Here is a 140,438-nt window from a genome sequence, read left to right on the forward strand (position 1 = left end):
GTGGATAGAGAGTCGGCCTGAGGACTGAAAGTTCCCAGGTTTGATTCCGGTCAGGGGCATGTACCTTGGTTGTGGGCACATCCCCAGTAGGAGGTGTGCAGGAGGCAGCTGATTGATGTTTCTCTCTCATTGATGTTTCTGACTCTCTATCCCTTTCCCTTCCTCTCTGTAAAAAATCAATAAAAATATATTTTTAAAAATCAGCTCAGATGTTTAATTATACCTCTAAACTCTCCCATCCACATTTTCTGGTGGATAGTTAATAATTATTGTTTTGTATTTTATGATGTAAAAAGACCTAATACTAAGTGCCTCTAGCTGTTGGTTTCTTGGAGTAGAAGGAGCACTTAGTCCAATCTCTTGTATAGCACCTTGTTGGGACCCCACTCTCATGCCTAACCCTACTTCAAGTACCTGTGACCTTGGGGGGCGCTTTTATGGCCACAAGAGCATGTTTAGCTCTTGAGGGAGGCAGAATGAAAGTGCAGAGTTAATGCCCATGGGAGCAGCCTTCTACCAATGATAGATGAGGCGTTGTTCAAAACCCCAGTTCCCTCATCCCTGAGATGAACTAACTCAGAGGTGTGTGTTCTATACTGTCTCCCGAGTCAAGTTAAGCGGTGGTTGCCCACAGTGTAACCTGCTCATTAACCCACCCTGTAATGGCTTCCTTCCTCTCCCTGTTTCACTTCCACACCTCCTTTTCAGTGCTTCCTGGGTTCACCTCCCAAATGAATTACACTCAAATCCTGTCTCAGTTTCTGTTTCTGGGAGACTCCAACTAAGACACTTTGATTTTGAGATGAGGAACTAGCAGCAGGAGGCAGTGTAGGAGTGTGGCATCTGCAGTCAGAGGTCTGGGTCTAAAGTTTGGTTCTGCTCCTGGGTGGCCTTGAGCGTGTGTGTGTGTGTGTGTGTGTGTGTGTGTGTGTGTGTGTGTGTATTTCAGAGAGGAAGGGAGAGAGAGAGATAGAGACATCAATGATAAGAAAGAATCATTGATCAGCTGCCTCCTGCATGCCCCCTACTGGGGATCGAGCTGACAACCCGGGCATATGCCCTTGACCAGAATCAAACCCGGGCCCCTTCAGTCCATAGACCAATGCTCTATCCACTGAGCCAAACCAGCTAGGGCAGCACATGTGTTCTTTAATCTTTAGTTCCTCCTCTGTAGCATGGGCCTAATAACTCACATTGTCATTATATAGAGATAACATTAATCATGCAATTTTCTAATATCCAGTAAAAGGTGCTATCAAGCATTCATATTAGACTGAGTCCTAGAGAGCACAAGTAGCTCATATAAGGTCATATGAGAACCTGGGACTCGTATGTCCCATTTCAGAAGACTCTACTCTTCTGTCTTTCCAGGGGCCAAGGATATTACAGTCATAGGCTCCCATTTGTCCTGCACTCTGAATACTCTGGGACTTATAAGTGGAAGTGGATGGTTCTCAGTGCTGTCCAATAGAACTTTCTGTCACGATGACCATCCAAAATGGTAGCCACTAACTTCATGTGCTCATTAAACACTTGAAATGTGGTTAGTGCAATAGGAGATAGTAGATATTTTTTTATTTTATTTACTCATAACAAATGTAAATAGTCATGTAGAGCTAGCAGCTGCCACATTAGACAACTCAGGTCTAGAGAATGGAGGTTGAACAAGGGTGGGAAGAATCTCTTAGTCCTTTTCTTCTCCCCCTATTCTCTCTTTCCTCCTGTCACCTCTTTCAGCCCCAGGTATTCAGCCCCCACTTCATAGCACTCTTTCTTCCGTCCTTGGCTCTATGGAAGAAAGCATGGGGATTGTGACAATCTTTGTATTTTTACACACCCCGCAAGGTAAAACAAACTCCTTTGTGATTCCTGTGTTGAAACATAAGATGAATATCTGCTATAAATGAAGCTGAATAAAGATTATTTTCTTGATGGCTCCCATTGTTCCCTGTTCCTTTATGGTATTCATGCTGAGATAATTTCCAGCCGCTCAGATTCTCAGTAGTTATAAAACATAACATTACCTCATTTTCATTTCATTAGATTTACAGGTCACAAGACTACTTTGATCCTTACCAAGTTCATCTTTAATGGTTTCCAATAATGGTTCTTTCTGTTTCAGCATGAGCCCCATACAGAACTTCCTACTTCTGTATTCTTTTATCTCCTGCTTCCTACTTTTAACTCTCTGCTAGACAATAGTGGCGAATGGAGTTTTCCAAATGCCGGTGTGTATTTCACATTCACGAAGATGCTCCCTGTATCACTCTGTAACCCCACAGCAAAAGCAGTAAAGGTAGTCATTTCTTTCCAAACCATCTAATCCTGATGGGTGGCATGGAAAGGTCTGCCTGAGTCACATATTTGATCCATCATCAGCTCTTCCAGGCTGTATTCCAAAGGCACCTTTAATTAACTTCACAGGGCACAATAGGACACAGGGGCTTTGGAGCCTGACAGACCTGGGTTTGAATCCTGACTATGTTGCTTAACAGTGAAAAATAAATAACATCCTCTTTGAGTCGCAGTTTCCTCGTCTGTGAAATGGAGAAATGGGATATCGATATTTACTTTGTGCAATAGTGGAGGGACCAAGAGGATTTATATGGGAAGCAGGATATTGAAGTCATTAAAAAGCATGGATTCCACCACTAGTACACTAGTACTGCTCTGTGACCTTGGGTAACCTGCCCACCACTCCGAGTCTCACTTTTCTCATCTATAAAATGAGTATATAATAATACCTACCTCTCAGGGTGTTGGGAGATTACATAAAGTCCTCTCACCTTTCAGCATGCCCTGAGGAGCACCTCTCATCCCGGTTGTTGACTACTTTCTTTAGAGCAGAATTGTTGTTTTTTAATATTATGAACTCCTCTGAGCATCTGGAGAAGCCTATGGACCCTGCTCAGAAAAAAATACTTGTAAATGCATAAAATATGATAAGTAGACTTACAAAGAAAACCAATTATAATGAAATATAGTCATCAAAATATTAAAAAGACAAATGTGTGATATAGCACTCTATGTGCTTCTTTACTAATGGATTAAATAATAAGATCTAGAGGCAAGTCTAAAATTTCCATAATTCCTAAGTAATGATGAGTGCAAACAATAATTCAAGACATCCGATGACTGTAATGTGATATGAAATATCTGTGCTTTCAATGGGAGACAATGTACCAGGCTCCACTAATGCTATTGTTTGCTGCCTATGTTCATAATTAAAAGAAAGAGCCGAAACCGGTTTGGCTCAGTGGGTAGAGCGTCAGCCTGCCGACTGAAGGGTCCCAGGTTTGATTCCGGTCAAGGGCACATACCTTGGTTGTGGGCACATCCCCAGTAGGAGGTGTGCAGGAGGCAGCTGATTGATGTTTCTCTCTCATCGATGTTTCTAACTCTCTATCTCTCTTCCTTCTCTGTAAAAAATCAATAAAATATATTTTAAAAAAAAAAAGAAAGGCTTCATTTCAGTTAGAGGTAAATTAAAATAAGGAAGTAGATTTTTCCCATCCAAGTTCATGAACCCCAGGTTTATAACATATTTAGCACTCCTTTATCCTCAGCTGTCACAGATTAAGAGGTAACCCAGAAATTCTCCTCACATCCCATTACATGGCCTTCCATTGGAAAAGTAATTTCAAAACATAGCCTTACAAGAGTGTGCAATAGGTTGACAAACGACTGCTTATTGAGCAGTACATGGAAGGCAGTGGTTTACGTATGTTAACTCAGCACTATTCACAGTGATCCTTTGACGTAGGTCCCATTGCTATTTCTGTTTTCCAGAGGAGGAAAATGGGGCACAGAATGCTTAGGTAACCTGCCCGAGGTCACACAGTTTAGTAAATGGTAGAGCCAAGATTTGGACCTAAGTAGTCTGAATCCATAGTCTGTGCTCCTAGCGGTTGTGCTATACCATCTCTCTACCCAGAATGTGGAGGGAAAGTGAGATCTTAACTAAAACCTTTGGGAAGAATAGGAGTTAAACAAACAGGTGACAGAGAAGGAAGGAGAGTGGGTGATGATGTAGAAAGGAGTCTGGGAGAGTATTTTAAGCAAATGTAATGTTTTAAGGGTGTTACTTGGTGTTGAGATAGCTTGGAGAGAGAGGGAATCTATTATACCTACCTGTGATCCCATACTTCAAAATCAACTTTAATTGGATTAAACATTTAGTTATTAAAGGGTGAAAAGTCAATCATGACAAAATTAGGAAAGAAAGATATATATTATTAAGTTTTCATGAAGGGAGGAAAATAAAAAATGGATCAGCAAGACTGTGTTCATTCTGGAGGCTCTAGGGGAAAATCTGTTTTCTTGCTTTTTTCAACTTCTGTAGGCCTCCTGCCTTCCTTGGTTTATGGCCCCATTCTCCAGCGGTGTAGTAACATCTTATAATTTCTGTCTCTCCACATAAATGGGTATATACCCCCCCAACTTGCTTCCATCATCACCTCTCCTCTGACTCAGACCCTCCTAACCTCCCTCTTATGAGGACCCTTGTGATTACATTGGATTTACCTAGAAAATCCAGGATTACCACTGTCTCAAGGTCCTTAACATAATGACATCTGCAAAGTTCCTGTCACCATGTAAGGTGATAAATTCACAGGTTTCAGAAGATATGACATGGACATCTTTGGTTGGGGCGGGGGCGGGCAGGGAGATCATTATTCTGACTGCCAGAGTTGTACAAAGCTATACTGACATAAGTGGATTTACTTATATCATAGAGGCTGGGCTCCCTGATGGCTGGGAAGGACTTTAGAGTGACCATTCTGCAGTTCCCTGGGCTACTTCTTTAAACATACAACAGAAATTGCCAAGTAGGGGCAGTCTTATTCTGATCCACTTTGTTGGCAGAATCTTAATTTGAGGCGCTATTAGCTGTTGGGGCTCACAACAAACTCAATGTCATCACAACAAAGTCCCTTCCAACCCCACCCCCAAAGTCCTGGGACACAAGGACTCACTATTAATCTTCCAATGACATTTATTCCATATACCTGTGAACAGAGTAGTCTGTGAAAAGCCACGGGCCTCTGTGTTCTAGGGATGGTCTTGTTAGCACAAGCATATTTACAGAAAGACAAACCATGGTGTCAAAAAATGAACCAAGAGAACATGAGATATATGAGTTAATGAGCCCACACGATGAGACAGACTTGATTCTAAGAGCTTTAAGCATGATGTGCACTACCTCATTTAATTTAACTTACTTTATATTGACCTTGGAAAGTAAATACTATTGTTATACCCATTTTACAGGTGAAGAAAATGAGGCACTGGAAGGTTAAAAAACAAGCTCAAGTTTTCCCAGCTAGAAGTGAAGAGTAGAGTTGTGAATTAGGCCAGTCTGATCTACTGCCTGTGTTCTGATCCACCAAGACTTCATAAGTGGTAAATTCCCCTAGTAGACTTGAGCCAAGAAAGTTGAAGCATCAGAGGTCTGTTTACATGGTGCACTGGGTAAATTTCCAGAACAGCATAAGTAGGTCATGGGAGTGGGGTATAGGGATTGGAATTTTGTGAACCCTATGAGGTTAAGCTACAAGCCCATTTGTCCACACTTTCAATGCCTCTCTCCTCACCTCTCTCAGATGGTCCTATTGGCCAAGGACTCCACAAAATCCTGAAAATTCTCACTTAGAGTGAGTGAACAAAACAACCTGGGGAAAAGGAAAGGAAAAATTCCTGAGAGAAGTCCCTAATCTGCTTCCAGGAGCTCTCAGCAGAGGTAGAAAAAACACACCCAGCTTCCTTCCCAGGTGCCAGGATGTATTATGGTAAGGATCTGAAGACCAAGCATATCTGCTCATAGGCATTGGACACATCCTGCACTATTCATAAGAAGGAAAGCTAGACAAGAGTGTGCTCCCCTCTGTCTTTCCTTCAGTATTTACTTGTTTGCAATTACAACTCAAGTGTGATTATTTACCTAATTCTATCTCTCTACTAGACAGTAATCTCTAAGATACCAGGGATGGGTCTGTACTTGCTCATAATAGTGCCTAGCAAGTAGGTATATGATAAACATTCCATTTGGTGAGTAAATTAGTGAAAGAGTGAACATATGAGTTAGTGTCAAAGAGATCTGACTTCCCCTAGTGTTCAAATTCCACAGCCACCATTGTTACCTGGCAAAGGAGAAAAACTAGACCCTATGGGGTCGAGGCATTTCCTAAGTAATAGAATAGCCTCCCTGATTCATATAGTGATAGGTGCGCTAAATTGAGTGTATTTACAACGAATTCCATTTCCAGTGACAAATATATTCTATAGATTAAGTAAAAAATACAACATTATACATGCTTCACAGTCAACATTTACATTCTGGGAAATTTATTTTTGGCATTGAATATTCCAAGAAAAATAAATAATTCAAAAAGAGCCTGTGACTATATCACCAAAGTCTTTTGCCTCTTGTCAGTGAAACGAATAGGGTACATACACAGCATACTTAAATGTAAATCCAAATAAAACATTTTTTCTACTTTCTACCTCTCTGCTCTGTTCTTTGTGATCCGGAGGTTACAGGTTACAAGAATTAGTATCTACATATACTAGTGTAAAAGGCTAATATGCTAAGTGTCTGACCATCTGACCAGTCACTATGACATGCACTGACCACCAGGGGGCAGACACTCAATGCAGGAGCTGCTGTGAGGCGCACTGGCCATTTACAGAGAAATGGCACTGCAGACCTGGCGCCCACAAAACAACACTCAGCTTCCCATAAGTGGGACACAGGCCCTGCCACCACCCTGGAGCAACACCCCACCAAATCACAGCCAACGCTGCCAAGACCCTATGGTGCAAAATGCAGCCCACAGCCCAGCCCAGCCCGGAAACAGTGGCTATGGGCACCAGGTAATGATATCACGTAGCAACGCCCAGCTTCCTCTCCCTAGTGACTAGCCTCCTTGCAGTTTCTTCAGCCCAGGAACACAACTTGCTTGATAGCCAGGTGGAAACATTTTACACTGTAACCAAATGTCTGTGAAGCATTTTCCCATGCCTCATCTCATTTGATCCTCACAGAAATCCTGGAGTAGGTAGATAGGAGACTCGGTGGAATCCTTTTTCATTAGCTGGAAAAACAGAGATTTAGAAAGCTTAGAAACTTGACCAGACTGAAAAGAAGAAATGGTGGATCTTGAAAATGGCTTCAGGTTTTCTTAATGCACAGAATATAGTCAACCACTGCTACAGTTAAATATTTTACCCTTTGTTCTCCCTGCGTGATCTACAATAATAATCTTTGTGTTGATATTTACTGCTGACAATTACCTGAAAGAGAAGCTGGGGTGCTTCACTGGGCTGGAAAAAAGTTTAGCTAAATCAGAAAGCAGGTCTAATTAAGCAAGTTTATTCTATACTAGTAGCCCATTTGCAGGAAGAATCCTGCAAGTGGCCGCTGCCGCAGCCGTTGCAGCAGCCGCGCCTGCACCCGCGCACCGCTGCAGCCCGCCCCGCTCCGCCCTGCTCTCTCCCGCTCCGCCCTGCCCGGGCTTTCCCTCTGGCAGCCACCTTGCTTTCCACTTCTCCTCCCTCTTCCTTCTAAGTTGTCTTCAGTCTTCACTCCTCCCTCCCTCAGCCTATGCAAAGTAACCACCATCTTTGTTGGGTAATTTGCATACTCGCCCTGATTGCTGGTGGGCATGGCTTGGGCGTAGCGAAGGTGCAGTCAATTTGCATATTACTGTTTTATTAGGTAGGATATATAAAAGGCTAAGTTGACTTGAGCGTACACAATACATATACAGCTCTCGCTGGCGATCTGTCATTGTTGATCATGAATTTGGTTGGCACTTCTATTATAGAGAAAGGGGAATAGCGATTAGAATACTTCTAATTAATTTCCTTTCAATGTGCACAAAATAGTGCACCGAGCCACTAGTGTATACACACACACACACACACACACACACACACACACACACTGACTTCTAAGGTGTTTTGGTTTTCTTTTAGTTTCATGCAAAACTAAATCAAAGTATTTTAGGGTTTATACGATCTATTTTCACAAAGAAGGAAGGCTCCCAGAAAATTAGAAGAATGGCGGAGCCCTTTGGGGTGGGGAGACTGGCTGGGGACGCTGTTACTAAGCAACCCCTAGCCTCTCAACTGCCCTCAGAGCTGAGGAAATCCTTGTCCCAACTCAGCCCTACCGTAAACCTGCGCGCTTTTGCGACATTGCCGGGCCTGTCGCTGCGTGCGCGCCCTCTGCCCCCACTCTCCGCCCCAACCGCCATTGCCTCGTGCCCGCGCCGGTCGGTTGGTGGCGCCTTTGTCCTACGGCGGGCAGGTGGGCTGAGGCCGAGGCGGCGGCGGCGGCGGGCCTGAGGCGAAGGAGCATCGGGGAGCCCGCCGTGCTGGTAGCGGTGAGTGCCGGGAAGCGGTGGCCGTCCGCCGAGGCATGGGACTGACGGGCAGGCAGTTGAGGTGGACCCGGGCCGGATGGGTAGGCTGAGCCTGGAGGGCCTGCTTGACGCGCCACGGCGGCCGCGGCTCCCTCTGGGTGCGCGCGGGGCTGCGCATGCCCGGTGCGGGGCGCGGCCTCCTCTGGGCGCTCGTGCGGCCCAGGCCCGGCCATTCCGGGAGGCCGGTGGTGGGCTCAGGTCCCGCGGCGCCGCACTGCAGCCGCCTGTCTGCGCGCGAATCGCCGACAATAGCCCCAAGGCTTCTCTGTAGGATAGGGATGCACATCTCGCCCTGCTTCTCTAAATGGTGAAATCGCTCGCCTGCGGGTCATCGGCGAGACGGTGGCGCAGTCGGGATTCGAACCCGGGCCGAGCCTGGCCGCCTCACCCGGCGTTCTCCGTGGCGCACAGCGCCGTGCGGCGCACCCAGCGGTGTCCGGGATCGCCGCAGCCTCGCGGCCCCTTGACAGCATCCTCGAGGCGTCTCCTTGTCATGTGACAGCCTATCTGTTTTATAACGCGGACCCGGGGCCCAGAGAACCGGGAAAGAAACTATGCCGAGGTTACCCCGGAATTAGCGACAGAGCCAGCACCCCAACCGGCTGGCTCTCCTGTCTCGTGACCGATAGCACTTTCGACACCGGGACAACCCGCCAGGGCCTTTTTTTTTTTAGGACGGCGTTCCCCAAATTCCAGTCTCTCGCGTTGCACCTTTATGTCCGGGGACCATCTGTACTGCTATTTATTTTGCCAAATGTTAATTTTTTCCCTTTAAACTGACTCTTCCCCCCCCCCCCCTTTCTTACATATATTTGTTCAGGTTGGAAACGTATGTCACAACCGTATAATGGAAGTCAGTTATCTTTCTAATGCTCAAAAAATAAATAAATAAATAAATACCTATCCATTAAAATAAACAGTGCGTCCTTGTTCCTGCCGAAATTATTCTGCACTCCACGCTTTGGGAAACGCTGCCCTTAGGAGTATGGGGTTAATTCTGGCCTTTACTCTGTGCACAGAATTTTTCCCTGAGGCATAACAGATTCTGTGAAATGCCCCCCAGGATTTTGGGGGATGGTAATTAATATTATAAACGTTCTGGTTGTAAAGTGTTTTTATTATTGGCTTAAAAATGACAGGAGGGATGCAGGAACTCTCCGCTCAAGTGCATCCGGTGTGCCTTCTCAGTTTTCTTGTGTTGTGGTGTGGTGGTCACCTGGCGGTTCATAAAAAGATGTTTCTGCAGGCGTTAATGGAGCAGTTTGGGGTTTTGACAACTCAAGATTTAATGTTGTTTTTTTTTAATTAATCAGTCTGGGTGTGAAAACTAACTTTCAATCGTGACTTTTTTAAACCAGTAAAGCCCAAACATTGCATTGTGGGTATTGGAGATGACTTGACTGTGTGCTAAGATCAGATTCTTCCTTCACCCTGGTTTCTTTGCCTTTCTTTTAGCTCCAGATATTCTTTGAAACCTCTGACAAAAATCTTTTAACCTGAAACATAGAAACAGTGATTCCTGATAGAATGTGCTGGAGAAACCACACTGCAAGGCCCAGTGGAAGGAATTTTTCTGGGTGCAGGTTACCCGATGTCCCATGCCTGTCAACACCACACATTTAAAGGAGGCGTTGACAAATTAACAAGCTAACAGTCTGTTCTATTTGTAGTCTGTTCATAACCTCTGTTTTTGTGTGTGAGCAAGCACATTCACTTTAATTTATTAAAAGGTTACTCTGAAAAGTCAGCTAAGGCTACTCAAAGATTTTTTCCTCTGGCTGTGTAAAAAAAAAAATCCATATTTCTTGGGATAACTTTGGTATGAGCACAATGTAGAAATTACATAAGGCTAAGGTCATTTTCTTCACATTTCTAAGCAGCAGTTCTGTGTAGAGAAGAAATGATATTTTTTTTTTACATGAGTCAGTTTCAGAACTTCAGCAAATGGAGCCTCATCTACCTGTGTTCAAAAGCCTAAACATCTTTTGGAAAGGCTTTAGAAGTCTGATGAGAAAGTGCCTATGGTTTCATTTTAAATAACCATTGCAAGCATTCCATGTCTGTGGCCTGCAGATGGCAGTACCTTTGTATGGCTTGTTACTACTGTGAGAATTACTAAAATTTAGTTGTGCTTTTAAGAATGGAAAACCTTTGGAGGAAGTATATTTAATATTTTAATCCCTTCAGCAATTTTTGTTTTTGACTTCCAGGAAGAATGAAATGTCTATTTCTAAACTCATATTACTCTTAATGATAATGATAACATAGCTAGCAGTGCATATGGTTTATGAAGCAGGTTTACAAATACCAATTCATTTGCTCCTGTCAATCATCTTGTGAGATAGGTAGGCTGGTATTGTATCTTTTTTGCATATGAGGAAATAATGTCTCAGAGAGGTTAGATTTCTTGCTCAAATCACATATTGAAGATAAAAGATTTCATGATCAAGCAAAATTGGGACATGTTGAGGTAAAGTGGTGTCCTTACTCCAGAACTTCTCAGGGGCTTTTAACATGTTAAACATATGCAACGTAGATGTCCAAGAGAGAAAAATACCATGATGCCTTTCTCTCACTATACCCCCAGGAACATCTTGAAGTACCAATATTTCCCAAAACTTACTCTTTCTGCTACACTTTACTTCCTCTATATACCTATGGTTTACTAATGATTACTGTGTGTCTTTGAGACAAGTGTTTTTAAAATTCAGTTAGCAAAAAAAAAAAAAAAAGTTCAGTTAACTTTTTTGTGCCAAAAGATTTGCCTTGTGAACAGAATACATGTTTTGTCTAAACTATTCAGCTTATGCAGAGTTAAAGAAAGTCAAGAAATTAGGAGAGTAGTACCAATAGAAAGTTACCCTCTGTGTTCGTTTCATTAATGAGAGACAAAAAGGATGAGAGTAAGGCCACTGTCTGAAGCAGCAGCACATTAGGGAAATATGAAGTACACTGACAGCTAAATATATAATTCCAGCATGCCTGCTGCTTTTTAAATGGTGGTTTTATTACCACCAGATATGAATACTCATAAGGATGGTCATTTTCATTCTTCATCCTATCACAAAAAAAATAAACATAATAGTCAACTGGACTGATTACTTTTATGATAAGAAAGTAATTCCCCTCAAAGAATTAGAACTTTTTCAATCCTTAAGACTCTTTTTTTCTTTTATTTCATGTTCAAAACAACATTATTGTTGACCTTTATAAAGAACAACAGCTTTAGGCAAGGATCAGGGCAACTGAAGTTGCATTGGAGAGCAGAGTGTGACACTAACTTTATGAAATATCTTGTGTGATCCCCTGGTTGTCATCTGGAATGACTGAGTTACTGAAGATTTGGTTGATCCTGCAGCAAATGGATGAGCTTTGGAAAACTTTAAATTATAATTAATTTGGTTTTGCCCTGGCCAGTGTGGCCCAGTTGGATGAGGGTTATTCCATGCACCAAACGGTCCCCGGTTCGATTCCTGGTCAGGGTACATGCCTGGGCTGTGGGCTTGATCCCAGTAGTGGGTGTGCAGGAGGCAGCCCATTGATGTTTCTCCCTCTCTCTGAGATCAATTAAACATAATAAGTAATTTGGTTTTAAGTGAGTATACTTAATTTTGTAATTGGATCAGAAATGATACAAGAAGTTTATTTTAAGGATTATAGACGTGTAACTGAACCTTTTGCAGTCTTTGGGAAACTTACATTAGGACATCATCAGTCACTTGAACAGCTCAATGGAAATACAGATCCTTAGATACAGCTCCCAACCCCTTACTGATCTCTGGAGGTGAGGCTAAGGAATCTGTCTTTCAAAACCCAGCGCTGTGATTTTTTTTTTTTTTTTATGTACATTAAAGTTTGAGAACCCCTGATTTAGGACTTTAGAAAATTAGTTTTCACTGGTTTGTGGTTGGATTCACATTAATAGATTTGTTTTAAACAAGACCTTAATTTAACTATAAAAATGTTTTGGCTTCATAATTTGAGCTAGAGGTAATAAGAATAGTTAGGATTTCTGTTGGTCTTTAATATTTTTAATACTTTCCATTTAGTAGGATGCTTTCACCTTCTTGAGAACAAAGAAAGCTGACCTACCAAGAGTCCATGGATGTAAAATTGTATATGTGGCCATTTTTCTCTTTTTGCAGAGAGTTGCATTTAGATATAACAAAATGCCTCAGAAGTAGATGTTGTAGCCCCTGCCAGCAAAACAATACTGACAACTCTAGTTTGCCCATTATTAGCCAAAGAAGTGTATAACCTGCTATCAAAAAGTGACAAGGTCAGTGTCTAATATTTTTTTCTGCCATTTTATAGCTAGGTAATTGGGAAAAGAAGCTTAAATTTTTGGGCTACCTTTTAAATTGTCAAATATAATTGAAGAGAAGTTGCGGGGGCATGGGGGGGGGGTGGAGGAGACAACTGACCTTAGAATTGGACATTATTGTTACCTTCAGCACTGTGGAAGCTTGGGCTCATGATTCCATTTCCTTTGGAAGTAGCTGTGTGATTATGCCTTCTGTGCTGTTTGCAGGGATTAAACTTTTACAGATGTTAGCCATTGTCATATTTTTTGTAACAGATTATGAGTTACTCCTCCTTGAACATAGGAGAGATTTGTGAATGGAGGACCTAAGTATATTATGTTATTGGTATAGTAATATGCACTAAAGGGATAAATAGATAATAGAGTAGTAGTTTCCAAATACCTGCCAAGAATCATCTGAGAAACTTGTTAGAATACAGATTTTTAGGCTTCATTGTCAGATTCTAAAAGTTTGAGATGGGGTCTGAGAATCTGTTTTTTAATCCCTTACCAGGTAGTGCTGATACATCTTCATTAAAGAAATGTAGAGAATGAAGAGAATCTCTCTATAAATAAAAGGCTAATATGCAAAGTGTTCCCTCGGGAGTTTGATGGGGAGACCAGTTCGATCGAGCGCTATAATGTGTGCTGACCACCAGAGGCGGCACAGAATGAAGGAAGGCCCCAGCTGGCAGCTGGAAGGCCCCAATCGGCCCTGATTGCCAGCCAGGACTAGGGACCCTACCCGTGCACAAATTTCGTGCACCTGGCCTCTGGGGGAGTTGTCTAATGAGTATAGAGTGTTTTAGTTTTGCAAGATGAAAAGTTCTGGAGATCTGTTGCACAACAGTGTGAATATACTTAACCCTACTGAACTGTATGTTTAAAAATGGTTGGGCCAGTGTGGCTCAGTGGTTGTGCATCAGCCCATGAACCAAGAGGTCACGGTTCGATTCCAGTTCAGGTTTATTCCGGTTCGATTTTATTCCGGTTCGATTCCCGGTAAGGGCATATGCCTGGGTTGTGGGCTTGATCCCCAGTAGGGGATGTGCAGAGGCAGCCAATCGATGATTCTCTCTTATCATTGATTTTCTATCTCTCTGTCTCTGTCTCCCTCTCCCTCTCTCTGAAATCAATAAAAACATATTAATAAAGCAGAGCATATATCCCTGATAGTTACAATATAGCTCATTATAATATCCCTGATGTTACAATATAACATCAAAGTCATTTTCATAAATATAGTTTGAGAAGTCAGTATGGTTTTTCAAGTGGCATTTTTCATTTAGTAGTATCTGGTTTTCAACTAAGCCTTTTAGGGAGTTTTATTTAATTTGTAGTTACTTATTGAAATTGCATACGTTTCTGGATTCATTCAACAGCCAATAGTGGTACTGTCACTAAGTGCTGTGATTGTGATTCATACTGCACGTGTTCAGAATAGTTTACATTGCATTGGTGTGGAGTATAACAGTTGGTTTTAAGGTTTTAAAAAAAGTTATTTTATGATGGCGCAATTAAAAAATAGAGCAAAGCAATTCTTGGTGCTGTGAATGAAATGTGTATTTATTTATAACATCCAAGGACCATTGTGTGAACCTTGTCTGGCATATTAGTCTAAAATAAAATTGTAGATTAGGCATTGTGTCTTCCTTTGGGAGTTCTTTATCCCAGTCTTTTGTGCCTTAAAACAACTCTGCCATTTCCTGTATAACACCATGTTTTCTAAATTATTCTCTGGGATTTTTTTTCTTTTATGTAAATCCCTTTAGTTGGTACTGTTTTTCTTATCTAAAAGTCCTTATTTGAAAAGTGTTTTTAACTGTTTTCAGAAGACCACTTGGAAATTATAGATATTCTGGCCAAGGTTAAGCACCTTATGGTAGTGGTGATTTTGAATGGCATCCACATTGCTGATATAACTAACAAAGTATAGAAGTAGCAACCACGCTGAGGTGGAAGAGACACTAAGTCTGACTCTTGGTCTTAAGAGTATGTGGCTGGGATAAAATATGGCAGGAGGAGAGAAAAAAAGCACTATTCTCTTTTTTTGTGAGAAGAAGGATCATTCTACCTATCCTTAGAGCATCCCACATTGCCACTAACTTCTTGATCAAATTCTCTCCAATTATGGCTCCCCATCTAATGTTCAGAAAGAAAGGTCTCTTCTCCTTTACATTATTTCTTGTGTGTGTGTGTGTGTGTGTGTAGCATATATATATACTAGAAGCCTGGTGCACGAAATTCATGCATTCGGGGGGGGGGGGGAGGGGTCCCTTAGCCTGGCCTGCACCCTATCGCAGTCCAGGAGCTCTCAGCAGTCAGACATCCTTAGTGTTGCCGTGGCGCTCAACAGCCATGAGCCCAGCTCAGGGCTTCTGGCTGAGCAGCACTCCCCCCTGTGGGAGTGCACTGACCGCCAGGGGGCAGCTCCTGCGTTGAGCGTCTGCCCCCGGTGGTCAGTTCGCAGCATAGCAACCGGTTGTTCTGCTGTTCGGTCTATTTGCATATTAGCCTTTTATTATATAGGATATCTTAGTATATATCTATAAGAATTTAGGGGAAAAATAATCTTATTCAAGAATTAACACAAAAGTTCTCTTTACCAGTTCCAATATTTGCATTTCCAAAGAGAAAACTTGTTGAAATGAACTTCCAACTTCCAATGGATGGGTTTTCAAATTGTGTGACAAAAATTAGGATGGAGCACCTGACCGACATGGCTCAGTGGTTGAGTGTAGACCTAATGAATTAGGAGGTCTCGGTTTGATTCCTGGTCTGGCACATGCCTGGGTTGCAGGCTCAATCCCCAGTAGGATCAATGATTCTCTCTCATTGTTGATGTTTTTCTCTCTCTCTCTCCCCCTCTCCCTTCCTGTCTGAAATCAATAAAAAAATATTTTTTAAAAATTAGGATGGGCAAGGTATTTTTTCTTGACTCTAAATCTTTACTATACTGTGATCAGCTCCCTGAAGTTATTTATACCTTTGATTGTTTCTCTTATTATTCCTGTATTATTGAACTAACAGGTTTCCCAAAAGTTCTGTGTGCGCATATGTTAGGATTTTTTATGTGTGGGGATTGGTGGTTGTTGACAGTTTTTGCTTTCCTAATTCTCACTGAAAATTTCCACAACCCTATCCTAACCTGAGTAATCCTCTTGTATGGCAATGAGATTATAAAAAATTTCCAGGTCTCATTTTATCCGTATCTCACCCAAGATGGAACTTTAAGGAACTCTTAAATAGGGGTGAATAAACAAACACTTGGCACACCATACTAAGATTTTACTAACTCCTAAACTTTAAAAAATGGTCTAAGAGAGCTCTTCTGGCAGAAGAAACATAAGCCACACCATCCAAGTAGAACTGCTCTGGACTACTCACTGAAAATAGTTATAGGAGGCACATTACAATTAAATGGTTTAAAGATAGAATCTTGAATTTTAAAATAATATTGCAAATAATTTTCCCAACTTCAAAGTAAAATACTTACCTCCTTCATTCTAACTGGAACCAGTTTTGCCCCAAAGGTATATAATGCATGACTACTCTTATCTCCCCAGTCTTATGTGTAGGCACTCACAGAACTAGATATAATTATACAGTGTAATAATCCTTTTCATATGATGAGGGCAAATTATAACACAGCATTAATAGAAACTTACCAACTAAAGTAATACCACATGTTCTATATTCTCTCCTAAATGTTAGTTAGGTCAAGTCAGAGTTTAGATGAGTATTCTTTATTCACAAGACTATTTAATAATGTTTGGAACTCTGCTAGAAAATATGGTACTTATTTAAAAGAGATTTTTACACCAGCACTACTACCCCAGTGTATTCTCAAACCCCAGTGTATTCCAGAGATACTTTGAAAACTACTTAAATAATCAAAGACATCACATTTCTCTGAATCACAGTCACCCTATATTAGAAAGCAGTACAAAGTAAATGAGCGCACTAGGTCAGTAGGCCCTTCTAAACCTGAATTGATATTCTTCACAATTATATATAAAAGAATTAGGTATTTTCTATAAGAACTGTCATTTGTAATTCAGATGTTAGTGAACCTGTAAATTGTGAAAGTGCCACGTGCAGTACCAAGCCATGGTTAGATATTACTGGCATGTCCTACATAGAAAATATTTTCTGATTTTTTAAAAATAGAGGGATTATAGCTTGTGTCTGCATAATTGAAAACATAAGAGGCAATTTAGAATATGCTTCTCTGGCTATTTAGATTTATGTTACCTTCAGTTTTGTTCAAAGCCATTTTCTTCTAGGCATAGTGGAAAGAGAATTCTGATTTAAAATGGAATTGAAGATTGTTCTCACTAGAATAGGAACTCAGAAGTCAATATAGCAGGATAAAGTCTGCACCAGCCCTCTTAAGTTTGTTTGTTGTGTTTTATTATTGTGGTCTTTCATGTGATAGGACTCTGGTTGGAATTTTGAAAATACATAATTACTATTTTTAAGCACTCTATGTGAGTGCTTAATAGCATCTAATGTCATTAAATATAATATCAGTTGCTTAATATGAAACAAGGGCAACAAAACTCTACACTGCAGCAGGAAGCAGTTTTATTTCTCAACTAAAGTATGAAGTTTTTAATGCATTTATATATATATTTAAGTTATATAAAATTGTCAGGTTATCTTTTGGGTATACGGTACGTTGGTACGTTTCTTTAGAAATTTCATGAGTTCTTATTTGTACATGGTGTTTTACTTTTTACTTCAATTTTCACAAAGCTAGTTTGTTTTGTTTTTAGCAACCAGGCTTTAACTGCACAAACTGGCTTTTCTATAAGTTTATCTAATTCTCTCCCCATCCTATATGTATATGTCAGGTTTCTCTAATGAAAACTTCTTATGAGGAGTGTTTTATTACCTAACGCTTCTATACCAAATGCCAGTTCTTACTCTCAGGTACTTATCTATGAGGGTCATAGATATGAACATGTCAGATACTTTGTTTAGAAAAAAATTAATCCATTTCTTTCCCACATCTCATTCTGGAAGAGTCTATCCAATGGACTACAGCACAAGGCATGCTAAAAGAAGGCCCCACTTCATGGAATATTGGAAGTTTCAAGACAATGGAGTTCAGCTCGTACTTCTTTGTAACATAAAATGGGATTATTTGCCTTTACTCTTTTTGTTTTGTTTTGTTAACACTCTCCTTATTTTTCTCCCACCCTTTTCCCCTCAAAAAACAATCTTCCCCTTTGGAGGTGGGGGATGGGGGAGTGTTAGGTTTAGGACTTGCAAAGTGTTAAAACGTTGACGTAATCAGCTTTACACAAATTGTGTGTTAGTAGAAAACTGAGGACATTCCTTACCAAACCATGACAATGTACTGCCATAACTTAATAAAAACTGCCCAAGTGACAGTGTGTCTTCTGAATGGATTTTCTTACACCATCTGGTTGTCATTGTTGTTCTTTTGTTATTGCTTTCATTTGAAATATGCTGATGATCTTGTTTTTATTCCGTAGCATTGAACAGATGGGTTGATTATTCTTTTCAGATATTAATAAGGCAGCGGAAAGAAGAAATATGAATACGGCTCCATCAAGACCCAGCCCCACACGAAGGTAAAGTACCCTGAAGCAGTGAGTTACCTTGGGAGAGTTGGGCTCTGGGGAGTTAAGCCCAACTTCGTACATCAAGGGTCTTTTCTTCCCCCCAACAAATCAGAAACACTCAAGCCAATAATAAGAACATGAACCATGTGTGAAGGGCCTTGCTGCTTTTTTAAACATGCATCAGGAGATACCGAGGAAGCTTTGTGTTTTCGGTGGCAAACCCAGCAAGTTCAGCTTGCAACATGAGTTGCAGGCGATTGGAAGAGGATAAACCTCTGTTTGTCCCCAGCTCACGTGTCAGTGGGAGCCTCCACAGCAGGAGTGCCCCAGGGTCGTTGGTGTGTGCCATGCTGCTGCAGCGGGCAGCAGAGATTCGACACTTCATTCCAAATGGCTGCCAGTCCAGATGTTAACCCAGGTTTATGGAAAGTGCTGCTTGAGAGATTGCTGCTGTACCTGTGCTGCAGATCACCCGTTTGCTCACATGCTTGGGTTACCCACTGAGGAGAAATAAAAAGGCATAAACACGCCTCCTCTCAAAAGTCTCCCTTTTTCTTAGCCTTCCTGGAAATAAAAGGCATTTTTCCCAAACTAGTCTTTCTTCCAGCATATACAAAAGAGATAGTCCTGATGTGTACCCTGGAGATAGGCATTAAATTGGCCTCTTCTGGCAAAGAAGAGCCTTATTAATGTTACCATTTACACCAAGATGAGTATATTGTGTCCAAAAGTGTCACCCTGCAAGCGGATGATATCTGGTGTCTCTTCATGGCTCAAGTGGATACTTAGTGTGGATTTTGCCTTTGTCCCTAAGTAAAAATGCCAACTTTCTACTGTAAACTACATATCAAAACTACATGCCACAGTAAACTCTATTTCCTACAATGAATTGAACACTGCTGAGTACGAATGAATGCTAGTCTGTACTGGTAGCTCCACAGGTCACCTGGGAATATACCCAACTGAGCATTTACATATAACATACAGCTATCCTGTTTTGGGACAAAACATTTTTTACCTACTTACAGGAAAGAATGGCTGCTGTATGTTTGGTGTATATGCCCCCACTTGGATATGAAGGGTGGGTATTTTCTAAGCTACCAGGAATAGATTGCACATGTCTGCTACAGAGTTTAACAGACCCACGGTTAATGCTGCCAATTTCATTTGGATTCTTCGAGCACTTTGCCAGGCAGAGGAGTTGAATCTGATACCACAACTACCGCTGTCAGGTGGATGCCCTGGTCTCACTGCAGAAGTGAGAATATACATTGGTATTCTATCTGTACTAACACTATAAGGAGTACCTGCAGCTTATAGGTAAATACTTTGTTGATTGATTTTGTGAGTATCCAAAAAAACATAAATGAATCCTGCAGAACTTCCACAGTTCCATATAATTGCTTCCATTATGCTGCATCTAACCGTGCTTCAGATTTGGGGCAGTTCCATCTGTGTTGCATCTCATTGCCCCAATAAACATGGAATACTGATGGCTAAGAACTTGCATCTATCTAATGGTTAGAATTATGGGACTCCCATTGGAAGCCGTGGTTGCCAAATGGCTTGAAAGAAGACCTAGTGTGTATCTATTTTCAAGGAGCTCTAATGTGTGTGTTGCTGAAATAGGTAGCTTACAGGAAGGTGTGTGGAATTGGCAAATATAAGGACAGTGACTCCTCTAGTAAAGTCTTCCCCCACTCTGTTGTCCCCATGATGCTTATGATTTCTGGATAATATCTGTGTTTCTGCAGACAAAAAAGGTGGGGGGAGGCAAACAGAGTGTAGCTTCTGTTTGTGCTATGAATTAAAAATATTTTATGTCATATTAATGATACTTAGTCAAATGCTTTAAACATTATCAGTTGATTGTAGCTTTCAACAAACATTGTCAATGTTGGGGAAATAACCAACTCCACTGTTTGGAATCCAATATAGCCATTGCCAGTACATTAAATTTAAAAAATTAATTTTATACCAAGCTAAAATGTAATTCCATAATTTCATCTTTATTAGAAGAAATAGCTTTATGCCTTTTTAAAAAACTATTCCCCCCTAAAAAAAAAAAAAAAGCCAAAAAAACAACAGCATACAGGCAACATTGCAAGGGGCCTTTTAAAATGTTGTTCTTACCGGATATATAAATATATGTCCCTTTTATATACCTTTTAAAATATCACCTTCCTCAGAAATAAATTTTAAAATTAGGTTGTTTAGATATGGTTGGGGCCGTGGCTTCCTCCTTTATTTATAATCAATAGAAGGGACAGCTAGGCTAATTTAAATTTCAGTAAGACAGTCTTCCCCTTGGTGATATGCCCCTAACTGGGTTCCACGGCATGTTATTTAACATGCTAAAGTTTCATACAATCATGTTTAATAAGGTTCAGGGAAGAGGGATGTTCACATTTAGTAAAACCTATTCTGAGCCCCATCTAAAACCTGAGCAAAGAGTCCCAGTTTTTTACCTTTAAAAATAAGAATTTTAAAACCCTAAAACCAAACGAATTGTAGACATTGTATTTAAAATAAAACATTAACACTTTAATCATTGCTTTGATCATGTCATGCATTATCTCTTAAGATATATCAATAGGGCAGAAATAAAATGCAATAAGTAGGCAAGATGGGTGAGTGGTTAGCCTAAAAGGGGCTGATCATTTCTCTGAGGGTGAACACTTGATATCACATCACCCTTTAGGTACATGCCTGTAGTCAAAGCCTTGAATTACAAATGTACCCCTGTGTTTACAATAACCATACTGCCTTCATTTGACAACCCTGATTTTTTTATGTGCCCCCAGCCATGAGGAATGCATTGTTCATGGGGGGTGCGGGGGAGAATCACTGTACCTATGACAAATATTTTCCTTAAGTTGTTCATGTGTTCAGTGCTGCTACTTTTAAATTGTTTAAGCATGCTGGCAAGACCTTTGTAACACTTTGTTTTGCTGGACTTTAACCTTGAGTGTCAAAACGCCTAGGTATCTTTGGGAATTTTCACAGGATTATCACCTCTACAAATGTCTCTGCAAGGCACAGTTCTGCTGGCATTGCTCTCGGTTCAGTAATGTGCCTCCCTAATGATTCCAACTGTCAGTATGTAATTCTGACAATATTTGCCCAGCCAAGCACAGTACTTTGCATCGGAAATCCCTGCTCTGGATCAAGTTTCAGCCTGAATTCTCATCATTTAACCCTTGGACCACTTCATTTGACTTCTTTATGAGTATATTACATAGTTACCATGCAAGTTGCCTGGCATTAGGCCTTCTTCAAAAACTGGACCATGATTCTAGTTGTGCCTCAGATGTTCTCTCAATTTCCATCTGAAGCTCAACACCTTGATAATCCAGGTCTTGAAACATACCCCTACGCAGATGTGGCTTCCAAGTGAGACTCTCTAGTTCCTTATACTTCCCATATGACCTGAAGAAAAGCAAATAGAATTAATTCATCTACATCAAAAGTTCTGCAGAGAGTTTTCCTCATATTTTTAAGGATTTTTAGGCCTGATGCCTCTTCAGTGAAAGTCATCAAGGACTCGGTTCATCCAAAATAACCTAGCTGTAGACAAGTTTCTTATATGGCCTAAGATGGTTTCTACCTATCCACAATGTTAATTCCTTTGATAACTGCTTGCTCCTTGGATGTGAGACAGCCCTAGCTTAAGGTGGGCCTCACGATTAAAGATTCCAGGCTGCGATTAACCCTGTACTAACACTTAAGAAGAACCTTCAGTTCTCAGCAAGTGCCATCTCTACCATCAGAAAAGTCCTATTTGTGCTGGAGAAAATCATCAGAGTACTTCCTAGGGAGACAAATGGGCACTTACAAAATTTGAATCTGGATGGTATATCTCCTTGTGCGCCATATTTTACGTGCACCTAATGGCAACATTCTGCTCAAGTCCTTTGTCTTCATTTCTGACAGCATGGAACCATTGTCGTGGGGGATCAACATCACATAACAGCCAGGCATTTAGATAACTATATTTGTGGACAGTATCTGTGACAGAACAGAAGTATGAAGAATTGGTGAAGGATTTTTTTTCACGAGGGGAAAAAGGCTGGACCTCCCAAGGAAAATATTACAGTAACAAAAAGATGTTGGCAAAGAAAAGGACAAAGGCCTTCCTCCCTGACCTGTACACCAAGGCCAAAGCAAAACATCCTGAGCTTGAGGTTTCAGCCTCTGGCTGAAGACAAGTTCAAAGTCCCTCACAGTCTTCAAGATGATCAGCTATCAGTTCTTACTCTGTAGACTCAAATGAACAGTAGGCGACACCACCCCTTCAGTGCCCAGGAAGAAAAGCAATTCTTCCAGAAGCACATCACTTGCCATCTGAGCCATGCATGGTTTTTCCCTTCACCCACTCCTCCCTTACCTCTCAACTGTTTCCAAATGATGGCTATATTTCTCTTGAGACAAAGAGCATTTGGCTACCAGTATTTTCCCCCTGCTGAATAGATGAGGAATATTTAACAGAATTTTAGTAGTGTTTATCACCTGCCTTCAGTTGTGGACTCAAATTTATTTAACCACTTTCTAGTTTCATTTTAGCCTCTACTGACCTGGTACCTGAGGGTACACTGCATTTGATCTCCATTTAAACACCTCTCTTATGGTGGGAAGATATTTTGAATCTTATTATTCTCCAGAAACTTGCTTCTAACCCACTGGCTATCTGAGGTCAAGCATCTCATTCTGCAGGCTTTCTGCTTGCGGCACTCTGAATCCTGCACACTCTACCACCCTTTTGATAGCTGGTCTTGTTTTGAGAAAGATGTTGGGGCCAGCAGCTGGAGTCCTGGAAGCCCTCTTGTCCTGGGGAAGTTCTTTGGGTCCTGAAGTGACCCTAAAGGGGTTTTTGTTTTTGTCTTCAGAGGAACAGCAGTCTGTCATACTGCTCATCTTTTGAGAAAGGAAAAAAGCCTGGCCTTTTTATTTTAGAGAATTACTATCTTCTCTATCCCTACTTCCACCACTTTGGTTCTTTTCCCCCTTGTGAATGAATATCATCCTTCTACATTTTTATACAGAAAGCAATTGAGGGGGAATTAGTAGTTGTGTTGCACATGAAGTTCAAATTCATTGAGGGGAGGGGAAGTGCTTGCCTTCTCAAACTGGAAGGGTGAACCCAGGCTTTGGGAATTTAGGATTATGGTCAACCTCCAGGGATGGACTCTGACAGGTAAGTAAGTATTTCAGTGGGTTCAAAAGAATGAGAACCAAATATGGCATTTATTATTATCCTAAGGCCGCGAATAACATGCTGTTCCACCAGCCCAAACGCTTGTGTGTGGTCTGTGGTCTGTCAAGCTCATGATCTCTCTCAGTCCTGATTGCCAAGAACACTTGAAATCTGATTCCACCTCTAATGACTACTTCTAACTGCTCCCCAAGGCAGCTTTATCTAGCGATCATTAATCCAAAAATACTTTACAGTTGTCCTTTCCCATTGGATTCTGGGTGTTTGCCCACATTATACACTATATCAGATGTTACACATATTAGGAGGATTATATGACATAAGGAAAATTGAAGTAAGAATATTGGTTAGTCTCTATTCTAAGAGGGGGGAAAATGTTTAGCTGTCATTTAAATTCCCTGGTCTCCCATATGTTCCCACAAATTAGGGGTTCTTGTGAGCCTTAAAACATATGACAAGGATTTTTCATGGAAGCAAAGTTGTCATTTAAATTGTTTTTGCTATGTCCTGTCGATGAAGTGAAATTGGGGTTTTCTACCAAGCTGATGGCATCATGATGAATGCTTAATATGTGTAATCATGATAGATGACAAAGGTATCAACAAAACATGGCTCCTGCTCTTGAGAGGCTTATAGTTCAGTTGAACAATTCATTAAACATTTCCTAAACTTGGTGCCGTGTCCTAGAGATACAAAGCCTTCTACTGTTTAGTAGGGAGGCCCTGTAAACAAATAATGACAGAATCTTGTGATAAATGCAATAATAGAAATATGTCCTAGAGCAAGACTCATTCAACGTGTTTGTGGATCATCTGCATTGCAGATATAGTGACATTTATAGTGGAGAGTTTCTGATAGCCCTTGCCCTCATGGACTTGCAGTCTAGGAGAGTGGACAGACAAGTAAAAAAGTGCTGTGAGAAGATGTGGCCAGGATTTAGGGGAAGAAGATAAACTTTTAAACTAACAAAATGAGGGAATAATATATTTATGCTGAGCCCTAACCGGTTTGGCTCAGTGGATAGAGCGTCGGCCTGCAGACTTAAGGGTCCCAGGTTCGATTCCGGCCAAGGGCACATGCCCAGGTTGCGGGCTCAATTCCCCACCAGTAGGGGGCATGCAGGAGGCAGCCAATCAATGATTCTCTCATCATTGATGTTTCTATCTCTCTCTCTCTCCCTTTCTAAAATCAATAAAAAATACATTTAAAAATATATATATATTTATGCTGAGACCTAGAAAATGAGTATGCATTTGTGTCTGCTGCTCTAGTAAAGGCATCAGGAAAAACATTGGCAAGTCATAGCTGAAAGGCCAGCATGGCAAGAAAGTGGTAAACTAGGGAGAGGATGAGATGAAGTTGGGGAAGACGGGAGCCAAGACCACTCAGGATCTTATTAGCACTAGAGATTTTGGATTAAATTCTAAATACTGTGGGAAACCAGTAAAGGATTTTACATATTTAAAAGATCACTAGAGTAATGTGGAAAAGGACTAGAATAGAGAGTTAAGAGTAGACATGGGGAAACTACTTTAGAAGGCCTTTACTGTGGTTTTAGGGAGATGATTATGGGTTGACCTTCAGTGATGCCATTGGGAGTAAAGAAATGTGGACAGAATTTCAGAGAAAGGATGAATGAAATTTGGAAATGTGATTCGAAGAGTGGATGACAACCAGTTTCCTGGCTTGAGTAACTGAGTAGGTGGGTGTAGCATTTATTGAGATAGGACTAGAGAAGCATATTTGTTGGGGAAGATCGAGTTCAGGGCAGGTTTTATGGAGGAGGTAGTACTTAATGTGGGCCAAACAAAAAGACATTGTTGTAAAAAGGTAAATACCAGCCCTAGCTGGTTTTGCTCAGTGGATAGAGCATCGGCCTTCGGACTGAAGAGCTCCAGGTCAAGGGCACATGCCCAGGTTGCAGGCTCGATCCCCAGTAGGGAGTGTGCAGGAGGCAGCCAATCAGTGATTCTCTCTCATCATTGATGTTTCTATCTCTCCCTCTCCCTCTCCCTCTCCCTTCCTTCCTCTCTCAAATCAATAAAATACATATATATATGAAAAAAAAGGTAAATACCAGATCAAGATGGGTAATAGAAATAGTAAGTGCTCTAAGAGTTGAGCAGGAGATGATCAGCAATTTCTAGGGAGATTAATCTGAGAAGATTTCTTCAAAGACATGAGACATGAATTTGCCTGAGGATTGGGTGATACTTGGATTAGTGCAGGAAAAATATCCCAGATTGAAATGCCAAAGAACGGAAATACTGTGGCAGATGTCGTGTAAGTTAAATCTTAAGAACAGCTTAAGTAAAACTGAGGAAGTTGGGTTGGGAAATAGAGGAAAGGTAGCAGTTGGAAGGGGCCAGATTTGTTAGGGAGGGGACCCAGAAGGGCAGTAGTGAAGCTGCGATTGGAACAGGTTGTAATTTGGGTAGTTAATCCGGTTTTTATGTGTTGAGTGAATTGAAGTCTGGAAGGTTGGTTTTCATTTTGTTTTGTTTTTAGAAACTTACTGGTGCCAGCATACGGGTTTGGATTGAATTCATAAATCCAGTGAAGAGGGAAAACAAACAGGATTGAAGTGACTTAATGGAGATAGGAAAGGAAGAATCAAAGTTAACTTTCAAGAACTTAGACCTTGATAACTGGGAAGATTATTTTTTTAAATATATTTTATTGATTATTTTTACAGAGAGGAAGGTAGAAGGATAGAGGGTTAGAAACATCGATGAGAGAGAAACATCGATCAGCTGTCTTCTGCACACCTCCTACTGGGGATGTGCTCGCAACCAAGGTACATGCCCTTGACCGGAATCGAACCTGGGACCCTTGTGTCCGCAGGCCGACGCTCTATCCACTGAGCCAAACCGGTTAGGGCTGGGAAGATTATTTTTGTCAAAAGTGAAAATGTCAGGAATGAGTGGGTTGAATAAGAAGTTTATTAGATATGTTGAAGTTAAGTTTCCAGTAGAGTAGACTGTCTCATGAAGAATATTGAATCAGAGCAGACCAAACAAATCTGTGACTTCAAACACTAAAAAACAAACATTGGCAACAAAGGAACTAGATTCTTCATAAACCTCAAATTGAGAAAGACCACTACTCATTAACTATGTTGAGAAGACAGTGTGTTCTTACACTGTACTATGTGTATCATATTGTAATTTTTCTTTTTTTCTCATAACTTGATTATCCTGCTAGATATTTTAAGGGAAGTTTTCTGCACTTCCAGGACAACTCCTTTGATCACCATTACTTTGTATGAAATTGTGCATTTGTTCTTTTTTTCTTCGTGAGTCTTGCTCCTTACTATGTCTCCCCAACTTTGTTCCCCTTTTAAAGTCTCTTTCAGACAGGTCTGGTAGGAGAAAATAGGTTCTTGGAGAAAGACACTTTTACCTTGAAAACCTATTGAGATTGAGATGCTAGATTGGCATGCATAAGGAATGCCGAATTACTACTTACTCCCTGAAGCCTGATAAGTACTATGACCTCAGTCAAAACCTTTGGCTTTGGGTCATACATTCTTTGTCCTGATCTTTTGAGATTGTAGAACCTAGTCTTTATTTGCTGAACAGATGGTGACTGTTGTTCAAATTTTAGTCATGTTCTCACTGTTTTTGCTACTATGTTTGGGGTGGACGGGTTGGAGGGGGGGCTTCCTCTAATAAAGAGCTGAAGGGTTAGCGGCCTTCGATTTCTTTGTCTTAGCATCTTCTTGCTACCTCCCACAGAGATCCATATGGCTTTGGAGACAGTCGAGATTCAAGACGTGATCGATCCCCAATTCGAGGAAGTCCAAGAAGAGAGCCCAGGGATGGAAGAAATGGTCGTGATACCCGCGATAGCAGAGACATGCGAGACCCCCGAGACTTGCGGGACCACAGAGATAGAGACGTTCGGGATCACAGAGACAGCAGAAGTATGCGTGATGCTCGGGACATGAGGGATCTTAGAGACTTCCGTGATCTAAGAGACTCTAGGGATTTTCGAGATCATCGAGACCCCATGTATGACAGATACAGAGATATGAGAGACTCCCGAGATCCCATGTACAGGTAGGTACATGTACAACTATTCTGCTTGGGGTTTTTTTGGTAACAGTATTTTTATGTGTGTTCTGCTAAACTAATTGAAAGCTCTGAAGGGCATGATTTTATATTTCCATTGTCTATCAAATGGCAGATATGCTGCTCAGTAAATATTTTAGCGAATAAATTTTGGTCTCTCCCCATGGCCTATGAAAGGCAACATTGTGCAAATGGAAAAAAGATGAAATGCAAATTGTTTTGGCAGTGCAAAAGCACAGGGAAGATACACTTCGTCAGGAAAATGCCCTTCATACCTACTAGGGTGGCTATAATTTATTTTTTAAGAACACACACAGAGCTCTAGCTGATTTGGCTCAGTGGATAGAGTGTCATCCTGCAGACTAAAGGGTCTCCTGGGTTCAATTCCAGTCAAGGGCACATGCCCAGGTTGCTTGCAGACTCAATCTCAGTAGGGGGCATGCAGGAGACAGCCAATCAATGATTCTTTCTCATCATTGATGTTTCTATCTCTCTCTCCCTTTCCCTTCCTCTCTGAAATAAAAATGTGTTAAAACACACACACACACACACACACACACACACACACACAAACAAAATAGCAATTGCTGGTGAGGTGTGGAAAAATTGGAACAATATTTTACATTGTTGGTAGGAATGTAAAATAATGTGGCAACCATGGAAAACAGTTTGGAAGTTTCTCAAAAAGTTATAAATGTAGTAGAATTACTATGATCAATTCCACTCCTGACTATACCCAAAAGAATTGGAAAGAGGCAAACAGACACTTGTACATGAATGTGCACAGCAGCATTATTCACAGTAACTGAAAGATAGATACAACCCAAAGTCCATCAGTAGATGGATAAAAAATGTGATGTATTCATGCAATAGAATAGTATTCAGCCATAAAAAGGAAGATAATGCTGATACCTGCTGCCACATGGATGGAACTTGAAAACATGCTAAATGGCCCTGGCTGGTTTTCTCCATGGTTAGAGCATCAACCCAAGCACCTACGGGTCTCTGATTCAATTCCCAATCAAGGGCAGGTACCTCAGTTGTGGGTTTGATACCTAGCCCTGGTCTGGGCACTTATAGGAGGCAGCCAATTGATGTTTCTCTCTCCCCCGCCGCCTCTTTCCCTCCCTCTCTCTGAAAATCAGTGGAAAAAATATCGTTGGGTGAAGATTTTAAAAAATACATTATGCTAAGTGAAATAAGCCAAACAGACACAAAAGACAAATGTCATATAATTCCATTTAAATGAAGTGTCTAAAAAGGGCAAATTCATAAGCAGAAGTATCTTTTTATGCCCCATTCCCTTCTTTAATGGGTAGAGTTTCAGTTCAGAGTGTTCTATTTTAAGTGATGAAAAATTATTGTGTGTGTGTATGTATGTGTATGCATATATAATATATACATACACACACACACACACTGTATATATGCACACACATATATATACACATGGAACAGTTCCTCAAAACTAATATCAGTAATTATCACCAGGCCCTGGCCAGTGTGGTATAGCTCAGTGGTTAGTGTTGGCCTGCGCACACAAGGGTTGCTGGTTGATTCCGGTCAAGATGGCACTACCTGGGTTGCAGGTTCAATCCCCAGTTCTAATCAGGCCAGTGCAAGAGACCATCGATGTCTCCCTCTCTCCCTCTCTCCCTCTCTCCCTCTCTCTCCTCTCTCTCTCTCTCTCTCTCTCCCTCTCCCTCTCTCTCTCTCTCTCTCTCTCTCTCCCCCCTCTCTCTCTCTCTTCCTCTCCTTCTCTTCCCCACCCTCCCTCCCTCCCTTCTTTTTTCAACCCTCCCTCCCTGCCTTCCACTTTCTAAAAACCAATGGGGAAATATCCTAAGGTGAAGATTAACAAAAAATACTAACAATAATTACTACCAGTTACTTTGTGTTTGCTTTATGCCAGGGACTATGCTGAGAACTTTCTGTGAATCCAGTCATTTTGCAAGGCAGGTTGACTCATTTGCAGCCACAGAGGTAATAAGCAGTGAGTCCCAGATACCGGCATACCTCATTTATTATGCTTTACAAATTGAAGGCAAGACCCTCCACCAGCAAAAAGATTACAACTCGCTTTATTGCGATACTTGCTTTATTGCAGTGGTCTTGAACCAAACCTACAATATTTTCCAGGTATGCTTGTACAAACCTCATTGGTCCAATCCCAAAGTCCTATGCCTTACAATCCTTATTTCCTCACAGGGGACTGGGTCTTGAAGAATTCTTTGTATCTGATTTTTTCAGGATAGGACGACAGTTTTCATTTTGTGATAATTTCTTTAACTTTACAGGAGAGAAAGCTCTTATGACCGATACTTGCGAATGGATGACTATGGCAGGAGAAAGGATGACTCTTACTTTGACCGTTACAGGGATAGCTTTGATGGAAGAGGCCCTCCAGGCCCAGAAAGTCAGTCTCGTGCAAAAGGTAAAGTAGCAGAAACAGTTAATTCCTATTACTGACAGAATACTGGACCAAAAACAGAGGAAACTAATAACCAACTGAAAGGGGGCAAATGAGGTGGCTAACAGTTTACAAAAGGAAAAAATACAAATAGCCTATTGATATGTAGAGAGCATTTTCAATGCAAATTAGTGTTATCTGGTTTAGTCATCTAAGAAAAAGAAATGAAGATGAAATTTCATCAATAAGAAATTAAAGATTGGAGCTAAAGAGGTTGCTTGCGTTTTGCCCATTATACAAATAACTAGTCTGCATTATCTGTGAAGCATGGGGTTTGTGGCCTTGTTTCTTTATTTGTTTGTTTTATAATTTTTACCCAGCAGAATCTCTTTAAAAAGACAAAGATGCTTTTTTAAAGTATGGTTTTCTCAATACATCTTTAAAGGTTTTTAAATTGATAATTGAGTAATAGCAGTAGGTGATTCACCCCTCTGGGTAAATCCTATCTAATAAAGAGGGAATATGCTAATTGGTCCTCACAGCATCACAAAGATGGTAGCGCCCACAGCCAATAAGAAGGGAATATACTAATTGACTGCCCCGCCCTCAAAGATGGCAGTGCCCAGTCTCCTCAGCCCCACCAGGGCCGCAGGTGTGTGGCAAGGCCGGGCCCGCCCCCAGGCAGACCCGGCCGCTCCCCGTTTCTGCCTCTAGAGTCCCCCAGTCCCCTCAGCCCCCCAGCTGCTCAGGGACAGCCCAAGGCGCAGGCAGGCCTCGGATGGCGGCTACCCAGCCGCCAAGGGCCGCCCGAGGCTTGCGCTGCCGGCAATGGCAGCAGCAGAGGGGTAATGGGGTGTCGCTTCCCCTGATCGCCAGGTCACCTCCCGCCCTGCCCCTGAGGGCTCCCAGATTGTGAGAGGGGGCAGGCCGGACTGAGGGACTCCCCCCTCCAGTGCATGAATTTTCATGCACTGGGCCTCTAGTAAATTAATAAGAGCCTTTCTTAATAAATTACTAAGAGCCTTTCTAGAGGACAGTGTGGCAGTGTGTATCAGATGAGGCATTAGAATGACCATGCCCTTTAATCCAACTATTTCAATGGGTTTTTATAGTAAAAAAGAATACTAATGGTTATTTTTTAACACACACACACCACACGTCTACACACTCTTCTTTCACTCCCTCACTCACACTCTCTCCCTCACTCCTAATGGCTATTTTTAGAAGATAGTCTAGAGGATTAATAGAGAGAGAGAGAGAGGGAGAATGTGTGTGTGTGTGTGTGTGTGTGTTATGATCTTTGCCTGCAGGTAGTTCAGAATTCAAAGTATGGCCTGTGACTTATTTTTATAAAAAAAAAAATAAGCACAATTCATATCTTAGTTTTCCCTGGTGGTATCTTGCAGAGCGTTTGAAACGTGAAGAACGGCGTAGAGAAGAGCTTTATCGTCAATATTTTGAAGAAATCCAGAGACGCTTTGATGCTGAGAGGCCTGTTGATTGTTCTGTGATTGTGGTCAATAAGCAGACTAAGTAAGAACCCTTTGGATATTTCTCCTGAGTAAGGGGAAGGGTCAGAACTGAAATTCAGGCTCCCTCTTGGCAGCTCTACCCACTGAACATGGTCTGTGTATTCTGGCATTGCTGTGCTGTCTTAGCCAGAGTTTTTTCAGTTGTAAGACAGAAAACCCATTATAAACTGGGTTGGGCCTCAAAGGGAAATTTTTAGTTTGCTTGGTTTGGAAGTTCAGGTATGGTCACATCCAGGGTCAAACCATGTTACCAATTTTGGGTTTCTGTGTTGCCTTCATTCTTAGACAGGCGTTCTCCTTGAAAAGGCAGAATGGCACTGGCCCTAGACATGTATCTTCCTGGCTTAGCAAATACAATGGAAAGAGAGCTTCTCCTTCCTAGTGCTTCCATCTAACGTCCTGGAATTGTTTTTCATTGGACTAACCTGGCTCATTTTCCCATTGCTGGACTAGTCACTTTAGCCAACAGTGCTGGGATGCCCTGATTGGCCAGGGCTAGGTCATATGCCCATCCCATCCCTAGAGCTTAAGGTGACTTAGTCCTGTGGAGCCATTCGAACTGAGTTAGAGAGAGATGCCTTCCCAAAGGAAAATCGAAGCGAAAATATATGCTGGTCATCCAAAGCAGCAGAGGCCCCCTTCAAGGGACAACCCCAACCCCCCAGTACCGTGGGAGGCACGTCTCTGCATTTGTCAGCCAAGTATGAAGTCTTTTTTGTGAAGGGCCATGGCCTTGCGGAAATGTTAGGTGACCATGCTAGTCAGTCCAGAGTTCACAGCACTGTTTTCCTCTGCCTCTGTTTTACATTCTTTCCTCAAGAGGCAGAGCGGAGAAGCAGAGGAGCACAGCGGCTTGCTGGCTTGGCAGTAGCTACGTGTTCTTTCCTTGGTGATTAGTAAATCACTTCATGTATTTCTAGCAGTTTGGGGTTAAAGAGCCAATTTCAAGGCAGAAGCTAGGGAAATAGGTGTTGACACTAAGCAGCAGAGTTCACAGGCTCTGGGCTGTCTTGTTTAGAAATAGATGCTGCTTTAACTATAGAAATGGGGGTTTTGTTTGTTTGTTTGTTTTGTTTGTTTGTTTGCTATCATTTTCTAAGCACCTATTCTGTACTACCCCCATGCGAGGCACTTTATGTAAAATATTTTAAATCTTCACAGTAAGCATGGTACATGTGTATTCATTCAGGGGTTTTTTTTGTGTGTGTACGGCAAATGCTAGGTACTGGAGCTATAATGGTAAACACACACAGCAGCCCCTTCTTATGGAGCTTACACCCTAGTTGAGCAGATAAATTGGCGATAGGACCTATGAGGAGAAATACATCAAGGACCTAATTTAGATTGGAGAGAAGGTCAAGGAGATGACATGGGAGCTGAGCCATATTATTCCTGTTTTATTGGTAAAGAAACTGAGATTTGTAAGAGGTAAAGGGATCTGCTCAAAGCTTCACAACTTTTCAAGTCAATGTTAGAGCTGGGATCCAAACCCGTCTTTCTAGATGAAAGCCTATGCTTTTCCCACGATTATGCAGCCTCCCCAAAGACAGGTCTATTTAGGCAGTGAGACCGTGTAAGAAAGGACTGCTGTACTAGAGAATTAGGAGAAGGACCTGGCTACTGCTGCGCTGCCAGAACTTTATATAGAACCATTCGGAGCCAGGATAAAGAGAAGGAAATTTAGACCCTTGGAGTCTGAAGAGGGCACTGGGGAGACCCTGGGTTGAACTTTCCTAAGTAGCACACACAGCTGGCTGAGGTGCAGCAGTATGCAGATGGGGAGTGCTCACCTGGATTCTGTTTGTTTCTACAGAGATTATGCTGAATCTGTGGGGCGGAAGGTACGAGACCTAGGCATGGTAGTGGATTTGATCTTCCTCAACACAGAGGTTTCGCTGTCACAAGCCCTGGAGGATGTTAGCAGGGGAGGGTCTCCTTTTGCTATTGTCATCACCCAGCAACACCAGATTCACCGCTCCTGTACAGTCAACATCATGTTTGGAACCCCACAAGGTATGGAGGCCCAAGTGGGTCAGAATTCCAGAGGTAGTCACTTAGTCCATTAATTCTTTCATGCCGAAATCAGAAGAACCAGGGTTGGGGCAAATGACTCATATATTTCAGCTCAGATATGGTAGGGCCCTTTGATAAGTGAACTGGTGGAGATTTACATGGTCATTTATTCGTCTGATATTCTTTTAGTGGATACAGTTCTATATAAGACATGTGTTTTCCCCTTAGGTATGTACAGGGGTGTGCTGGCAAATGTTCAACAACCGGTTCTGGGTGAGGAAATGAGGGCAGTGTGGTTTGTAGCATTTGCTGATTTTTGTGGTGCAAATGCTCTGACTGTGTCCTAGTTCAAACCCATGTGAAGTCACTTCAGGGACAGTTAGGAAGAAATACGCAGTCAGCTCTCGCCAGTGGGAAGAGCAGGTGCATACTACATGAGTGTGATAGAGTCCTTTTTTTTTACCAAACTTTCTAATGGCAGACAGAATACAACAGGCAGTTGGGATGCTATTTGTAAGTGTGCTAAGCAAAGGGACTGTGAGAACAGGGAGAGGGCCTTGACCTCTTAGAGGTCCAGGGGAGGAGGTTCTTTGAAGTCCTTCCCTGAAGTGACTTTTAGTACTTTTCACCCAGAATGTTGAGAGTCAGCCAATTGATGCCCTGCTCATTGCTCTTTCAACACAGACTTTTCCCTCTTCCCACCACACACTAGAGCTCTATTTGTCTGATTGGTTATACCCATAACCATAAAATGCGTAAGACTCTCCTGTGTGTCATTTGTCTCTCTGAGGAATAGTCCTCAAGATATATGAGTTCATTTATATAAAGTTTTGAGAAGTCTTCTCACCACCCTGTAAATCACGTTGCCCAAGGAGAGGAGGTTACTTAGGGTCACAATTTGGTCTTAATCCGTTACCTTTGAACTTACGAATTCAAAAACAGTAGGCCAGCTCTATCCCGAGAAACACCGTGGAGAGCCAGACTTTACAGACGGGCTTTTTGACCCCCTGCAGCCGGCCCTCCATGGTTATTCCCCACGAAGTCTTTTTGAATCTGTGAGAGGCTATCATGTTTCTTTGATTTTTACTACAAGTCTGTGATCTAGGAATTCCAAAAAGAACCAGCTCTGTACAAAGATGTGCATTCCCCACCAAAGAAATCCATTTACCTGTCTTCCCAGCTTCATCTCCTTCCTCTCCCTTCCCCATCCCAAGGCTTCTTGTTACTGGTTTTCTTGCTGGCTTGAGATTAGGAAAGGCTTGGTAGATAGAGTTCAGGAGGTGGGCACTCAGATCTCTCTTGGGAGAAAATAATTCCTGTCATTCCCTCCTGCAGAGCACCGCAACATGCCGCAGGCAGACGCCATGGTGCTGGTGGCCAGAAATTATGAGCGCTACAAGAATGAGTGCCGGGAAAAGGAACGCGAGGAGATTGCCAGACAGGCAGCCAAGATGGCCAATGAAGCCATTCTGCAGGAAAGAGAGCGAGGAGGCCCCGATGAAGGAGTACGCGGGGGCCACCCTCCAGCCATCCAAAGCCTCATCAACCTGCTGGCAGACAACAGGTACCTCACTGCCGAAGAGACTGACAAGATCATCAACTACCTGCGAGAGAGGAAGGAGCGGCTGATGAGGAGCAGCACCGACTCTCTGCCTGGTGAGCTACGTGGCAGGGCCGAGGTGAAGTTCTGACTCTGCATTTCTCTCATTCCCAGGCTCTGTTGGGAGGGTGGGAGGCCATGGCTCTTTGGGGTGGGTAAGGGAATGAGCCCACCCCTGTGTTTGCTTCATGGGCCTTTATACTGATAAAATGATAACTTAATATTTGGGCACAGAATTCTGATCCCTCTAGTTAATCTGGTGATGGATAGACTAGTATTACTCCCTGGTAACCAAGGTGGATGCCCTTTTTTCTTTAATTAATTCTCTGGGGGAACGAGGCTGTCTTCTGGAGACAGCTCATACCAAGGAGTGGCCCCTTTGGGAAATTGATGTTATAGTCTATGTACTGTGTGATTGATGTGATCAGTGATTATTGTTCTTCCCTGGGCTGCCAAGCCTCCTGCCCATGGAGGGTACTTTCAACCAGATACCTCCTTCTTCTGTCTTGTAGGCCCGATTTCCCGCCAACCACTCGGGGCGACCTCGGGTGCCTCGCTGAAGACACAGCCAAGCTCCCAACCGCTCCAGAGCAGCCAAGTGCTCCCCTCTGCTACACCCACTCCAGCTGCGCCCCCCACCTCCCAGCAAGAGCTTCAGGCCAAAATCCTCAGCCTCTTCAATAGTGGCACGGTTGTGGCCAATAGCTCTGCATCTCCCTCAGTCGCTGCCGGAAACACCCAGAACCAGAATTTTTCCACACCCGTAAACAGCCAGCCTCAGCAAAGATCACAGGCCTCTGGCAATCAGCCTCCAAACATTTTGGGACAGGCAGGATCTGCTCGGAACATGGGCCCCAGGCCTGGGGCTCCTTCCCAGGGGCTCTTTGTCCAGCCTTCCAGTCGCCTGGCACCTGCCAGCAACATAGCTAGCCAGAGGCCGGTGTCTTCCACAGGTATCAACTTTGACAATCCAAGTGTACAGAAGGCTCTGGACACCCTGATCCAGAGTGGCTCTGCTCTCTCCCACCTGGTTAGCCAAACCACAGCACAGGTGGGGCGGCCCCAGGCGCCCATGGGATCTTACCAGAGGCATTACTGAGGCTCAATCTCAACTATTCCCGGCTCCCTCATCCCTGGCCGCCTCCCATCTATTGTGTTCTAAGTAGTTATTTGGAGGATGTTCTTTGCGCCTATCCAGGTCACATCAAATGTCCTACGTTTCTACCACCTGCTCTCTCTTCTGCCCAATGCTGTGTTGCTTATTCCTTCCAGAGTCAGAGTTTATATTGCATTTGGGGTTGTGTATTTTTTTTGTTGTTTTTGTTTTTTTGTAGAAAATAAATATTTCTGGGGTCACTTGGGTGGCAGTATAGGTGTCTGGGCTCAGTTGATATTTTATGGGTTTCAAACATGGGTTTCTCTGGTCTCTCTGTCACCTGGATTTGGGGGGTGGGGAAGGAAAAGCCAAGCCCCAATTGGCTGAGTTTGGAATGGCATTTTCATGTCAATAGCCTTTGTTTTCCAGCCTCACAGGCTACTCAGAGCTCCAGCTCCTCTCTGCAGCTCCTGCCCAGAGTTGCATAGCAGACTGGGCTCAGCAGGCATGGTGTCATTGTGCCCACCCCTACGTTGAGGGGTCTGCTCAATGATGTATAATTTAGCTACTCTGGAGTTTAGGAGTGTCCATGGCAGCCACACAAACAAGATACTCTTCTGCCTGACACAGTATTGTTGGTTTTGGGTTTTCTCATTTTTCTCTTCTTTTGCTCTCATTTCATTGGAGGATCTCCAGTGGACTGAACAATTCCAGTCACCAGCAGTTTAACATAAACTGTGAATCTGGGCCCCAACCACTCTTACCCCCCTTAACATTTCCATCAGCCTCTCCTTCTCCAGTGGTAGTTTGATGGAATCCGTTCTGAGAAGGCAACTCTAGACTCTGGCATTGAACACCCATTTTTTCAGTGATTGTTTGAGTTTTGGGCTTAAAAATCAATCTCTTGTTTTCTGAGTAGCAGGAGGGAGGGACCATTTTGATGTCAGTCTTTTGGTAGCTGGACATGTTGTTGATATAGGTGGCTGTTCCTAACTTTTGAGCCAGAGTGAAATTATTAGAGGGAGGACTTCTGGCTGCTGCTCTAAATGGAGCCAAAGGAAGCTGCCCTCTCCCTAAGGATGATGCTCATTAGAGCCCCGTGGATCATAGTCCCAAGGGGCCTCTGGCAGGGACGAGGGAGAACAGTGACTTCAGCTGAGTCCCTGCCAGTGGCTAAGCAAACAATGGTTTAAAAAACTCAAGGTCCCCAGATGGCAGCATTTTATGTTCTGATCTGTTTGTGTTCTATAGTGTTTTTCCCTCTTTGGAACTTGTGTTGTTGATAAGATAAGATGATTACTTTTTAATTAAAATGAAAAAGGAAATGTGTCGTCTTTTTGGAGTGTGACTATCTGCAGGACCTCTTTTGGGGGCCTTCCCACTGAGGGTTGGAACGTGAGGGTCCCTGGAAGCACTGACTAGTTTCAGTCTGCTGTGAGGCCTGCCCCCTCTTGTCCTCAACCTATGCTCAGGCCTCAAAACCTCTTTTAACCCTAGCTTCTCTTCAGCTCACCTAGTTAGCAGCTTTAATAACAATTCAGAGCAGACGCCTGCTGGCTAATGGCACTGCTGTGTGAAACATCCTTGTTTGTGTAGACTTTCAGTGTGTCAGCAGGCTTGTCCTCTTATTCTAGGAAAGGAAAGCAGGACCGTGAGGAGGCCATTTCTGGCAACTGGCCAGTGAAGTTGGTTACTCTCCTGTTTTGATTTCATCTCAGTTGCCACCCTCTGTTCTGCCCGTTATGCAAGGAGTTGGGAGAACCATAGTTACAGAATCTGTAAGAGCCTTCAAGAGCATTTAATAATAGCCGGCCCCATCAGGAAACGGTGTGGGTGTGTGAAGTGACTGGCACAAGGCCTCCAGTGGGTTAGGGGCCAAAATGCAGACAGCACTGAACCTGACTGATCCCTGCTCACCACCTCGCGGGGTGATGTTGGTGCAGTGTTCTCTCTACTGGCCCCTGCTGCCAGTTTCTTCGTCCCTTGAGGGCAGGGCCTCAAAACTGTCAGTACACTAAGGAGGCCCGTCCTCCTGGAGAGCCATGTTGAGTAATCCTCTTCTCAACTACTAATTCTTCCCCCTCACATGTCCAAACAGCACACCTCAGGCTGTGAAGGGTATAATAAAATTATTTTTATTGCATTTTGTGCAGACAGGAGTCTAAAAAATACAGTAAAAGCTGTAAAGCATTAAATGGGAGCATTCAACAGTAAAGGAAAGACCAACCCTCTCCTTTTCATATTGGCACAAAAAAACACAAGGTCAGTACTGAGGCAGAATGCGGAATACTGAAACACTGAAAATTAAAGGCAGGCCTAATAATAGTAATAAATACTCTTGATTTGGTTTGCAATCTCTCCTATTTACAAGGGTTTTCAACTTCATTGCATTGCCCTGCACGTAGATCGTCCAAAACAAAAGCAACGCTAGTTATCACTACGAGGCTATTGAAATATTGCACTCAGAATGAAAGTCACTTGGACATGAAACATCTAGCTACAATGATTATAAAGATAATTTGATGAATGACATGATAACATTCATAACAAATATTGCACATGTAGCACAGAAAACTTGGGTTTTTGTTGTGGGATGTTTGTTTTCATCCATGGAAACTGCTCTTGCCAACCTGACAGTCTGGGCCCAGATAATGCAACTTTGGTTCCCTAATTGGTGTTGATACAACCCCTCCCCCTTCTGCCCAGCCCACCACTTCAGCCTGAATGCTCAGGCCTCACAAGGCTAGACCAAGTTGTGATTCTCAGAGGTCTTTTGGAGGAAGGGGGCAGGGGAGCTGGTGTCTAATATCCAACTTTCTGGTTACTACCTGGAAGAGTCTATCCAGCACCCTCATCAAGTCTCAGATGGGCCTTGGCCTGTCAGACATCCAGACCTACCTCCAGCCACACCTGACCCAGTCATATGGCACCAGCTCCAGCTCTTTGCCTACAGCTCAAAGGGAAGGAGGTGGTGAGGTCAGGAGTACCTAGTAGCCCCAGCTCTGGGAGCTGGGCCGGATGTCTAACTAGGTGTGAAGGTCAGGGCCCTGGCGCTGGAGGTACTGGACCCAGTCAGTCCCAGAGGGCACTGGAAGGAGCATGCAGTGCCTGTCCCCCTTAGTAATGTGCCCTGGGAGAAGGGAACCCGGCCAGTGCGCCTTCTCTACAGAGCAGAAGTGCCAAGGACTGCAGTTGGAGTAGCCAAAGGCCTTGGGTCCTAGTTGGAGGAGGGCAGAGAGGCGCTCAGAACAAAGCACACCGGACCGCAGGCCCCGTTCAGCTAGAGGCCGCTGCTAAACAGCGAGGGCCCGCCCTGGGACGCACAGAAAGGTGGCTGGGTCCCCGAGGCTGGAGCTGCCTAATGGGATGGGGGCGGGGGGACGGACTTCAGGGGCAGCGCTGGGACCTCCCCGGTGGGTGCGCACCTACACCGAAATCGCTCCCCTCCTCCCTCACCAGTCCCAGAAAGAAAACTCCGGGTAGGGAACGCCCTCCAGCTCCCAGGTGTGTCTTTGGCGAGGAGCCATGGGATGGGGGGAGCAGCCGACTGAGGAGAGGCGCCTGCTCCCAGCGAAGGCACCGGGACGGGGCTTCCTGGGTGGGGCGCGGCCTCTCTCTGTGCCCTGAGAAGCACCCCCCGCCCCCAATCCTGGCCCCAGCTTGCAGGAAAGCCGCGACGAGGCTGCACGCGTCTCTGCAGCCGCAGTGGAAGCTCACGACCGCTGGGAGGCGAATCCAAGAAAAGCTGGACGCTCGCCTCCCCTCCTCTCCGAAAAGAGCCAGAGGGAAGGATCGGAAGCCAAGGGCGCGCGGAAAGGGCGAGGCGAGAGCGGGGCCGGGGTGTGGAGGGACCAGGACCAGGACTCCCGCCCGGGCCTAAAGCACTTTTGCTCGCAAACGCTCGGATTCCAGGAAAATGCAGCCTCCGAGGCTCTGCCGCCGCCGGGCCGCCCGGCAGGGGAGCTCGACAGTGGCGAGCGAAGTCCGCGGCGCGTCTGGTCACAAGAATATGGGGACGTTAAAAATACACGCGATGTCTCCTGTACACTATGTATAGGCGCAGCCGGCCCCGCCGGAGGCTCCGCCGGGAGGGCGGCGGCGAAGGCCGAGCGCGGCCACCCCACCCCGCGCCCGCCGGAGCCAGGAGCTGTGCCGGCGGAGGGCAGAGCAGGACCGACCGGGACGGGGCGGGGGGAAAGAAGGGGCCACGCGGACGCCCGGGGGGTCCTCAGAGCCCCAGCTCCTTGCCGCGCCCCCTCCCGACCTTTATTGCAGCGTCTCCTCCTCGGCGGGCAAGGCCCGGCTTGGAAAAGGGCAGCGCAGCCGCAGCCGGGGAGACAGCGGCGCGCCGGCCGGGCTCTGCCCTCCACGTGGCAGCGGTCCCCTCCGAGGCAGCCCCGACGGACGTGGCCTCCGGGCTTCAGGCGGCGGGGAAAGGGCCAGGGCGCGGGCACAGGGTCTGTATGTAAACGGTGACAGTGGCGGGGGGCGCGGCGAGGGCTCCGGGCCGCGGGCCGGGCGCGCTGGGCCCGGGTGGCAGGTCCTGGTTCTCAGGAGTAGATAGTGATGACTTCGCGGCCGCCGCCGCGGACCAGCATCACCCGATCCAGGTGCTCGGTGAGAACCTCAAGGAACTCCATGTCTGAGCGCCTGTCAAGGAGAAAGACCCGACCCCTTGCCTCCGGAGGGAATGGGACACCTTGGGCCTCCGCCCTGACCGAGGTGCTGATCCTGAAGCAGGACCGGTGGGGCGCTCCCGTCCCAGGGCTAGGACCCAGGTTCCCTGACGTCCACCTCCCTCTTCCCCCAACTCTTAAGTCCAGGATACAATTTTCATCGCCGTTGCGGTTGCGGGGAGGCCCAGGCATGTTGAGCAAAACGAGCTTGGCGTCCCGGGATTTCTTCACAATGACCTCGTTCAGCCGCACGGCCGTGTGCATGCGCCGCACGTTGGACTGGTTCCTGCGGGAGGAAGGTGGGAGGAGGGCACCCTGAGCCTGAAGAGGGGAGCGTTGGATCCGGGCCACGGGGCTGCTGGGCCTCAGTTCTTGCAACCAGGAACCACCAACCCCAGACCCCTCCAACCTGGGCTCTTCAGAGAGCCCAGAGGTCAGGGGCAGGAGTTGAGGGGTCATGACATAGTGAGGAGAGTAGGGACTCTGGCCAACCCAGCAAAGAGAATAAAAAATTCTGAAGCACTTACAAGTTCTCCCACTCCCTTCAGGAAACACAGGAGAAGCAAAGAGGAAGAAAAGAGAGGGGTCAGAAAAAGCAGGGAGGCTAGGAACATACCTTTCCACTGCCCGCACCTGGGAGTTCTGACCCTTAGCAATCAGGCCCGACCCCCGAGTCCTCCGATGGGGAAACCAAGACAAGCTGTGGGCTGGGTCTTCCAACTGCCAGCCCAGGGCCCATTCTGCATGCTTGCTCCGCCATGGGGAGCAGACCCCGTAGGTTCACCCCAGACCCCAGCCCTTCGCCCCCAGACCCGTACGGCTTCATGCTGAAGAAGTCCTTGATGCCCTCGGAGGAGACAGGACTGGGGCCCTTATTCTTCTCTGCCACGGACTTGTCCTTGGTCCAGGTGAGATGCACCTTGTCAGGATCTGCCTCTCCCTCCCCCTCAGGCTCCTCCCCCGGGGATGGTGAGCTGCTGGGGCAGCTGGGAGCACTCTGGTCATGGATCAGCTGCACCTGAGGGATGAACAAAGCACATGACTCCTTTGGAGGCCAAAGGCTCTGCTCCCACTGGATGGGGCCAAACCACCCAGTTGCATACCTCCTCTTCGGGCTTCTCCTCACTGTCACCAGGTGTCTCTTCTGGGACGTTGAGGCGGAGCCGAGTGTTGGCTGGATTCTTTCTCCGGATTGAGCCACGAGACTCATCTGTGATACTCTGGATCTAGGGAGCAACAAAGGTTGGTGCCGGCTCTGCGGTGAGTTACCACCACCCATGCCCTGCAAAGAGCTACCGCCAGAGCTGATGTTCAGGCAGGGTGTGCCCTTTCGGGAACTGTACCGTGTTAGAGTACTGCTCCCATACCAAGTAGCTATCGCCCGCTGACCTGCCATTGCAACTCCCCTCCAGAGCCCCTGACCTCCCCACCATCCGGCAACTAAAGGGTTAACACCTGGGCCCGCAGGGCTCCACCATAGCACTATGGTCAGTGTGGGCTCCGCTGGGTCAGTGCACATGTACAATTTTTACTATCACCCCTGATTCACATTCTTGGGGGTTCATCCTTCCCAGCTCAAATGGGTACCCATCACTCATTCCCCTGAGGATCCTTCAACCACTATCTGAGAAATATATTATCCACACCTGGGAGACCCTTCAACATGGTCTGTCATCCTGGCCTATGGGATCTGCCACCCATTCCCCAGGCAACCTGTCACCCACCTCTGAGAGCTTTCCTGTCCCCAGCTCCTGGGTACCACCTTTCATTTCCCCAAGGATCCTACTCCCTGGGGCGGGACTAGTGGCCCCACATTACCCCACCAGGAGATCTTACACCCATACCCCATAGAGGCTTATCATCATTACCCCTGTGAACCCATCCACCACACTCCAATATCCATCTGTTACCGGCTCTCGGAGGGGCTATCACATGATCCCTTATCCCCCACACTGGCAGCCTGTCCACCATCTATATTTAGGATCCACTATTCTCCCATAGGCCCCAGAAGTCGCCTACAGAGAGCAAAGTCTGTCGCCCATGCCACAGCCCCTCTACATCTTGGCTGAAAGGCTTGGTAGGTGCAGCTGCAGCGTGTAACTCTGATGCCGGGAGCCCAGTGAGGGGAGGAATAAGGGTGATGAGTAATGCTCTAGGTGAAGCATGCCAGCCCTGAGCCATCCCAGACCAGGGCAGACCCAGAGCTGGCAGCAGCTTGAGGCTCTGAGAGCCCAGCCAGGGCAACTCACCTCCCGCTCCCGCTCGTTCTTGGTTAAATGCATCTGTTTGAGGATCTGGGAACGCTGCTCCATCACCAAAGTCTTCTCGTAGGTGTAAGCAGAGATGTCGCTCTCGTGCTGTGGGCAGGCAGGGTGGGGGCGGGGTGGTGAGAGAAAAAAGCATGAGCTATAAGCTCAGGTACAAGGCCAAGGGACGGGAGACAGGCCCCCTTCCTTCTGCCAGCTTGGAGCGTCCCTGTCAAATGGCCTAATTTAATCAACTGTTGTGGAAGGCAAGAACGATGCTTTCTGAAAGCAATGCAGCTCATTCCCTCCTCAGTCCAGCACAGGACCAGGCATGTGAACTGGTGAATGAATGAATGAGTGGATTAATTAATTACCCAGGTGAATGGGAAAGGGGAAGAAATAAAAAAGGAACAAAGGGATGAATGGATACACACATGAATGAATGGATGGGTGAGTGAGTAAATGAATACACTAATGAATATATGGGTAGATTAATGAGTACACAGAAGGATGGGTAGATAGATAAATAAACTGAGAATGGATGGATGAGAGGCTGTATAGTGTAATCCTAGAGCCAGCCTGCCTGGGTTCAAATCCTGGCTCTGCCACTTAGTGAGCATTGTTGGGCAAATTATATGACCTTTCTTTGCCTTGACTCCCTAATCCATAAAATGGAAATGCTGATGATTGTATCTGTTTCATTGGTTGCTATGAGAACCAATATATGTAAAGTACATAGAACAGTGCCTTACATATCATGAGCACTATTAGACATGGCTTTCCTTCCTTCCTTCCTTCCTTCCTTCCTTCCTTCTTTCCTTCCTTCCTTCCTTTCTTTCTTTTTTGTTAATCCTCACCTGAGGATATTTTTCCGTTGAATTTTTTTTTTTTTTGAGAGAGTGGAAGGGACTGGGAGAGAAACATCAATGTTAGAGAGACACATCAATTGGTTGCCTCCTGTACTCGCCTGACTGGGCCCGGGGATTAAGCCTGCAAATGAAGGTACATGCCCTTGACCAGAATTGAACCTGAGACCCCTCAGTCCGCAGACCAATGCTCTACCCACTGAGCCAAACCAGCTAGGGCTGACATGGATATTCTTATAAAGAAAAAAGGGAGGGGTGGAGAGAGGGAGGGACTCTTGGATGAATATGTGAGAGGTTAAGAAGCAGATGGGGGGAAGGAATCCAGCATCATAAGATGATTGTGGTTGGGGTTGCCCTAACTGGTGCTGGGGCCAAGAGGAAAGAGGGCCCAGTGTGTGGGACTCCAAAACTTTAGGGGTGACTCCTGGGGACTCACCATTTCCACCACCTCGACCTCCGCAGTGATACGCAAATGGTACAGAAATGTGGTCAGGTCCTTCTTCATCTGGATGCTGTTGTCGTCCATCTGGGCCACAGTGAAGATACGCATCTTGCACTTCCGCCAGACCTGGAGTGGTGACCCAGAAAGGTCCAGCCCAGATGTAGTGAGGAGAGCCAGGGCCAGAACCTAGAGAGGACCCCGTCCTCACCCCTCCCACCCACCTTGCCACACATACATGCAGACCCGAGTCGCCTAGCTCAACGACCACGCCCTACACAAAGTCCCCTGCTTAGGTGTGGGTCCCCCATAAAGTATCACTTGCTTGGGTTAAACATGCTCTCCTTTATGATGCAAGGGAGACAGTCAGTTCCTAACATCTCGGATCGAAGGAGGGGATCATATTCCTTCCCAGGAGCTCACACGGAGGCTGGCCCTGGCCAGAGCCCCTGGGCCTCGCCCACGGACGTACCCGTGCACACGGACACGCACACGTGCTCACCTTGTGGTGCCGCAGCAGGAAGGGCAGCAGCATAAGCATGCCACCGTCGTGCACAATCCACCAGACGTCGATGCTGCCCTCCGAGAAGCGCTCGGGGTTCCCGGGAAACATGGAAACGTTCTTGGTGACCAACAAGGCCAGGTGGCCAGCTGTGGTTTCCCGGACCAGCTCTGGGGGAGGCCAAGGGGAGGGCCAGATGGGAAACAGTGACCCTGGTCCCATCCTGCACCAGCAGCAGCCACAGGGGCTCCCAGCACCCAGCACCCGCCCCACCCGCTCCACCTTGGCCTTGGGCTGAGCAGTCAGAAAACCAGCAGCGACCTGGGCCTCATCACGTATTTGCCGTTTGACTTTGGGAAAGCCTCTCATCCTCTCTGGGCCTGTTTCCCCAACTGCCCTTTCTGATTACTAAGACCTCTGCCCTGCACGGCCTCATTTAACCCTCCCAACCACCTTGTCACTATGATCTACCCATAAAGGAGACAGAATAGCCTGGCGTTAAGAGTGCAGTCTCTTCGTTTACCAGCCGTGTGACCTGGAGCAAACTCCGTACTCCCTCTGTGCCTCAGTTTCACACCCCACAAATGGAGATGGCAGTGCCCGGCCCTCACAGGACTGCTGGGAGAATTAGAGACTTAGAGAAAGCCTCAACTTGTCTGGCAACACGGAACACAGTCTATAAATGTCCGTTACTGTGTCACTGTTACCAAGGACGCTGATGCTCAGAGAGGGTGAGTTACTCGTGAACAATCACACAGCTAGGAAGGACCAGAAGTGAGATTTAGGCCCGGGCCTCTGTGGCTTCAAAGCTATAGCTCTCACCACTGCCCCGCACTGACTTCCTCCCAGGGCTGTGAGCCCTGCAGGGGTCAAGGCCGTCTCCTTCACACCTGAGTCCCCGGCACCTAGCACAGTACCCAGCACACTGCCAGCTTTGGACACAGTCCCCTGATATGCAGACCCCACAGTTGTCCTCCCTGGAAACCACCCCAAAGGAGGAGAGGGAACCCACAGCCTTCCACCCAACCCGCCGCCGCCACCCGCCTGCCTTACCAATGAAGTTCCTCCAGGTCTGGTGATCTTCCTTCTGCCGCCAGTTGCGGGGCCAGCCCACCAGCACCGTGTTGTGCTGCAGGCCCCCGAGGCCCCCCGACTGAATCAGGTGGGACACGCCGTCGCGCAGGTTGGAGGAAATCACGACCTGGCAGAAGCCTTTCACTTTCTCCGCCTCCATCAGACGCCGGATGGACTGGGGGGCGGGAAGGGGACCTCAGATAAGGACCCGCCTCAGCCCGCCCTGGCCAGCCCAGCTCCTTGCAGCCTCCCTTCGTCCCGGGTCCCCATCTTTCTGAAGCTCAGCTCTGAGCATGTCAGCGCTGGTGCCAGCACTGTGCCTGGCTCCCCATCACCTATGGCCCCCGTTCCTTGTTGATCAATCAAAACTCTTCATGATGGAACCCCACACCTCCCACCAGCCATTGCTCATACCTCGCAAGGCTGTAGCTCCCACCACTACCCCACCCCCACCCCCCACGGACTTCCTCCCAGGGCTGTGAGCCCTGCAGGAGTCAGGACTGCTAGCTCTCCACCACCACCCAGACCCCTCCCCACTGCCCCGCCCAAGTCAAATGTCACTTTCTTCAAGTACCACCTCCTCCCGCCCCCCACCCCCCAGACCAGAGTGAAACTGGACTCCTCTGCACCACCAATTTGTTTAACAATTTTTTAAAGTTAGCATAATGATACGCATTTTAAATGCACATTCAATCTGCACTGTGAGGAAAGTTTTATTACTCTCATTTTACAGAGAGGAAATTGAGGCTTAGAGAAATTAAGACTTGCTTTAGGCCATACAGCTAACAGATGCTATCAGAGGGGTTCAACTCCAGGGGTCTGACTCCACCCACTGCCCTAATGTCAAACAGACAGGCTTCAATTCCTACCTCTGCCACCTCCTGCTGTGTGACCTTGGGCAAATTGCCTAACCTCCGTGAGCCTCGGTTTTCTCATCTGTCAAATGGGGACTGTGACAGCTACCCCATTTAGGAATAAGGAGAATGACATGACATGATGGGGGTATACTGCCTGGCAGGTGTAAACACTCAGCATTTTCTGTTCCTCTTGCTATTAGCTCCAGCATAGCCCCTATCCCATCAGATGGGTGAGTGCCTCTGAATGTTCCATCATCCTCACCAGCCTATGACCACCCTGAGGGCTGGGGCTTGGCCTTGTACACCTCCATCTCCCCGTGCCTAGCCCAGTGTCTAGTGCACAGCACATTCTCGCTGAATAAGTGACCAGTGGGAGCCTCCAGCTCTGACAGATGGGTGTGAACGGCCCAGTGAGGCAGAAACTATCACAAGCCATGGGGGTGCCCCTCCCCAGCTCACCTGGCCTCCCTCAGGCCCCTTTGCTCTCTGGTCACACCCCAAAGGGAAAGAGGCCTGAATCGCAAACAGAACCCACTTCCTCTGCTGCCCACCAGGTTCTGACACCTCTTAGTGCCTCTTAATGCTCCAGCCCACACCTGGCTCTGTAAGCTGCTCTGTGGGCATAGACCAGTGGATGGGGACAAGAGCAAATAGCATGGGGACAAGAGCAGGCAGCATGGAGCCAGGGACCCGGGTTCAAATCCTGACTATGCTTCCAGCCAGCTTTGTGACTTTCAGCAAGTTGCTTTCCTTTTGTGCATCAGTTTCTTCCTGTTCCAAACATGGATACTCATCCTGCTGACTCCACTCCGTAAGGGGATAGAAAGAACCCATGGATGTGGAAACACCTCGGAAGGTTTAACTTCAGCAGGAAGAAGTGTGGAGTAGCAGTCCAGCAGTGCTAATTTGAATCTCTGTCTTTCTGTCTTTAGACAAGTGATCTGACTTCTCTATGCCTCGGTTTCCTTATCCATAAAATGGGCCCTTCTGGCTCGGATGGTCTTTGGTTCCGTGAGTTGGATTCTAAGGAACTCACTCCCTGAGCCCTTAGAGCCCTCTTCTAAGAAAGAGGACAGCAAAGTCTGAGGCCCCATTGATGCCAAAAGTGGAAGGAAAGAAAGCGTGAAGGGGCAAGGACTGTCTTCCTGAGTGCCCTGTCCTTCCTCCCTCCCCACCAGGGCCTCCGCTCACCTCCTCTGCCCGCTGGGCCTGTGGATGGTTTTCCAAAAAGGTGCCCTCCAGGACAGAGCCCACAATGGTCAGGCCTTTCCCTGCCTTGAGCTGGGAGGTCAGTGAGAGCAGCTGTGGGTGTACCACATTCTGGTCTTGGTCCACACGCACCAGCACCAGCAGCTGTGGCCTAAAAAGGATACAAGGTCACATGATCCATCCACCACCCACCCATCACCACCCACCATACACCCATGCAACTCCACACCACACACCGGTGAATTCACTAACCATCTGTCCTCTGTACCCCCATCCATTTCCTCACCTATATCCCCACCACCCATCCATCCATCCATTTCCTTGAGTGTCAACCCATCTAACCATCCACCCACCCATCTATCTCTCTCACTCATCCATACATCCACTCAACCACCCACCCATCTATTTTATCCTTCAGTCATCCATGATCCACTTACATCCAAATTAATTTACCTATACATGCATTATCCACTTAATTATCCACACATACTACCACCTTTCATTCACAAATCTATGCAGCCAACCACCGTCATATATATATTTATCCATCTATTTATTTACCCACCTATTTATCCATTCATTTATTTATTTATTTCCTTTAGCTGTCTCATCCATCCAACCACCCATGAGCTTAATAGCATTCTCTAAGCATCTACTCTGGCTAGACCCTTTGTAAGCATTTGAGAACTCAGACAAATAACACGAAGGTCTGATCTGTGGGGTTAGTGGACATCGTCAAGGACCAGGCAATGGTGTAAGGGCACAGTGCAGAGTTCCAGGCTTTGCTCTTGGCAAAGGGAGGCTGAGCGGGTGAGAGACAGATGGGCTTGCAGAGCAGGCAGTTAGACAGCACCGTGGGCTGCGGCGGGCGGTGAAGGTGCCGGCTCCAGCTCTGCCTTCCATGGCCTCTGAGACCCTCTCTGGTCCCTGACTTTCACATGAACAAAATGGAGATATTGCTATGAATCTAGAGGTTTCTAAATGCCCGATCACTCCCAACGTGGATGGCTCCTCCTCTCCCAGAGCAAATGCTACATGATGTTATGTTCATCTGTCTCTGGATGTGCCTTCTCCATGGAACTGTGAGCTCACTGTGTCCCCAGAGACCAGAAGACGCTTGGCACATATCATGCACTCACACATTAAAAAGAATAACAATGGAATAAATGAATAGATGAATGAGTGGATGAATAGATGGTCAGGAGGCTGGCATGGGAGTCGGTTTTGGAGAACAAATGTCTGGAACTCGGCCCAGCCTTGGTGCTGTAGGTGGGAAGTTTCAGACGAGGTGGAGCTGGAGAGGACACACCGTTGTGTTGAGAACGCCACTCAGCAGAACAAAGCAGGTGAGGCAGGTCAGGGCCTGCTCCCTTCCTCTCCCTCCCTGGAGCCTGCACACCTGTGCTCCCGCCGCTCACCTCCAGTTCTTGGTGTGTGGGGGCCCTTCCTCCAGGCGTAAGAGGGCATAGCGAGCAGCGCTGAGAGACAGGCCTCGGATCCCGTCACCCCACTCCTTCTCCGCCCTGAAAGCCAGGGAGTGTCAGGAAGGACAATCCACACTGAAGTGGCCAGTCCCCAGGGCAGAGTCTTCTGTCACCGGCTCAGAAAGGACGTGCATGTCGCTCCTGCCACTTGCATTTCTCAAAGCTTCAACCCCTCCTTCTGCTCTTGTCCCCTATCGCCCCATCCCACCCCATGCCACCCCTCTTTCACTCTACCCCCACTGCCTGCCTCATCCCCAGCCCAGCCCCCAACATCCCATCACCAGCACTCCTACCCCTTCTCACCCCTCTCATCCCTCAGTCCCTCCCAGCCCTCCCCTCCTCCTGCACTTACCCACGGTACTCGATATACTTGTAGATGAGCCCAGCAATGAGCATGGCCACCAGGGCATAATACCAGGAGCAGATGAACATGAGGGCCAGGCAGAGACTCATGCCCAGGAAGGAGAGTGTCCTAGACAATGGGAGAGAGACCCGGCCTCTGAGCTCTGGCGGGGCTATCACTGGTGCCAAGGCTCAAACAGCAAGACTCACACGGGGCAGGGCCTGGGCATGACCTGGAGACTATGCCCAGGTCTAGAGGAACTCACACCATCATCCCCATGAGCACCACAGGGATATGGGACCTTCTGAATGAGTGAGCAGCCACAGACAGGGCACCAGCCCATGCCCCACCCAACTCCTGAGTCACCCCTCCCTGTCCCAGTGCCTTAGGCTCTGCCAGACTGCCTCACCAGAGGGGCTCTGAGGCAGGTTTCTCTGCGGAAGAGTTGGAGGCAGGATCTCCCAGGAAGGGTGTGCCCCTAGGAAGAGGCACTGGCAAAGCAGGAGCACTGAGATAGGAGTCAGGCAGCCAGGGTTCTAGTCCAGATAGGCCATAGCCTTGCTAAGAGGCCTTGGGCCAGTCCCTTCTCCCGTTTAAGCCCCTGTTTCCTTTTGGTAGAACAAGCATGACATTCCTGCCCTGTCTGTCCCTGGGCCTATTGTGAGGATGAAGGGCCTTAAAATAAAATGATCAGACGAACCCCAGGCTGCACATAAGGAGCATCTTCTGTGCACCAAGCACTGTACTGTTCACAAGGGGCCTAGGCGATGGGAACCGTTGTTATCCCATTCCACAGCTAAGGACACTGAGGTGTCCTCATCCAGATGGTAAGCTGGTGAGCATTATGCACAGGACGGGGGTACAGCTGAGACCACGTATGACTGTGTTATATTGTTATTTGTGATTATGAGGAAACCCTCTCTAGGACCTTTCTCGTGGCAGTTGGGCTACAGAAGCTGGAGTTTGGGCTGCTTAGACCTGGAGGGGATGGGCTAGGGTGAGGTGGACATTAGGATGGAGATGAGAGGGCTTTCCGTGGGGTGGGTAGGGGGAACGAGGCACCCACCAGTGGTAATATCGAAAGCGTGGCCTCCAGTTGGGCGTCCTCAGCAGCGTCTGTACCGCGCAGGCCAGGTTCACGAACATGTAGCACATCAGGAAGAACCTGGAACAGAGAAAGGCCGGGACAGACAGAGATTCAAGGAGGGGCAGAATCAGAAAGGGAAACAGAAGGGAAGAGAGGGAGAAAGGGCAAAAGAAGTTGGGGAGGTGTCCGGATCATGTTCTGGTGCTTAGGAAGGAGTTCAAAGGCCAAATCCCCTTTCAACACACCCTGCTGCATGCGGGGGGGGGGGGGGTGCGGGTAAATCTCTATATAACAAAAGACGGGGTTCTATGACAGTGGGGACCCTCCTGGGGCGGTTAAAGTGTCTGGGTGGGCTGTTCAGGGTCACAGCTGCTGGATCCAGGTAGAGAGACCCCAGAGCTGGTGGGGAGGGCAAGAGGCCAGCACGCACATAGAGAGGATGGGGGCGACCTCATCGAGGGACGCAATGAGGATGCCGATCTCGCAGATGCAGGCGGTCAGGAGCAAGGCCCAGGTTGGCTCTCCGTTGGCTTTGCCGTGGCCAAAGACCTGAGGACAGAGTAACCGTCATGGGAGCCTGAGACCTTAAGGACTTCTGGTGTCCCCCCCCAGTCTTGGGGAGCAGTGCAGTAGAGGCAGAATCCCCTAATCAATGAGGAGGTAGGGACAGGATGCTGTATGTCTTATCTTTTAGCAATACCCAAGGGGATACCGGGCTTTTGCTGTATCTTACCCACACTGACATTGGTACCCAAGTGCAATGAAGTTCAAATGCTCCCTTAAGGGGAAAAAACAGATGGGAGAAGAACTACAGGAGGCCAGCAAGAGGCCATGACTATGTGCGCCATAAATCTTTTTTTTAGCATCATGGAGAGAGCTGCCCCTTTCTTGCCCTTTGGCTGCCTCCGTGAGTCCCTGCCTGATCACTAGGCCAAAGGAGGGCCATTTATTTTTCCCCTAAGAGCAGACAACTCTGTCCAAAAAGATGGCATTGACCATGGGCCAAATCCCAAATAAGGCACAACCATTCTTCTTTGTGGCAGCACAGAGCAGGAGGGCCCCAGAAGGCAGCTCAAGGCTTGCTGTGGCCCTGGCTCGCCATGTAGCCCCCTGGGCAGGGGTCTGGCTGGCTGGTACAGGGAGGGACTGTTCTCTCCACACTCTGCCCCCCACTGACCTGCAGGAAGGGCACTATGCCATCACGGGAGATGGCCTGCAGCAGGCGTGGGGCCCCTGTGAGGCTCTGCAGCCCAGCCCCACAGGTGGAGAAGAAGGATCCGATGACGATAACCCAGGGGGAGGGCCAGGCCAGTGTGCCCACCACCAGGTTGCCACTCACAGCTTCACCGAACCTGGAATGAAGCAGCAGAGGGACAGGAGATACTGGGTGAGCGATGCCACCTGGATTTCCAGGGCAGGTCTCCCACACCAACTTCAGAACCAACTCTGTGCCCACCGCAGAGCTGGGCTCAGTAGGGGCAAAGGGAGAGAGAAAGCCCCTAATGTCCCGAGCACTTTCTGTCTGCATGACCTTGGGCAAGTCACTACCTCTCCTTGCCTCACTTTCCTCACCTTGTAAGACAAGGATCATTATAAACCCATCTCATACAACAGGTGAGAGGATAGGAGGAGACAACGCATGTAAAATGCTTACTTAGCACGGTGCCTGGAACACGGTAGTAATAACGATTCCAGTAAAGGTCAGTTGTGACATTTTATGTTATCCTGGGCAAATCGCTTAACCTGTTAGAACCTCTCCATCTGAAAAATGGGGGTTCTAGCCTCATCATCTGGTGATGGTCTGTGATGTGAGAATCAAAGAAAAGCATTTTCTAACAGTGATAGTGTCTAAAAATGGAAGATGCTGCCTCCGTAGGTACAGAGCCCTGTCCCTGAAATGTGCAAGCAGAGGAAAGCTCCGATGGGCAGCTGCTGAAGGACTTCAAGGATCAGATGATGGCCAGTGGTTCTCAGCCTTCCTAACGCCGCAACCCATTAATACAGTTCCTCATGTTGTGGTGACCCCCAACCATAAAATTATTTTCGTTGCTGCTTCATAACTGTAATTTTGCTACTGTTAATGAATCGTAATGTAAATATCTGTGTTTTCCGATGGTCTTAGGCTCTACAGCAGCGGCTCTCAATCTGTGGGTCGCGACCCACAGGTTGAGAACTGCTAGCAGGGTCACCTAAGACCATCGGAAAACACAGATATTTACATTACGATTCATTAACAGTAGCAAAATTACAGTTATGAAGCAGCAACGAAAATAACTTTATGGTTGGGGGTCACCACAACATGAGGAACTGTATTAAAGGGTCGCGGCGTTAGGAAGGTTGAGAACCACTGGGTTGTACCGATGGCCCTTACAGTCAGTGGAAGGTGTCCAATTAAATAAAATGAGATACGTGGAGGTTAAGTTGCCCTAAAAGCCAAAAGGTGTAATATGTGCAAATCGTCCATTTGGCCAGGTCACTCCTCTACTTAAAACCCTCTGGAGTTTCCTCCATTTTTTGTAAAATAAAGCTCCAGTTTACTGGTACCAAAAACCAGGCCTCCAGGACTGGGTCCATAGTAAGTCACCAGCCTCATGTCCCCCATTCCCCACCTCACAGAAGCCAGGATGGGAATGCAGAAATTGGCTTCTGGGATAGGACTGCCACTTGCCCTCCTGGTGTGTATGCACACGCCCTTCAGAAGGGTATGCGCCTGAAGCTCTAACTGCTCACAGCTACAGGAACCGAGTGTGCAAACATACACGCGTGCGCGCACACACACGCATACACACGTGCAGCTGTTTCTCTCCTCCACCTTTATTCATGCTGATCTCCCTGCCTGGAATGCCACACACACACCCCAACCTCCAGCCATCTAAGTAATCTCTGCTCGACATTTAAAGTGGGAAGGGATAAATGAGAAAATGTGTATAAGGCATTTCTAGAATCACCTCCTCCTCCCGCCCTCTGAGGACTGGATCGCAGCCTCCGGAGCCGTGTGCTTTATTTTCTCACCACCCCTACTGCTCTGCATCCCAAGTCTGTTGAAAGTACAGCTACCATCCCCAAAGAGCTCCTTCAGGGTGAAAATCCTGGGTTATTTATCTTTGTTACCCCCGGAACCCTGGACAGTGACCAACACATAGACATCCAGGAAACATTAAATGAATTAATAGATTTTAAAGAAAAAGAAAAGGAAAGTGTCATTATCCTAAAGGAAATGAGGCACCATTGAAGCTTCTTGAGCTGGAGTGACATAAGAAAGATAAAATACAGTGTAAGTTGGCAAGCAATTGCCCTTGACCCCACCCCCACCCCCAACACACACAAGGCCCCTTGCACAGGTTCAGTGCCCCTGCCAGGTCTGTTTCCCAGAACTTGGCCCCTGTGTCCAACCCCCAGAACAGGATCAGCCCTGATTCCCTTACTTACTTGTCCCGCAGGACGACCCCCTCAATGCAGGCTCCAAACAGAACAACGGAACTGATGTCTGCATCAGAGAATGAAGGAGAATTCCCAGCGTGGCACCCCCCTTCATCACCACCACTCCTGAGCCAGCGGATGAAGCAGCAACTGCCCCCTCTCCAGCCCTCCCTGCCCACGGTGGCCCCAGCCCAGCAGCACAGGATACACACAGCGGAGGTGGTGGCAATGGCCAGGATGGTGCCTGTAGGAATTGACTTCTGGGCATCCCGCAGGTCCCCGGAGCGATTAGACCCAGCCATGATCCCTGTGAAGAGAGCAGCTAGGACAGGAGCCACAGGAGACCAGACAGACTGGGAAGAAATTACCCCAGCCTCGGAGTCAGGAAGCCTGGGATCTGGGCTTGGCACATGGATTTGCGTGTGAGGACTTGGGCAGTATACTCGGCTTCCCATGGCCTTAATTCCCTCATCTGTCCAATGGGAACTGAATTGTGACTTCTGCCTGTGTGATGGGGGTTTTAGACTAAGAAATTCCCCCACGTTATCTTTGACCATCCCCTACACACCCATTCCCAGGCACAGTCCTCCCTCTCCGAGCTCCCCTTCACCTGTGACTGAGGGGAAGTAGATTCCAACCAGCAGAGTGAAGTAGGAGGTCATATCACTGAAGACATAAGGATGGTCCATGTTGATAAGGGCGCCTTCAGCCAGGCCCACGGAAGGCATCCCACGCTTCTCCACAATCACCCCCTTGGTCAGGTAGGAGCTCCAGAGGTTCTCTGTGGGGGAGACAGGATGCTCAGGAAAGACCCAAAATCAGAGTGTCAGAGCTTTGGGGCCAGAAGGTGGGGTGGGAAAAAGGAGGGCCAAGGTCAACCTCTCATTCCCCTTGGCTCTGTTTTATTTCTACTAACATTTCCTAAGCTCCTGATTTGGATGAGGCCACATGCAGGGGCTTTGCACCTGAGTCAGATTTGGTCCTTGCTCTCAAATAGCACTGTCTACTGGGGCAAAAAGACACACCTATCTCAGACTGATTCAATATCCCAAACTGATCTCACACCCACCCACCCCAAACCAGCTCTTTTCCTGGATCCCTTAGCTGGGTAAGTGGCACTAGCATCAATTCAGACACCTTGGCATTGCCCTCAACTGCTCCCTCTCTCCATCTCCATTTCAAACCCATCACCAACCCCTCCTAAATATTTCTCAAATATATCACTTCTCTCCTTTCCAGGATTCCTCCACTTTGGTACTATTGACATGTGGGACCAGTTAATTCTTGGTTATGGGGGGCTGTCCTATAGCATTGTAGGGTGTTTAGCAACATCCTGAGCTCTACACACTAGGTGCCTATAATAAGCCTCCAGTTGTGACCAGAACTGTCTCCAGACATTGCCACACGTCTCCTTGGTGCGCAGAACAGCCTTGGTGGAGAACCATTACTCCACTCCAGACATCCCTCCATCACTCCAGGTCAGAAAACCATCGTCTCTCACCTGGACTCAGTGTAGCCTCCTCTTGGACTCCCTGCCTCTGCTATCTCCCCATTTTAGCCCATCCACATTAGCAGCCAGAGTGAACCTCCAGAAATGACAAGGTGGCCATGTCCCTCACTAACTCCAAACCATTTGGTGGCTCTTCATTGCCCTCAGGACATAGTCCAAACTCTTCAACATAGCTACCGAGACCCACCACAGTCTGGCTCATGCTGGCTTCTCCGACATCATTTCTTGCCCCTCCTTCTTTTTCACTTTATGTCCCAGTCATTCCAAATTACTTGTGGTTGGAAGGACACAGTATGCTCTTCTGTGTCTGCACGCTTTTAGGCAAGCTGTTCTTCTGCCTGTGATGTCTTTATTCCCCTAATATCACTGAAAAATCTCTTATTTCTCCTTCAAAAGCTTTCTCAGATGAGTCCAGGAAGCCTTATCTCACCACCTTATACATACAACCACTCCCTCCCTCTCCTGGGAGATCTCTGTTCATTGAATGTGCATCTATGCATATTTGCTGATACATCTGTGTTTGCTTTTCGACTCCTTGAGGCCAAGGCCTGTGACTTATTTATGTTGCATTCCTGGTGCTTAGCACAGTGCTAGGCTCTTGGTAGGTGCTTGTTAAATCTCTTTTCTATTAAGTGATGGGCTACTCAAAGGCTTCTTTTCATCTCTACCCCTTCATGGTGCCAAGAACAGAACATGACCCAGAGTAGGAGATCAATTAAAACTGATTGAATTTAACTGAATCCCAAGTAGATTCTCTTAATCCTAACATTTTAACCCACAATCCCTGTAGCGTTCCCTGGACACCAGCCCTCTTCCGTCCCCCAGACCTTTGATGAGGCCACTAGCAGCGCCAGGAATGCCCTGGATCTCCGTGACGTTGTTTTGGGTGAAGTACTCATCACAGGTGGCATTGAGAAAGCGAGAGGAACAGAAAAGGCCCCAGAGCTGTGTGGTCACCGTCTCATTTCCTTCCCAAGCCAGCTTGGCACAGACATCAAAGCCATGGTGAGATAGTGTGCGGTTCCCCAGGAGGCAGATCCTAGGGAGAGAAACAAGGGAGGAAGGTGGGGAGGGACATAACCTTGCTCTGGCTTCACAGTCGAATTGCCAGTGGGACTCTAAAAAACACCGATGCTGGGGCCTAATATCCAGAGATTCTGATTTTATTGGGATGAAGCCCAGAATCGGCTTTTTCTTTTTCTCAAAGATCCCACCCCCACCACCCCTCCACCCCCAGCCCCAGCCCGTAAGTGATTCTAAATAACAGCCAGGACAACAAACCACCTTAGTGCCACGCTGTGTTTCAGCACCACGGACAGTAGTCTCTGTGTGCCGCCCTTCTGGGCAGTGGGATGTAGGGGAACCTGTCCTAGATAAGAGGCAGGACCAACAGAGATCTGAGCTCCTAGACCTTCCCTTCTGTGTACCTTCCCATGATGGAAAAGGTATTTAACACTAAGTGGTTGCCCCATTCCAGGAGCTTGAACCCACCCATAAAATGTTTCCCCAACACAGTGTTTATCCCTCCAGAAATCCTTCCACTTGGTTCTTTCTCAGTTCACCCCCACAGCAAGCATTTGACTCTCATAAGGGAAAATGTGCCCCAACTCCAGAAATATTATTCCACCCTGAATAGACTTCCCCAAAACTAGGAGGTATTTTCCCTCTCAAGGGAGATTGGTCTAAACTCACAACCACTCTGATTCTGAGAGATGGGAACCAGGGGTTGGCATGGGGTGGTGTGCAGACCATGAAACTGGGCCACGGAGGAGGAGGACAATGCCTTGGGCTCAGAGTAGCAGCACTTACGGGAAGTAGGGCGGGTCGAAGGCAGATTTGATGACCCCAGCATAGATGGCCAGGATGGAGAGGATGACGCAGCCCAGGAAGACAAGGGCAAACTTGTTGACATACTTGACGCCCACAAATACCACGGTGGCCATGCAGGTGAGCACACAGGTGCCATATACACGCATGTTGTTCAACATGGCCGAGGCCTCCCCGCTGGCATCTTCTGCCTTAAAAATGGCCATGGCTGGGAAGAGGTAAGCCTGTGAGAAAGGGGGCAAGGAGGTCAGGCAATTAACCCAGTGAGAACCAACTGAGAATCACCCCAAGAAAATAACTGAGGTACAGTCAGGGATTTGGAGAAAAGATTCCAGTCACAGCAAATTTACAGCAGTGCAAGACTAGAATGACATCCACTGATAAGGGAATGGTGAAGAAAACCATAGGCTAGCCTGCAAGGATTATTGCATAGTCATTAAAAATGATATTGCAGTCCAGCTGGTGTGGCTCAGTGGTTGACCTATGAATCAGGAAGTGACGTTTCAATTCCCTGTCAGGGCACATGCCCAGGTTTCGGGCTCCATCCCCATGCAGGAGGCAGCAATCAAGGATTCTCTCTCATCATTTATGTTTCTGTCTCTCTCTCCCTCTCCCTACCTCTCTGAAATTGATGAAAATATATATTTTTTAAATGATATTGTGAAAATATTGGCAGTAATTTTAATTTCCATTATTTTGTGATCAAGTGTAAGTCTTAATGGTTATATATTGTTTTTATTATTTCTAGTAGAAAGGCAGAAACAACTTAGATAGTTATCATTAGGAGATTGGGTGAATAAATTATGATATTCCCATATACACTGTGGTGCTATTCAAAAAGATAAATGGATTTATATAACTGACTCAGAAAGCTATTCATGTTATATTAGGTAAAAACAATCAAGTTTTAGAAAATGTGTTTATGATCTCATTTTTGTAAATACATGTATGTACTCATATCTAAACACATAAATATATGCATAATAATGTGTGGGTGTGTGTGTAGATACAGCAAAATGTTAATAGTATCCCCTGAATGGTGAAAATGTGGAGAATCTTTATTTTTTTGCACATCTGTATTTTCTATAATTTCTCTATTAAATATTAATGTTTATATTCCTACAAAAGTTTTTTCATTTGCAAATTATATTTACAAAGAGAGTTTTGAGTTATTTAGGAAAATCTGTACAGTTATACAAAGACAGAATACAATATGACATAGAAAAAACTAGAAAAAAATACACCCAAATGTTAATGATTTTCTTTGGGCAATTGTTATTTCCTTTTTTACATTCTTTGATATTTTTCCAATTTATGCAAGGAGCAAAGTTGCCTTTATAATAATTTTCAAATTATTTAATTTTGTAAAAGTCATCATTCTCTCATAATGTGGCTCCTCAGGTCTTTCGTTCTCCACTCTGCCCCCAAACCAGAAGCTGCGACTGCTTTTAGCCCTAGTTCTCCAAGACAGTGTGGTAGAGTGAACGATCCCTGGTGTGAGGGTCAGAAAGACACAGGTTCACACCTTCCACACGTTCATATCCCTTCCTTAAATTCTCTGAGCCTTGCTTTCTTCATCTGTAAAATGGGGACATCTTCTAACTCATAGGAGAGTCGGGGATAAAATAAAATGATACATCGCAGGCCATGGGGCCTGGGTAAAGTAGGAGCTTGGGAAATGTCAGCCTGACTTTCTATCTACCAAGGAACCCTCTTCAGTTCCCAACTCCTCCGGGAGGGGCAGGAAGAATGGAGACCAAAGTCAGCAGCCATCTCCTTTAAACACTGCCCAGCAACCTGACTTCTCATGTCTACTCCTGATAGATGTCTTTACTCGGCTCCCTCTTAGCCTTCTTCCCTTTTGCAATTGACTAGCCATCAGCCCTCTATAATGAACATTCACAGGGGACTTAGCACAGCCCCTGGCATGTGGTCGGCAGCCACTAAATAGTCAACTATTGTGTGACATGACTATTACTATTTCTGCCATGATTTTACTCTTATCCACCCACCTCTGCCACTTGGTAGCTGAGTGACCTTGAGCAAGTCATTTCGTTTCTCTGAGCTTCTCATTTGTAAATGGGCGTAATAATACTTAAACTTCATGAGGATTCAAGATAATGACTGTGAAGTACTTGGAACTCTGCTGAGAGCACAGTGGGTGCCTGATAAACGGCAGCTGTTCATGTTACATAATTATTGCATCTTGTCTCCCCAACTAGACCGTGAACTCTTTAAAAACAGAAGCACATCTGATTTCCCTTTGGCCTCACTGAGTGGCCTATAGGAGGTGTCCAGGGAGCATTGGTTAACTGAAAGCCTGGGGCCCCACACCTCCTCCTCGGCCCCTCTCACCAGCAGGATTTCGATGGTGCCCAAGATGTACATGGCCCCAGCAAAGGTAGTGCCCAGGTAGAAGCAGAGGCCCACGGCGCCCCCAAACTCTGGGCCCAGAGACCTGGAAATCATGTAGTAGGAGCCGCCAGCTGCAGAAAAAAACCTTGTATCAGTGAGAGGTTCAAGAGCACTGGGCTATCGTTGGGGGTGAGGAGGACTTAGGAACAGAGGTGGGAAGGTGATTGCTCTGAGCCTCATGGGCCTTACAGGCTGGAGTCCTAGGACTGGTGGGAGACCCAGCTAGCCATTCTGCATAGATTTTGCAGCACTAATTACCATGTTGCTAATTACCCCTCTAAGGAGGTGATGGCTCAGAAATAGGATGATCGGATGATCGAGAAGAGGGTCTCAGGCAAAGGGAGAGCTTGCATTGCCCTGTCCAACACTATAAATTGCCTCCCTTGCCTCCCCTTAATAAAATTGTCCCAGGCTACCCCCCAAACAGCATAGCCTAGTCCCAGTTCTATAATACGGCCTGGGTCCTGATAACCCCCAAAGTCCAGGGCACTATCCTTCCTTCCAACTATCCAGGCCCCCCTCCCAACCATTCAGGCCCCATCCCCTGTAAGAAACCCCAATTACATACCAGGCACAACACCATTGGTTGCAATTGCACTCATGGAGATGGCTGTGAGCATCGTCTGTGAGGAGATAGATCATCAGAGTGGCGGCTGGAATGGGGGCCGCAGTGGCCTGGGTGGGGGCCAAACCTTATGCCCCATAAACATTGCCAAACCCACAAGTCCTCTTCCACTGAGCTTCTCCCTGGTCCCACTCCAACTTCCACTCCTGCCAAGTCCTTCTTGTCAAGAAAAGCTCTTATTCACCATTCAATGGGCCTACCACAAGCTACAGCACCAGAGAGCTCTGGAAATCCCAGCCTGGCCTCTGACCAGCTGTCTGGCCTGAGACAAGTCACTTCACTCTCTAAGCCTCAGTTTCTTCATCTACAAAACAGGGTCCTCGCTTTAGCACTGATTACCTCACACGCAAAGGTGGCTCAAAGGTCACATGTAAAGAAACAGAAACGTGATCAGAAGTAGATGTCTAGTGAATAGTTGATATTTTAGAGAAAGTAGGAAGAATTCTGTTACAAAACTGTTTGTCACACATAATCCCATTTCTTGTGAGTCTGGACCTACCAAAATGTTAACTAGTGTGTGATTATAGGTGAATTTTATTTCTTTCTGTACATCTATCTTTTTCATCAATGAATTGGCATTACTTGTGTAATTACACACATACACACGCAAGACACATCCAGGTGAAACCTGGTTCAGAGCCATCAGGGACCAGCCTGTGAGAGGCAGGAAGGACCAGTCAGACCTAATTTACTCTCAAAGATCATATGCAGTGGCTCCTATAAAAAGCTCAGGTCTCATGCTTCCCCCCTCCCTCTCCCACCCCAGGGCCCTGCTCAGCCCAGCTGCCAGGGAGTGGGAGAGGGTAGGGTGTCACTCACACAGGAGCAGCAGATGAGGACCATACAAAAGGACTCCATGATGCCTGCAATGCCCACCACCCAAGTGAGTCGCAGGAAGAGGATGACACCAAAGATGTTCTGCAGGCACGGCAGGTACACACCCATGAAGGTGCCCATCCGTGGGGCCTGCCAGGGAAGCCAGTGTCAGTTTCTGTCGCCCCTAATCACTACCAAACCCACAAGCCCACTCCTCCTCCCTTTTTCCTTCATCCCCCACTTTCTTATTCTCTCCATCTCCACCCCTTCATCCCTCTTCCCCCTGATTCCTCTTCCCATTTCCCAGCCTTCATGCCTGCATCACCCCTCCTTCAAACCAACCCCACCCTCCTCCCTGCTATCGCTATCCCTCATCTCCCTTCCCTCTGCCCCCAAATCCTATCCCTTCGTCTGAATCTGTTTTCCTTCCCCAATCTTTTCTCCCTGCCATCCGCCCTTCCTCCCTCTTTGTTCTTCCCAAGGCCCTCACCTGCACCGGCTTCTTTTTTCCACCCTCATTGTTTTCTGCTTCTTCATGCTCCCTACTTCCTTGGGGTAGGTTGGTGTAGTTGGCCAGGCCACTAAGCAGGGAGGACACCATGGGGCTGGTGTCCATCTCCTCCTGTGGAGGGAGGTGGCAGTATTAGGATGCTAGAGCCTCGGGGAGGGGAGGAGGATGAGCTAGATGGGAGGAGGCAGAGAGATATGGGGACAAGGAAGGCAAACCTTTGAGGATGAGATAAGATGAAAAAGGAGGAGGAGGAGGCAAGGAGAACAGGGAAAGAGGATGGTAGGATGGGGGTAAAGAGTAGCGGGGGTAAAGGGAAGGAGAAAGAGCTGAGGGAGGCTCAACAAAGGAGGTGGACCTGACAGGGAGATGGAGAGGAGGGAAGGAGGGAGGATCTGATAAATGCGAAGATGAACTGTGGGTGGAGGCCCAACACCCCCGGCAACCCACCTCAAACAGGGCCATGTTCTTGCCATCGTACTCCTTTCCCTTCTCCGTGTCGGTGCTGTTGATGAAGGGGCTGCTCTCCTTGGGGTTGCCATCACCTGGGAAGGCAGGCGAGTCAGTGGTCTGGCACCAACTGGTTGTCATCCATCTGCCTGGGCCAATGCAGCTGCATGGCCACTTGAACTCTCCAACCCTCCATGTGCACATGGGAAACATGGAGCTAATACTGCCTCCCTTGAAGAATTTTGTTTATTTATTTTAAAAATATTTTTTTATTGATTTCAGAGAGGAAGGGAGAGGGAGAGAGAGATAGAAACATCAATGATGAGAGAGAATCATTGATTGGCTGCCTCTTGCACGTCCCACACTGGGGATGGAGCCCACAATCCGGGCATGTGCCCTGACCAGGAACCGAACCCTGACTTCCTGGTTCATAGGTCAATGCTCAACCACTGAGCCATGCCGGCTGGGCCTCCCTTGAAGAATTTTAGTTGACAGCATGTTTAAAGAGCCTCGTGCACTCCTTGGCACATACTAGGAATTTAATAAGTGGGTGAATGCTTCCTTGCTCTTGGGGGTCCCATCTCATTCATCAGATTCTCCAGGGCTCCTCCTTGACCATAACTGGGCCCCTCTGGTGTTTGGGGATAGAAGCATGCTTTTTCCTGGGGAAAAGGCAGAAAAAACTACAGCCTGGGCCCCAAGGATACTCTACCTCTTAGAAAAGTGGCCCCCTTAGGCGCCTCCTATGCCCCGCATTCATCTTCAGTCAACATGTATTTGCTGGACATCTGCCATGTGCCAATATCAGCACAGGGATGGAGGAAAAGTAAAAGGCAGAATAAGACACCACTCCTGCCCTCAGGGAACCCAAGGGCAGGGGAGATGAACCAGTAACCAGGAATTTCCAACCTAGAGTGGTAAGTTCTGTGATAGAAGATGAATACGGGACAGTAGGAACACAGGAGAGGCATTCAGCCCAGCCTGGGAGGTCAGGGAAGGCTTCCCAGAGGAAGTGACGTGTTAGCTGAGAACTGAAGGATGAGTAAGAGTTAGAATGGGAGGGAGGCAGGAGGGTGTTCCAGGCAGACAGAACAGCATGTTCAGTGGCCCAGAGGCGAGAGTGAACAGAGTGGGTTAGAGGAGCTGAAAGAAGTTTGATCTGGCTGGAGTCTGAAGAAGGAGCACGGGGGAGGGAAGGGGAGGAGGCGGGCCTGAAGGATGGGGAGTGCATAGGAAAAGATGAGCCTGGTACCACACATGTGGGCTGGTCCTTACACAATTAGCCGGCCCTGTTACAGATTTTGGACCTCACCCAGAGAACAATGGGAAGTCATTGAAGGCAAAGAAGTGCCATGAACAGACTTGTATTTTAGAGCAACCACTCTGGCCTTTAGATGAAGAATACAGATGCTAGTTAGGGACTTTCAGTAATCTAGGCGAGGGCTGATGACCCAGCCCCGAGCAACTCAGGGCAATGGACAGACTCAAGAATGATTGGCACATATCTCTATGCCAGATGTTTGGGAATGGAGGAAGGAGGGATCTAGAATAATGCCTGGGGTTTCTAGCATGGACAAATGGTTGGATCATGGTGCTATTTACTAAATGGGAAAGGGGGAGATTAGGGGTGGGGAAGATGCTGGATTTGATTGAGAGTGAGGCACTGTGGGACACTCAACTGAATAAATCTAGAAGCCACTTGGATATGCGGATCTGTCTGAGACCCAGGAAAGAGGCTGAGCAGGAGAAAGAGGTGGCGGTAACTCATAAGAAAAACATATAAATAAATATAAATATAAGTAAATACGTGTGAAGGAAGTGTGTGAAAACAAGTGCCTGGATGAGATCACCCAAGGAGAAAGTCTCTTCGGCATCCATGAGAGGGCCCTTTCAAAGAGATATAAGGGACCCTAAAGGCACAGTCCTCCTTCCTCGGTGCGAGGGCTGAGTTCCACTAGCAGATTCCTCTCTGGACCCTGCAGCAAGTCCCCAATGACCAAAGTACAAGGGAAGCTGAGGCCCTACAAGTTCTGAATCACCTGTCCCTCGCCTCCTGACCCACCCCTCTCACTTTCCTTCTCCCTCTACCTCTGGCCAAATCCTCCCCATCCTCCTTACCTCCTGGAAACTTTACTTAGTCTCCCAGTCAGGGTCCTTCCCAGAGAATGACCCGCTATAAACCCAATCTCATCCTGACTCATCATTGTAAAAGGGGAAAGAGGTGATGCCTCACCTGCCCAAAGGAAACCCACCACCCACTATCTCCTGCCACCACCTCCTTCGTCAAGCCAGCTACGACTCCTGGTCCCCAAACCGGGCCCACCCCCTACTCTTTCTTTTCGTCACCTGTGTGAGTTCCTGGGAATAGCAGACCCTCCTCCCAGTGGAAGCCTGGGACAGAATAGTTGCTCAGGAAAAAGCCTTTGGGAGTAAATTTCACCAGGCTCCCTTCCTGACTCCAGTGTTTCAGAAGAGCTGGCTGGGGCCAGAGAACAGGAGAAGTAAGAGTGAAGTGGGTTCCTCCTCCTTTTAAAATGCTGACAAGATGCCTCATGTTCTCACCTCAATACCATAGGAACTAGTGGGTTTGGGGGGGGGGGGGCGTGTTGAGACGAGAACAAATTTCTTAGTGGCTAAGAAAACAGGCTGGAGTCAAAATGTAGGTGTCAGTCACACCTTCACTAGCTGTGTTGATACAGTTGAGCAAGTCACTTAAACGCTAAGCCTCAGTTTCCTCCTTTGCAAAGGGGTACTAACCGTGCTTAACTGAGAGGACTGTTGGGATTGAGTGAAATAATGTCTGTAATGTATGCCTGGCACAGAGTGGAGCGCTTGCTGCTGCTGTTACAATCACGGCTATCATTAGTGCACGTGGTGCGCTCCCTGCCCGGACTCCCCATTCCACACTCTTCCGCAGCCGCAGGATGCAGGGGCTGTCTCCTGTGGGACTGGGCTCCTCTGCGCGCAGCGTCTGCTCCTCGGGCCAGGCAGCTGGACACGAGAGCCCCTCCTCTCTGCCCTTCACGCCCCTACCAGTCCCCCTCTTCCTTCGTGGGGGCCCGGGGCGCGCGCGGGGCAGGAAGCGGGGGGCGTCCTGACTGGAGACTGCAACTGGGTAGCCCGGTACCAGTTTCCAAGGCGACCGCGCGGGCCGAGAGCGCCGCGCAGAGCCGGCCACGCGCCCGCAGCCGCTTATGTAAGCGACGCGCAGCGCGGAGCCAGACTCCAGGCAGGATCGCAGCCAGGAAATGGGAGCAGGGGAGGGGGCGGCTCAGTAGGCTGGTTCTGGGTCCTGCCTTTCCACCTGCCCACTGGACCGGACGCCAGGCTCCCGGCCTCTCGGGCCAGAGCTGATTGCCCCTCCCTGAAACGCCGGGCGCACTGGTTGGGGCGGTGTGGGGCGGGTGAGCTTCAGGAGTTCTCCAGGGGGCAGGACGGCGAGGGGGAATTCGTCCTGATTCCCCAGAGCCAGGAGTCAGGACGGTGGGGGAGCGCCTAGTGGAGCGTGCGAGGGAGGCAGGGCCAGACTGAGGCTGAGCCCTCTCCGCCCCCGCCCCCTGGGAGCTCTCAACCCGAATCGGCTTTCAATTAAGCTGCCGCGGCCAGAGCTCCCGGGGAGGAAACCGGCTAGCTGTGCGGGCTAAGGAGCCTCCTCCCTATGGGCCTGGGGCCAGGCCTGGGGGAATTCCCAATCGAGATTGGGGGAGTGGGGGAGCGCGTCAGACCCCAAGGAGAAAGGAGACCTGGAGGCCAGAGATACCACCTTTGGATTCTTCTTTAGTCCAGAGAAGCCCTTTTACTCGGACCATTCCCATCTACCTGAGTCAGCACCCAGGTTTCCCCCACCCACATCCCCAAGAACTTTGGATCACAGATGCCAGGGGCTCTTGCCTGAGGGTCCCTCTTCCCACAACCTCAGCAGGTCCTTAAAACCCTCAACCATCATCTCCAGTTGCCTCTGAGAGGCCTTCTCTCTCTGGGACCCAAAACGCCTGACCCAGGTTCAGAACACTCTGGTTCCAGGCCCTGGACACTGTCTAGAGAGAGAACGGGTCTGGGCCCACTACATCCAGAGTCTAGAAACTAATGGGGAGGGTGTAGAACTGAAGGGAGCTCCTAGTTCCACTCCTGCTCTGCACCCATAGGCCTCCTGAGACCCCATGGGAACCCCAAGGCCCAGTAAGGCCCTGGGGGACAGACCATTCCGGCTGTCTGGGGGAGCAGAGAGAGTCTCCCTCAGGCTGAGTTCCTGTCCTCAGAGTGGAGACATATGAAGGGGGTCCCAGATGAGAATGGGCTCCCTTCGTTGCCTGCGCACCGCGTGCCGATGCCTGATTCTGCCGCAGACTCCACTTAACCAAACCCCTCCCCCCCCCCACACACACACACACAGTCTAAGCCTGTTGGGGAAGGGGGCGGCTTCCAGATGAGGCATCCCCAATGTAACTGGGAGGTGGATGAGATGGCCAGCCAGTAGTTCAGACCCCTGTAATCCACTCAGGCCCAGGGAGGAAGAGTGGGTCTCAGACAAAGGATGGGTACCCTGGTGTCCACAGCCTTCCCAAGCGGCCACTTGGCTCTGACTCCTTTTCAGGATCTGAAGGACTTCAAGTCAAGGCTGCCAGTCCCTGGAAGACCCCGCTCTTTCAGCCCTTGGGACCTTCGGCCATCCCCTGGGGAGGTCTTCAAGAGGCTTGGCCCAGAGGGTCAAGCTATGCCCAGGGGAGCGTTTGAAGGCGCTGAGCGCAGACAGCTGGAGCGGGAGGCGCGCTAGTGCGCGAGGGACGCAGCGCCGCTGGAGGGTGGGGGTAGGGGCGGCTGACAGCCGTGATGGATGGCTGAGACCGCTGGGGGGCGGCGGGGGGCCTGGGAGCCCAAGGGGGTGACTGGCCCCTGAGACCTCGGAGCAGGGAAACCGCGGAGGAGGGCGGGGGAGAGCCGATGCTGCGAAAGGACTTGTTCCAAACCCTTGGGCTCCTAGCGAGTCTCCGCACCCACCGCAGCGCGTCCGCAGTGCCCGCGCCGCGGCGGCGCCGGGATTCAGCAGCTGGAACCCCATTCCTGGGGCCTTACTGAGGAGGCTAGCAGAACGGACTAGAAAGACTCCCCCCTGCCCCGCCCTGGAGACCTCACTGCCATCCCAGGGTACCGAGAGGGAGGGGGAAGAGGGAAGAAAGGAGAGAGATCTTGCTTCCCGTCCTGAATAAGAACCCACGGGTACGCAAGAGGGAAAGGCAGATTCCGCAAAGTAGAGCTGAAAATCTCCGGGGGAGGCACGCTCCATTCTGAGGTTGGATCTTGGGCAGCTTTGGGGGAGGGGGCCCGGATTGCACCAAGTGTCCTCTTAAGGAGACACCGCAGCCCGGACGGGGCCGTCATGTGGCTCCAACCCCTCATAAGTACCTTCCCCTTATCTTTCAGCCGGAAGTCTCAGAGAGAGGGATGCAGCCGACTGTGCCCTCTCCCACCCCCCGGCCCCCCTCGACACCAGTCAACACTCTGCGCCAGGACGCCAGGGTCCCTTATGGGGGAAAGGAGCCCTCCTTCCGCCCGTCGAGCTCCACGTCAGCCCATTCTAGCTCTTCCATACCACCCTTCCCACCGCCTCCCCCGCTCGGTTAACCTACGTCTGCCTCCCAGTCGGTGGGCAGTGGCAACCCCTCGCCCCCAGCCCGGCCCCAGGCGAAGCGCATTCCAACACCTCGGACAGCGCCTGGCGCATTCCAATGGAACAGGCTCCAGGCCGCCGTGGGTGCCCACCGCCCCGGTCATTCCCAGCCTCTTCTCTGAAGGAGGCGGCCCCCACTCTGCCTCTAACCCCAGAGCTGCCGCCTCTCCTCGCCGCCCCCTCCCTCGCCGCCCCCGGACCGCTGCTTACCGGGGTTGGCTCCCCCATCGCCGTCCTCGCAGTCCGTCAGGTTGTTTAGCATGGTGGCAGCGCCGCGCCGGGCCCGGGGATGGCTGCGCCGCCTCGCCCGCGCCCCTCTGCCCGCCTTCTCCGCTCTCTCGCTCGCTCTAGCTCTCGCTCGCCCTCCGCTCCACAGAGGAAGAAGCTGCAGTGCCCGCCCGCCCGGCGCACACACACTCGCACACGGACACACGCTCACACCCGCGCGCGCCCCCTCTCAGCGGCGGCGCTGCTCACCTCATCCCGTATGCAGGAGGCGTGAGCCACTGGCGGGGTTTTGGGGGGGGGGGAGCGCGGGAGGGGGGAAGAAGAGGGGCGGGCAGAGCTGGCCTGGGGGTCCCCTCGCACTAAAACTGAGGGCTTGCACGGGTGGGATAGAGAGGGTGCTGCAAGGGATAGGGGCCTCGCCTCCCTGCAGCAGACACAGCTCAGCCCGCCCCCCACTCTCCGGCGCAGGCGGGGCCGGCACGTGGGCAGGTGCCATCCCGCGCCCTAAAAATAACGCCAGGGAACTAGGTCGCGGCCGTGGGGAAGCGGCCCCGCAGCGGCCGCCTGGCTGGGGGTCTGGGGCGACCCCTAGGGGGGAGATGAGATGCCAAGGGTGGGGCACCAGGGACTACGGGTCCCTGGAGAGCCTTGTCTGCAAAGCTGGGGAGGCCAGCCCGGAAGAGGGATGGAGAACCAGACCCTTTCCCATCTCGCTGTTCAAGAGGTGGCGCTGAGGATGTGGAAAGGCCAGAGGCCTTAACTGAAGCACTGTGCTGCCCCCATGGGGGGACGCAGGGTCTACCTGGCCACCCAGTCTTAAAACTGGAGGAGTGGAGCCTGAGGACCTGCAATGAACCCTCTCACTGTGCTTGGCTGACAAGAGCCATAGCATCTCACCCCCAAGACAAAGCCCTGGAGTCCACAGACAGGGGCCCTCTGACTGTGGAGTGACCCTGGGAAGGAGACATGGTGAAGAGGAGAGAAAGCAGCAGTGAGGTTCTAGGGAGCACTGACTCCCCACCGGGGAGGTGCAGGCTCTAGGGGAGGCAGGCCAGGCAGAGGCGGGCCAGAGACAGAGTGGGGGAGGGGGGATGAGGCCGCCTGTCGGTTGGGACAGATTTTCTCCTGGGGCAGGAGTGTCTAATCCCCTAATCCAGGATTGCTTTCTGAGGATTCCAGAGCTGACATGCTGTCTGTGCTCCGCTCCCTCACCTGACACAGGTCCCCCAGAAGCGTGATTGTCCTGGGACCCCTCAGCACCCCTAGATCCAGGCTGGAGCCTGTGGTGGAGACATCGCAGAGAGCAGCATCAGAGGCTTGGGCCCTTTGAGTCTCTGGAAGATCTAAATATCAAAGGGTGAGAACAGAGGAAGGGGAAATGACTTTCAGACTCACCCTAGCAGCTACCAACACTAGCCCTCTAAGGTCCAGAAGAGTTCTGTGCTTGGAAGGGATGGCATCAATCCTCTTATCTAATGCATGGCTCTCATTTTGCAGATGAGAAAGTTAAGGCCCCAAGAGGAGAAATGAATGACTGTGTGTGAGCACAGTGCCAGTGATTGGCACAACGCGGTCTAGGAGCCCGGTTGCTTTACTCCAGTTTAGGACTCTGCTCCTCAACACAACCTCTTTTGAAACTGCCCCTGCCTCCTATAGAAAGGACCTCTGATCTTTGTCTTCTAACAAAGAAACTGGGCCTGGGTCTGAGCTACACTTTCTCCCTTTTCTTGTGTTCGGATTTCCAAGTCGCCATACTGGAGTGACCTCCTGCCCTGCAAGTGAAGGTGGATCCAGAAGACTTTCAGGGATCCTAAAAGCCTAGATCCATGTGACTGGCTGGAGACCTGTTTCTGGGATGTGATCTTTCAGAACCATGGACAGGGCCCGCGGTTCAGCTCCTCTGTACACATTTGTTGGTGGTTTCACATTGAGTCAGCCAGAGTCTTCCGCAGCTGACTGACGGGACTCTGAGGGATTCACCAATAAGGTATCAGAACCACTGGGTTCTGTGGATGCTGGAAGGATTCTAGGGTGAAGAGCTAGCTATTCAGACAGGTATGAAAATTAGACTCGGCTTTCCCAGAGGAAAAAAAAATACACACACACCCCAAAAAATTAAATAAGTTTGGATTGGTGACAGGATTTAAAAGGAGAGAAGTAGGGTAGGCTAGTGTTCAAGAGCTCCTAAGCACTCCACTGCACACACCACCAGCAGCAACAGCATTATGGTTTCCCACTACTCTGTAGAGACAGGTAACATAGTAAAACAGGTAGTGGGCTTGCCTGGGATATGCTGTGAAATAAATTAAATGCTGAGATTTTTTTTTTCCAGCAAGCCCAGGTCTGGAATGGTCTCCTGGGTGTATATCCCTTCATTTGTAGCCAAGAGCCTTAGCCACTCAAGCCTGAGCCCACCCATGGGGGAAACCTAGGTCCTAAGGGAGTACAGGTGAAGGCAGGAGTGACTCCTCTTCCCCTGGGTGTCCCATATGTCTACCTCACCACAGTTCCTTGCTCATGAGGCATCTGGGATTCAGGAAATAATGCTACCATCCTGTCTTCTGCCCCCAAATTCTGCATATCCGTGGGCAAGACTAAGGTCCTCTCTCGGGGATTCAGTATCTCCACCTTTAAACTGAAAGGGTGAGGCTGCATAACCCATGGAACTCCTTCCCTCTCTGAAAACTCTTAATGTTCTCTCCATTTATCTCAGACTAACATCATGGAGCCCAGACCAAGTGGAGTCGGAGTTCCAAGGGCAGACCCCAGACCTTCAATTCACACACCCCACCTTTCAAGGAGACCGGTCCCTATTCTGGCCTCAGGCGAATGCTCTGCGGCGAGGCTTTGAGAAAACACATTGCAGGCATCTCCTGCACTGCCAGCTTGGCCTTGGCCAGATGACCAGCAAGATGTCCCTCAGCTCCGAGCCCCAGGAATATGGCTGCCAGCTCAGCACCCCATCCCTACCCAGAGCCCAGGGAAGATCTAGCTAGAGGGGAACCCTCTCAGGAAAGCACACAAGATGCAGAGCTGAGCAGGGTCCTATTTTTGAATTCTCAGTCTGTAAAATTGATTCCTTCTCCCACTTTATACTTCTCAGAGAGAAAAATATTCAGAGAAGCTGCCTCCTAAGTATCAGGATTTTGGAACTGAGATTTTTATAATTTGCCTTTTATCACTCCCCATTAATGGGGAAGTTGGTTTAGAAATAGAAAGATGCAATTTTCTTCATGGGGTGAACTTGTGGCAGATCAGGGACTGGTATCCAGATTCCCGACCTCCAGTCCAGGCCTCCATCCACTGAACCAGAATTGGAGGAAGCTGGAGCCACCTGATTGGTTCCTCCTTCCACGGGAGGCAGACATAGTGTTCCTCCTCGTGACTCAATCCCTATCCATCCTTATCCCATATCATACTCCCAGGACCTAACCCACCCACCCCCAGTTCTGACCTCATGGAGCCAAGGCCCTTAACTCCCTCCTTCACTCTTCTCTCCCCACCTGCAATCCCCATTCTCCAGACCCAAAACCCTCGCAGTGAATTGATGAGTCCAGCGCACAGCACACCCCACACACAGGGCTCGCTGCAGAGTATGTCAACCACCATCGTCTCCGTGGCAACCAGGGGCTTAATTAACAGGCTGCAGCCCCATCACCATGACAATGGCACCCCAACAGTCTCCCATTCCCCTACAGATTCAGACCATCTTCCCTCTTTCTCAATCTGGACCCCCTTCTCACTGTACCCACCCCCACCCCCATCCCACCTGGAGAGCTGAGGCCAGAAGATCTCTCTGGTTCATTGAGAAGAGGGGAGGGGAGATGAGGGGGATGAGAGAGAGAGAAAAAAAAGAGAAAGAGAGAGAGGCCCGTCACTATGGCAACTGCAGCCACGTTCATAACCAGTTTGTTGCTATGGAGATTCCCAGGGCTCACCTTGGGCTGAGGTACTGGGCAGTGAGGTTCTGAGCCCTGGCTTAAGGATGGGGTGACTGGAGAACTCCTTGGACAGGTTGGAGAGCTATAGATCTGATATTTACAGCAATAATCCAGTGTTATTCTTCCCAATTTATAGGCAGACTGAAACATGAGGTTTGGGTATGCGAAAAGCAGAGGACGTCACCCTTGTAGATCACCAAAGAAGCTTAGCCTGTTTATGGCTAGAAAGACCCTCATAAAGTTTCTTGGTCAACTCCTTTACACTATAGATGAGGGGATTGGGATCCAGAGAGGGGAAGCAAGGCCACCCACAGAATCTGAGCTAGAGTGTGGATGGGGTATATTGTGATCTTGCTCCAAGCCCCCTAGCATTAGTTGGCTCTCTCTCACTCAATGGGGATACATCCCAATTCCTGTTAGTCTTAGCCCAGGCCCAGGGCTCTTTCTCCTACGCTGCCTTCCTCCTTGATAACTGAGGCACTGCAGGGAGTGGTATAAAGGGATGGGGGAGTAGCTCAGAGTTGTAACAACTGGTCAGGTCCACTTCTCTCCAGCCAACTCGCCATCAATCTTCCCATGGTACAGATGAGATAACTGAGGCATGGGGGCTACAGTGCAGGGTTACTGGTAGATTCGAGACTCAGCCTCTGACTTGCTTCTTTCACCCCTGTATGTCATGTTCCCACCTGTACTGACCCCCTGGCAGCAGGAAGCACCTCCAGGGACAAACTCCACTCCCTTAGTTCAGAATGAAAGGCAATGCTCATATACAAGTGACCTGCAAACCCTCCCCCAAGCCTCCCCCCACCTTACACATGCTGTCACCTCTCCCTGTGGGCCTGGGTGGGGACAAAAGGTGGGAAGAGTACCTCCCTGGGGCCAGAGGGCTGTACAGGAACAGCTGTGGGAAAGATACCATCAGATGTTTGGTCTCCCTAGGGAGCCCTAATCCACTTCCCCAGGCAGTGACCTATCAAGGAGGAGGTACTGGCCCTAGCCAGTTTGGTTCAGTGAATAGATCATTGGCCTGCAGACTGAAGGGTCCCAGGTTCGATTCCAAGTCAGGATACATGCCCGGTTTGTGGGCTTGATCCCCAGTGTAGGGCATGCAGGAGGCAGCCAATCAATGATTCCCTCTCATCATTGATGCTTCTCTCTCTCTCTCTCTCTCCCTCTCCCTTCCTCTCTGAAATCAATAAAAATATATTTTAAAAAAAAAAAGAAAGGAGGGGGTACTGGAGGCTATTTCAGGTCCTTCACCCACATCATTCTCCAGATGGAACTTCCAATAAACACAGCACACAAGTACCCACCCCACAGATAGACACAGAAATACACACATCAACATGCCCATCAACACTCTGTCATACAGTGACACACATAAGTACTGACTCATTGACCACCCCACAGGTCATTAGAGCTGGCATAGGATGCTGCTCCCTCAAGAAACACAAAGACATATACACACTGCCTCTGCCACAGGCACACAGCTTTCCAGATTCACATACAATTTGCACAGACACCTGCACACCCAAAACTGAAAGTTGAGATGAGAGAGAGGACCATCGTATTCTCAGGCCAGGGGGTGAGGAATGGGAGGGAAGGAGGCAGGGGGAGGAGAAGCAGGAGCCTATAGCTGATGAGCATTAAGTCACTGCTAAGTGCCAGGTTGTGGGCTTGGCACTCAGAACACGAAGATAAAACATTAGGGTCCCTGCTCAATCATAAAAAAAAGGATGAAATCTTGCCACTTATGACAACTTGGATGGAGCTAGAGGGTATTATGCTAAGTGAAACAAGTAAGACAGAGGAAGATAAATACCGTATGATTTCACTCATATGTGAAATCCAAAAAAATAAAACAAATGAACCAACAAAACCAGACAGAAACAGACTCAAAAATACAGAGAACAAACTGATGGTTACCAGAGGGGAGGAGGTGGAGGAATTGGTGAACAAAGTGAAGGGGATTAAGAGGTTCAAACTCCCAGTTACAAAATAAATAAGTCACCAGGATTGAATGCACAGCACAGGGAATATAGTCAATAATATAATAATTTTGTATGTTGACAGATGGTTACTAAACTTATAGTTGGGATCACTTCATAAATTACATTATGTTGTATACCTGACACTAACATAATATTGTATATCAACTACACTTCAAAAATAAATAAGTAAATACACTAAATAAAAATAATAAAAACAAATTTTTAGAAAAGGATATGGTCCCTGCCCTTGAGATGCAGGAGACACACAAGTAAGTAACCTCCATCCATTGGGACACGTGCTCTCATGATGCAGTGGCTGGGCAGAAGCGGAATTGACTGCCTCTGCCTCGGAGCCAAGGAAAGTGAAAAGGGTTTTCAGAAGGAGTTAAATGAGCTATAACTTACAGGGTGAGTAGGAGTTTCCCTGACTACTTGAGGTGGAGAGATGAACACAGACAGGTATACCAGGAGTCCAGGAGGAAAATGTTTGAATGACGGTTTGGCCTGCATCCTAAAGCAATGGGGAGCATGTTGGAGTGGAGTTAGGATAGGATTGGAGGTAGGCAGACCAGTGAGGAGGCTATGGTGGTGGCCATGTGGCAGATGATGGAAGTATGGACTAGGGCAGTGGTCGGCAAACTGCAGCTCGCGAGCCACATGCGGCTTTTTGGCCCCTTGAGTTTTTAGCAAAGGCCAGCTTAGGAGTACCCTAATTAAGTTAATAACAATGTACCCACCTATATAGTTTCAGTTTAAAAAATTTGGCTCTCAAAAGAAATTTCAATCGTCATACTGTTGACATTTGGCTCTGTTGACTAATGAGTTTGCCGACCACTGGACTAGGATAATGTTAACAGGGGGAGAGATGTGGTCAGATTCAGGAGTTTGGGAGGTGGAGTGGTTAAGATGTGAGGACCCCCTCACTGGGAAGAGAAAAGGAGGCGTTGAGAATGGCTCCTGAAGTTCTGGCTTTTGATTCTGGAAGGATGATAAGGCTATTTATGAAAATTAGAAAGCAGACAGACAGACTATGAAAAAGATGAAGAGTGGAAGGAGTCCAAGAAATCTGAGTGGCCACTTCCAGTAAGCTTTTGGTTCATGGACTGGAGCCCCGGGGAACTCTAGGTCTCAGTTTGGTCATCTATACAATGAGGGGATTCGCTAAAGAAACCCCTGAAGTAAACCTCTAGGGTTTGGGGTGCTTATTTTTGCTGGAGTCAGGGTGAGCTCACCTGCAGCTCAGCAGCGACCCCTGGCGGCCCTGGGAGGCTCTTCCTTCTCCCGCCGCGGGGCCACTCCGGGCTGATTTGCCACGTTCCTTCCAGACCTGAGTGGCACAGAGCCAGGGAAGGAACCCCTGACAAGGGCCCCCTGCGGAGTGTGTGCATCCAGGATTCTTCACCGAAGGCTAGTAGGATCCTGCCCCTCCTCTCTCTTCTATACCCTGCCTGTAACTTCCATTACAAGACTACTGCACTGGGCCCTCGAAGAAGATGCCCCCAATCCCTCTTGAACTGGCTCCACCCAACCCTTCTGGCCCTGGAGTCCCCCCCCCCCCCCACCCCCACAGCATCCTCCCAGGATGTAGCTGTCCGGGGTCTAAACTAACTTCTCTTTCTCCCATCCCCTTCCTGGGCTACCCAGTGCTGACCACGAGGCCTCGTGGGAGGCCGAAGATTGGAGGATCTGCCAGGCAACAATGACCGATGGACCCAGCACCTGCCTCAGAGACCCATGACTCATTTTTCCTCCCATCCCTACCCCCACCCTGACCTCTCTCCTATCTCCTGGCCCAACCCCTTTCCCTCTGGCTCCGCCCTTATCTAGCCCCAAACCCGGCTAGTCCTACCTCCTTCCCTCGGCTCGGTACCCAACCCTTAATCACACCGCCTTCCTCATCCCCTGGTTCCACCTTTTCCCCCTGGTCCCGCCTCCTATCCGGAAAGACCTCGCCCCTTGAGTGCCAGGCAGCCCAGTCCCCCAAGACTCAATCCCCTTCTTCACAAGATTCGCCCCTTTGCCTCAGGCTCCCATCTCTTCCCCTGGCCACGCCCACCTCGAATCTGGCCCCTCCTTTCACAATTTCCCATCCCACTTCCCTCCACCCCCCTAGGTCTCTGCTCCTCTCCCCTCTCGGGCTTTCGCCTGGAACCCCGGCCCCTGACAACAGAAGACCCGCCCACCACGGCCCCGCCCCTTATCTCGCCCCGCCCCCTCCTTCAGGCCCCGCCCCTGCGGCCTCTACCTTTGGCGTCTTCCCCTGAGAGGTGGCGGCTGTCCGCGGCCGTGTGCCTGTGGGGCTCTTGGTCAGGGGTCCCGGCGTGCCCCGCGGGAGGCAGCGAGGTGACAGTGAACCTGCGGCTCATGGTGCCGAAAGGGGCCGGGCGGCCGCGGTGCGGCCCGGATCGCACTAGTGGCCGCAGCCTGGCTCCAGGAGACAGAAAGAGCGGATCCCCCCCAACCCCCTGCCGGACGCGGCGCCGCGCGGGGTCCTAGTGCCCGCTGTGCTGCCTACTTCAGACATTTTTGGTTGTCGCAACGGAAGAGAGGGTGGTACTGGCATTTGGTGGTAGAAGCAACTTTCACCATCTAGGCTCGTACCAAGGCTGTCTGACCATGAGCCACAGGTTTACCACCAGTTAGTTCTCTGCATAGCACCCCACCCCATGCTGAGGCCCGTGGTGTGGGGAGGAGGACTGACTCTGAATGGGTCCCGCATCTGTCCATGGATCCTGCTGCTCGCACAAGGAACTATCTGGCCCGAAGCAGTGCCAACGTTGAGAAACTCTGCTCTAGAACAAGGAGGTTAACAGATTTCTAGACCTTAGGACCGAGCAGGTTTTAAGTATGATGGAGGGCAAAGGATGTCTTTCACTAAGGTGGTGAAGCATGTTTGGAAGATGGAGCCCAAGAGTTCCGTTGGGCCTGTTGGGTTGAGGTGCCTATCTGTCATGTAAGGATCATGCAGAGTCAGCAGTTGAACATACAAGTCTGGAGCTTGGGGGATAAAATTTTGGAGGTGCTACTTAACGCTTGTGGGGCTAGACAAGATCACAGGGGATGAGTGTACAGTGAGAAGAAGTCCAAGGATTGAGCACAAGGGCACACTATCATTTAGAGATTGGGAAGAGGAAGATCCAACCAATAAGGTGAGAGGAGAAACAGAAGGAAGAGGGATCCGAGAGACCAAGTGAGGAAACTGTTCAGGAAGAAGGGCTTGATTAACTGTGTCAAAAAACCTGAGAGATGGTATAGGGTGAGCACAGAGGAGTATCTGGCTACAGGAAGATGGTGGGTGGCTGTGAAGAGAGTGATTTCAGGGGTGCAGTGGGCCCTCTGTAGTGGGAGCCAGGCTGGGAGTAGTTGAGAGATTGGGAGTTGAGGAAGTGAAGACAGTGAGTAGAAATCCACGCTTTGAGGAAGTTCTATGAGGGATGGGGATGAGGAATAGAGAAATGGAACAGTCTCTAGAGAGAGTCAGGGATCCAGAGGAATTTTAAACAAGCCATAATAAGGAATGTGTATCTCAATGGAAGTAGGTCATTCTTGAACAAGAAAAGGATGAGTTAGAAGAGAGGACCTCCACCCAGAGGACGCTTGGGGAGAAGTCCTCTGACCCCCTCCTTAAACTCCCATTTGAACCCCAGGTCCAGAAGATTATCAAATCTGATCAAGCCCATTACCTCCACTCATCTGCCCCATCCTTCAGTCAAGTCCCTATGTCATCCTTTAGGGTCAAGTGCATACTCCTCAACCTGGCATTCAGACCTTCTCTTATCTAGTCCAGACCACCATTCCTATCTGTCATTCCAGAATCTTCTCTACTCCCCTCTCATCCGCCTGCTAAAACCACGCATTCAAGTCCTGAGCCATTTGTAGTTCCCCAACACTGCCTGCTTCTCTCTTCTCCCAGCATGTGCACCAAGAGCGCAAAATCACCACTCACCAGCTATGAGACTTCAGGTGAGCTGTGCCTCAGTTCCCTCATTTGTAAAATGGGGGGGGGGGGGTTGCTGACAATAATAACAGTACCTATAAGGTAAGAGTTGTGCATGTCTCATAGGTTTAATTTAAGGTTAACACACAGAAAACGCATGGAACAGGGCTGGCATATAGTCCGTGCTGTACCAGGGGCAGCTACTATTGCCAAATGGAAGAGGGCCCACCCACCAAACACAGCAGAGCCAAACGCTAAATACCGATTTTTGCAGTAGAAAAATAAAAGCCATTTGTTGGCGTCAAGCCAGGAGAACAGCAAACTAGCGCTCAAAATCCAAACTCCTTAATGGCTTTAAAAACCCAAAGGTTTTTAAAGGCAAAGATTGGGGTTTAGGGGTCATGGGTGAAACTGATTGGCTAGTACTTGTGCAAGCCTCAGCAGTTTCCCTTAGTCTGATTAATTTAGTTTCTTACGTCCTCTTGTCTGGTGTCTTTGTCACTGTAGTCAGGTGATCTAACCAGGTTGCAGAACCAAGATTCTGCAAAATATCCCATAATTGTGCATCAGTAATGTTATCTTTAAAGCAAAAGGCTAAACATCTTGTGACCTTTGTCATTGTGTAAGTTGTTTTGTGCTTAACTAGCTACATTCGTCTATTATCTCAAGCAAATTGTACTTTTAAACATTTTTCCTGAAACTTGCTTTACAGGCAGGCCTCTAGGAATAACTAACATTTTCTTAATCTTTGACTATAAGCTACATGACAACCAAAGCAATTGAAACACTTAGCTAAAGACTCTATTATCTAATACCTAAACATATTTACTGTTAACTGTCAATTCCACTATCATCCGGCATATAATCCATATTTTATTTATCCACTGCCTTACCCCTGGGCACTTAAGTTGTTGCCTGTACATATAATGCTGCAATCAACATCCTTCTAGGCAGTTGTTGTGTGGGGGGATTAGAGAGCAGGCTCGTTATTTACCAGGGGGTAAATAACTCTCCCAGTAGACAGTCCTACTTATCCAAGAAGCTCTTGTTCATGCTTCCAGATTCAGCACAAGCTCAGATGTCATCTTGGCTGGGCAATATTCCCTGACTTTAAGCATAACACGCACAATCACACACACACATACATACACACACATCTTTAGTCTAGGATAACAGGTCACACACTGCACACTCTCCAAGTGTGATCCCATCCCTACCGGCCACAAAATCACTCTTATAACTAACTTAGACTCTTTGGGGGCAGGGCCTAGAGTCTGCATGTTAAGCAAGTTCTAATGGTACTTGCATGCACCCTAAAGTTTGAGGACCCTGGGAGGTCCTCAGGACAGAAACATAGCCCATTTCATCTCTCTATCCCCAGTGCCCAACACACAGCCTGGCTCCATGTAAGGGCTCAATAAATGTTTTATGAACAATTGGCCATGTCCTCAGCTGTAAAACAGGAATAATCACATTATACTTTCCTAATAGGAAGAATTGAATATGTTAATATTTATGAAGTGCTTAGAACATTGCCTGGCACATAGTAACCACTCCCTTGGTTACATACATACATGCATATGTTCTTGCATATGCATGCATACATACAAAAATAAATCTCAAGGTTAGAGAATCCAAGTTTATTAAACACATTCCAACAAAAAAAAGGAAGGTGGGACAAGAGGGCCCAGCCCACCTCCACTCATCCTTTGTCCTTCAGAACAGACCCGCCAGTTTGTATCCAGCAAACTGGCTCCTTCTCCATCAAGAGGGGGACCCACACTGCAGTGCTGAAGCAGGAGGGGGTGTCCTAGGTCTCAGGGCACTGCAGGAGATCATAGGTCACATAGCCCACTTCATCCACCTGGTTCACCTCATTCTGGAAATTCACGCGCCAGTAGAAGCGGTCCTGGCAGAAGTAAGCTTTATCTGCAGAGGAGAGACAGGTACGAGAGGAGTGATTCCAAACCTCCCACATATACATACAGAAACAAAAGCAAGACCTTAACAATCATCCCTCCTGTCCTTTCTAGATCTTTCCAAGGTTTTCATATCACACCTTCATCTCCCCCACAGAGATACTGGAGAGCACAGACCCCGATGTCCAAAGCACTGGCACAGAGTGTAGCACACAGTAGGTGCTCAGGACCATTCATTCAACATTCATTCATTCAACAAATCCATTCATTCATTTATTCATTCAACAAATATTTATCATGCCAAGTACTGTTAGAAGCACTGAGGAGCCCCGCCAGTGTGGCTCAGCAGTTGAGCATTGACCTATGAACCAGGAGATCATGGTTCCATCCTCAGTCAGGGCCTATGCTTGGGTTGTGGGCTTGATTCCCCAGTTGGGGCATGCAGGAGGCAGAGGATCAATGATTCTCTGTAATCATTGATGTTCTATCTCTCCTTCTCTCTCCTTTCCTCTCTGAAATCAATTTTTTTAAAAAAAAATTTTAAAGAAGCACTGGGGACAGAGCAGAGAAAAGCTGCAGGCATGATCTCAGTTCTTTGGGTGCTTATACTCTAGTGCAGTGATTTTCAACCGCTGTGCCACAAGGTTTTTTAAAGCATGCAATATCTGACTATTTGGTCAGGGGCACTGACCTCTTTTCCCTTAGACTGTCAAATTTAAAAAATGACAACAGCCATCACAGCAATAGCTGTCCAGTGTAAATGAATCAAAATTATACCTATTGTTTTTTTGTCAGATCAGCAAAAATATATTTTTTTTTTAGTGTGCTGCAGAATTTCAGTAGTTTATGTGTGCCATGAGGTGAAAAAGGTTGAAAATCGATGCTCTTGTGGGGTAAGACAGATGACTAACAAGCAACTGTGTAAATAAATGAGATTGGTTTTGAAAGTGGGAAGGAAACAAAAGCAAGGAAGTGAATAGATAATGAGGGTCAGAGAAGGCCTCTTTGAAAAGGTGGCTCCAGTGCTGAGACCTGAAGGGCAAGATGGAGGCAGCACAGTGGCAACCTGGGAAAAAGCCTTCCAGGCAGAGGGAACAACTGGCACAAAGGCCCTGAGCGAGGACCGACCTTGATGTGTTCAAAGAGCAGCCAGAAGGCCGGTGTGGGTGGAGTGAGCAGAGGGAATGACAGAAGTAGTGGGAGGGGGTGAGGAGTGAGGGGGTGAGAAGTGAGGGGTCTGATCATGTTAGTTCCTTTGACCTTGGTCTGGAGTCACTCCTACACTATTGTCTCCATTCCTAACCACTCCCTACTCCCAGAGAGAATAACCGTGTTGGACAACCAGGATGGCTTGGAGTGGGGGTGTTTGCAAAGGAGATAGTGAAAGTAAATATTTTCAGCAATAAAATCGACAGAACTTGTCAACTGATTGGATGTGAGCGGTGAAAAAGAGAAAGCAAGTATAAGTCCAGCTAGCATCCCAATTTTCCAGATGGGGAAACCGAGGCTCTGAGAGTAGCAGTGACTTGCCCAAAGCCACACAGCTATTGATTGCCTTATTTGTCACTATAGCCCTGGTGGCAGCACAGGATCTGGCACATTTTAGGTACTTGACAAATATTGTACAATAATGCATGAGCCTTCATGCAAACCATGTGTCCTGTGTTGCTGGGGACAGAGCTTGCAGTTGGGAAGGCAGGAAACCCGGATCCCAGTCCTGGTTGTGCCCCTGTATGATCTGGGGACGGTCCCTGCCTCCTCTGTAGCTGCCGTGGGGACATTGGCCTCAGTCGCCAGGGCCTTTTCCTTTCTTGCTCGGAATCTGACCAAGCTCTGGCATGGGAAGAGGTGTCTTGGAGAGGGACCCTCCCCTGAGCCCCGTCTGCAGCCATCACCTCGGTACTGGAAGATGTCGTGCATGTTCAAGGGCACCCCGGGGAACATCTGGTCCACAGGGCTGGCACTCTTGGGATCTACCATCTGCGACTTCGCGTCAAACCTGCAGGAAGGCGGAGAGGAGACAGGTGCTGAGCAGACGGACAGGCGGATGGCGCCCGGGCTCCCCCTGCCGGCGGTGCTCGCGGCTCTCACCTCCAGAAGTTCTGTCTGCTGAACAGCAGCACCTTACCCCCGCCGCGCGGGAGGGCCCCGGTCACTTGGGCCACCTCCGGGCCGAAGCCCAGCTTGTCCAGACGCCTCGGGCCTAGCACCGACGCGCCTGTGTAGACCCACACTTGGCGCCCTGCAGAAGAGAAGGGTCGCATCAGCCTGGGGGCAGGGAGAAGGCGCACATTCTCCTTAAATGGCAAAAGGGAAAACCCAGCGTGATCTTTCGGAGCCTGGCGCGCCCGCAGTCTGTCTGCCCGCAAGCAGAGCCGCTCGGTGCGATCGTGCAGGGTTCCGCGAAGAGGGGAGCTGGAATTCAGCCCCTGCTAAATTGCATCCGCCAGGAGGGGGCGCGTGTTCTTAAATCCGCACTTGGCGTTGTCTGGGTTATCCGGGGTCTCTCTGTCCTCCTAGATTGGCGAGGATGGTGAGGAGGGAAGGGAGAAAGGAGGAAACTAACCAGAGAAGAAGAAAATCTTCTTGGTTAGCGGCTCCTCAAAGGCGGAATCCAGCTTGGAAGGTAGCGCAGGCCACGTGTCCCTGATCAGGAAGGGGCCCTGCACCCGGCGTCCCTGGGCCTCAGAGAATCGCCAGTACCTCCTGGGAACAGGAAAAGGGAACGGCAGGGCAATGAGCCTTGAACCAAAGACCAGTGGGGGCGGGAGGGAGGTCCCTCCTCCAAATCCCCTCCCTCACCGCACATCCCTGCGCCTCACCCATCCTTGAATAAATGCAGGTGATTCCCCATCTCTGCGATGGCGTCGAAGATGTTCACGTTGCAAACATTCTCCGCTGGATCCAAAGACGCTGTAGGGGCCACGGAAGGGCCAGCAGTGGGGGCACCCGTGGGGGTATCCGTGGGGCCAGCAGTGGGGGCACCGGTGGGGCCAACAGTGGGGGCATTGGTGGGGCCAGGTGAAGGGGGGCCTGTGGGGCCAGCAGTGGGGCTCTCTGAGGGGCGGACAGTGGTGCAGACCGTCGGGGGAGCAGTGGGCTGGGTTTCAGGTGTAGTAGTTGGAGGCCGTGGTTCAGGTTTAGGGCGAGGGCCTAAAAAGAGACACTGGATGAGACACCCCTATCCTGCATGCCTCTGTGCCCGCGGAATACTGTATCTACTCCCCAAAGCCTATCAGTCCCGGTGCCCCCCTCGGCCCCCCCCACCCCCACACACACACCCCTCTCACTCTCCTCACTTTGGATGCTGGAGCCTGCCTTCCCCCAGGCACAGGCAGGCCTCATCCTTTTCTACACTCACCTTTCATTCCTATTTATCCCATCGAGGGCCAGGCCCCGCTGGGCCCTATGCACATAAGACAGCCAGGAACATCTCCAACCCCAACCCCGCGAGATGGGAGAGAAGTGTTTTTTGAGCACACACACTGAGTGCCAAACAGCGCTAAAAGCTTTATAAACGCACACTTAGCTTGTGTGATCAAAAACACCTACGAACCAGATTCTTTAATACCCCCATTTCTTAAATGAGGAACTAATACTAAAGACAAGTGATCAGGACAATTAAAATATCAAACACTTATATGTGCTTACTATGTGCTAGGCAGTATTCTAACTCCTTTAACCTCTTAAGAACCCCCTGAGGCCGATACTATGATTAGCCCCACTCATAGCCCCTCCAGATGAGGAAATGGCGGGGGAAGTAATAGATCCCAGGTCACCTAGCCAGGAAGCGGCTGGACTGGCTTTGGAACCCACCGCGGTCTCATTCTAGAGTCTGGGCTCTTTATCACCAGCACCCCGCACTGACCCCACAGCAGCGACGCCCGCTGGACCCAGGCTCCTCCACAGGCAGAGGTTGAGGTCCCAATGCCTCCCACCCCATTCTCCACCCTTCCCGGTCCTCCACCATCCCTGCCACAAAGCCTCACCGCCATACAGGTGCTGGATGCCCTTCACGTCGTCCTCATGCAGGGGCGGCTTCTCGGTGTAGCTGTACATGGGGTACATGAGCGCCTCGGGCACGTTGGTGTGATCTAAGCCCAGTGCGTGGCCGAACTCGTGCGCAGCCACAAGAAACAGGCTGTATCCTGGAGGAAAGGGGGGGGGGGGGAACCTGAGACTTGAGCCCGGGGCTGCGCTCCTAGCTCCCGCCTCCAAAACAGCCTTCCCACCGCCCATCCTCCCCATCCCCACCCCCACCCCCACCCCCACTACCGCAGCCCTAGAACCTTGGAACCCTGCACACCTTGGTCGGGGCAGAAACCCCACTTCCTGTCGCTGTCGAAGTTCGACGTGGTGGCACACCAGAGGTGCCCGTCACTGCGGCCCTCCCGGGTGCAGGTCGAGTACTCCTTGCCCAGGAAGATGAAGGGGAAGACGCACAGCTCCCCCGCTGCGTTGCCCCCGGTCACCGTGGAGTCCACTGAAGAGACCCAGGGCCTCGGGTGAGCAGGTGGGTGGGGCCAACAAGGAGCCAGGGGCGGGCCAAACAGGGAGCCAGGGAATCTTGGCGCCATCGGGCAAGACTAGGGGGCGGTGCCGGGCGCCGCTGAGCCCGGGTGAGCCTGGGGAGGGGAGGCCCGGGGAGCGGCAGCCACTGACTGGGGCGGGGGCAACTGGACGTCAGAGGGAGGGGCCGGGGCGGGCGGGCCGAGTGCCCGCGGGCCTGCAGACCCGTGACACCGGGAGGGACAAACTGCTGGGCGGCGGAGGCGCGTTGGGAGGGCCGGTGCTGAGTCTGGCCGGCGGGGCACACGCACCTCGGGTCGGGCAGAAGCCGTACAGCTTGTCCTGGTCGTAGTTGGCGGTGGTGGCGCACCAGCGGTAGCCGTCGGAGCGGCCGTCGGTGGTGCAGGCGGAGTAGGAGCGGCCCTCGAAGGTGAAGGGAAACACGCAGGGCTTGCCGTCGGAATTGCCGTGCTGGGTGTAGAGTCCTGGGGACGCCCACACACCACCCCGATTGACTAACGCACCGGCCACCGCCACTGCGCCCCCCTCTCCTCGCTCCCCAGGCGAGTAACCCGGGCCCCCGGGAACAAGAGAACGGCCCGCCGCCCACCCAGCACTCGTGGCCGAGCTGGGATTCGAACCCGGCGCTCTGCACTCCGCGGCTCCCCACTCACTCTCGCTGGGGCAGAAGCCGAACCGCCGGTCGGTGTCAAAGTCCGCCGTGGTGCTGCACCAGAGCTGGTCGTCGGAGCGGCCGTCCGCGGTGCAGGCGGAGTAGGAGCGGCCGTCGAAGGTGAAGGGGAAGTGGCAGGGAGCGCCGTCCGCGTTTCCGAAGAAGGTGGGGACCACTGCGCGGGGAGGGGGCCAGGATCAGGGCGCCGGCGGCGGCGCGCGTGAGGAGAAAAGGGGACGGGGCCTCGGCGGCTCCGGATCTCACCTACGCCCTTGCCCAGGGACCACAGCTCTTCATCGTCGAAGTGGGCGTCTCCCTGGATGCCCGGGCCGGGAGGAAAGGCGTGTGCCAGGAGCCCGTCCTTCCCATCGAAGGGGTACCCGTCCCCGTGCTCTGGAGAAGCGGAGGGGAAGAGGTTACCTGGGTGCAGGTGTGCGGCTTGTGCGCTACCCTGGGGGCGCTGGACTGAGCGGCGGGAGCGGCCACCCAGCCCTTGCGCCCCGCGCTGTGCGGGGCCGCGGGAGGAGGCGCCCTCAGGACGAGGGGCGGCCAAGGCAGCGGCCACAGCAAGAGCCAGCCGGCCCGGGGCCCCCTCGGCCCTCCCCGTGGTCCTCCCTCCCCGGTCCCTGTCCCGGTCCCTGTCCCAGGCCCTCTTGGCTTTCCCCTGCTCGCTCTCTCACCCCGAACACCAAACTGGATGACGATGTCGGCCTCGAGGCCGTACACGCGCGTGAAGGTGAGCGGCGTCACGGCGCTCCAGACCGCGAAGGCGCGGGCAAAGGCGTCGTCGATCACGTCGCGCGGCAAGTCTTCCGAGTAGTTCTGGATCCTGCGGGGAAAGCCGGGGCCGGAGCCCAGCGGGGTGAGAGGCGGAGCCGGGGCGGCCGGCACAGCCTTTGCCTCGGCGACCTCAGCTCCAGGCTTTCAGCAGGAAAGCGCTGTCAGGTGCATCTTCCTCTCGGGGCACACGCGGGCCCTGGCAGGAGGACTCAGGCGGGAGGCCCACTTCCCCAAAGGGGACGCGGGGGCGCAGTGGGGGTGCCACTTGCCCCAGGCTGCCCTTTTCCGTGAAACCCAGCGGAGGGTCTGAGACAGGACGCGCTCCACCGCCCCGGGCGCGCACGCGGAGACCGGCCTCCTCGCCCCACCCCCTCCGACCCCGCGGGACCCCGCGGGACCCCGCCACGCACCAGTACGTGATGTTCTGGTGGTGCCACTTGAGGTCACCCTCAAAGGTCTGGAATTTGCCCAGGTCTGGGACGCCGCAGCGCGGGGCGCGCATAGCCTCCAGGGTGGTGCTGTCCAGCTCCCCGGTCTCCGGTAGAGACAGGCGTCTCTGGAGGACCCGCAGCGCCCGACTCAGGGACTGCTCGTCGTCGCTCAGCTCCGCGACTTGAGTGTAGCCATAGCGGAACAGGTACTCCTGTGGATGGAGGGCAGGGACATCCAGGGCACTGACCCCCTTTCTCTGCCCTCCTGGGTCAGAACTCCATCCCCCCCAGGAGCTCAGGACCAGCAAGGCGTTGATTGGACCCGGGACTTGGTACCCTGGACATCAGTACTTGTGCCCACCCAAGCATCTCCCCTCCCTGCAGACATCCTTAGTTCCTTCCCAGCCCTGGATGCTCCTGGCCATGCCTACCTCAGGGGCCCCTAAGGTTCACCCCTGTTCACCCCCAGCCCGTGCACACTCCAGAACCCTCCAGTGCTCCCCACCCCCGTATTATTTCCAATGCCCACCTAGGAAACTCATGAACCCATCCTTGACCATCGCTGCCCAGAGCCTCCGCAGGACACCCCCCTCCCAGTGCCTGATCCTAGACACCTCTGTTCTCTAGACACCCCCATTACCCCCAGGGTGGCCCAAACCATCTCCTGAGAGCCCATGCCCTCCCTGGGATTCCAACTCTAGGCTGAGGTGTTTGCTTACCTCTGCCAGCTGCTTGTTGGTGAGATTTGTTCGCAGGTCTCCGGGGAAGACCACAACGGTGGGCTGGCGTGGTCTGGGGGCTGCAGAGCAACCGCCCAGCACCAGGAGAGCCAGGACCAGGGACAGCCAGGGGCTCATGGTGAAGGTAGCAGTGTCTGGCTGCAGCTGCCCTTGTGGGGGCTTTAAGGAGGCAGTGTTAACTGAATCAGTGACCCCGCCCCTCACCGCCAGGCTGACTCAGGGGATGGGGTGTGTGCATGTGTGTGCGTGTGTGCGTGTGTTGGCAGCCCCAGTATGAGAAGGCAAAGAAAGGGCTTACACCACCTCCTCCTCTCCCTGCTGCCCACAGTCCCTACTGCTGAGTCAGGCAGGACCCTAGACCCACAGAGACCCACAGGAAACCACAGGCCCACAGGGGAAGGTTGGGTTTTGCAAACTGCACAGCTTGTGAGAACTTTATGAAAGAAAGGGAGGAGCCCCCCACCTGAAGGCCCCTAGTGGTCAGCCGAAGGGAAGGGAATGGGGCCCTTTTCTGAACCTAGTGATCCCACTCCCTAGTCAGACCCCCCTCTGTGGGCCCCACCCCACACTCCCAGGCTCCGCCCACTTTTCTCTTCCCTGGAACCCTTCCTGGACTCAGCTTCCTCTCCCTGCTCCACCTGGCCTGGAATGAGAGGCCTCTGCTAGGCTGGAGTTGGGGAATTCCACCCGGGGAAGCCCCTGTCTTCAGGGACTGACTCCTTCAGGGTAGTGGAGGGGGAGTTTGTTGCATCTGGAAGCCAGCACACATGGTTTTCCTCTCTTCCTACAGTGCCTTGGGCAAATGTCCTCACCACTCTGCATGTGTTTCCTCAGCTGTAAAAGGGGGCTCTTCGTCCCTAAATTGATGGGAGGATAAAATGAGATCCAACGTCCTCAACAGACCAGCCGAGATTGCTTTTAATTACAGTATTTGGGCCAAGATCATGATTCCAATCAGGAGACTGGGGTCTTGGGCTCTAATCTGCTGTGTGACCTGGAGTAGACGCCTTCCCCTTTCTGGCTTTGGACTCAACTATGAAATGGGGAGAGGGGATTACCTCCAGGAGCCCTTCAGTTCTCTAGCCCTGCTTCACCCATACAAGCTCCAGTGATGACCACTTGTGCCAATAAACCAGCAGCTTCCTTCCTGTCCTTTTTCCCGACCAGCCAGAGTGGGGCAGGATCCACTATTGCCTTCCTCAAGGCATTATTTGGGACGAACAACAATAAAAATCCAATAAGCTGTATTTAAAGGACTTACTCAGCGCCAGGCACTTTATATGTTTATCTAATAAATGAGTCTGTGAGATGGAGACAATTAGCTTCCCTTGTAGGAAAGTGGAAACTTTAGAGTTCACTAATTAATGAGTCACACAGTCCTGGTTTTCAGTCCCAGCTCTGCCGTTTCCCAGCTATGTGACCTTGGGCAAGTCACTTCACCTCTGAGCCATGATAATCGTGCATTTTTTGAGATTTACTGTGGAACGCTGTGATGAGTCCCCTATAAGCATCTCATCTCATCCTCACCACCATCTGGGGGGCAGGTTTGAGTATCCCTCCCATTTTCAGGGGAGGAAACTGAGGCTCAGAGCAATTAAGGAACATGCCTTAATCACCCAGTGAGTTAATACACAAAACCAGGATTCAAGCCTAGGGCTCCCTAGTTCTGAAGTTTTTAATGTTTATGGCATTTACAGGGAACTGAGATAACTAGGGGTTGGAGAGGAGTTGGAGGATGGGATGAGGGGAAGACCTAAAACCTAGACCCATTTCCCCTAATCCCTTGCACCCACTGAATATCAGAGGGGAGGTATGCCTTTGGGGAATCAGAGGCTAGGACAAGGGACCCAAGGGGGCTATAGTCAGACTTGAGAGTGTGGTGTCAGAGCAATATGATTTTAGAGATGGAAACAAAGAGACCCTTCATCCAGAGGGTCTTCATCTGGAGGCAGACATGGACTTTAAGAGAATCCATGAACCACCTCCTAACTTGCCACCAATTGTACAAAATATGTCATATCTATGTATATATGCCACATTTCTCAAATTTAGCTCTGTTGACGTTTGGGCCAGATAATTCTTTGTTGTGGGGGCCATCCATCTGTTGTAGGATATTTAGTAGCATCCCCAGCCTCCACCCACTCGATGCCAGTGGCACCTCCCCCTGCCAGTTGTGACAACCAGAAATGTTGCCAAATATTGCCAAATATCCCCTGGGTGAGAGGGGCCAAGTCACCCCCACTGGCATATGTTGATTTTCTTATGTAAAGGGTCCAAAACTTTCATCATATACTCAAACCATTGATGTTGATCTTCAAACCTTTAAAGACCACTTACTCAACAAATATTGTTAAGTTTTTACAGGCTAGGCATTGTGTTAAGAATTGGGAAGCCTTGCCGAAACCGGTTTGGCTCAGTGGATAGAGCATCGGCCTGCGGACTGAAGGGTCCCAGGTTCGATTCCGGTCAAGGGCATGTACCTTGGTTGCGGGCACATCCCCAGTAGGGGCTGTGCAGAAGGCAGCTGGTTGATGTTTCTCTCTCATCGATGTTTCTAACTCTCTATCCCTCTCTCTTCCTCTCTGTAAAAAATCAATGGAATATATTTTTTTAAAAAGAAGAATTGGGAAGCCTTAGCCGGTTTGGTTCAGTGGATAGAGCATTGGCCTGTGAACTGAAGGATCCTGGGATCAATTCTAGTCAAGGCTACATGCCCGGGTTACCGGCTTGATCCCCAGTGGGGGTGGGGGTGGGGGTGGGGTGGGACATGTATGAGGCAGCCAATCAATGATTCTTTCTCATCATTGATGTTTCTATCTCTCTCTCTCCCTCTTCCTTCCTCTCTGAAATCAGTAAAAATATTTAAAAAAAAAAAAAAGAATTGGGAATATACGCCCATCCAGTGTGCTCAGTGATTGAGAGTTGACCCATTAACCATGAGGTCATGGTTTGATTCCTGGTCAGGGCACATGCCTAGATTGCAGGCTCGGTCCCCAGTAGGAGGTGTGCAGGAGGTAGCTGATTGATGCTTCTTTCTCATCATTGATGTTTCTATCTCTCTCTCCCTCTCCCTTCCTCTCTCTGAAATCAATTTATAAAACCGAACATATTTTTTAAAAGAATTGGGAATACAGTAGTGACCAAGATAGCTATTGTCCTGTGCTCAAGGATTTGAGAGTCCAGTTAGTGGAGAAATCAAATGAGTAATTTATTACCAGAAAGACAAGCATCACAAAAGGGAGGCGTACTTATCTACTCCAATTGCCCCCATCATGCAGATGAGGAAACTGAGGCAGGCCCAGGGTGGAGAATTTTCCTCTCCTAGGTCACGGAGCAAGCCAGGGACTGAGTGTGGGGCCAAGAAGGAATGGTAGCTAAGAGCCTCTAGAGCCAAGCTGCTTTGGTTCAAAGCTCAGCTCTGGCATAGACCTGCTGTGGGATTTGAGTAGTTGGCATAATTGGTCAAGGCCTCAGTTTCCCCATCTGTAAGATGGGGTTAACAATAGTGCTTACCTCGTGGGGTTATAAGGGTCAGGTGAGTTAACAGATGTAGAGTGCCTGACACATAAGCAGTGTTTGGGGCTACTCTAATTATGATTGCTTCTGGACCAGCTGGCAGTTTTTACCAACGGGAAGCAGGGAAAGAACACCCCACCAGGAACCCTAGAAATTGATTCCTGGAGTCAGTCCAAGCAAGAAGCCTCCTTTCCTCACTCCCTCCCAACTTCCTCCTTTACCCCCTGGTTCCACAACCCTCATCAAGGGGGAACTTGGGGAGAGCTTGGCTTTCAACACAGCAATGGCAGGAAGTGGCTCTGGTTACCACATCCCCTTCCCCACTTCCCCAGCCCTTCTTTCCACTACCACAACATAGTTTAGCCAAGACCCTGGGAGAGGAGGCAGGAAGCAGGATATGCCCCCAGGTACGCACCCTCTAAGCCCGACCAGAGTCATAGCTTGGCCTCTAAGCCCCTCACCCAGTGGAGGCCCCATCAGGATGGGAAGGGGCTGATCCTGGAGCCTGAGTCACCAGCTGGATGACACAGCCCTGCGGGCTGCTATTAGTAACTCCAGGGCCCTAGACCAGGGTCAGCCTCACGAGATGAGGAATCTCTCCCCCTAACTAGGAGGGGGAACTCCAAGCCTATTTCTCCAAAACCTGCCAGAGAGGGGAGGGGCAGCCAGGCCTGAGAGGCCCCAGCAGGATGTTGAGAAGACGCTTGTGTCTAGGATGAAGCAGAAAGGTGTGTATATTGCAAGACATTTCCTCAGGGGAGAACATCACTCATGTACCCACCCCCACCCACAAACACACCTGCCATCCCTAGCCTCAGGGTGGTGGCAATTCCCAGGCTGACTCTTAGAGGCCCAAATAATATTGTCATGCCGCCCACTTATCTGTACTGAGCTCCTTCAACAGGAAGCCATAGCGTGTAGACTTCGGAATAGCTCCTATTCCTTCTGACTGTTTGACCTTAGACAAGTTGCTTTGGCTCTCTACGCCTCCACTTCCTTGTCTGTAAAATGAGGAAGGAACAGCCCTCACTCAAAGGATTGTGGGGGTATTAAATGAGATTACACATTATATGTGTCCTGCCTGGGAATCGAACCAGCAACCCTCCGGTACATGGGATGACGCCCAACCAACTGAGCCACACCAGCCAGGGCAGCAAACCTTCTTAACATCTTTGAATCTGAGCTTTAGAACTCCTTGGCATTCACGGAAGGCAGACATTGTAAACCATGTTCATAGTGATGGACCCAAGGCCCAGAGAAGGGCTTCGGTTTGCTCACTGTCACACAGCTGATGAGTGACAGCGCTCCTGCCCAGGCCTTCTGACTCTGAATCCCGTGCTAATATCAGGTCACTGGATCTGACAAGAAGGAAGTCACTGGGGGAAGCAGCCTGGGGGAGTCGGGAACAACAGAGAGAACAGGATTGGGTGTTTGGTCCGATGAAGAAAAGAGGGAAAATTAAAGGGGCTGGAGGGGCAGAGAATAGTCGAGGGGCGTTTCCTTGAAGGCGAGAGCTTCATGCCCACAGGAAGGGATGGTGCTTGGAGGGAGAGACACGCAAATTGAGGGGGAAAGAGGATGAGCCTGGGACCAGTTCCTTTGGCATCACGTCGCCCACTGGCAGGTAAGGTTATGCTTGGGGTTCCTGCAAAGCAGGTGCAGCCCCAAAACACACATTTAAAAGATTATTTGATTTTTTTTTTGCTTTTTTTTTTTATTAAGACTTTTTTAGAGTAAGTTTAGGTTCACAGCAAAATTACAAGGAAAGTACAGATTTCCCATATATTCCCTGCCCCTCACATGCAGAGCCTACCCAATATCAACATCCCTCACTCGAGTGGTACATTTGTCACAATTGGTGAAACTTCACTGATACATCGTAATCACCCAAGGTCCATAGTTTATGGTTCACTCTTGGTGTTGAACATGCTCTGGGTTTGGACAAATGCATAATGACATGTATCCATCATTGTGCTAAACTACAGACTCACTTCACTGCCCTGAAAGTCTTCTGTGCTCCGCTTATTCATCCCTTGCCACCACAAAGATGGTTTTTATATTTGCAAAAAAAAAAAAAAATCCTTAAAGCAGCCAACATGGGAAAAATCAGATCCCTGTTGGACTTCCTTTTATAGCCATTTCAGGGTCAGTGCTGTTTTCCTTTGGATGGCAGATGGGGGAGACACCACATTCTCAGTGATCACGGCCCTGCAGGTCTGAATCTGGTCCTGTTCACAACAGGAAGAGGTGGAGGGGCCCTAATCCTCGGAAATCGCACATTAAACATTCAGTGGTCACTCGGTGCGTGCTGGTTGGAGCTGCAGGGAGATGTCCACACAGCACACAGGGCAACTGGCAACTTCCTTGCTCCTCTCACACACCTGGGTTGCACCCCTATTCTTGGCTGGCACACTTTCTCAGGCATCTTCTAGTTCAGGTGCTTCTCAAAGTGTGGTCCCAGGCCCAGAAGCGTCAGCACCACCTGGGAACGGGTTAGAAATGCAGATCCTCCCCTGCCCCCACCCCAGAGCTGTAGAATCAGCACCTCTGGGTGGGGCCCAGCCATCTTCGTTTTAACAAGCCTGCCCAGTGAGGCTGGTGCGTGCTCAAGTTTGAGCCCTCTGCTCTAGTCAAGCTTCAACCCAACACTCAGGCGGGGGTAGGGGGATGTGGGGCGGGGGGGGACAGGGCAGGAAAGATGCTTCTGACACCATTTCCAGATGAGGAAACTGAGGCTCAAAGAGATGAAGCCACTTGCCCAAGGTCACACAGCTAGTACCCAAATCTGGCCTTGCTGACTGTAGAGCTAACGCTCCTCCCCACAGTATTACAGCTAGGGCTGACAATCAAATGTTAACAACCAGGACTTCCCAAACCCGCAGCAATCAGAACTCATTCAGTCCCAGGAGCTGGGGGAGTGTGGGGGGGGGGGGTGCATCATGAACCCTTCCGCTCCTAGATCCGCGGTCCTAGGGGCCTGGGGCGAGAGGCCAGGGCTCTGGGCCACTTAGACGGTTCAAAGCAGCACCTGTTACCAATGGGTAGGGAAATATTTCAATATTTAACAACTGGTGCTTCTGTACCAGTTACACACCAGCTGGACATGAGCCCTGACAGCAGTCCCCCTTCCTAAAAGGCCAAGAGGAGGGCCCAGAGCTAAACCGAGCTCCAAAGAGGACACAGGTACACACTCATCCATGAGCACACACTGCCTGTTCGGCAGTGCTTCTCAAATGTGGCTGCACACTGGCATCTCTCGGACTTTCTTTTGCATAGTGATGCCTGGGTTTCACCCCCCCACACACTCACCCTCGAGATTCTGACTTAATTAGTCTGGGGTACAGCCTGGGCACTGGGACGCTTTCCTATGCAGCCGGGTTGAAAACACTGCTCTACAGGGCCCCTGAAACCTGTAAGAGGCGAGATTAAGAACCCCTGGTTTGCATCAGTATTTCCCAAGGCTGGGGACTTAAAAAACAACAACAAATTCTCAAGAGATCTGATTCAGTAATCAGTGAGGCCCGGAACTGGATGTTAGCAAGCTCCCCAGGTTTAGAAATCAGCGGCAGAGACAGCCCCTAAGGTCCTAGGGGCTCAGAGATTTTACCCCCTCCCCCAGCCCACCCCCAACATAGTTGAAGCAATTGAGAACATTTTGCCAGGAAGTATCCAGAACCAATTTCTGCAGCTCTTCCTTCCCCTGCGCTTTGGAGACATTGCTTCAAAGAACACGCTCTGAATCACGGCCCAAGACACCCTCCCGGGAGAGCCATTTTCAAGCGAAATGCTGCAGAGCCCCAGGCCTGCTCTGATTGCCTTTTCTTCCCATTAATCCTGGGATACCCTCATTTAGATGCCATCTGCATACATTTGCATATTGAGTTCCAGTGCCCCCTCCTTCCGCCTCCCCACCCCTGTGGCATGTTAGGGGACAATAAAACTAATGTATTCACAAAGCCTGCTGAGATGTGTTTGAACCTCACGCAGCGCTGAGACTGATACACCTGAAGCCAGGCGCTGGGAGGGGAGGATGGCACAGGCGGGGCGTGGATGCTGCAGGAAGACTGCAGAGAGGATGCTCTCCAAGCCTCCAAGCCTCCGGAGCGCTGGAAGCAGCAGGGTTTTTTGTTTGTTTGTTTGTTTGTTTATATATTTTATTGATTTTTTTACAGAGAAGTAGGGAGAGGGATAGAGTTAGAAACATCGATGAGAGAGAAACATCGATTAGCTGCCTCTTGCACCCAGCGGGGATGTGCCCACAACCAAGGTACATGCCCTTGACTGGAATCAAACCTGGGACCCTTCAGTCCCCAGGCCAATGCTCTATCCACTGAGCCAAACCGGCCAGGGCTGGAAGCAGCAGTTTTAGCCCTGCTCCTGATGAGAGGCAATCTGGGATTTCCCCAATGGGAAAAGATGGTAGATGGAGTGAGGGAGCTCCCCCTTTCAGGGGTGTGGGAGAGATTCCTTCCCAGCCTTAGAAGGGGCCTGGTTTGGGGATCACTTGGAAGTCTCTCCAAGGTCCAGCCATGGGCTCCATGAAGAACCTACCAGGTGACAGCTGGTGCAGTGGAAGGAGCTGGGTGCTGGAATCCAACAGACCTGGCTTGAACGGTGTGACCTGGGATAAATGGCTTTCTCCCTGAACCTCAGTTTCCTCATCTTTATAATGGGATCCTCAGCTCATTACCTGGTGATGGGAGCCATGCCTTTATTTGGCTTCTCAGTAATGGAATATCTTTCCTAGGCTCCTTCTGAGGCTGGGAAGGAATCTGCTAATGGATGCAAGTGGGATGTGGCATTGGAAGCCAGCAGCCCTGAGAGTGCACATGGGCTGTCCCTGTGGCATGGTTCTGGCCACTTCCCTTGTCTCCTAGTCTGGCATCGAGCCCTCACATCACGGCTGGGAGCCTCCAGAAACCTTCTCAATATCCTTTTTGCTTAAGTTAGCCCAAAGCAGTTCTGAGTGCTTGCAACCAAAGGCCCCAGTTGACACCAGGACCATTCCGTTCCTTCTCCTCAACCACCTAAGAGTCTGGCTGTGACCACAAACACCACCAGCCTCGTTGCCAAAAGCCTCCTGAGGTCCCAGGGCACTTCCAGTGCAACTTGGTCCAGATCTCCTCCTCTCCAGCCCTGCTCCTCCCTCCAGGCAAACGCTCCTGCCTCTCATGGCACTCTCTCCTCCCTGGCCTTCCTAATTTCCAAACCATCCGTATGTAATCCTATAGTGCGAGTCCTTCCCCCATGTCATCCAAACAGTGGACCACCTGGTTAATCCTCTTAAATCCATCCCCTCAGTATTAGTCTGCTAGGGCTGCCATAACAAAGTACCACAGACTAGGGGGCTTAAGCAACAGAAATTTATTTTCTCACACTTCTGGAGTCTGGAAGTTTAAGATCAAGGTGAGGACCGGGTTGGCCTGTGTCCCCGGTGTGTGGATGCCTGCCTTCTCCCTGTGTCTTCCCTCTGTGTGTCTGTGTCCTATTTCTTCTTCTTATGAAGAGACCAGTCATACCGGATCAGGATCCGCTCTTAAGACCTTGTTTTACCTTAACTGCCTCTCTAAAGACCCTATCTCCAGAAACAGTCACATTCTGAGGTGCTGCGGGATAGGATTTCAACAAATGAATTGGGGGAGGGAAGCAATTCAGTCCATAACACCCTCCATCCTCTGAATTCTCACTGCCACTGCTTGAGCTTCAGCCCTCCCACTTCTCGCCTGGTGGCAGATAGCTCGGCCCTCCAGTGCCCAGCACCCACGCTCTAGATGCACTTCTTGGTCAGCAATCCCTGACCATGATCAGAAAGCTTCCATAGCTCCCTGCTGTCTCCAGTATGAAGACCAAACTCCCTAGCCTGGCATCTGAGGCCCTGCAAAACCTGGCTCCACCTGCTTTCCCAATCACCATTGCAATTAGGGCCAGGGAAAAAGGCAGTGTTGGCTAGCGCCTTGCTATTCAAAAGGTTAGGGAGAGGTGGGGAAGATAAGAGATCAACCAAAGGACTTGTAGGCATGCATATAAGCATAACCAATGGACGCAAAACTCTGGGGGGTGAGAGCATATATGGGAGTAGGGTGGGGTGGGGGGGCAATGGTAAGCTATGTACACATATAATACCTTAATAAAAAAAATTGAAGAAAAAAAAAACAAAAAAAAAGTGTAATTCACTGACCTATAGCATCTGTACCACCTGGGAGCTCGTTAGCAATGCAGACTCTCGGGTGGGCCAGGCCCCTGACCCACTGAATCAGAATATGCATCTCCTACACAGACCCCAGGCGATAGATGGATCCTTCGTATGCATCCAGGAGTTTGAAAGTTCATCCACAGAGGGACTCATAGGAGCAGGACCAGTGGTCACCTGGTTGGCTCAGAACTTGACTTTGTCCCAACAGAACTATTTAATTCACAGGACTCTGAGATGCACAGCAGATGACAATTCTGAGCTAACAAGTGAACTTGACATCCCAAGGCTATTAAGAACGCCTAACTCACAAGTACTAGTATAAACAAATGAAAAGGTTGCTGGAGCCAGCGCTCTGCTGGGAAAGGCAATGTTCTCCTCTTTCATTTCCCTTCGGCAAACATGTATGGAAGCTTTGAAGAGTGCCAGGCTGGGTGCTCGGTGGGTGTTGGGCATATGGAAAAAAAGGAGACATGAGTTTGTTCTGCAAAAGCTCACCAAACAGGAAAGGAGACAGACCATAAAGATATGCACTCAGCGACCATTGTCTATGACAGCCCACCCTCCCACTCTATTCCTCCATTCCTCCAACTTCAGTTCTTAGAACATGCCACGCTTTGGCCTCTGGACCTTTGCACTCTCCATTCCCCCTGCCTCAAACCCTTCCCACGCCTCCCATCTCTGCCCACCCCCGTGTCTGGCTAAATCTTATTCATCTTTTAAATTTCTGCTGAGATGTCATTTCTCCCAGGAAAATGCTGCTGACCACCTCAACCTGAGAAGGAGGCTCTTCCGTGTTCCCATGCCCCCCACCCACAGCCAACCACTTCCCTTATTGTGGCATTTTTCACAATTCAGAGTGAATTTCCTGCCTATTCATCTATCTCTCCCTGCAGGCTGAGATCATTATGGGGGCAGGACCCTTATCTGCTGTGTTCACTGTGTTTGTAGGTATTTCCTAAACATAGAAAAACAATAGTAATACTAGTCAGCTTTTTTAATTTAGCTCATAACATGTGCCAGGCACTGACATAAGTATTTATATGTGCTAGTATTCACTCATTTAATGAGTGGGTGCTATTTTCCCATATCACAGATGAAGAAAGAGAAGTTAAGTAAATTGCCCAAAGTAACACAGCTTGTAAGTGGCAGTGAAGGGATTCAAACCCAGGTAGTCTGGCTCCAGAATCCATATTGGAAGAGGCGGTGATTAATTCTATTGGGGAGAAGTAAAAGGTCAGGGGAGGCTTTATCAGAAATAACATCTGAACCAGGTTCTGAAGAGTGAAGAGGAGCTTGCCACCTGGGCAAGGAGCAGGGCTTTGCAGGCTTGACAACCTCCAACAACTACCTTTCAGTGCAAAAGCATTTTCCTGAAGGGCAAATGGAAAGCAACGGACAGGACTGGCCAATGAGGCTTAGACAGGGTGAATGCCTTAGACGGCATCCAGTTTCAGCCTGAGTCACCCATGGGTGGGGCAAGGCAGGTTACATATACCCTGGAGCTCTGCTCCTTCTGTCCCTCACTAAACAGCCCCATCTCTTCTGTCCTCTCTGTCCTGGCCTCTCAAATTGACCTGGAGGACTCTACCAGGCACCTTCATGCATACCATTCATTCATTCACTCACTCATTCATTCTGAAAATCTTTACTAGTGTCCTTCTAAATGTCAGACAACTGAGCTGGGCCCCTGACCTCAGGTGATGACAAACTGATGTGTAAGACAAATGCATTCGCAGACTTTTACAATCCACTCTGATTAAGCCACAGCGGAGACCTTTCGTCACCTTATTCTCAGGGTAGGCGCATAGAATATACCGTATGTATGGACCACTGAGGAAGGAGTGACATGGGGATGGTGAGTGACAGGGTGGGAGGGCCGAGTTAGACCTCAGAGCTTCTCCTCAGCTTCTCTGTGCCCCTATCACTCAGCACCTCCTCCGTGACCTTGGGCTGAGGACAAGAGACCTCAGCCCCCCGGTGTGTTGGTTGGTCTAGACCTGGGCTCTGACCTGATGGCCATGAAGCCTGTGTGCAGGTTTCAATTTAAATGAAAATTAGATAAAATTTAAAATTCAGTTCCTCAGTCTCGCTAGCCACATGTGGCAACCACACTGAGCAGCACAAGTCATAGATCATTGGCGGCATCCAGAAAGTTCTTGTGAACCATGATGCTAGTCCACTTTTGAATGCAAACGTATTTGGGAATTAACAAGTCTTCATTTTACCAGAAAAAAATTTAAAGCAGTAATAATGATTTTTTTTTAAATGGCCTGGCCTATGTTGCTCAGTGGTTAACCACTGACCTATGAGCCAGGAGGTCACAGTTCAATTCCAGGTCAGGGCACATGTTGGGGTTGCATGCTCCATCCAATTCCCAGTCAGAGGCATGCAGGAGTCAGCCAATCAATGATTCTCTGTCATCATTGATGTTTCTATCGCTTTCTCTCTCTTCCTCTCTGAAATCAACAAAAATATATATATATATTTTTTAAAAAAACAAGAAACCATGAACACTAAAAGTAATATGAAAGTTTTTATTAGGCCCTGGGTTTAAAATAGCCATATTAAGAGATATCCATGGAACAATTGGAGAAATTTAAATATTGTGTATTGGATAATTGTATTGTGGTTATGGAGGAGACTGCCTGTTATTCAGAGGATTTAGGGGTGAAATATGAGGATGTCTGCAGTTAACTCCCTTGTGTCTGAGGAAGGAGAGAGAGAGACAGAGGGAGAGACACATGATGGGGGGAGAAAATGTGTCTACATGTTAACAACTCATGAACCTAGGTGAATCTTATAGGAAGTTTGATAATTTTTCAAAATAAAAGTTGGGGGTGGGGGGATAAGAAGTGAAGACAGTGGTTACTCCGCTGCCCAGCAGATCACGAGGGCTCTTGCAGGGCTGTGCTGATGCTCCAGTTGTTGACGTGGGATGCCGGTTACATGATGCTGTAGTGGGTTGAATTGCGCCTCTCTCCCCGGAAATCTACGAATGTAACCTTATTTGGAAAAAGAGTCTTTGTAGCTGTAATTAAGGATCCTGAGATGAGATCATTCTGTATTAGAATGGGCCCTAAACCCAATGACTGGTGACCTTTTCTGAGAAAGCAGAGGAAGACTTGAGACCCAGAGAAGAAGGCTGTGTGAAGATGGAGGCAGAGATACTGGAGTGATGCAGCCACAAGCCAAGGAACTGCTGGAGCCCCCAGAAGCTGGAAGAGTCCAGGAAGGATTCTCCCCGAGAGCCTTCAGGGGTGAATGGTCCTGCTGACACCTTGATTTCAGGCTTCTCTCCTCCAAAACTAAGAGAATGAATTTCTGTTGTTATAGGCCGCCAGGTTTGTGGTACTTGGTTACAACAGCCCTAGGGTGTTCACTTAATGGCAATTCATCAAGCTGTACACTTACGATTTGTGTACATTTCTCTATGTATGTTATACTCCTTAAAAATGTACTGAAAAATAAATAAACAAGAATGACTATCTATTATCAGCATTCATTTTAAAAATTTAAAAGAAAAGGCCTAGGAAGGACATAATCTCAAAATAAAAAATAGGCCCTTAAAATGAAATCTCACTTTATGATACTTTTCCCCTTCCTTTTGCTAAGAATCCGAAAACATAGCCATTCTAGCTCAGCACCAGCTGCAGATCAGCTACATCAGAATCCCCTGGGGGGTTTTGAAAAATACAGAATCCCAGACAGAGAGGTCACGAAGACAAGATAGTGAGTCCAGAAATAGACCCAAATACATGTGGGAATTTAGTATATGCTAAAGGTGGCATTTCAATTTAGTGGGGGAAGACAGATTTTTCAATATGGTGTTGGTTCAATTGGCTAGCCACTTGGAAAAAAATAAAGCTGTCCCTCTACCTCATCCTATTGACCAAAATAAATTCCAGATGGATGAAACTTTTAATTAAGGGGAAAAACACCCTAAAAGGACATCAAGAGAATATAAGGCGTTTTCTTCTTATAATCTTCAGGTAAGAGTTGCCTTTAACAAAAATTTACTCAATACTTATTCTCTAACTTTGTGTTTGGTGCTGGAGATGGAGACGAGTGGAGGTCCTTGCCTTCTAGAACTCAAGCTAGTGAGGGTGATCTAGAACAGTGGTTCCCAAGTTTTAAGATTTCCCTGATGATTACGAATGATTTAATTTATTATTATTTTTTTTTGCTTTTTAATAATCTCAGAGTGGGGGAAACAAGTTTATATGCACAATACATAATCGCAAAGCAGTTATAAAAAAGATTCATACATTTCATTACATAAAACCAGATGGTCAAAAACAACAAAACAAGATCAAATAGCCCTGATGGGAAGGGGCGTGGGGATGAAGATAGATTGCTTGATGAGTGTGAGGTTTTCTTTTGGGGTGATAAAAAATGTTTTGGAACTAGTTAGAGGTGGTGATCGCACAACATTATGAATGTACTAAATACTACTGAACTGTGAACTTGGAAAAAAAACACACTTTTAAATGATTAATTTTATGTTATGTGAATTTCACTTCAATATAAAAATAAATAGGAATACAAATTTTGAAATCAACTTTTGAAAAACGTTAAGTGCCTCACTGGAAAAAAATTTATAACATAAGGGGAAGATAATTCATTTCCCTAATATACAAAGGGTTATGACAAATCAATGAGGCAAAGATAAGCAATCGGTGTTGGTAAGGACATGGAGCAACAGACAACCTCATTTACTGTTGGTAAGAATGTAAATTGGTATGAACTTTGGGAATGTAAGTTGGAAATAATTCAAATGGACAGAACTTTGGCCCAGCAATTTCACTGCTGAGATCCTTCTCTTACAGATATACTTACACAAGTGTTCATTGTACTATTCTGGCAACTCAAGCAAACATATAGGTTCAAAGGTATTTTTTGCAGCACTATTTATAACAGCAAACAACCTAAGTGCTCATCAGTGGGGAACCAGTTAAACATAGTACATCCTCTGGGTATTGGATCCTACCCAGTTTCTAACAAGAACAAGATGCATCTATGTGTGCTTAGGGAAAACTATTCAGACAAGGACTATTAGGGTGTGTTTGGGGGGACCAGTGTCCACAACACTTAGTTTTATATATCCAGTGTGTGCAGACCTTTTAAAATTTTCTGGAGGGTACACAAGTAGCTAATAACAGTGGTTATGTATAGAAAGTCACACTCAGATTGGAGGATAAGGAGAGAGATTTTTTACCTAAACTTCATACCTTTTCATACTTCTTGAATTTTTTTAAACTGTGAACATATGTTACTCTTATGTATACTGCTTTTTAAGGTTAATTTTTTAAATTATGCAATAGCTTAGGCATAGAAAAAGTGTAGATAATAATGAAACAGCCCTGACAAGTGTTGCCCAGTGGTTAGAGCATCTGCCCACACACCAAAGGGTCTTGGATTTGATTCCTGGTCAAGGGCATGTACCTGGGTTGCAGGTTCAATTCCTGGCCCCCGTCTGGGAATGTGGGGGTGGCAACCAATCGATCTTTCTCTTTCTCTCCCTCCCTCTCTCCCACTCCCTCTTTAAAAAAAAAAAATCAATGGAAAAATATCCTTGGGTAAGGATTAACAAAAAAATCCTATATAATAAAAGGCTAATATGCAAATAGACTGAATGACGGGAACAACCGGTCGCTATGATGCACACTGACCACCAGGGGGCAGACGCTCAACACAGGAGCTGCCCCCAGGTGGTCAGTGCACTCTCATAGGGGGAGCGCCGCTCAACCAGAAGCCGGGCTCACAGCTGGCGAGTGCAGCAGCGGTGGCGGAAGCCTCTCCCACCTCTGCAGCAGTCAGACATCCCCTGAGGGCTCTTGGACTGCGAGAGGGTGCAGGCCGGGCTGAGGGACACCCCCCCCCCATGCATGAATTTCATGCACCGGGCCTCTAGTAAATAAATAAACAAACTCAGGTTCCCAACACCCATCTATAATAATAAAAGCATAATATGCAAATCAACCAAGCGACCAAACAGCAGAACCACCATCCAGATGATCTTCCAGAGAACCATGCTATGACACCCACTGGCACCCAGGCCAGCCAAGGCAGGTGCGATGCGATTGGTTGGGGGCCCGGCCATCGCCCCATGATCACCCTGCAAAGGGAGGCCCAGGTCACTGGCTGGCAGGGCAATCAATTAGGGGGGGCTCCACAATTGCCCCAAAGGAGGAGGCCCAGGCCACCGACTGGGGGCTGTGGCAGGAGGGCAGGTGCCTCCCTCTTTGGGGCAATCGATCACAGGCCTCCCGAACTGTGAGAGGGCACAGGCCGGGCTGAGGGACCTCCTCCCCAATGTACGAATTTCGTGCACCGGGCCTCTAGTATTAAATAATTTAACATGACAGACACAATTTGAAGACCCCTGTGCATCTTTCTGTAACCTCACTTCCCTTCCCCTCCCTAGAGGTTACACCATTCTGAATTTGATGTTATCAGATATCCATTTTTGCTCATTTGTTTGTTTTTTTGCTGTTATTTACTTAAACAACATAAATTTATTTCTCACAGTTCCAGAAACTGTAAGTCAGAGCTCAGGATGCCAGCATGCTCAGGTTTTAGTGAGGGCTCTCTTTCTGGCTTGCAAGCAGTTTCCTTCTTGCTTTGTTTTCACATGACAGAGAACCAGACATGCATGTTTTTATTCCCAGGCATTTAAAAAAATCTTTTAGCCCTAGACAGTTTTGCTCAGTGGGTAGAGTGTTGGCCTGTAGACTGAAGGGTCCTGGGTTCAATTCCGATCAAGGGCACATGCCTGGATTGTGGGCTCCATCCCCAGTAGGGGGTGTGCAGGAGGCAGCCCATTATGAGTCTGTCTCATCATTGATGTTTCGATCTCTCTCTTCCTCTCTGAAATCAGTAAAAATATTTTTTTAAATATTTTATAACTTCCTCATCTATCAATAGACAGCATATTGTTTTGCATGTTTTATTCTTTATATAAATAACTAGGGGCCCGGTGCATGAAATTCATGCACTGGGGAGAGGTCCCTCAGCCCAGCCTGCCCCCTCTCACATACTGGGAGCCCTCAGGGGATGTCCTACTGATGGCTTAGGCCCGCTCCCCGTTGGGAGCAGACCTAAGCCACAGTCTGGCCTCCCTTTGCGGGAGGCCACCAGGCTGATCAGGGGAAGGCGCCAGCCCCATCACCCCGCTGCTGCACCACTGCCAGTCACCGCAGCCACCAAGGTATTTTCATCAACACAGACTCCAGTCCCTTCACCATGAAAAAAATGACAACTTTCTTTAGGCATTTTCAAGTTGTGTCTTTCATAGGATATGACATTTCTTTCTTTATTTTTCTTTTTATCCTCACCTGAGAATATGTTTCCATTGATTTTTTCTCCTTCCCTCCGATCCCAGGCTCGGCCCCTTCCCAAGGCTACAGCCTCCGCCCCAGGTTTTAGGCTTGGGAAGAGCCTCCCCCACCGCTCCAATGGCCGGCTGGGAGTGACCTGGGTGCCGAGGAGGTTCCCGGGACCCAGGTATGTATGCAAATTAACTGCCATCTTTGTTGGATTAATTTGCATACTCACTCTGATTGGCTGTGGGCGTAGCGGAGGTACAGTCAATTTACATGTTTCTCTATTAGTAGGTAATATGTTCATCTACACAGTATAGTTCTTAGACCCAGGCAAGTCAGGTCTTGGACACTGAGTTTTAGAGGGTCTCCTTTTGGCCCTTCTCTGTCTGTGCCCCCCATGGGGTAAGGAATCCAAGGGAACATGCACACATGGAGTCTGTGAGCCTCTTGTAGACCACAGTCAGGTTACTCTGGACCCCGGAACTCCAGGCCCAAACAGCCTCCCGCGCTATGCAGTGCCTAAGCAGGGCTTTCTCCCGGGTTCACCCTCCTGAGGGTGAGCCATCTACCTAAGTGTGCACCCTAGGCCATGGGGTGACTGTTTGGGGAGAGGTAGGGTGGGGAGTAAGTGGAGCTGAACCTTCGCTGGAGTGCCCACGCACAAAAGGAGGCATGAGGGTGCGATGCAGATGGGGATAGGCATCCATTTGTATTTTTGCCTTGGACTCTCCTCCCTCCTCCCCCACATGCACATGAAATTCTATGCATTTTGACAACTTGCTTTTCCCCTCAACATTACATTTTTGAGCATTATCTATGGTAATATCTATAGCTCCAGTTTACTGATTTTCTCTCCCTTACAGCATGCCCTCAAAGCTTTAAGAGTTTCAGACCCCTGATGCCTCACTCAGAAGATTCTGATGTGGGAGGAGGGGCCAGATGGGCTGAAGCGTCTGCATCTTTAGGAAACGGCAGCTCGGTTTAAGAACCACGGGGAGATAACCCCTCTTGGAGTGCCCCTGGCTTTGCACAGGCCAACCCTGTCACTTTCCGCTGTCCCTCTTTGTGCCCCCAACGTCTGTCTGGACCGGCTCTGCGCAGGCCACCAGCCCAGCAGCCTGGTTCAGGTCTGGGAGAGCTGGAGAAGGCAGCGGGCGCCCCCTGCTGGATACAAACGCAAGCTGAGCAGATTGGTCCCTCCTCCCGTGGATCTCTGGCCACAGACACCCAGCCTTTCCCCCAGCTTTTACTAGCAGCAGCAGTTGGACGCATATTGCCATCTATTCTGCTCTCAAAAAGTGTTCTCACATAACAGACTCTCTGTGGAATCTTTATTAGGGATAAAAGAGTGTGCGGTTGAGAAACTGCCGGGCTCAAATCCTGGTTTATTCTCTGATCGTTGTGTGATCTCAGGCAAATCATTGGACCTCTGAATAACTCAGTTCCTCACGAATAAAATGGGACAGTAATGTTACCTAGCTCATAGGCCTGCTTTGAAGATTCGACTTTACAGGGGTGCCTGCAGGACTAGTTGCTATGAAATGCCAGTCCCAGGGCTAATGATTTCTCACAGTGATCCAGAGCTTACTGGTCCAGGAACCGCTGTGTGCTCTTTCTGTTGACTGACTATGTCATTTAATCATCACAACTCATGATGTGAGTGTGCTTATGTTCACCCCCATTTTACAAAGGAGGAAACTGAGGCACAGAGAGATCAATCAAAGGCTCACAGCTTGTAATAACTATGATTTGAATCCAGGTGATTACACTCCAGAGCCCGTGCTCTTTGTTTCTTAATCAATTTTAGAGAGGAAGGAGGAATGAGAGAAAGACAGACAGACATCGATTGGTTGCCTCCTGTATACACCAGAAATCAACTGGGATTGAAACTGAAACAGCCCAGCCGGTGTGGCTCAGTGGTTGAATGTCAACCCATGAACCAGGAGGTCACCGGTTCGATTCTAGGTCAGGGCACATGCCTGGGTTTTGGGCTCGATCCCCAGTAGGGGGCATGCAGGAGGCAGCCAATCAATGATACTCTCTCATCACTGATGTTTCTATCTCTCCCTCTCCCTCCCTCTCTGAAATCAGTAAAAACCTATTTTTTAAAAAGCCTAGGTATGTGTCCTGACCTGGAATCAAACCTGAGAACCTTCAGTGCACAGGGCGATGCTCCAACCAACTGAGCCACACTGGCCAGAGCCTATGCTTTTATTTAATTAGTAAACCCTCACCCAAGGATATTTTTCCATTGACTTTTTTTTTTTTTTTTAAGGGAGAGAAGAGAGAGGGAAAGACAGAGAGAAACATCAATGTGAGAGAAACATATACTAATTGATTCCCTCCTGTACCAGCCCCCACCAGGGCCCAGGCCAGGGAGGAGCCAGCAACCAAGGTACGTGAACCCGGGACTTTTTGATCTGCAGGCTGACGCTCTATCTACTGAGCCAAACCAGCTAGAGCACAGCCCATGCTTTCAATCACTACATTCTCATGGCAATTTGGGGGCATGTACTATGCCTATTATATAGCTGGGAACACTGAGGCTCAGAGAAGTGAAGTGACTTGCCTCAGATCATACAACTAATTAGTATTGGAGCCCTGGTCTGGACTTGCCCCAGTTCTGTCTCCTTGCATTATCTGATCTAATTCCATGGCAACCCAGCAGGCATGGTGACCCTGTGTGACAAGTTAGGGCATTGATCTGAGATGGTTGAATGACTTGCTCAAGGTCACAGAGCCAGTTAGTAGGGAACTTTTCCTGTTGGGAGCAGAGCCCAAGGACATTCTGTTCAGGGCCCAGCACCTCTGCAGCACACTGCTCCAGCCCCTGGCCATCTCTTATCTTGATGATCACAGCTCCTGTTCCTAGGAATGTGAGTTTAGTACCACTTGCTTCCAGGCCAGTCTCAGCACAGTTGTCAAAGTTGTGCTATCAAGCTGTCACTCATCTGAAACCTGGCCTCAGCACTGGCTCATGGAGCTTTCTTTATGACATGGAAGTCAGATTCCATTCCCCTGCCCTCAGTGGGAGGCAGCTGGTACCATGGAAGGAGCAGGATGTTGGAGCCAGACAATTCAAGGTTGAAATCCAGCTGGACAAACATCCTCACCTCCCTGAACTCCCATTTCATGACTTCTAATATGGGGATAATGATCTGTGCTTTGCAGGCTCCTGTGAGAATAAAATGCAATAAAGTGTATACAGTATCTGGTACACAGTGGGTGCTGAGTAAATGTTAGCTCCCTTTGCTAGTTCTGTGCTACAGACTCTCATCTGCTGTGCATGCCCCCTCCTCACAGGCCCAGAAGTCACCACCTTCCCCTCCAAGATGGTCCTTTGAGCTGTATGAGAGGTCTCTGAGCCAGGGTTGGGTGAGTGTAGAACATACATCCTGTGGTGCCTGGGCCAGAGGAAAGGGCATACAAGCCCTGGGCTCACAGGCAGAGTAACAGTATCATATATATCTCATTGTTCAATGGCCGGAGATTAACTGAGCACCTACTATGTACCAGTAACTGTTCTTGGTAATAGGCTACAGTGTTAAATAAGACAAGATCCCTGTTTCATACACAGCAGGTCCTTGAATACAGTCGTTTCATTCAACTTCATATCGTTATAGGAACTTAATTTAACTATTGTTTCTATCAATTAGCCTATGCTGATTATAGCTCATTTTGTTTCATTGTACCTCATTTTGAGGGCGGGAGTGGCTTCAGCAGTTACAGTGTTTCCTCTGTGGTTTTAGCTCCTGCTACTAAGGCCCATCATGGCCCCAGCTCCTCCTCTCTGGGTGGCCCCAGTTCTTGGTCTTGGAAATGCCATTTCCTCCCTTTATAAATCCAGCCTCAGGGAAGGTTGTGGCTTCCTGAGTTACTAATCTCAAGTTTGCCTCAACTTTCCCTGGTTGCTCTTTCTGCCCATCAACTTTGTAACTAAGTCTCCATATTAGATTCCCTCTTTACAGAAACGTCTGGCATAGTCTTATTTTCCTAGCTAGATCCCTGCTATTGTGTCTCTGTTTCCTTGTCTATAGAGTGGGGGTCCATTCATTCATTCAAGAGTAAGTATCTAGTAGCTTTCTTGTGACTATAAACTGTGTTAAGTGTTGGGAATATAGAAAACAAGACAGATTAAAAAGCATGAAAATCCAGGCGCTGCATACCCTCATGCCTCTGTAATGCTCAGATGAGATGTTTACATAAATGTCACCTGCTGTTTGTGTCTCAGGAATTGCCATCACAAGCAAACACTATTAGGACTATAGACTGTTTTCTGAATCCAAGTGTTCTTGTCCTAGGCTTTCACCACCACCTCCTATCCCCTCCAATACTGAAACAGAAAGATTTAGGACAAATTAAAGGAAGCTTTAATTTACACCATGGGGAGTCAACTCATGCGGCTCATTATCCCAAATGGTGGTACAGTTTTTGTTTTTTGTTTTTTTTTTATATTTTGATTTTTTACAGAGAGGAAGGGAGAGGGATAGAGAGTTAGAAACACTGATGAGAAACATCGATCAGCTGCCTCCTGCACACTCCCCACTGGGGATGTGCCCGCAACCAAGGTACATGCCCTTGACCGGAATCGAACCTGGGACCCTTGAGTCCGCAGGCTGACACTCTAACCACTGAGCCAAACTGGTCAGGGCAAGCGGTGGTACAGTTTTAAGCACAGGGTTAGCTAAACCCATAGATGGCAGGGGCATGGTGAGAGAAGGCAGAGATGAGTCCCAGAGCACCCACCTGCTGACTGCCTACTCTCAGCTCTGCTGCCCTCCTGTAGCATCTAGCACAAAGGCAGAAGCACTGGACTGGGGGTCAGGACACCAGGGTTTGAAACCCCAGATCTGCTGACCAGCAAATGCATGACCTCAGACAAGCCATTTCATTTCTCTTGAGCTTCTGTTACTTTGTAACATGGGAATCTTGATAATACCAGGAGGATCTCTACTTGTTGTGTTGATTAGTTTAGAAATGCATGTAAAGCACCTACTGCAGTACCTGGTACTTGGTAAGAGCACAATAAACATTTGCTTGTATGATTACTATCTGCTGCAGGAGATCTGGCTGGAATCGCAGCCCTCTGCATGACACTAGGAAACTTGTAGTGGGATTTTTGAGCCACTCAGCTTTTCTCTCTGGGCTTCAGTTTCCCCACCTACAAAAAGGAAAAATAGTAACCAACCTGCCTGATTCAGGAAAGTGTCATCTAGGACCCAGGTATTCTTATCACTACATGAGCAATGATACCTTGTTCTAAGCATGGAGTTTGGAGCCAGATTGCTGGCTTTCGCTCCCAGCTCCACCCCTTACTTGTAGATAAAATGCTTAGAAAATGACTAGATACAGAGTATTTTTAAAAAATATATTTTTGTTGATTTCAGAGAGGAAGGGAGGATAGACAGAAACATCAATAAGAGAGAATCATTGATTGGCTGCCTCCTGCACACCCCTACACTGGGGATCGAGCCTGCAACCCGGGCATGTGCCCTGACCAGGCATCGAACTATGACCTCCTGATTCATAGGTCGACGCTCAACCACTGAGCCACATCGGCTGGGGCCCCTGCTCCCTTAAGATAGATACCGTGGTACAGCAAAGCGCTGGTGCAGGGTGTTCTCCCCTCTTGGCCCTCTCCTCAGCATTTTCCTCAAAAGGTATACTTTAATGTCCTTCGGACCTAGAGGCCCTTCCCTGCTTCTAGAATTCTTCCCATCAAAACTGAGGCCAGAACTACAAACTGCATGTTCTGATATGGGAAGAACCCTGGATTAGCAGCCACAAAACCAGGGTTGGCTTGCTTGTCTTTGTGATGGAAGAATTCTGATATGTTGTTTCCAAGGAGCCATGACCTTGGACCATGAGTTTCCCCTCTCTGGACCCTGGGCTCTTCTTCTGTCCCGTGATGAGGCTTTTACCTTCTGTATGATAACATTCTGCAATCTTGTGATTTGCTGGCAAAGGCCAAGGTCATGGTTGTGCCTTAGACTAGGGATAGGAATGGGTACTGTGGGACTATTACTGAGTGCCATGACATCCTTGAGGCAGGATGCATCCTATCAGCATGGGGTGAGGGTTGGAGAGGCTCTCCAATGAGGAATCCGGTTGATGTTGGAAAACTACCGGTTGAGTGCAAAATCAACCTATCATTATGCCATTGTTGGCCCAACTCTCCAGGGCTGTTCTGGGGGGCCTGGTCCTGCCAGATGGGGGCAGAGGGAGAAGAGGGAGCCAAGTCCATCCAGAGGCCTCGTGCTCTCTTCCCCCTGCCAAAACCTGCTCCTATGAAAGGACCAGGGAACCCCCTCATGCTCAGGTGCATACAAATTACAACAGCTCAAAACACCTTTTATCTTTTGTAATAGATTTTCTTTAAAGGAATTTTTAAGATTCTCCCCCGCCGCCCCCCCAAAAAATTTGTATTTTTCAAATGAAGAAAAGAATTTGTGCAACAAAGAGACTTAGGGATAAACCAGGGCACCAGGCTCCTTTGCAAAATGCTAAAAAGTCTTAAACAGAGGGTAGTGTCAAAGATGGCATTTCAGGCATCAGGAGGAGGTGCCCACCTTTCTGAAGGGCTGCAAACCGTTAAATACACTACACCACCTACACTGAGCAGAGGAGGGCTGTAGAGGATGTCCTGGCCTCCAACTTCATTAGTGTAACATAGACAGCAGGCGCCCCCCTTAGCCATGGGGGATAGTTCCAAGACTCCTCCCAGTGGATGCCTGAAACCTTGGACATAGGTCATGTAAATTACCTATACATACATACCTACAATAAAGGTAATTTAGTTTATAAATTAGGCACAGTAAGATATTAACAATAAATAATAAGACGGAAACAATTATGACAATATATTGTAATAAAAGTTATGGAACACGGCCTCCCTCTCTGATAATTGAGAGGGCCACTAAGTGACTAAAAGGTAGGTATCATATATACAGGGTGACCCCCCATCCCAGGAAGGAACCAGATGGCACACGATTCTATCACACCACTCAGAATAGCGTGCAATTTAAAGCTTGTGAGCTGTTTATTTCTGGAACTTTCCATTTAATATTTTCAGACCACAGTTGACCCTGGGTAACTGAAACCTTGGAAAGCAAGGCACTGGGGATAGAAGGGGACTACTGCATTATACAGAGCTCACTAAGGGCCAAGTATGGAATCCTCTCCATTTCCCCAACTGGTTGGGACTTGCCTCCCAAATCCTTTTACTTGAAGTGACCTTGGACCAACCACATGCCATCCCAGGACCTCAGTCCCCCCATCTGTACAACAGGAATTACAAGTTCCCCACCTGCCAAAACACACTAATTAAGTAATCGGTAAGAGCCAGGAAAAATGACCGATAACACTTATTTCTCCACCTCCAAGTCAAAACCTCCCGGTCGCTGCAAGCTTTTCTGAGCTGTTCCGGGAAAGGCGTGGTCAGGCCACTGGGAGCCACGCCCCCAGGCAGCAGGGCGGCCTTCGCCGCGCCCAACTCTGCGGCCCAAGGTAGGAACCCAGCAGTGAGACGTACCACTCCCTCTGTAACCCTCCACCAGGAGGGAAAGTAGTCCCCCAACCCGTAGCGGGCTCCGTCACCCATACTAGGCGACATGTAAATCCTAGCCCCTCTCCAGACTCAACTATGATTTTGTGGCCTCAGGGACACCTTCCGGCACACTGGAAACCGGTCTTTCTCCAGGTCGCGGTAGGAAGTAGTTCCGGCCCACGCTAGGCCGATGGGTCCCTCCGCAGCAGGCAAAATAAGATGGCGACCTCGTCGATGCCGGAGTCGGAGAGAAACGCGGCCGCGGAAGCGTCAGGTGAGCGTCGGATAGAGTCAGGTCGCCCCACTGCACCCTGCCCTGAAGTGGACCCACACTGCGGGAATACCCGGCAGCAAGGTCCCGGCCGGCGGGGCTGTCCGAATAGGGCCCTGGGGTCCCAGGCCCTTTGGTCGCTCTCGCAGTTGCCTGAGCGGAAACCCGGCGCCGCCACAAGATGGCGTCGGGCCTGGAGCGCAGGCAGCGCCGGGGACAGCCCCGAGTCGCCAGGCCCCGGGACCGTAGCTGTCAGCCCCCTCCGCAAGGAAGTAGGGGAAGGGGGAGCGAGCCACTGACCAAGGGGGCCTGTGGGCTGTACCACCGACCCTGCACCCGGGGGAACTCGGAACGCCGCAGGGCGGAACCACTGAGCCCTGACGGGACCCTTAGAGCGAACCACACCGAGAAAATCGTGGAGGGGAGGAGAGAAGGGTCACACCGCCTTTGACCACCCTCCCGGGGATGGGGAAGGGCCCTGGACTGGGAAGCAAGGCTTCTCGGCCCTGTGTTCCCGAAGCTTCCCTCTCTACACACGAGAAAGACCCTCCCGGTCGGAGACTCAGTCTGTTCGTCAGCGAAATGGGCGCACGGGTGCAGCTGGGTGGGCCGTGGTTGCCGGCGCCAGCGAGGTGGCCCACCTGTCACCTCTTCTCTCAGAGTGAAGGCCCCAGACCCTGCGCACCCTTGTCCGGCGGCCCCCCGAGCCCATGGAGGAGAACGAGGTGGAGAGCAGTAGTGACGCGGCCCCGGGGCCTGGCCAGCCCGAGGAGCCCTCTGAGAGCGGCTTGGGCGTGGGCACCTCGGAAGCCGTGTCCGCCGACAGCAGCGACGCAGCGGCAGTCCCGGGGCTGGCGGAGGCCGACGACTCTGAAGTGGGGCAAAGCTCGGACCGCGGCAGCAGCTCTCTGGTATGGACCGTGCTGGCCGGCATGGGTGGAGGCAGGGGCCCCAGGCAGCAGTGCCTGGCAACCAGGGGGAAGCAGCCAGCAGGGCTGGCTTGTAACTAATACTTGGTTTTGGTTTACTGTGAGTCCCTGACGTGGGTTTTCTCATTTACACCTCAAACCTTGTAAAGCACATACCACGCTTTTCCACATCTTACAGAAAAGAAACCTGAGGCACAGAGTGCTGACAGAGTCAGGATTCAAATATAGGCTGTGGTCTTACCCACTGCCCTGCCCACGGTCCTCGCTCTGTGGGAGATGGGTATCCTGGTTCAAGTCTTGCCTCTGCCTCTTATTTACAGAGTAGCTCTTTGAGCCGCAGTCTTTCTGTCTGTAAAACGGAGCAGGAATACCTGCTTCTGAGCATGCTCTGTTTTGAGCTCCCACCAGACATTCTCTTGCAAACACTTTGTAAAACCATTTCCTCCTGGCTCTGCCACCTCCCTGGCCCCCTCCCTAGTGTGATCTTCAGCAAGCTACCCAATTTCTTGATCTCAGTTTTCTCACCTGTCAAGTGGGAATGATGAATATACCTACCTCAATAGGGTTTTTGTAAGAACTAAATGAATTCATATTTGCAAAGCAATTAAGACAGTGCTTAGCACATAATAAACACTCAAGTATTAGCCATTACTGTTGTTGTTATCTGCAAGACAGTGATCAATTTCAAGACAACACATTATGGAGGTGCACAACAATGGCCCCCACTTTGGGGTCCAGGGTTTCATTAATTCAGCAGAGATAGGCCTACCACGTGCCCAGCTTGGGTTGGATCCTGGTGATACAGCAGGAACAAGACAGATGTGGTCCCAGCCCTTATAGAGGGTACAGTCAGACCTGGGAGATGTTACAGGACACAGTAAATAGTGATGTCATGTTGGGACACAGGCGACTGCAGCACTGAAGATGGAGAGGTCCTAACTTGGCCTTCAGGGTCAGGGTCAGCTTCCAAGCAGAGGTACCAGCTAAATGGCGGGGAGAAAGCTCGGTAGGGTGTAGCCATGGTGTAATGCTGGGAAGCCTTTCAGGCAGTGGGAATAGCTTATTCAAAGTGCAATGAAATAGCTATGCCTGGCTGTTGTGTGGGGCCCTTCCTTTGACCAGAGCCAGGTACCCTGGGACTTGTTCTTGGGGAGCTCTGCAACCAGAGGGCTTCTCTAGTACTCAGTGGGGCTGAGGGTGTGGGTAACTGCTCACCATGTGCTTGGGCCTAGGAGCTCTACCTAGCAGGTGGTAGCCTGCCCTGCCCCATCCCTGGCTCCTAAACGCCCTCTTTCCCTGTTTCCTATCCCCCAGGAGGAGGTATCTGAGAGCAGCTCAAGCACAGACCCCCTGCCCCATGGCTACCTCCCTGATTCATCTTCTGTGTCCCATGGGCCAGTGGCAGGGGTGACAGGTGGCCCCCAAACTCTCGTGCACTCCAGCGCCCTCCCAGACCCCAACATGCTGGTGTCCGACTGCACGGCTTCTTCCTCAGACCTGGGCTCAGCCTTTGACAAGATCATCGAGTCCACCATTGGGCCAGACCTCATCCAGAGTAAGTCAGGAAGAGGGTGGCAAGAGTCAGCCCCCTGGGGCTTCCTGCAGAGTCCAGAAGAACCATTTCTGCTTATCCCAGCTGTGCAACCTGGGGAAAATCACTCTCCCACTCTGGATGTGTAACATGGCAACAGTAACTCCTGCCTCCTGCCTCATAGTGGTAAAATGGTGTGAGGACTTAATGAGGCAGCACAGTAAAGTTCTTAGCATAGTGTCTGGCATGTAATAAGTGCTCCTTAAATACAGAAACAGTAACACCTAACTTTATAATGAGGTCTGTTCTAAACACTTTATATCCAGTGGCTCATTCATCCCCCAGGGATCCCAAAACATAGGTGCTATTATGATCCTTGCAGTATAGATGAGAAATCTGAGGAACAGGATGTAGAATAATTTACCCACTGTCACTAGCAACTGTTGAGCCATGAGCTCATACAGTCTGATATCAGAGCTCATGATTTCCCAAATTGTACCTCCTATTAATGATGCATGTAAAGGAAAAGCCCTGGGATGGTCTGGAAAGCCAACCCTAAGGAACTGGTGCTGGAATCGGGCCTTGACCTTGGGGAAGTTTGGAGAGGAAGGAGGGGGACTCCAGGTTTAGTGGTCAAAGGTGGGGCAGCTGGGATAGCCATGGCATCTATATGATTGTGGGTCATCATGGCGCACAAACCAGGCTTCCCAATAGCCCTGCCCTGGGTGGATGGGGAGGGGTTAGGCATCTGAGGCTCAGAGGGATGATGCAGCTGGTTCGAAGTCACATAGGTGAACCAGAATGAATGTGGGCAATGTCAGTTATCATTGTCAGCTGGGAATTCCCTCCCCACATCTCTATCTAGGCTGCATAACTGTAACCAGTGCTGAGGACGGTGGGGCCGAGACCACACAGTACCTGATCCTGCAGGGACCAGATGACGGTAAGACGCCAGGCTCCAGACCCAGGAAGCCCTGCAATGGGCTGGACTAGGAGAGGGAGGCTTAGCCACAAACTCACTGTGTGATCTTAACAGTTTAGCCACTGCTCTTGGCCTCAGTTTCCCCGCTGTTACTCTTGTAGGGAGTTGGGTTCTAGGATCCCTGGGCCTGCCTGAGAGGGACAGCTGTAGCTCATGGCCAGCCTGCCCCTCCACTTCCCTTCCCTCTGATTCCCTCACCAATCCCCAGGTGCCTCCATAGCATCGCCAATGTCCAGTTCCACCCTAGTCCACAGCCTGGCAGCCATTGAGGCCCTGGCCGACGGTCCCACGTCCACATCCACATGCCTGGAGCCATCTGAGGAGGCACGGGGTTCGCCCAGCTCCCCAGCACAGCCTCCCCCAGCTTCTGGCACTGAGGAGCCAGATCTACAGAGCCTGGAGGCCATGATGGAGGTGGTGGTAGTACAGCAGTTCAAGTGCAAGATGTGCCAGTACCGGAGCAGCACTAAGGCCACACTACTACGCCATATGCGGGAGCGACACTTCCGTCCAGGTACATTGATAGCCGCCTACCTGGCTGGGACTGCATAGGTGGGGATGGGGTGCTGAGAGGCAGACATGGAAGCTTGTCTTACCTCCCCACCTTCCTCCAAGTAGCAGCAGCAGCAGCAGCAGCTGGTAAGAAGGGACGTCCACGGAAGTGGGGTACCTCGACCAAGACCCAAGAGGAAGAGGCACCAGAGGAGGAAGACGATGATGACATTGTGGATGCCGGTGCCATTGATGACCTAGAGGGTAGGCCATATGGCTTCGAGGTCTGCTATCTCCAACCCCATCAACAAATACGGGGCTCCTTCTGGCCCTCATGGAGAGCCAGGAAAACAGAATTGGCACAGAGGCAGTCACAGGTGCTTCCGTATAAGACAGAGGAGTCGGGGTGCTGGGATCAGAACCTCTGTGTGTAGTTGTGTAGGCTGTGCACTGTAAAAGCACCAACCCCAACTAAGAGGCCACATTCACATTTATCCAACAGAATAGAATGCAAACCACATATGTACTTTTCTTTTTCGTAGAAAAATATTTTGGTTAACCCTCCCCTGAGGATATTTCTTCCATTGATTTTTAGAGAGAGTAGGGCGGGGAGGAAAGGGGAAGAAGAAACCGATGTGAGAGAGATGGGCTGGGGAACAAACATGAACACACAACCCAGGAATCAAAACAGGCTGACGCTCTAACTGTTAAGCTACACCGTCCAGGGCCTTTTTTTTTTTTTTAAGGTAAAAAAGGGTGGAATTAAGTTTATTGTATATTTTATTTACCCGACATATCTAAAATATTATTTCAATATGCAATCATTATAAAATATTATTAGTTGTTTTACTTTCTTTTTTTTCATACTGATTTTTAGAATCCAGTGTGTATTTTATACTTAATTATGTCTCAGTTTACACTAGGCACATTTCAGGGGCTCAGCAGCTACATTCGGCCAATAGCTTCTGCATTTTCATAGACTGTATCTTGCACAATCATAGCGTTTATAGACTTGAATGTTTATTTCAACTATTTCCTAACAGTGTCTGTAAAGTGTCTTTAGAAGCAGCGCCTCTTTTCTAAATCATGTCCAAGTGCTGTATAAGCCAGTGGTAGGTGTCAGGAAGGGTACAGAGGAAGGACTGCAGGAGCCTGGAAAGGGATGTGCACAGTCAGCCATGGGGACATCAGGAGGGCTGTCTGGAGGAGGCGTCACTGGTGGGCATGAAGGAGGAGTGGGCAGGGAAGGGGAAGTGGGCCTTTTCCCGGGGGAGCAGGGCAAGGGATCAGAGCTGAAAGGGTGGGTCCAGCATGATGCCCACCTTCTCTCACTGTCCCCACAGAGGACAGTGACTACAATCCGGCAGAGGACGAGCCCCGCGGCCGACCGCTGCGGCCCCAACGCCCCACTCCCAGCACACTGAGGCCCCGGAGGAGGCCTGGCCGGCCCCGGAAGCTGCCTTGCCTGGAACCCTCAGACCTCCCAGAGGGTGAGACTTGGTCGTGGAAGGGGCCTTGAGGGTGAGGCTGAGGGGTGACCTTCTCTGCTTGCCTCTGTGGAGTCCTGGGGACAGTGTACTGTGCAGAGTAGCATGGCTCAAACCAGGGTGGCCGGCTGGCCTCCTGATAAAGGGGAAATCCCTCTAAGACCAGGCTTGAGAAACCCTGAGTTAAGAAAAGGTACATCAGCTTTATGAAAAGACTGTTCGGTGGTAAGTTGTCACAGAGCAGGAAGAGGTTCAGTCTTTATAGCTGAACTAATAAGGTAAGTTTTATTATTATTGAAATAACAACAAAGTTGAGGCCTGAGACTGTCCAAGGAGCACAAGCTTAGAGCATTACAGGCTGGGACGCTCATGGGCATTCATGCCAGCTCTGCATGGTCCTAGCTGTGTGACCTGTAGCATGTTACTTCGCCTCTCGAATCCCCTTTTTGTAAATGCAAGTGATGGCACCTGTCTTTTAGGATTGCTTTAAGGCATAAATATGCACAAAAAAGACACATGGTAGCTGTCTTTGTACATGCAGTTTGGAGGAAATTGTTTTATTTTTTAGACTCATTGTAAAATAACTTTTTACTGAGATACATATTTGGAAAAGCACATCTAAAGTGCATAACTCAGTGAATTTTCAAAGTGAACACACCTGTATAACCTAGCACCCCAATCAAGAAACAGAATGTTACCAGCATTGTCTGTATCATTTTTAATTTTTAAAACAATTTAAAAATATCTCAGCCGTGCACAATTGAGATATTGTTGATGTGTTTGAATATATAACACTCCTATCTGCCCTCCAGCCACCCTAGAGAAACCAGTGTTAAAGTGCTGCTGTTGCTTCCCAGACTAGAATGTTCTCATGAGGTTACTAGATAAGCAATTATTATCTTCATTTGCCAAATAGGGAGAATGAGACACAGAGAGGGACTGACTTTGCCTAAAGATACACAGCAAGTCAGCAACAGAGCTGAGCCTAGCACGCAGGTCTCTGCTGCCCCTGACTGTCACATTTAAGTCATGGTGTGCTGCACTCGAACCGTCAGCTGGCTGCGTCTGTGCTGTGACCTGACATGCCCATTAGTGGAGGGTGGCCGTGTGTGGGGGGAAATATTTGGCTGGCCTGTGTCACACCTGTCCACATCTGTCCTGGTGTGTTGTGGCTGATCTGTGATCTGGCATGTCTGTGGCAGGTATGGAAGGAGAGCCTCTAGTGAGTTCCCAGAGTGGACAGAGCCCTCCAGAGCCACAGGACCCCGAGGTACCCAGCTCCTCAGGCCCAGGACACCTGGTGGCCCTGGGCAAGGCCGATAGGGTTCCTGTGGAGCCCAACGTGAGCCAGTCGGACGCAGAGAACGCAGCACCCACCTGCCAGGAGGAGCCCGACACCCCACCCCGCCGCCGCGGCCGACCCTCCAGGCGCTTCCTAGGCAAGAAATACCGCAAGTAAGGGGAACAGAGATGGGGTCAGGGAGGCAGCCGGACAGCCCCAACCCAGCCAGACCTCTCCTCAACACCCTCCTGGCAGGTATTATTACAAGTCACCCAAACCGCTTCTGAGGCCCTTCCTGTGCCGCATCTGCGGCTCCCGCTTCCTGTCCCACGAGGACCTGCGCTTTCATGTAAACTCCCATGAGGCCGGAGACCCCCAGCTCTTCAAGTGCCTTCAGTGCAGCTATCGCTCACGCCGCTGGTCCTCGCTCAAGGTGTGAGCTGCAGCTGGAAAGGAGAGTAGCTGGGAAGGGGAAGGCACAGGGCACGGGAGGGAGGGAGGCTGGATGAGAGAAGGCAAAAGCCTGGTGGCAGCGAGAGGGAGTGGAGGTAGAAGGGCCTTCCCAGGCACCCTCTCCTGCTGTTTCACGGGGCACTTGTCTGGGCTGCCGTGGGCAGTTTTGCAGATCGCACACTGCACAGCAGCACAGGATCTTCAGGTGTGCTATTTGTGTAGCAGACTTCATGGATTTGCTTGTTCACCACCATTGCCAGCAGGTGGCAGTAAAGTTGGTTTTATCTAGTGCAGTATGTTAGAAAGGTTTCCAGCAGATGGCAGTAATGTGTCTCATGAGCGGGGGCCCAGTACTCAGGCCTTGCAGGCCACGCATTTCATCTTGAGGCAGCCCCAGGAGGTCCCTGGTAGGTGTCAACAATCCCATTTTACTGGCCAAGGAACCACAGCTTGGCTGGACCAAAGTGAGGCAGCAAGTTGGCCATCATTGGGGGCGGGGGGTCCTCAAGGAAAAACAGCCAGAGCCCCTGTGCTTTCTGCACACAGCGCTTCCTGAGACAGGGTCCTTTGACCTGGAAGTTTTCTCTGGAAACCCAACGGTGGGGGCAGGGGTGACTCTGCCATCTTGCAGTGGGGAGGGCATAGACTGTAGAGCTGTACTGCCTGGGCTCAACTTCAAGTTCACAAGGTCACTGTGGGACCTCAGCAAGTCACTTTATTCTGAGCCTGTTTCCTCCTCTATCAAATGGTCGGCATAACAGGGCCTGGTGCGGAGCAGGTCTGCTTGTTGGGGTGGGTCCCCAGCCCTCATAGCCCCAGTGCTGGCAGCACTCCCTCTTTTTTCAAGCCTGCTCCCATAGCAGTTCTAGAGCTGTAGGCACAGGTGAGGTGTGGCAGGAGGGGAATCTGAGCCCCAACTCACTATCCCTATGCCTCTCTCCCAGGAACACATGTTCAACCATGTAGGCAGTAAACCCTACAAGTGTGACGAATGCAGCTACACCAGTGTCTACAGGAAAGACGTTATCCGGCATGCAGCCGTGCACAGCCGGGACCGGTCAGTGGATGTGGATGGAATGGGGACAGGGTGGGAAAGTGGGAGCCCAGAATAACAATGGTTCCAGTTAGTACCAGCTCAGGGCCAGGCCCATTCACCGCACAATATAGACAGTGGAAAGCAAGGCGATTTATCCCTGATCACTTGGCTCAGACAGAGCAGGAGCAGGGCCTTGAGGTCCCTTATTCAGTCTCTTCCCAGCTACAAGCTTTAATTTCCCTTCTATAAAATGGAGACAGACATTGTTGAGGGGAATCTAAAGATTTTTCAGACTCCTTGTCCACACTCATCTTGGTACTGAGAGAGCAGACTCTGGACAAGTACATGGCAAAACAAAAAAACCTTAGGAGGCTAGTGATTGCTCGCTGAGTTAAAATTAGACCTGCAGCTTCAAGAAGGAGTTAGCTTCACAGAAGGAGGACCAGTGAGCAGAGGTTGGATACAGGGATCCACTAGGTGGATCTGTTAACAAAAATTAATTAAAAGATAATTTTATTGTGTATGATTTGCAAATCAGAGAACACAGTCCTCAGTATGAACCAAAGACTTGCAGGGTTCTTAAAAGGAGAAGGGTTGCCCTAACCGGTTTGGCTCAATGGATAGAGCGTCAGCCTGCGGACTGAAGGGTCCTGGGTTCGATTCTGGTCAAGGGCACATGCTAGGGTTGCGGGCTCGATCCCCAATAGGCGACATGCAAGGGGCAGCCAATCAGTGATTCTCATCATTGATGTTTCTATCTCTCTCTCTCTTTCCTTCCTCTCTGAAATTAACAAAAATATATTTAAAAAATAATTTTAAAAGTAAAATGAAAGGAGAAGGGTTGCTAGTGAAACAAGGTTATAAACTTACATTATTGGTTTTGTTTTTTCACATCTTACATCATTCAGTTTTCCACATTTACATTATTCAGTTTTTGATCAGTCATGGCAACTGGATTTTTCAACAGTCAGCTGACTCTGGTCAGCAAGTGGGGCTGTGATGCAAAAATCCAACTGTCGGGCCACATATTATGTTGTAAAAGTTCTTAGAAGTCCTCAGATCTAAAACCATGTGTGTGGGAAAGCCAGCTCTCCAAGGTGCTTACAGGTTTTCTTCAGAAAATAAAAAGGAAAGAGAGTTCTGTGTCCTAATAAGGTTGGGGACACCAGGTCAGCAGACTAGTACAATAGCATTCTTTCCTGTGGGACTTCTCAGAACTTTAAAATGCAAATGTATTTTGTGACTGAGAGGAAGAATACACCATTCCCAGATGTAGTGAAGTGCAGACCTTACTTACAGTACCCTCTTAGCATTTCCCCCAGCAAACTAAGAGAAAGGGGCTTGGGTGGGTAGTCGGGACACTCAGGGCTGAAACTGGGTCTAAGTGTATTGGGTGGGCTTGGAGAAGCGATGGTCTAACTCCTGTGTGTTTCTTCTCCAGGAAGAAGAGGCCAGATCCCGTAAGTCTGGGGCCCTATCCTGGGAAGGGAGCCTGCTACAGAGCTGCTTGTGGGGGTGGGGCCAGGAAGCAAGATCTCACCATCTGGCCCCCTCTTGTCCCTCCTCAGACCCCAAAGCTGAGCTCCTTCCCCTGCCCTGTGTGTGGCCGTGTCTACCCCATGCAGAAGAGACTCACACAGCACATGAAGACACACAGCACTGAGAAGCCCCACATGTGTGACAAGGTAGGTGGGGTCAAGGGCTGGGCAGGGATGGGGGCAGGAGGCCTCCCTGGGTGATCCATCACCCAACTCAGCCCATCCCTTACAGTGTGGGAAGTCCTTTAAGAAGCGCTACACCTTCAAGATGCACCTTCTCACACATATCCAAGCTGTCGCCAACCGCAGGTATGTCCCTTGGGAGGCCTCTGGGGCTGCAGCACCCCCCGCCCCCACCCTCACCCCACTGCTGAGCTGCCCTCCTCTGACCACCCCCAGATTCAAGTGTGAGTTCTGCGAGTTTGTTTGTGAAGACAAGAAGGCACTGCTGAACCACCAACTGTCCCATGTCAGCGACAAGCCCTTCAAATGCAGCTTTTGCCCCTATCGCACCTTCCGCGAGGACTTCCTGCTATCTCACGTGGCCGTGAAGCACACAGGTCAGGCTAGTCACCCCTCCCTGTCAGCCCTCGCCTTGCCCTGGTCCCCAGTCAGACCTCCTCCTCCTCCCCTGCAGCCACGTGAGCAGCTGGAGCCCCTCCATTGTAAAGGGAATCCCCTTTGCAGGGGCCACTCTAACCTCAGTGCTAGTTCCAACTCAGCCCACTGCTCTCAGGGTTGCCCTGGGCCAGTCACTTTCCCTCTCTGAGCCTTCCTTAGCTGTAAAATGGGGGACTAGAACTACAGCTTGGTGGTTATAAAAGTGAGTTCCACTTGTTCTCTGAGCCCTGTCTGTGCTGGGCGCTGGGCTAGAGATGGGTCCTAGATAGGCCCTGCCCTCAGGACATGAAGCAGCAGAAACAGCATCAGTCTATGCTTGCCCCATGGAAGGTGTTCAGCAGTTGGTTTTTATTCTCCTTGGTTCCCAGCCCTCTGGCAGGCACACTAGGGAAGATTAGAGAAAGGAAGCCCAGGGGCTCCTTCACCAGATTTCTGTCTACCTGGGAGCTGTGGTCATGTGACCTTGAAAGTAGGCATTGGCAGGAAGGCTTGGGTGCAGAGGGCGAACCAGTTTTGTTTCTGTCCTGGCTCACCACCATGGGCAGCGCATGTGTTTGAACTCAGGAAGGAATCGGGGAGTTGGAGAGGTCCTTGGGGTGGTGAAGGTTTCTCTGGGAGGATGGGTGAGGGAGTGGGTAGGCACAAGCATCCCCCCACATGTGCCTACAGGAGCCAAGCCCTTTGCTTGTGAGTACTGCCACTTCAGCACGCGGCACAAGAAGAATCTGCGCCTGCACGTTCGGTGCCGACATGCAAGCAGCTTCGAGGAATGGGGGCGGCGCCACCCAGAGGAGCCCCCCTCCCGCCGTCGCCCATTCTTCTCTCTGCAGCAGATTGAAGAGCTGAAGCAGCAGCACAGTGTGGCCCCTGGACCACCCCCCAGCCCCCCAGGACCTCGCGAGGTAAGCTCAGCCAAGCACACAACAGACAGAAAGGGCTTGGGGCATTCACCAGAATGACAGTGTGACGTCACCTCTCCCAGCATCCTCATTTGCACAATGGGTGCAACAAAGTGACCCCTGCCTCTCTGGATTGTGATCAAGAGTAGCTGAGGCACCGAAACCGGTGTGGCTCAGTGGATAAAGCATTGGCCTGCGGACTCAAGGGTCCCAGGTTCCGGTCAAGGGCATGTACCTTGGTTGCGGGCACATCCGCAGTAGGGGGTGTGCAAGAGGCAGCTGATCGATGTTTCTCTCATCGATGTTTCTAACTCTCTATCCCTCTCTCTTCCTCTCTGTAAAAATCATTAAAATATATTTTAAAAACAAACAAACAAACAAAAACTGTCCCAGCTTTGAGCCCTGGGAACTCTTTAAAAAAAAAAAAAAAAAAGAGTAGCTGAGGCATAGACATGCCAACCCTAAGCTCAGAGTAGGGGTGGCTTTCCAGTGCTAGTAATAGAGAGGAAAAATATCAGCAGTTTAATAGTGATGATAGTTTATTTTCTCGTATAAAGGAAATCCAAAGATCACTCCAGGGCTGGTGTGGCGTCTCCATGGTCAGTCATTAGGGACCAAGCTCTCTGTATTTTTTTCACAACCCTCTTAGGAAAACCTTCCATCTTTGTGGTTGCCTCATGCTTCATTATAGCTGCAGGAGTTCCAGCCTTCCTAGCCACATCATAGGCAAGATGGGGGAAGGGCAAAATGGATGTCTGCCATCCACATATCTTCCTTGTGAACTTTACCAGAAACTCCTGTTCAGCCATGTGACCACACTTTACCTAACTGCAAGAGAGGCTAAGAAAGACAGTCCTTAGCTGAATATGTAGCCTCTTCCCTCCCCCACCAAAAGATGGACCATCAGTGTGCTGATAGAACACGGGCTCTGGAATCAGTCTTATGTTCAAGTCCCAATTCTGCTACTCACTAGCTGTGAGATCGTAAGCCAAATATTCTCTGAGCCTCAGTCAGTTCATCTGTAACATTGAGCTGTTAATTTAAAAGTGGTTGTGAAGATGAAACAAGCCAACATATATAAAATGCCCAGTACAAAGGAGATGCTCAGTGCGTGGCACTGGAATCTGAGCTGCTCTCTCAGGATTGGTCCTCTCCCCACTCTGCAGGTTCCCCCCGAGGCAGCACCTTTCCAGTCAGCTGAGAACCCCCCATTGCTCTGTTCTGACACCCTGGGTGGCGCCACCATCATCTACCAGCAAGGTGAGCTCTGAGGAAGGGTGGGAGCCAGGGTGCTGGGCATGGGCAGGGCTCGTGCTGGAAGATGGGGAGGGTGTTGGTGCCTGTTTTACAGCCTTTTCTAAGTCTCAGGTCCCACCAACCCAGGAGCTGAGGAGTCAACCGCCATGGCCACGCAGACAGCTTTGGATCTGCTGCTAAACATGAGTGCTCAGCGGGAGCTGGGGGGTGCTGCCCTACAGGTGAGCCACCCGGGGACCTCCTCTTCACTAGACATTGGGAGGAGAGGAGAGTGATGAAGCAGACATGCCGCACCCATGGGGAGCTCCCAGTTAGTGGGTGAGACAGATCCACTGACACCCAGTGGACACATGCACAGGAGGGGCACCAGCTGTAACAAGGAGGCTTCAGGAGGGCAGGGAGGTCAGAGGATCTCCCACTCCACTTTCCAGTCACCTCTGCAATGTTGAGCAGTGTTCACTACTCCCCATGCCTTCTAAGGCCCTGTTCTAGCTCTGTGGCCACCCTGGGTCTGAACTAGCTTCCCACCTAACCTAGTGCCCTCATTCATGACACCTCCTACAGCCTGAGGACTCCGGGGCTTTCTCCAGCTCAAACCTCTGTCTTGTCCATGCACCTCAAGCCCACACTCCCCCCTGAGTTCATCATCTTCTCCCTCTTTCACCCAGCTTCTCAGGATCACCTTTATCCCCATCTCCTCTCCCTCTGCACCTCCTTGCACTTATACAAGGCAGGGAGAAGTTTGTGTGCCTCCTGTCTCCCAGCCTCTTGAAAAGATGTAGAATATGCGAGATGATAAATTTCAATAACTTGGAGCAGTAACATGCTGCTAGGGGCTGGGGGACAGACAAAACTCCATGGAGGAGGGAGCCTGGTGTTGGACCTGGAAATCTTCATAGCATTTAGTTTGAGGCATTTGGGGTGTAGAGAAGTTTTACATTTTCATATAGTTAAGTGTATCAGTCTTTAATCGTTTTTGCCTTTAGTATTCATCCCTAGAAAGGCCTCCTTCACCCCAAGACTATATAAAATTCATTTGAACTTTTTTCTTAGGGTTTCATTTTTTACACTTAAATCTTCATTCCATTTTATTTTTGGTGTATGCAGAAAGGTAGAGAACTAACTTAATATTTTTTCCAAAAGTTGTCCAGTGCAGTATATAAAATAATTTTCCCCAGTGGTTGGAAATGTCCCCTTTTATCATTCTCTAGATTCCCACACACACTGACCTGTCTGCTCTTCTCATGCCAATATAATGCATTTCTTAAATTACAAAACTATATGCTTGTAAAAAAACAAAATGGCCGAAACCGGTTTGGCTCAGTGGATAGAGCGTCGGCCTGCGGACTCAAGGGTCCCAGGTTCGATTCCGGTCAAGGGCATGTACCTTGGTTGCGGGCACATCCCCAGTAGGGGGTGTGCAAGAGGCAGCTGATCGATGTTTCTCTCTCATCGATGTTTCTAACTCTCTATCCCTCTCTCTTCCTCTCTGTAAAAAATCAATAAAATATATTTTTTAAAAAAAATGAACATATGTCCTACAATAAGGTGACAGTTCTTAACTTTTCTCCCTTCCCACTGTTAGCAGGTTAATAAGCATTTCTCCAGTTTTGTCCATGTGCACACTAACAGACCTTTTGTTCCTTAAAAAATGGGGTCACACTAGTCATCTCATCAACAACCTGTCTTCTTGACTCAGCAGCGTGGGGGGCTTGGCCTGACAAGCACATGCAGGTCTCCTTCTCAACATCTCCACATCACATCTCCACAGCCTTCCATCAGACAGATGTCCTAACATTTACTTCGTCATTCCTTTACTGGTTGGGTTGTTTCCAGTTTTTCATTAACTCAAAGGCAGTGCTTTAGTGCACATACATTTTCAGGTGCTCATAACCTTTTATTTAAGGTTTTAAAAAACACACCAAAAAAAACCTCCTACAAGTAGAATTGGTGGGTCTGAAGGTATAAAGCCTCACAAAAAGATATGCCAAATTATATGACCACCCCTAGAGCATGTTTCTCTATGCTCTTGCCAACACTGGGTATCGTCAGTCTTTATAAATTTCTTCAATGTAATAGAAGTATATTTCATGGTCATAATTTATAATTTTGCAATCATAAATGAGATTGAACTTCTGTATGTTCATAGACCATTTTATTTCTTCTCTGACTTCTGGGTGTCCTGTATCAATTTTTAAATTAAATTGTTGTCTTTTTTATTATCCCTTTGTAAGAGCTCTGTATATAAAGGAAGTCCACCTTTTATCTCTCATATTAATTGTTAAATCCCAATCACACACCCCCAATTTCTTTGTTTCCTGATTTCATTTTTATGATTTGTTTTGTTGTAGGTTGTAGCATATTTCTGTCATAATTAGAAAAATCTCCCTACCCCAGGATTATAAAATTATCCACATTTTTTCTTCACATATTTAGAGTTTTATTATTATATTTAGTCTTTAATCCATTTGAAGCAGACTTTGGAGTGAGATCTGAGATCACACTCTGACTTTATTTATTTTTTTCTTAAGTGGTTTGCCACTTGTCCCTCTATCCCAAGATTTCTCAACCTTGGCACTTTGGCCAGATTTTTGTTGCAGGGCTGTCCTGTGCATCCTGGGATGTTTAGCAGCATCCCTGCCCTCTACCTGCTGGATTCCTATTACACCCTGCCTGCCCCCAATTGTGACAACCAAAAAATGTCTCCAGACATTGCCCAATGCCCCTGGGGGCAGTATTGCTCGACTCTGTTCTTGGTGTTTGTTTTTTTTTAATTTTTTTTAAATATATTTTATTGATTTTTTTACAGAGAGGAAGGGAGAGGGATAGAAAGCCAGAAACATCGATGAGAGAGAAACATCGACCAGCTGCCTCCTGCACACCCCCCACCAGGGATGTGCCCGCAACCAAGGTACATGCCCTTGACCGGAATCGAACCTGGGACCTTTCAGTCCGCAGGCCGACGCTCTATCCACTGAGCCAAACCGGTTTTGGCATCGACTCTGTTCTTGTTAAGTGTAATTCCAGTAGCTGGGTGGGATCTGGAAAAGCAAGCTGTGTTTTGGTAGGAACACAAAGTTGGGGTTGTGCAAATGAGTGCTGGCAGCACTGGATCTGCTCAGAGGCTGGGTGAGCTTTGAGATAGAAAAGAGCCTTGAACACTAGCTTCTTCGGTGCAGACCTGCTCAGAATGCATTGTGCTGTTGCAGGTGGCCGTGGTGAAGTCAGAGGATGCGGAAGCACAGTTAGCATCCCCTGGTGGGCAGCCCTCCTCAGCAAGTGCAGCTCCACAAGTGGTAACCCTCCACGTCGCAGAGCCGGGGCGCGATGTGGCAGCCGAGAGCCAGCTAGGCCCCTCTGACCTACAGCAGATCACCCTGGCACCCAGTCCATTCGGTGGGGCTGGGTACAGTGTCATCACAGCACCCCCTATGGAAGAGGGGACATCAGCTCCTGGCACACCCTACAGGTAAGGCCTGCCACCTGCAAGGACCCCTTCAGCCATTTGTAGTCACGCTGCAGGGATTCAAGAGGACCCTGCCCATTCACACCTAGTTGGCAGGAGGTAAAAATCCTAATCAATATATATATTATATAAAAATCCTAATCTCTCTATATATGTATGTATATATTAAAAGCCAGCAACCGGAACACTAACGACCAGAATGACCAGGCGCTATGACCACTGGTTGCTATGACGCCCACTGCAGCCAGGGAACGGCCTGATCGTGGGTGGGGCTGGCAGCCAACCTCCTGCAGCCCCTCCCCTTGGCCGGCCCTGCCCTGATCAGCCCCCCCCCCCCCCCACTCTAATAAGGGGCAGGGCCAGCCAGCCAACTGCCTGCGGTCCCTCCCCCCTCTGCTGGCCCAGCATCAGCCCCCCCCCCCCCACGCCATTTGGGGGCTGGACCAGCCAGCCCACCGCCCACAGCTCCTCCCCATGGCTGGCCCCACCCCCCGATCAGCCACCACCACCACCACCCCCCGCCCCCTGGCTGGCCCCACCCCCCGATCAGCCACCACCACCACCACCCCCCGCCCCCTGGCTGGCCCCACCCCGATTGCCCCCCCCTCTCACACACACACACACACACACACACATTAGGGGCGGGGCCTGTCAGCTAATTGCCCATGGCCCCTCCTCCCTGGCCAGCCAGGCCCTGATTGGGCCCTGATCAGGGTGGGCTGACTTGCCAGCCAACCTCCCGCCATCTGTTCCTCCCAACACGCCCCACCCCAATCCACCCTGATCACCAGCCAGACCCCACCCATGCACGAATTTATGCACTGGGCTTCTAGTGCATACATAAAGTGATTGGACCATAGGGGAGTGGTATCTTCCTCAGGAGGTCAGAAGTGATCTTTTGGCCACTTAGGTGTTCTAGGCACTTGACATTTGTGAACTCACCTACACCATTCTTGTGAGATCCACATTTCCCTCACTTTACAAATGAGGAAACAAGCTAAGGAGGTTAAATAACTCTAAGGTCAGCCACATAGGTGAGGATTTTAGCCCTGCTCCCTTTGGTTCCAAAGTCCTTGTGCTCTTTGTTCTGAACGATTCCTGAAGGTATTTTCCAGTTTTGACCTTTGGAATGAACTCTGGCCCCTTGCTGGCATTGGAGGCCTGGCATCTGCTCTTGGCTTACTCCACATTGAGTGAATTTGGGGCAGAATTGTTTATATCTCATCTGTTGACCAAACCCCTGGGCAATCTGAGGAAGCTCTGGATCCAAACACCAAACTATGTAGTTGGGATGGGAGTCTGGCTAGGCCTGCACCTGGGCAGTCATCTCAGCATCTCCCTCTACTCTTGGGCTGTTGTCCCTGTCAGCCCCACCTCTCCAACTGGACCAGATTTAGGCTGGAACCCTCAGGCCATCCACCCCCCACTCCCCACCATGCCCATCAAGAGGCAGGATTACCACTTGTGAGCAAGACAATACTCTGGACACAGCACGAATGACAGAAGAGACAGTAGAGGTTTGGCTGGCAAAGGGCGGAGCCAGGATTTAATCCAGGGGTCCATCTGTGGTGCAATCACCCCTTGGTTGATGACTTTGTTGGGGTCCTCTATCCCCTCCTAGTACCCTGACTCACCTCTCCCCTCCTCTCTGCCCACAGTGAGGAGCCCCCAGGGGAGGCAGCCCAGGCTGTGGTTGTGAGTGACACCCTGAAAGAAACTGGCACCCACTACATCATGGCAGCCGATGGGACCCAACTGCATCACATCGAGGTGAGGCTGGGTAGCTCACCACACCCCATTTCCCTTCCCATCTCTCCCTCCCTCAGTGCCTCATGCTCCCGTCTCCACAGCTGACTGCAGATGGCTCCATCTCCTTCCCAAGTTCTGATGCTCTGGCCTCTGGAGCCAAGTGGCCTCTGCTACAATGTGGGGGGCCACCCAGAGATGGCCCTGAGCCCCCATCTCCAGCCAGAACCCATCCGGTAGAAGACCCCCAGTGCTCTGCTTCCCCACCTCCGACAACTAGTAAAGCCCTGGGCCTGGTAGTGCCCCCCTCCCCACCATCTGCAGCGTCAAAGAAGTTTTCCTGCAAGATCTGTGCCGAGGCCTTCTATGGCCGAGCTGAGATGGAGAGTCACAAACGGGCCCATGCCGGGCCGAGTGCCTTCAAGTGCCCCGACTGCCCTTTCAGCGCCCGCCAATGGCCTGAGGTCCGGGTAGGTGTGCTCCCTGTGCCTCCGTTGTCACAAACCTTGACTGAGCACCCCCTTTGAGCCAGCCCGCTCTAGTCAGAGATAACTCAGCAAGTTTCTCAGGTTGCTCAGTCTGCGGGGAGACCAGACATGACTGATTCCTGACAAGGTCCCCAGAGTGAACCATGCACATGGCAGAGCACAGGCAAAGAACATGTCCTGTGGACTTGGGGTGCTAGGAGATGTCATGGAGGAGGTGCGCCCGCATATATCACGCTTAGGGAAATTCGAGTCTTTCAGAATACGGAGGGTGCAGAGTTCAAGGGAGGTTCTGGGGCAGATTCATGATCCAGTCTGGGGGGGCTCCCTCCCAAAAATCCCTTCACCCAAGGATTTCGTTTTCAGATCCGACCATACACTGAATCCTCACACTACCTCAGTGAGGGGAGCAGGGCCCAGGGCCCTAGAATGTCAGGGCTGGGAGAGATGGCTAGAGGTCCCTTAGTCCATACCTGTACACTTATGGATAAACTGAACCTGAGAGCAGGGACAGGATTTTCCCAGTGACCTAATGATAGAGCCTCTGGCTTCCCCCAGGTATACAGTACCAAATCTCGGTCTGGTTTGTACTCTACCCAGTTCCCGATCCACCTCAGAGGACAGTTCCCTGACTGCTGTCTGTGGGAGCTGTCTGTCCGCACCCAGCTGATGCCCCCTACTCTGCCCCTTCCGCAGGCCCACATGGTGCAGCACTCAAGCCTGCGGCCCCACCAGTGTAGCCAGTGCAGCTTTGCCTCCAAAAACAAGAAGGACCTGCGGCGGCACATGCTGACCCACACCAACGAGAAGCCTTTTTCATGCCACCTCTGCGGGCAGCGGTGAGGCTAGGTATAGACAGGCTGGGGCTGCTGGGCATGCATGGTAGGGCCACCCCTGAGCCTTCGTCCTTCCCCTGCAGTTTTAACCGGAACGGGCACCTCAAGTTTCACATCCAGCGGCTACATAGTCCTGATGGGAGAAAGGCAGGGACCCCTACTGCCCGGGCCCCAGCTGGGACCCCCACCCAGACCATCATCCTGAACAGTGATGACGAAACACTGGCTACACTGCACAGTGAGCTGCCCCAGGGGACCCAGGGTAGACCAGGGACTTGAGCCACTGCCCCAGAGAGCACCCTTGGGCTGTGGTGGGGCCCGGGGCATTTCAGGTTTTCCTGGAGCCCCTGAGTGAACACCCTCCCCTCTCTGCCCAGCCGCACTCCAGTCCAGTCATGGGGTCCTGGGCCCAGAGCAGCTACAGCAGGCACTGGGCCAGGAACACATCATCGTGGCCCAGGAGCAGACGGTGACCAATCAGGTGAGAGCCTGCACTGGGGGCCCTGCCTGCAGGTCAAGGGAAGGGGTGGGGCACATGGAGAGCCGAGGCTAGAGCTGGCTTGGCTGTGGCAGGAGGAAGCCACTTACATCCAAGAGATCACCACAGCAGATGGCCAGACGGTTCAGCATCTGGTGACCTCCGACAACCAGGTGAGCTACTGCTGAACACCTCAGCTGTGAGTGCCCCTCCGCCAGGCCCCACATTGGGGAGGAGCAATACTTTCCAAACCACCCTTCCCAGGATGAGTGTTTGCAACTGCCAATGGTGTCCCTGGTCCCCCTGCTATACCATCCTCACTGAGCTCCTGATGAGCAGGGCCCTAGCACCTGCCTCCTCTCCACCCTTCAGGTACAGTACATCATTTCTCAGGACGGAGTTCAGCACCTGCTCCCTCAGGAATATGTTGTGGTCCCAGAGGGCCATCACATCCAGGTAGGCCAGGCTTAGGGTGAGAATGGGATGTGAGGAGGATGGACAACCTCCTTCTAGGATCACCAGGTTGGCTTCCTCTCCCAGGTACAGGAGGGCCAGATCACGCACATCCAGTACGAACAAGGAGCTCCATTCCTTCAGGAGTCCCAGGTAGGGCCCTTGGGGAACCAGATGAAGCTGGGGCATGGGCAGGGCTCTTCCAAGACCAGGTCTCATTGGCTTTTCCCCTCCAGATCCAGTATGTTCCTGTGTCCCCAAGCCAGCAGCTCGTCACACAGGCCCAGCTAGAGGCTGCAGCACACTCGGCTGTCACAGGTATGGTGTTGGACCCTGAAGACCATGGGGCCCGGGGCCCAGGCCTAGCTTCTGGGACCTCAGCTCACCATCCTTTCCCCTCCCCTGGCAGCGGTGGCTGATGCTGCCATGGCCCAAGCCCAGGGCCTGTTTGGCACAGAGGAGACAGTGCCCGAACACATCCAACAGCTGCAACACCAGGGCATCGAGTACGACGTCATCACCCTGACCGATGACTAAGCCCCAGGGGCACAACACAGACCATGGATATTGGGGCTAGCCCTGTTGGGGGTGGAGGGAATCCACCAGGACTCACCTCCCTGCTCCACCTAGGATCTCCAGATACTGAGCAGCCAGCATCCTGTCACTCCAAGGGAGCCAGACCTGTGCTATGGGGGTTGGGGTGGGGCAGCTATTGGCACCAGCCAGGACATGCTGGGTGCCCCAGCCTGCAGGCAGGCTTTGGGAAAGAAATTTATTTTTGTTTGGATGGACCCACTGGCCTTACTCGCAATAAAGGGACCAGAGTCCAGCCCTAGCTGGCTCACTTTGTCCACTTGCTGCTACAGCCTGAAGCAGGCAAGGACTTGGGGAGAAGGACAGGTGGAGCCTGTTACAGCCACAAGTGGGGACTGAGGTGGAGGCAGCCTAGCCTGCAGTGCATCCAGCCTGGCCTCTGTAAGTACAGTGGCCCCACACAGCCCATGAGGGCCCCCAGCTTCTTCCCCTGGGCCCCAGAGGAGCAGCCTATGATGGCTCTGAGCTATATTTCCTCCTGAACCTCGACTTGAGTGTAAAACACACCTGGCTGCCCACATACTGTGGTGGTTCCAAGGCCGGCGGGCGTCTTAACTTTCTACCTGGGCAAAGCTGCCAGCCCAGCCTTCAGCTCCCCACATGGATTAGCACAGGCTCAGTTCTAGGAGTTAGGGACTTACCAGGTAGATGGTGCAAGGCTCTGGATTCCAGACCTGCTGGGCACAGGCTGAGGCCACCAGGGCCCCAGCTGTGGGGACAGCAGGGTGAGGAGTAGGACACTGGAGCCCTGGGTGGGGTGTTAAGGCCCAGGGGTCATGAGGCGAACCTGGACGTATAGGGGTGTGATCCCAGAAGGCTCCAGGTTCCTCAGGTTTCTCTGCCCTCAAGACCCTCACTCGTTCGTACTGGAGGGTTTCTATATTTACTTTTACAAATGAAACAAGGTGGCACAGAAGGTGGGGAGAGGTGTGGGGCCTATTTACAGGGGACTTGAAGTTTGAGGTGAGAAGTTGGGAGGGGGGGCAGGGAGGGGGAGCCTTGGCAGAGCCATAATCTTCCTATGTCATTGGCAGCCCAAGAGCAGAGTCCCACCAGTCCAAACTAGCACCCTGGGGCTCCTCCTCCCCGCAAGATGTGTTAGGTGGGGTGAGACTCTCGGCTAGGGCCCTGCTCTCGGCCTGAGTCCCGGTCCTTAGCCTCCGAGGAGGATGAGGAGGAAGAGCTGGAGCCATGGCTGCGGCCTGACTGCCGGTAGGCGGTGCTCAGCTCCTGCAGCTTCTCAGCAGTTGGCCCCCACTTGGCAAAGCCAGGGTCGTTCTGCAGGAAGAGCACGGCTGTGTTGTGGACCACCTTGTAGTGCATTTCTTCCCTGTGGGCAGAGGCAGCAGCTCATGGTAGGGCTCTGCTGGCCCAATCAACCCAGCCCTCTCCCCCTGCCCTCCCTGGAAACCCACTTCTTGCAGACGTGTTGGGACCCACTGCGGTACTCATGTTCAAAGGCGGGCAGGACCAGCTGGTGGCGTTTGAAGCGGCTCTGTTCCATGCGGGTGAGCGCCGGTGTTGGGGGTTCCCGCCACTCAGGGATGAACACGATGAAGGACAGGGGCTCCGGTGAGCTCTCAAGCAGTTTCTGTGGGAGGTGGCACGGGATGGATGTCAGAGGCTGCCCTCCAGGTGCTGGCAATCTTGCTTGCCATCCCCCACCCCAGAACAGCATACCCACCTCGAAGTGAGAGACCATGGCATCCATGAGCTCCTCGCAGAATGGAGGGTTGGCCTCAAAGGAACCACTCAGCGGGGAGAAGTCCAGGCAGGGCCTGGGGACAGAGGTGAGCATTCTAAATCCCAGAAGGCTCCAGGTTCCTCAGCTTTCTCTGCCCTCAAGACCCTCACTCGTTCTTACTGGAAGGTTTCTGTATTTACTCAGCCAGAAATAGGTGCTGCCCCCACGCTTAGGCAGCCACATTGAAGAGATGGCTCTGATGAGGCCAGAGGCCAACATTCATCCTTAATTCGTCCTGGGGCAAGATGTGGCCATATCCATTGAACATATAAGGACAGAGAGGCTCAGGTTTGATGACCCAAGTCCACCAAGCTCATTAGTGGAGGAGCTGGAGCTCAAATCCAGCTCTGACCCCACTGCCACCATAGCACATGCCACACCCAGGAATTCCCTAGCTGCTGAGCTTTCCCTATTGCTGGCCTGGCCCTGTCTTCTTGCTGGAGACATCATCTCCTATCTGTGTTCACCTCCCCGTTAGTCTGTAAGGCTTCTGAGCTCTGTATCACCATTTCTCTTTCCTCCCGGTATTCCAAATACAGGCTAATTCACTACGAAACCCACAGGCTTGGTTGGGGGTAGGGTGTTCATAGGCTCCCGGAGGTTCAGGGATATGTCCAAGGTCACATATCTGGTGTGGTGAAGGCAGGGACCACACCCGACACTGACTAACTCCAAAGCATTTAGAAAGCAGCTAACCAAGGTGGGATCTGCACTCTGGCTGACAGTTTCCCAGGCCTGGGCAGGGGGCCCAGTGGTCCCTGGCTCTCACCCGCGGGAGCCGAAATAGCCATCTGTGTCAGGGAAGGCAGAGCAGTACTGGCGGAAGTAGCAGTTGAGGGGTGAGGCAAAACACTCAAAGCTGACACTGAAGAGTCGGTGGAGGGCCTCGAAGACGTGTACTGGCAGCGATCCCTGCAGGCCTGTTCCCTCGTAGAGGCCTACGCCAAACATCATCTGCAGAGTGGCCACAGTCAGCATCTGGTGCTCAGTCTCCCCCTCCAGAGGAGCCCTCCCCTGCTACCCCAAGCCTATACCTGGTACCGTCGGAGAAGACACCAGACTCGGGGCAGGAACTTCTCAAAGGCAGAGTCATCAATGCAGCTATATCGGTAAAGGAGCCACTGTGGGACAGAAAGCAGTGGGTTTCAATTCAGTGCAGGTGCCTCCCTTGTCACTGGCCTCTTGCTGAGGACTCTGGGTTAAGAGAGATCCAGCCCTCCCTTCTCCCACCTGTGGAAACCTGCCTCCCCCTTCCCTCAGCTCTTACCAGCTTACTGAAGTAGTTGCGGCTGACCTTGACCATCTCTCCCTTATACCGGATGCAGACCACATTATTCTCTATGTGCATCTCCACACTAGGCATGGGGGGCGCAGACACAGCTAGCCGTACTGGGTAGCAGTATACCAGGCGGGGCTCCACCTCTGGGGCCTCCACCTCCTCTGTGGACGGGGAGAACAGTGAGGGGCCACCCTGTGTCCACCGTGCCAGGGGCTTCCCACCTCATCCCAGTGACCAAGGGAGGTACGTCCCACCCCACGGAGGAGTAAGTGCAGCTCCTGACAGTTCAGTAACAAAGGACACGGCCAGGTGATTAGCAGGGGCAAGCACTGGTGGCCTGTCAATGTGCCATGCCTTGGGGCCTGGCAGGCAAGCCGGCTCAGATGCCATGCAGAAGTAGAACTGCGTCACCCTCATCACAATAGTTACAATACCTCACTTAGGGGTCTTCTGGGGCCAACCACTTTAACTTACCACTGAATCCTCACAGGATCCTATTGGCCAGGTATCATACCTCAGTTTGAGAAAACTGAGGCTCACAGAGTTTGAACAAAGGTCCAACTAACTAGTTAGCCCCTGCCTGTCTTTCTCTCCCACCTTCTCTCATTACTTCGCCGTTTCCTAGAAGAGTGCTGAGAACCCTGGCCAAAGAACACAGCAGGTTGTGTCCCAGACCCTGCTGGGAGGAATGAGCCACCCCAAACCAGTCTATGCCTTGAGGCTGTCTCCCTTGTCCCTTCAATCAGGGCCTAGGATAGAGCTGATGGATACAGTCCCTTCCACCTGGCTTCCTACCTGGGATGTTGTTTTCCTTGAGGATGGCAAGGTGCTTCTCTCGGATCCGTTTGACGTAATCCAGGGAGATGTGGTAGATCTTACTGCAGATGCCTTCCACGGAGTCCTTGGCCGCGGCTGAGACATGGGGGCCACACTGTTTGCGCAGATGTTCCAGGCGATCCTGGAGGAGACAGGGTTCTAGTGAGCTGGCAGGCAGGGGCGGGCTGCTGGATTGCAGCGTCCTCATTTAGAAATAGGCTCTGCTACTTATTAGCTGTGTCATTAGGTCTCTGAATCTTATGTCTCACTGTTAAGGATACATGAAATACTTACCTAGCAAGGCAGTTGGAATATTAAATATGGTCATTCCTGCTAAGGGCTTAACAAGCCCCTGGCATATAGTAAGTGCCCAATAAATGCCATAATTTAATGTTGGGGTTACACTGTGCCAGATCCCATGATTCTTGGTAGGGAAAGAGACAATTGGGCATAGTCCCCGTTTACAAAGCATTTGTAGTCTATTGGGGAGAAAGAACATTACAAATGGGATCCTTCCTTGATCATTGTAGATTTGAAATTTGAGCTTTTAATAACTTGCAAGAATAATTACGGGCATTTGTAATTTTGCTGAGTCACACATGTGAAAGTCGGATGAGTGAAAATGAGTCACTCTGGCTATTGAGCACACACCTACCTTTGTCAATCTCTACGTGTCAAGTACACAGTTACTATCGTGAAGTGCGAAACCTTGTCTCTTGTGAAAAATAGTCCTGAAAAGAGAGCCCATTGCTAGTGCTGATGAATTAAAGAAGAGATGGGTTTGGGCCAGAAAAAAAAAATGTTTTGGACACATTAAAGTAGGGAGTTGAGTTGAATCTTGTGGTAGCTCTTAAATATATGAACACACACACATCCAAGAAAAGACAGTTTGTCAGTCTGTTTCCAAAAGATGTTGATTGTTCATTAAGTTGAAAAGGCAGCTACTGATGGTAACCAAGCACAGAATTCCATTAAGAATCGTAATGGAAATGTTCTTTGGGGAAAAGCCAAGAGCCTAGACAAACATTTCCATTCACATGAGTTTGGGGACTGATGAGTGTCAAAGGTCTGCTGAGCAGGTCGTTGTGAGGCCCTGCCCAGCCTGGGCAGGCAGAGTGGGCTTCTGGGAGGAAGTGGCCACAGAGCCTTTCCATTGACCTTACCCAGGGCCACTCACCATGTAGTCCTCCTTGGAGGCTGAGTGGTCCTTCCGCAGCCAGCTGAAGGTGTCCTCCACGTTCCACTTGACCACCTTCCTGCTGTCAGGGGATGCACTCCTGCCAGGTGGCACATGGGGGACCAGCGGTTAAGTGTCTGCTCTAACCTCCTTACTCCTCCCATCCCACTTCCACTGGCATTTAGCCATCAACTCCTAGATTTACATCACAGCCTTTCTTTTGCCCTTGGGAGCTAACCCCACTTCTGCCACCAAATGCAATGACCGCCCTGTTGAGTGTGAGCCAATGGCCTGTGAAACCAGCCCATCATCACAGACCCATCCTGCTGGGGGCAGGAGAGAGCCAAACCTGGACTCGATGAGCCGCCTGGCTGCCTCTGCGTATTTAAAAAGCAGGCGCTTGGCTTCCTCCCGGAACTTGATTCGGGATAACCTAGATTAGAGAGTGGACAGGGTTAGAGCCCTTCTATACAGAACTGGGCACAAACTAAATAGCCCTGGGTCATCCTCAGCTGTGGGGCTATACCTGATGGGAATGTCATTCATGATTTCACGAAACATGGAAGGCGACACAACTGGCTCACAGTTGCTTGGCAACATGGGGTCAGAGCCTTTGTCCACGACCTTGCGTTCCAGCATCCAGCGGTTGAAAGATTCCCGAGGGGGCTCAATGCCTGCAGAACAGGAAGACTGATGATGGTCTGAATTCAGGAGGCATTGTGTGGGCATTGGAGGTGCAACAGGAAATAAGACATGACTGCTGTTGTCAGGGGCTTCCATTCTAAGCAACATCTGACAATCACTAATTCTTTAAAGGATGTTACATAAGGTAAGAAAGGGAGGGGGATTTCTATATTTCAGCAAACTTAGGCAGATTTATTTACTAATTAAAACTACCATTTATTGTGCACTTTCCATTCCACTTACTCCTTGTAGTAATCTTGTGAGGTAGTTACTCTTTTTATGCGCTTTTACAGATACATAAAAAGGCTCTCAACAGTGCCTGGCAAATAGTAAGCATTCTGAAAGTGTCAATAATTGTTTCCTGTTTTGTTACTGACCTCAGCCACCCTTTATGTAGGCACTGTTATTGTCCCTATCTTACAGATGATGGAACCCAAGTGCAGAGAGGCTAAGTGATGAGCCCAAGGTCACAGAACCAGCACTTAGTGGAACTGGGACTCCAACAGGTCTGTCCCCCTACAGCGCATGCTCAACCACTGGGCTCCAGAGTGCCATCCCAAAGCCCAACTGGCCAACCCCTGCTCCTGCTAAGGGTGGATGAAACCAAAGGAGGCCAAGGCCCAGGAGACAGTTACCTTCTCGCTGCTGGCACAGCTCCCGGTAGTGCTGCCGAAGCTTCAGGATGAGCTGGGAGCGGAGCAGCTCCACCTCAGGATGCGGGGGCAGCACCTCGGAAGGGCCCCGGTGCTTGATGACAGCGTTGGTCTGGATATCTAGATCCCAGTACACCCTTGGGGGATGGAGAGGAGCAATGAGGAAAGTAGAGAAAAGGGAGGAGGGGCACCCTGCCCATCACCACAACCTCGGTCCCAGGCACCAACAATGGGTGTCCCCAAGCCAATCAACAGGGACTCACTCAGTGGGTCGGAGGAGAGCTGCCTGCTGTTTATCTTCAGGGGATGTTCCCCAAATCTTCAGTGTTGGGGTTCCTGGGATGCTGGGGGAACTGGGCACCGATGGACCTGTGGGTGTCACAGGGATTTCGATCTGGAGCAAAAGAGTCAAAGGCATCAAGTTAGAAGAGTTGGCCGATGGCTCCAGCGCTGTGTACACTGGGGAGCTGTGCACTGGGCTCCCCTCCTGACTAACCTGACAATGCCCAGCCCTTGCAGGGAACCTGCTAGCTGCCTACCAGGAAGCTGCAGACACTCACCTTGGGCTTCTTCACACCATTGCCGCTTGGCTGCTCTTCTGAGAGCTGCCGCTTTCGGGACTTGTTCTCAGCTGGAGGGGTTTCCACCAAGCTTGAGTCTTGGGGCAGTGGGGTCGCATTCAGCCCCAAAGGGTCCGACTGGAGGAGGGAGACCAGCAGAGTTGCAACCAGAGCCAGCAGCTTAGGAGTCCCAGTACTGCGGAATCCTGATGGCCCCCCCCACCCCCTGCTCCTACTCCTCAGAGAAGAACAGGGGGCTGGGATGCAGGACACTGGGTACTACTCCTGCCTGCTACTTGCAACTGTGTGACCTTGGGAGTTACTTCCCTTCCTAATCCCCTCACCTTCAAAATGGCCATGATACCTCACCACTGAGGTGATGATTAAACAAGTCAATGAACATGACCAGCTTCATGTGACATCTGGCATGAGGTCAGCGCTCAACATGTTAGTGTTTTCCTTAAGAACCAAAACGAAAGTCAGGAATGAAGGGAAAATTCAAGAAATGCTTATTTTTTAAAAAGCAAGGCCCTGTGATGGAACTCCTTTGGTGACAGAATATGCAAGTGATGGTGGGCAGTGGGGCCCTGAAATCACATCAGGTACAAACCCTGCTCTGCCTCTTACTGGCTGTGAGGTCTTGGGCCAGTCATTTCGCCTCTCTGAGCCTCAATGTCTTCAT

General features: G+C 49.4%; 5 protein-coding genes across 11 annotated transcripts in view; 2 read left to right on the forward strand and 3 right to left on the reverse strand.

The window, feature by feature from the left end:
- Positions 1-8,328: 8,328 nt before the first annotated feature.
- On the forward strand, positions 8,329-38,887 carry NCOA5 (nuclear receptor coactivator 5). 3 transcript variants are annotated; one of them, XM_054723647.1, is made up of 9 exons: positions 8,341-8,387; positions 12,572-12,705; positions 18,266-18,332; positions 27,273-27,596; positions 29,906-30,042; positions 31,425-31,551; positions 33,364-33,563; positions 34,899-35,219; positions 35,676-38,887. In XM_054723647.1, the coding sequence occupies exons 3-9, from the start codon at positions 18,295-18,297 to the stop codon at positions 36,260-36,262; spliced, it is 1,734 nt and encodes a 577-aa protein (XP_054579622.1). In that variant the 5' UTR covers positions 8,341-8,387; positions 12,572-12,705; positions 18,266-18,294; the 3' UTR covers positions 36,263-38,887. The 3 variants fall into 3 exon arrangements, with proteins under 3 accessions (XP_008157197.1, XP_027993729.1, XP_054579622.1); XM_008158975.3 differs by lacking the exon at positions 12,572-12,705 and having other exon boundaries at positions 8,329-8,387; XM_028137928.2 differs by lacking the exon at positions 12,572-12,705 and having other exon boundaries at positions 8,329-8,387; positions 34,899-35,242; positions 35,676-35,823.
- A 1,922-nt stretch (positions 38,888-40,809) lies between these two features.
- SLC12A5 (solute carrier family 12 member 5) lies at positions 40,810-76,807 on the reverse strand. Of its 2 annotated transcripts, none has more exons than XM_008158958.3 (26): positions 76,687-76,807; positions 62,614-62,708; positions 62,146-62,277; positions 61,659-61,805; positions 60,783-60,837; positions 60,155-60,285; positions 57,782-58,023; positions 56,800-57,011; positions 55,073-55,243; positions 54,671-54,769; positions 54,472-54,529; positions 52,220-52,394; positions 51,473-51,591; positions 51,022-51,120; positions 49,965-50,084; positions 49,547-49,651; positions 48,111-48,279; positions 46,042-46,237; positions 44,989-45,158; positions 44,484-44,615; positions 43,185-43,292; positions 42,039-42,161; positions 41,754-41,953; positions 41,463-41,477; positions 41,088-41,221; positions 40,810-40,901 (listed from the first exon to the last, which is right to left on the reverse strand). In XM_008158958.3, the coding sequence occupies exons 1-26, from the start codon at positions 76,805-76,807 to the stop codon at positions 40,810-40,812; spliced, it is 3,420 nt and encodes a 1,139-aa protein (XP_008157180.2). The 2 variants fall into 2 exon arrangements, with proteins under 2 accessions (XP_008157180.2, XP_008157188.1); XM_008158966.3 differs by lacking the exon at positions 76,687-76,807 and adding an exon at positions 68,492-68,558.
- Positions 76,808-80,003: 3,196 nt separating this feature from the next.
- On the reverse strand, positions 80,004-87,695 carry MMP9 (matrix metallopeptidase 9). The gene is made up of 13 exons (XM_008158947.3): positions 87,410-87,695; positions 86,670-86,902; positions 86,160-86,308; positions 85,744-85,872; positions 85,481-85,654; positions 85,118-85,291; positions 84,604-84,780; positions 84,287-84,445; positions 83,120-83,450; positions 82,864-83,003; positions 82,389-82,539; positions 82,193-82,296; positions 80,004-80,307 (listed from the first exon to the last, which is right to left on the reverse strand). The coding sequence occupies exons 1-13, from the start codon at positions 87,545-87,547 to the stop codon at positions 80,189-80,191; spliced, it is 2,178 nt and encodes a 725-aa protein (XP_008157169.2). The 5' UTR covers positions 87,548-87,695; the 3' UTR covers positions 80,004-80,188.
- Positions 87,696-112,215: 24,520 nt separating this feature from the next.
- On the forward strand, positions 112,216-133,078 carry ZNF335 (zinc finger protein 335). The gene is made up of 28 exons (XM_054724493.1): positions 112,216-112,281; positions 112,939-113,189; positions 114,522-114,762; positions 115,604-115,681; positions 115,929-116,234; positions 116,339-116,476; positions 117,556-117,702; positions 118,902-119,154; positions 119,237-119,414; positions 120,379-120,491; positions 121,912-121,930; positions 122,039-122,155; positions 122,241-122,317; positions 122,408-122,568; positions 123,299-123,531; positions 124,695-124,788; positions 124,891-125,006; positions 127,995-128,254; positions 129,910-130,021; positions 130,102-130,467; positions 131,179-131,321; positions 131,402-131,556; positions 131,696-131,799; positions 131,892-131,969; positions 132,169-132,252; positions 132,337-132,402; positions 132,486-132,567; positions 132,659-133,078. Exons 2-28 carry the CDS (start codon positions 112,989-112,991, stop codon positions 132,784-132,786), a joined length of 4,050 nt encoding a protein of 1,349 aa, XP_054580468.1. The 5' UTR covers positions 112,216-112,281; positions 112,939-112,988; the 3' UTR covers positions 132,787-133,078.
- Positions 133,079-133,707: 629 nt separating this feature from the next.
- The window catches only part of PCIF1 (phosphorylated CTD interacting factor 1), an 8,863-nt gene continuing 2,132 nt past the window's right edge, over positions 133,708-140,438 (reverse strand). For 2 of the 4 annotated variants that reach the window (XM_054724494.1, XM_054724495.1), the window contains exons 4-15: positions 139,757-139,894; positions 139,460-139,590; positions 139,179-139,333; positions 138,386-138,533; positions 138,209-138,292; positions 137,860-137,959; positions 136,662-136,824; positions 135,855-136,027; positions 135,622-135,708; positions 135,357-135,541; positions 134,259-134,621; positions 133,708-134,173 (exon numbers count right to left, since the gene is read on the reverse strand). In XM_054724494.1, coding sequence (XP_054580469.1) covers positions 133,942-134,173; positions 134,259-134,621; positions 135,357-135,541; positions 135,622-135,708; positions 135,855-136,027; positions 136,662-136,824; positions 137,860-137,959; positions 138,209-138,292; positions 138,386-138,533; positions 139,179-139,333; positions 139,460-139,590; positions 139,757-139,894 — 1,959 coding nt within the window. In that variant the 3' untranslated portion in view covers positions 133,708-133,941. The remainder of the gene's footprint in view (positions 134,174-134,258; positions 134,622-135,356; positions 135,542-135,621; positions 135,709-135,854; positions 136,028-136,661; positions 136,825-137,859; positions 137,960-138,208; positions 138,293-138,385; positions 138,534-139,178; positions 139,334-139,459; positions 139,591-139,756; positions 139,895-140,438) is intronic. The other 2 variants (XM_028137839.2, XM_054724496.1) reach the window with 2 other exon arrangements.

The sequence above is a fragment of the Eptesicus fuscus genome, chromosome 12 (genome assembly GCF_027574615.1).
Source record: "Eptesicus fuscus isolate TK198812 chromosome 12, DD_ASM_mEF_20220401, whole genome shotgun sequence".
NCBI lineage: Eukaryota > Metazoa > Chordata > Mammalia > Chiroptera > Vespertilionidae > Eptesicus > Eptesicus fuscus.

Excerpts from the sequence above, each read along its gene's own strand:
- NCOA5 (XM_008158975.3), top strand. The coding sequence starts at position 18,295 with ATGAATACGGCTCCATCAAGACCCAGCCCCACACGAAG. Across the intron at positions 30,043-31,424 it reads AAGTCAGTCTCGTGCAAAAG|AGCGTTTGAAACGTGAAGAA; the intron begins GTAAAGTAGCAG and ends GGTATCTTGCAG. Across the intron at positions 35,220-35,675 it reads CAGCACCGACTCTCTGCCTG|GCCCGATTTCCCGCCAACCA; the intron begins GTGAGCTACGTG and ends TCTGTCTTGTAG.
- SLC12A5 (XM_008158958.3), bottom strand. The coding sequence starts at position 76,807 with ATGAGCCGCAGGTTCACTGTCACCTCGCTGCCTCCCGCGGGGCACGCC. Across the intron at positions 61,806-62,145 it reads GAAAAAAGAAGCCGGTGCAG|GCCCCACGGATGGGCACCTT; the intron begins GTGAGGGCCTTG and ends CTTCCCTGGCAG. Across the intron at positions 42,162-43,184 it reads AGAACGAGCGGGAGCGGGAG|ATCCAGAGTATCACAGATGA; the intron begins GTGAGTTGCCCT and ends GTTGCTCCCTAG.
- MMP9 (XM_008158947.3), bottom strand. The coding sequence starts at position 87,547 with ATGAGCCCCTGGCTGTCCCTGGTCCTGGCTCTCCTGGTGCTGGGCGGT. Across the intron at positions 84,781-85,117 it reads CGGCTTCTGCCCGACCCGAG|TGGACTCCACGGTGACCGGG; the intron begins GTGCGTGTGCCC and ends GGGTCTCTTCAG. Across the intron at positions 82,540-82,863 it reads GAAGATTTTCTTCTTCTCTG|GGCGCCAAGTGTGGGTCTAC; the intron begins GTTAGTTTCCTC and ends TCTCTTCTGCAG.
- ZNF335 (XM_054724493.1), top strand. The coding sequence starts at position 112,989 with ATGGAGGAGAACGAGGTGGAGAGCAGTAGTGACGCGGCCCCGGGGCCT. Across the intron at positions 115,682-115,928 it reads CCTGCAGGGACCAGATGACG|GTGCCTCCATAGCATCGCCA; the intron begins GTAAGACGCCAG and ends ACCAATCCCCAG. Across the intron at positions 123,532-124,694 it reads GCCCCCCAGGACCTCGCGAG|GTTCCCCCCGAGGCAGCACC; the intron begins GTAAGCTCAGCC and ends CCCACTCTGCAG.